Source organism: Balearica regulorum, chromosome 15 (genome assembly GCF_011004875.1).
Source record: "Balearica regulorum gibbericeps isolate bBalReg1 chromosome 15, bBalReg1.pri, whole genome shotgun sequence".
NCBI classification, from domain to species: domain Eukaryota; kingdom Metazoa; phylum Chordata; class Aves; order Gruiformes; family Gruidae; genus Balearica; species Balearica regulorum.
Genome location: NC_046198.1, coordinates 2,561,565 through 2,705,743, shown reverse-complemented (window position 1 = coordinate 2,705,743; position 144,179 = coordinate 2,561,565). Strand labels below are relative to the sequence as shown.

The 144,179-nt window shown below is 44.3% G+C and overlaps 2 protein-coding genes across 8 annotated transcripts; both read right to left on the bottom strand.

The window, feature by feature from the left end:
• Nucleotides 1-2,049: 2,049 nt before the first annotated feature.
• On the bottom strand, nt 2,050-28,081 carry TRAP1 (TNF receptor associated protein 1). The gene is made up of 18 exons (XM_075767167.1): nt 27,917-28,081; nt 22,627-22,794; nt 21,113-21,195; nt 20,581-20,721; nt 12,773-12,844; nt 11,857-12,017; nt 10,576-10,685; nt 10,325-10,398; nt 7,771-7,926; nt 7,475-7,595; nt 7,278-7,347; nt 5,954-6,101; nt 5,296-5,481; nt 4,828-4,966; nt 4,331-4,416; nt 3,647-3,792; nt 3,193-3,265; nt 2,050-2,902 (listed from the first exon to the last, which is right to left on the bottom strand). The coding sequence occupies exons 1-18, from the start codon at nt 28,008-28,010 to the stop codon at nt 2,801-2,803; spliced, it is 2,130 nt and encodes a 709-aa protein (XP_075623282.1). The 5' UTR covers nt 28,011-28,081; the 3' UTR covers nt 2,050-2,800.
• A 4,445-nt stretch (nt 28,082-32,526) lies between these two features.
• Nucleotides 32,527-128,172, bottom strand: CREBBP (CREB binding lysine acetyltransferase). Of its 7 annotated transcripts, XM_075767931.1 has the most exons (32): nt 127,952-128,172; nt 113,527-114,062; nt 113,350-113,400; nt 93,147-93,323; nt 82,781-83,027; nt 82,116-82,229; nt 74,378-74,620; nt 73,641-73,740; nt 73,030-73,176; nt 72,488-72,605; nt 69,652-69,844; nt 69,463-69,516; nt 68,066-68,190; nt 67,222-67,410; nt 65,331-65,750; nt 64,513-64,692; nt 64,097-64,283; nt 58,540-58,658; nt 58,166-58,405; nt 57,587-57,675; nt 52,248-52,328; nt 51,432-51,488; nt 50,089-50,166; nt 49,519-49,586; nt 45,314-45,464; nt 44,331-44,477; nt 43,779-43,892; nt 43,170-43,335; nt 41,549-41,716; nt 37,985-38,146; nt 37,416-37,697; nt 32,527-35,717 (listed from the first exon to the last, which is right to left on the bottom strand). In XM_075767931.1, the coding sequence occupies exons 1-32, from the start codon at nt 128,034-128,036 to the stop codon at nt 33,549-33,551; spliced, it is 7,257 nt and encodes a 2,418-aa protein (XP_075624046.1). In that variant the 5' UTR covers nt 128,037-128,172; the 3' UTR covers nt 32,527-33,548. The 7 variants fall into 7 exon arrangements, with proteins under 7 accessions (XP_075624046.1, XP_075624041.1, XP_075624042.1 ...); XM_075767926.1 differs by having other exon boundaries at nt 113,350-114,062; XM_075767927.1 differs by having other exon boundaries at nt 65,331-65,747; nt 113,350-114,062.
• Nucleotides 128,173-144,179: the final 16,007 nt, after the last annotated feature.

The window sequence follows — 144,179 nt, the reverse complement described above, 5'->3', positions numbered from 1 at the left end:
AAGTTCTGATGCAAGATCCATATAAGCCTCCTCTGCTTGCACAGCATGTTTTGAGGTTGTACAGAAAGTGAAAAACCAGGCTCTAACTAGCTTTCCATGCCTCCCTTTTACCATCACATTTGAAACAACTCATCCTTTACACTGCTCGTTTACCGAGGAGCCTCCGTTGCTTTCCATGCAGAGGCCTGTTCGGAGCCAAAGTCATCCACAGACTAGCTTTCAAGCGACTCGCCTGTATTCCTATCAGCACTTCAGCTTGTGCTCATCAATGTGATGCCACACATCCCCCCTTTCCACGAGGATCTGTTCTGTTAGCCATGCACAAAATCTTCATACAGCAGCACTCTCTGCAGGTCTTTGCAAAATAAAAGGGAAAGCTGAGTCTGAGAGGTGAGAACCTGGAGAGGCTGCTGGTGCCTGCGGTGATGAAGCTTAGACGAAGCCTCAGATAAAGCAGCATGGTCAAGGATGTGAGATTTGGGTCAAAGCACCCTCCTGATCCTGCTGCTACTGCTCCTTGCTGCATACGGGTTCCCAGGACTATCACCACCTCTCACCGTGTTTGATGGGTATGGTGACAAAGGGTAGGTTTGCACTCTGGTAACAGAAATCTTATTTGACCTTTTAGTCACAAATCTCTCACGGCAAAAAATCAGCACCTCGAGGGCTGCTGGGATCCCCAGAGGTTTCCCAGGACTGGAGATGTTAAAGACATGTCAGACAGTTCATGACCCTCTCAGAGTAAGCATGCTCCATTCCTCGCTGCATCAGATCTTATAAACTAGCATCCAGCTTCAGTTCAGGCATTCCATCAGGAGATGCTATTTTTAGCCACTTTATCAGCGAGCAGGAGGCGACCGGCCTGCAGGCTAACACACTCACCTGCTGTACTGTTAGCATCAGAGAATCACCAAAGGTTCTCATTTATTCAGCATTCATGAGACACACTGCATGGTGAAGTGGCTGCATTGCATCCCTCCTTTCAAGTGTCCTACAAGGCTCTGTACATCTGTGCGTAGCATCGAGTAATTCTTCCTGCATGTTTACATCGATTTTGATGGCAAAGGATTTTACATGTACTTGGAAGACAGGAATACTGTCCGGTCTCCAAAGTGCATAGCTGAACTCCACGTAGGTCGTCTACTTCCAGGAGCAAAACCTTATGCATGTTTAGCTGTGCCAGCTTAGCTGCTGGCTTACTCTTCTAATCTTTGAGTATGGACAATTTAAGGGTGTTTTCTTATTGCACAATGAAGAAATCCCAGCACAATCAAAAGACGTCATCTGTATCTTACCAAGAGCTGGATCAAGACCTGCTGCCTCTAGCTGAGCTACACAGCTACGCCAGGGATGACGAAGGAAGGTTGCCTCCTTGCTCTTCTCAACATCCCCTAAACTGTCACATTAGTTCCTCTACTGCATCTGAATAAAAATGAAATTTAGATGATGTTAATGAAACTTCTAAAATAGCACCCCATGCAGCAGACCCCTTTCATTCCGCTCTGCACAGTCATGCTTCCTTTAGCTTATTGAAGCTCACGGTGTTCAGGAAAAGAGTTGGAGGTTGTCCTGGCTAGCAGAGCATCCAAGCAGTTATCCAGATCCAGTTCCAGAATCTTAATTTGGCAATTTAAAGATAAGCTAAACAAATATCACGGCTGCCTCAGAGCCCCCACTGAGCTGGAAAAAGAATTCTTGTAAATCAGTTTGCATGGTGCAAACCAGACGCACGGAGGGAAATCTAGTGTGGCATTTTCTGTTACAAAGGTCTCTCCTGCTGAATGGTCGTTGCTCCTTAGAAAGGATTCAAATGACTGAACTCCCATTTTCAAAGACAAGGCTAACAGGGTTTGTAGGTACAGATTCTCCTGCTTTCCCTCCACACTCTCTGCTATTCTCTACTCTTTTCACAGCCCTCTCTTCCCACCACCGTCCAGTGCTTGATGCCCTGAAGAATCAAGCAGCATCTGAAGAGAGAACCGCTAACAAATCACCAGCTGGAAGACACAAAGATCGACACAGTAAGGGGACGAGAGAAGAGTGGAGAGGTCTGGAAAAGAAGAGGAGTTTATTTATCATAAATACAGACCAGCTCGACATGCAGTTTATGCCACAGAAAAGGCAAAAACCCTGGAGACTCTCCAGAAAGCCACACACTGGAAAGCTGTTTCCCAGTTACTTCTCTGTCTCCACAGCAAGACCAGGATGAACTCAATTATCCAGCAGCTCAGTGACCTTTTCTGCCATGGGATTGCACTGACATGTTCCACCAACAGTATCTGCGTCTGCTAACGGCAGCGATCTATCTCCATGCCAGCAAACTCCTCCTGCCTGGTCAGAGGTGGAGGTTTCTTAACGAATTAATTAATTCTGTCAGTGCTTGTTCGGAGCACAACGGTGCACAGGGATTCGATGGATGGGGCGTGTATTCACACACCTAACTGGGAATCTTGCTGCCAACACCTGTTTTGGGAAAGGCCATTTCTAGAAACAGTATGAAATGAGGCTCTTCAGGCTTGCGTCAGAAATTTGGGCATATTGTTTCAGCACAATCTCTGAATTTTGTTCCCACTAAGAACACTGCACTTTGAACACAGGTTGGTGACACATGATCTAATAATTACAACTGGCTCCTCCGTGTGCAGCAAGGGCTGGAAGTCCCCTGCATTCTCCCTGGCCCTCTGCCACGTGAACCTCTCGCTGCACAGTGCCTGCAAGCAAATGCTACAATAGCTGACAGAGAGACTGCGCTTGAGGAAAGAGCTATCGGCACAGAGTTCATCCTTCAGTCTTTGGGGGCTCAGTTTTTCTCCAGGATTTTGGTGAGGAGTTCGTTCAGCCGGTTCACCATTGGTCTGGGATCCTCATTCAGTCCTGCTGCTATCATGGCATTCTCATAAATCTGAAAAAAGAGAAGAAAGCATTAAATAAGGAGCAAAGCGAGCTGGGTGAGAGCTGGGGAGGAAGTGAATGTCACTCTCCAGGACTTGCGTGCTGAGACCAAGCATGTCTTCTAGGCCATCTGGTAGGAGAACACATGGACCACAACTACCAGAAGCGCCCCGAGCGGGGACCACAGAAGGATGTGATTCCTGCCCGCTACGAGGGCTTCACCCCGCTCCCTGCCAGACACAGTCTGCAAGCTGGCTCTGGGGAGGATGGTGCCGCTTCTGGAGAAGGCCTGGCTCTCACCTGATCAAGCAACAGCTGGGCCAGATCAGGCTGACTGTCCTTCAGCTCGTTAAGCTTCTTAATTAGAGCATGCCTGTAAAAGTGAGAGAGATCAACACTGAGACTTGGTATTTTTGGACACAATGAGAAATTCATTTCCAGAATGAGCAGCTAAGCTAAGATGGGACAGAAAAGGTTCTACCTAAAGGTCAAAATAGCTTCAACTTCCTTGCTCATTTTCTGGGGGCTTCTCTGCTCTCTCCCATCTTGTCCCTGTAACCCCCATCGCCCTCAGGGTGTGTGGGTGGCTCATGCCAACTGTGCCGTGCAGCCTCACAGACCCAGGCACCGTGGCACACACTGCACGTTACGGGGAGGGCTCTGCTACTTGGGAGCCTTACACTGCCTCTTGTCTGCCTCCGCCCCAGCAAGAGCGCAGTGCCCCAGGCCCAGCACTGGTATTGATTCCCCTTACCCCGTGTTGATCTCCAGGGTGGGCTGCAGGAGCTGGGCACGTTCCTCTTGGGTCTTGGCCAACTGCTGCATGCGAAGAAAGTGGCGGGCAGCCCCCATCTCGAGCACAGTGATCATGGCGGGGTGGGTGTTCAGCCGTGTAGTCACCTGTGGCAAAACCAGCAATCAGTGCTGAGATGGAAAATGCACGTGGGATAGAGGTGGGGGATGTTCAAGGACTCGAGGTCTCCTCAGCACAGGTTCACACCAAGCCCCTGCACGATTCATCCCCACCCCAGAGGAGATGCCGAAAGCAGCAGGGAAGCTGGGGGCCCAAATGGGCCCACTGGTCCACAGGCAGTAGCTCACCGCTGCACTCAAAGCACTCCTCGTCAATAAGCCTTTCTAGTCCACAGGCAAGACAGTCACCAGCCTGTTCTTCAGGTAACCTGAGCACGAACTAGTAAAATGGGCTTTGCTCATTACGCATTACAATGCGGTTCTTCCGCTGCCGTGCTGACCATCCAAATGACAAATGCCAGCATTCATACCATTTACAGCAAGGAGCCACAGAGTAGAATGATTTTTCTCGGGGTCTAAAGAAAAATCTGTGGCGGCAGATCCCCAATCAACCACCATCTTTTTTCCCTAGATTATGATCTCCACAGATCTCCTGTACTCAGTTACGCAGGCACAGAACACCTACCTTAACACCAGTGACTCGAGAGCCTAAGGCATTCCTCATCCAGGCCATCAGATCCTCGGCCTCCTTCTCCGTCAGACGTTCTGCAGCTGGCAGGGGAAAGAGGGCACATCTGAGCGTGCATCTATAGCATGCCATGGACAGTGAGCTTTACTCCTGAGCTCAGTCCGTTTCACACTTTTACCTGCGCTCTTGTGGAAATGGGAAGGCACACACCTACGTACATGCCCTCGGCCCAGACCGTGCCAAACCCAGAGAGGGCAGGCTCGTGCCCTGCCAGTTCCTGCCTGCCTCTGTCAGGGCACCGGGTGCGTACGTGTAGTTAAAACCCAAATCATGGAAACTCCACATATAAAAGGGATCTGCAAAAACTGCAAGTTGCCTCAAAGCGTGAAAATGGCAGGATGGAAGGGAGCGCTCTTGCTCACACGCTGCAAGAGCGCAGGAGGAGGTGTACCCTCACTGGCTGGCACAGGGTGGCCAGGGGAGCCTCACAGTACCTGGGTGACTCTCCTCAAACTTTTCTTCCTTATAGTGATCAACAACAATATCTGTCTCCACCGAGATCAGCTTCTTCTTGTCAAACTCCCGAAGGTGCAAGAGAGTCAGCTCATCAAACTGCTCATAGCAGAACAGGACCTGTGCCAAAAAAGGGACACCACCACGTTGTATGGGATGCAAGAGCACTTCCTCCTCCCCAAAGCAACTCCGCACCAAATGGCGAGAACATCACAAGGGAAACTAGCAGGTTCAACCCCACAGTGCTATCGCTCAGGGCCCCAAATGAAAGCAAACCTTTGGAGGGCTTTGTTACCACGTTCAGCAGGTCTGCAGCAGAACAAGTTCTGCTGCCCCATGGAAAGTGAGACCCAGCACCGACTCTAGTTCTGAAAGGGCCACCTTGTAGTAGCTACTACTGATGTAGTAGCTCAGGGTGTTCCCCTGGCCACGGCACACTGTTCACCCACCTCCATGTCCTTTTTCTTCATGGCCTCAAAGTACGGGGAGTGCTCGGCCAGGTGCCGGTTGGGTGCACACAGGTAGTAGATGTTTCTGCTCCCTGCCTTCATGCGGGAGGCATAGTCGGTCAGGCTGGTCAGCTGGCCTGCAGGCAGGGCGGATGATTCATAACGCAGCAACTTTGCTATGTCCTCCTGGAAGAAATGTGCTCCTCTGAGACTACAGCCCTACCTGACCGCTCCCAGCCCCGAGACATCTCTTTGTAGCGTGCAAGCCTGTTTGCAGCCCTGCAAAAAGGCTCAGGGGATCCCTCCCTCTGAATCCCTCCTTTCCTGCTCCAGATATTAAGGAGGCAGAAGAGTGACCTAGACAGGATGTAGGTCAAGTTCTCCTGGAAATGGGAATCCAGGCAGAGGACAACAGAAGGGAGAAAGCCCTGCTTTATTGCCTGTTGTAGTTCATATTGCATCAGGGAGGGCTGACAACATAGTGTGGGTACAGAGACTCTGCAGTGTCTGAAACTAAGCGGGAAGCAGTCACAAAGAGTGAGAGTTAGGGCACTAGAGAACACAGAGGTCTTGTCAGAGCCAGGAACACAAGTTACGGGCATGTAAGATTCACAGGGAAGTGGCAGTCCCCTTCGGCCCATTAGTAGGAGCCTTTTACCTTGACATCCTGCTCTGCTATCGTGACAATCCCCTCTCTCATGAACACCCCATAGTCCTCAAAGAATTTGGCATATTTCTCAGGGTCCTTCTTGCTCTGGTCAATGAAAAACTTGATCAACCTCTTCTGCAAAACATCTCGGAGCTTCCTGCAGCAGGAACAAGCCTTTTTAAAGACAGCTGCTAGACCAAGACAAGAGATTTTAGGTTAGCATCTCTCTCCCTGTGCAGTGTTTTAGTGGTGTGTTTGCAAACAGGAGGACAAAGAAGAAACTCTGTCTCCTTTCCCTCATGGCTCTACATTTGTTCTTTGTATCTCAGTCAAGAGCAGGTCTTGAGCTGGGGAGATAGCTAGGGCTGTGGTACAACTGTACTGCTGAAGGTCAAGTCTTCAGTAACTCCAGTGACTCAGTGATGCTGCAGTACGTAACCAACTGTGCAGGGGGCATCTGTGCCACAGCTACCCTTCAACATGGGAAGGAAGCGGCTATAAAAGGGTTACACTTGGAGGAACCCTTTCTGACGGCCTGAAAAACCACTGTGAAGTGACAGGGTTAATTTGGTGACTATAGTGAAGGTAGAGGCATTTCACCAGCTGTAGAATACAAAGTTAGCCATCAAACCTAACAAGATAACAGCACCAATGCTAAGGAGTAAGAGCCTACTCTTATCCTTCCTTCAGGTTCCAACAGTGGCAGATGTTGGAGAGGGGACTTGAACATCAGAAAGTAAGGGAAAACCAAAGCCAGACCTAAGGGGTTCTTAGAGGAGACTGGCCTGCTGGCAGTCAGCTCCACTGGGCCCAGCACCAAATGGAAACCTGCTGGCTGCCACTCGGTTTTTGACAAACGTGTGTGTGAGCACAGCAGAGCTTTGAAGGAAGTCTGGAGACAACGGGCACAAAGTGCTGTTTGAAGATCTACACATAAATAATCGTGAGACTAAAGTACGGCCCAGCTTCCTAGTACTGACAGCTGGCTTACTGTTTGGTTTTGTTTTCCAAACCACGTGGTGGTGCAGACCAGACACTTTAAATAGCAAATCCGCTGATACTGCTGTAGATCAGAGATACCGAAAGGCAGCCTAGGGCACAAGGGGCACACGGCAGCAGATCGTATGACACAGGACACTGCTCCCACATCTCAAGATGCAACCAGCATGGCTGAGAAACAACTCACAGACTACAGAAACTCTCAAGGATGGAAATGCTGCAGCTTACATGCCAGGTCCCTCCAAGCCCCTCTAACTGTCCCACAATGTCTCCTCCTCAACCAGCAAGAAGCCAGAAGAGCCCCAGCAGTCCACAGGATCTACCTCTTGCTTACCTGATAAGGGCGCTCTCCTGCAGCAGCTCCCTGCTGAGGTTCAGGGGTATATCCTCACTGTCCACAACACCTGGAACACAGAGCAACCCTCGAACAGTGTGGCAAACACAAGTGCCGGGCTCAGGAAGGCAGCCCCTCGCCTCACCCCCTGTGGAAGCCATGGTCCACAGCCCGCTATTCCTGGCCCCAGCACATACCTCTAAGAAAACGCAGCCATTTAGGCAGGATGTCCGCGGCTTTGGTTTGGATGAGAATTTTGCGGCTGTAGAGGGCAACGCTGGAGCCCAGTTCCCTGCTGATGTCAAACATGGATGGTTTCTGCAGGAACAAGAGACAGAAGGGTAACACCAGCACTGTGCAGGGTGCCCGGCTGTGCACTATGCTGCAGTATCTGGGTCGCTGCACCAGCTGACCAGGCCACACCGTAGTCTTCACTACCAGTTCTGAACCCAACGAGAGCTGAAATCGTGGCTCTCTTCCCTAGGGAACGTACTTGCTCAGGCACGTAGAAGATGCTGCGGATGTTGAGGGGAGCATCGGTCTTGTAGTGCAGGATGTAGCGGGGCTTGTCGTAAGCCTGCGCTATGAAGCGGTAGAACTCCTCATGCTGCCACTCGCCGATGTCCTTGGGGTCCAGCATCCAGAGTGCCTGTGGAGGAGCAAGGAGATGAGTTCCCATCAGCTCTCAAGACCTGTGGCCTCACAGCACAGGGCTCTTCTGTCAGAGTTACACTTTCCCTCCAGGGCGCTGGAGCGAGGAAATACCATTTTTCAAAGACAGACAGACTTCTCTGCACAGCCCGAGGGCAGCGGGATGTTTTATGGTTCAGGCACATTAGCACGGACTAACAAATTACTGCCCCTCAGCTGATCTCGGGTTGCCTCCCATAGAGGTGCTCTTCCCTGCAACATATGTAAGGCAGCTTTGTTTAGCCCCAAACAGAAGGAATTTGGCTAACATCCATTGCCTCACCCCTGCTACCAGCCAAGAACATCCTGGACAGTTACCACAGCTCAGCTGACTGGCACTAGTGGTCAAGTATCTCAAGGCCTGACCAGCAAGCAAAAGAAAAGTGGAAGTTCAAGTGGGTCTGTTGCAACCAGCCTGCCTCCCTGATGGAGGTCACTATCCCACCACAAGGTCACCTGAGTGCTTGTGAAGCAACTCCTGGATTGCTGATGTTTTGGAGCAGTTCAGGAGATGCTCTGCGCACCACTTGGCCACCCCTGCCGCAGGGTGAGAAGGTGCTTCAGGAGCGCCATTTCACACATCCACGCGTGAATTGAAGTCATGAGCTCCAGATCAGGTCCTTTCCCACGGCCATGCTTTCCACCTGCTGCTGCTCTAAACCCCCCCAACGCTTTCTGGGGCATTCTGCCCATGCTCACATCACATTTAAGTTTTCAGTACCTCAGCAAAAGACTAGCATCTAGCAAAGACGTGGGAGGTTCTGCCCATTTAACAAGCATGGGGACTCAATGACAAATCCAGCCAGGTGAAGCCCACTACATTCACTGCCACTCAAGCCCTAATGAGTGACAGGAGGTATCATCCAGCCCACTCTCCACCTACCAGTCCAAGGGATTGAGGGCTCTGGCAGCCCTGCCATGCTGCCATACTCCTTAGAGCTTCTTCTGCCTCAAAGCCTTGTTCCTCAAGTGGCTTCATAACTTTTCCAGCACACACAAGTGTCCTGGGTGGGGCTGCAGGTAGGAATATGGACTCAACCGGGTACTAAGGTGCTCCACAGCAGCTGTTAGGTACAGTGCTGCTTTCCCAGAGGCTTACTTGTAGCTACGGTTATCACAGTTAGACTGGAGAAGCCTTTAAGTCCGCACTGTCAGCTACACGGCAAGCAGTCAAGAGCTTATCTAGGAAAATCCACACCAGGGAACTCACTACGGCTCTGTTTAGAGCGAACTGATGTTGATGTGTAGAAAAATGCAAAAACAAGATTCTGGATAATAAAATGGCCTGAAACGGGAGCATAATGAGAATAAAGCTGTTGCTGTATCCCAAGGGAAAACAGACTTTCTGATAAGAAGATAAAAGTACACGACTCTATTAAGGGCATTTCGCCCTTTGCTCTAGCACCACTCCACTCTGGGGAGTCTGTTCTATTGATTGTCAGGTAGAAAGAGCAAACAGCTGTCTAAATCTATTTCTGGTTTTGTAATTGGAGGGAAACAGCTAGAAAGCCTGTGGAACAGAAACACTATTATGCAGGAATCCAAATAAGTATCAGTGACTAATAACACCAATTACAGAACCTTAGATAAATTAACATGATAAAATATTTAAGTACAGTCTCAAAAGTCTATGCATTCGGTGCCACATTCCAGGAAACAAACCTCCCCGCCCCCCATCTGCTCTCTTAGGTGAGGAAGCTTTAACCAACCAGAAAAGGAGATGCTGGAGGAAAATGATTCATAGATTTTTGTTTTAAAGATAATTAATTTCACCTAGGCGATTCCTGCAATTGGGCCAAGAACTTCTGACTAAAATGGATCTGGCTGCTATGTAATTTTAAGCGGTCAGAAAACGCCAGCATCAAGCAGTGCTCAGCTAAGAGCTGTGAAGAAACTCAAGCTGTGAGCTGAGCCACTAAGAAAACCAACCACGCGCTGGCACCGGCCACCTCGTGCTGAAGGACAGAGAGAACTGCAGCAAGAGGTGTCAGCACACCTGTGATGTGAGCAATCCCCACATCACTAACATGGCACCTGGCTTAAACACTTAAGTATTATAAAGCATGAGATAATCATTCTGATTAAGGGAAAATCCAGACATTATCTGTAAATAAAAACTGCTGTGCTAAACTGCAAGAATTCTCTCCGACAAATGCAAACAAGCAGTTCCAGGCATGACTTCCGCTGGATTGTCTCCTTTTGTTCTAATTAACTGATCACTACAGGCTCTGTGATATCCTGGACAATCCTCCCTTGATTTCTAGGGACAGCAGTGGCTTTATTCTGTTTCCTGTCTCCAGTGGAGGATTACAACGGCTCTTCTCCACAAGCGACCTGCCTGTGGCCCTCCTGCTCACCTGTAACGTGTTAATTCTTCTCCCATTGAGGTACAGTGGGAAGCTGATGAAGTTGCTGTATTTTGTCACCACCTCTGGAATGGAAACAAGACACAGAGGACTCACATTTGTGAAAAGAATTTCATCACTACCAGCAGGTGAAAGGTTTTACAGGAGAGAAAAACCGCTGTAAATTCACCTCCCACTCAAGGGGCAGCAACAGACTTCACACATCCCCTCCACAGGTAACAGCATTTCCCTCCTCCACTCACCCTTGACTCGGTCTTCATTCGCAAACTCCTTGCAGTCTTCTTTGAGATGTATAATAATCTTAGTCCCAGTTCTGACACCCGATGCTTCGGCAATCTCAAACATTCCTGAACTAGGATTAGAAACGGACCCATGTCAGCTTGTGCCTCATATACATCCATGATGGGACTCAAAAATATCATATTAAACTAAGAGCACACACAACACTTCAGTGCCAAGAGGAAAAGGCAGAAAATCTTGAATATCTGAATGGTCTCTGAGAAGCGCCCCAAAAACACGTGGCTGTCCTCCCCCCAGGGGCACACTTCTCTGCAAAGACACCAGCAGCCTCACCGAAAAGGAACCAAACTACAAACAAACTTCAGGCTGTTTGAGCCTAGCCTTCAACTCCTCTCCTACATTTCCTACAGCGCCTGCAACACCCAGGCTCCTGCTGTCTCCCTTGACACCTCTGACTCGTTTGCGGGCCCTCATTCACATCTTCACTGGAGTATGCAGTAACTGGTTATGACAAAAAGCAGCTGTGCTCTGCTGAAGACAGCCCGTTCTGGATGACCATTCCTACCTTACCGCTAAATGAACGCCATATGGGGATCAACCACTGGTGACAGCGCTGACCCAGGGGAGAGGCAGCAGCAGCGATGACAGACGAGCAAGCTTTCAAAGTGTACAGCAGCACAGATTGCAGCTTGACTGCAGCCCAAGACAGTCTGATGTCTCAGTTACAAGATGCTTTTTTCAAGAATTTAAATAACTTACTGAATGCTTTATTGCTAGGAGATTTTAAGGGGGATGCAGAGCTTTTCACCCCCAGGAGCTCCCATTTCAACATGGTGCAACAGCCATCACAGACTTGCAACTTCAAGCAAAAAGCAAAGGATGAGCGCACCGATCCAACCCACAGGAGACACGTGCCTACAGAGCCACAGCACTGCAGAGCCCTGCCTCCTGCGGGTGCCCTCGAGCGAAAACCCAGGGAACGACTAGACCAAAGAGATTACGTTTGTCTGCCCAGTCTGGGGCACTGCTAAGATGATTGCCTGCCAGCAGGGAAGGAGCAGGAGAAGCAGTTCTTTGTCCACAACACGCCTACTCTGACAAACCAAGTTTGTCCCTGTGGTTTGCACCCTGGCAAATTTGGCCACACTTTCTTACCATGTATAATCTGAGCAGGATCTAAACCAGTAAGCCTGGTCGTGAAAGACCACACCAGCCCCAGCTTTCGGTCCATGCCCCGTCTGGACACAGCCCCCACACATTTTCATCCCATTCTGCAGCCTTACCCGTCTGAAGACCAGTGGTAGCCTGGGCTCCCCGGCTCTGCAGACTGCGAAAATACCTCCACTTTATCAGCCACCATGAAAGCTGAGTAGAAACCTACTCCAAACTGGCCGATGATTTTGCTACTGGCTTCAGCTTGGCTCTGCAGAGCATCTAGAAAAGCCTGGAGGAACAAAGGTGAGATAAACCAGTGCACAGTGACTTCAGGTACCACTGGGAGGCTGCAACCCCCTCTCCAGCTGGGCTCCTCCACGCACCGACGCAGCCCTACGCCAGGTACCACAGGCCTGGCAGTCCAGTACCCCCATCCCATACCTCTGTGTCAGTGCTTGGAGGTGGGTGCCTGAGGGAAAGGGTGTCTCCCATGGGGACTGCACCCCTGGAAAAGGGGAGCATTGCTTAGGGCAACACCCACTGCTGCTAGCAGGAAAGGAAAACAAGCGAGGGCTCAGTCAATCAGGAGCACGAAACCTTAAAATGGTGACCTCAGAGATGAAAAAAAAAAATTAAAAAAAAAATCAGGTACATATACATAACAATTTGCCAGCATGAGGACACAGGTTCTGCCCTCCCGGACACCGGGTGAATGTTGAGCGTGCGTGTGCCCCTCCCAACGATGGTTTGGGGAGGAAGGCGTGTGCTTTTGGGAGCAAGGGCAGCCAGGTGCAGCAGCAGCATCACACACAGGGCCCACTAGCGCCGCTTGGGCACCGCGGGCCTCCCACAGCACACAGCAGAGACCATTAAGAGCTGGAAGACTCCACAGGTAGGTTTCACCTTCCAAGAGGGGCGTAATTTCACAGCTGGGCTGGGGGCCAAGGGATGAAACGGAATGAGAAATTAATGGGAGAACAAAAGTGACTGTAACTGGAGAAGACTTTTCTAAGGGGGGAGAAGGGGTGCCTCATCCCACGTTACCTTTGAGCCTGATCGAGCAATGGTACCGAGGTTAGAAACCAGCTCCTCCTGGGTCATTCCAATACCCGTGTCCTGAAAAGAAACAGCAGTTGTAGCTGAAATATCAGCAGAGAAGCATTGCTTTAGCAACCAGCACCCGAGCAACTTCTACCTCTGACTCCCACTCTCTCCCAGCCAGCCGAGCAGTAAATGCAACAGCAGACACCCTGCTGCGGCTCCACCTGCACGTGGTCAGGATGGTGGACGCAAAAGGGACACAGCTCCAAGGGACAGCAGCAGCTGCCTGGGGGCTATAAACCACCCAAAAGTTCAGAGACTCAAGCCTTTTATTGAGAGAAAACAAAACCATGCCAAGACAGGCTGGTTTCTACGCCTGTCTCAAAATGCAGCGGATGACAGTGCTGGAAAGAGATCTCAACCCAGTCGCAGCTTCACTGTGCCAGGTGAGGCAGAGACAGTTCCCATTGCTCAACATGTCCAAAGCGGGGCAGAGAGAAGCAGCCTATTTCCAATCCGCAGACGGAGAACCGATGCCCTCGTACCAGGAATCAGTGGCAGAACAGTGAATCCCTTAACTCTCGGGTAATGCAGACCCTTGTCTACAAGCACCACGTTTGCTGATCTCCATCTACTTTGTCTTTTCCTTCCTCCTCTCCCCCTCACATGATGCTCCACAAGACTTGAGTGTGAAGCTGTCACTGTCCAGGTCCCCGAGAGCTGAGTACTGCGGTGCCCATGGGAACAGGCTAACCCCGGCTGGAAGTACAGCGCACCGGCCACAGCTCACCGCGCTCTGTCCAGGCTTCGAAGGCAAATGGCTTGTTGTCGTCCCGAGTTAAAGGCAGATTTGTACTGCTGCGTGCAGCTAAACATCTCCCTGCTGCTAGCACGCACCTCTCGGGCAGCAGACCCTGCAGCAGCACCATCCAGAAAAGGCTGCAGCGAGCCTCAGACCAGGCCGCAACCTTGTTTCTTGCCACAACGCATTTGCACAACCCCAAACCAACATGGATAAGAGCAAACCCCAGCTAGAAACGGCCACCCTCTCACACAGGACCCCAACAGAAATCTTTCCCGTTGTAGTCCAATGTATTTTCAGACTTGCTCCACACGCATCTTCCACAGAAGCAAAGCGCAGGCCAACACCCTCCAGGATGCCACTTCTGAAAACCAAGCCCCATTCCCCCTCCCAAATCCCAGCAGCTTCTCTACCCGACAGAAACATCCTGAGAAGCCACTCTTACAGCTTCTCTGAGCCACCTCGTAAGGCGGCAGCAGTGTGAAAATTAGCCAAGTGAAAGGTGATTCTCGTTCATGCGAGTCCAGCTCTACCCAGGACCTGCGAGCACAGTTACGCGGCTGACAGCAGCCTGCATATCCAGAAGCGGGCTGACGCGCTCCCAGTGTTGTTAACGCAGGGGTGGGATTCAGCGTGCAGCAGTCAGCAAAACGAGCTAGAGCGGAACTGGCTGCTGCTAGATGGCTTGGAGGTGGGATGCCAGAGGGACTGCTGGCACAGCACGCCTCTACCACCCGTGTGGGGCATTTGGTGGGCTTATTTACTAGCCAAGTAACTTAATGTCAGCAGATATTTTTTAATCTAGTGTTTAACTCTGCTGAAGGATCAAACCGTGGTCAGCTTGTGAGGTTACTGAGTGAGATGCCATGTGGGTAAGACATTTTTCTGCATACCCACAAGTCACGGCACAGCAACACCTTCCCCTTGATTAAATATGGTAAGGCCAGTCAGTCGTCTTGGCTGAGAAGAGGGAGGATGCCCAGTAAGATCTCAACAGTGGGAGATGAAAAGCCAGCAAAAACAAACAGGGTATGGCAAAATCTCAGGAATCTGACACAGTCCCTTCCCCCAGGGAGAAGAAGCCAGAAAGAAAAGTTTTCAGCATCTGGTTCAGGTTTGGTTCATGCCAGACTCTGAACAGAACTCTTAACTCCTCTGATCCACTCCTATTTATAGCACAGCATGTCATTCCCAAATTCCAGTATGTTAAAAAAAAAAAATAAAATAAGCCTACCCCATGAATTTATTTGGTTATCGAATTCCAAATTCCCTGCCAAACTTATTGCAAAATGCTTAATGACAATTTCTGGAGACTAGTTTGATGAGGGTGAATCGCAATGAACAAAGAGAGCACGGCTCAAAACGCTCTGCTCCCCCAGCAGCGCTGAGCCGATAGGGAAAGCGAAAAGCGTCCTTTTAGGTGGCCGGCCAAAGATCCCGGCAAAGCAGACATTTCCTACTGCAGAAAAACACCTGGGCGGATTACGACAAAAACGCCATCAAGATTCAAACCACTCTTGCAGCGTACGTGTTTCCTGCGGCCGGCCTTCGCACTGCGCTTCTCGGCTCCCTTCACCAGATGGTGCTGCTCCGGGGAACGGGAATGAAGTGGTGGTGGAGAGACGGGAGCCGAGCTTCTGCAGAGCAGGCCCTCTTCAGTGAAAATGAACCTGCCCACCAACAGCCCGCTCAGGCTGGGCCAACGCAAGTGCTGGCAGCCCTAGCTCCGTGAAACCCACTGCCCTTCTCGCATCGCTCTGCGCTGCACAGGCTGCTGCTCGGCCTCCAGGCGTCTTTGCCAGGAACCACCGTGTCATTGCACAACGCTCTGCAGACGATTTCTACCCATATCGGCCAGCATAAATGCAAGGGCTGCCGTTGCTCGACCATCAACATTACGACTTGCCTTTCCCTGCAGACAGTTTCAAGCACTCCCTTCAGTCTGCACGAAAAGTTTTACAAAGCTGAAAACAGCCACAGCAGAGTTATTCGTAAAAACACAAAGCAAATTTTACGTGGGGCTTCACAAATTACAAGATGCGAGGGTTGTGTTCAGAGTTCAAAGCGCCAAACGCTACTCTGCAGCTTGGAGAAACCAACCGCTGTATACCATGAAACAGAGTTCAGTGCACTGACACTTCAAAGGTCGATTACAGAAGCCCTTCTGTTGCTCAGCAGAACAACAATCTCCTCATCTGGTTGAATTTCCCTTCTGGGACTTCTTAGGGTGCAGAGTAAACAGCCTCCCCCTGAACCATCCCCTCTACAGCCCTGTCCCTCTGCAAGACAACACAACAGGCTACAGACCTTCACCCCATCTTCCGAGGGTCTACGAAGAGCACTACGGCCACACTTGTTGAACTACATGTCTAAACTGACGTTTCCCCTGAAGAGACAGCAGCCGAACACTGATTTTTAGCAATGTTTTTTGTGTGTGGAGACCTCCCAGATACAAAGCCTGCTGTCGAATTGTTCGGGACCTTTGTGCTTTCTCTGCACTTTGTTCTAACCTTTGTCGTGTGGGTGCTGGACGTTTGCAAATGGAGACCGTTCTGTGTAATGACGGCTGGATAACCGCCGGGCATGCAGTACCTCAGGGCTCCCACCATGAAATGCTCGGTGTTTGCTCCGCAGCCCTGAGGACCTCTCTTTTCCTTGGCAGTGGAGTAAATGAACACCTTCGGCCTCACTATCTGTCTCATCAAATCAGGCAGCGCGCAGCTCTTGTGTTCATATCATATTTCTTGGTAAAGCAAAAACAAACTGCAAGTAATTACAGGCAACAAATCCAGTTTAAATCAACAAATTGCTTAGTTTAGTTGGTAAACAAGAACCTAGGTAATGTAACATCTTTGCTTATTACCCGAGTCCAATTTAAGTTATTGCAGAGTCTTGTTACACCAAACAATTCATTAAGTACCCATTAACTGCTGCCTTCGCCACGGCTGCAGTTAGAGGTACACGTCTGAGCTACTGTGCCTTTCATTTCGCTTTGTTGCAAAACGAACACTTGAAATGCTTATTTCAGTGCAAAATCTCAACAGAGCATCAGAAGAACACTGATTACATTATAAAATAACGACACGCTGCTCTCACCAACTGATAAAATCCCACAACGTCCGGTTAGCGAGTGTCCCCCCTGTTATTTGAATACCTTGCTTAAAGAGACTTAAAATTCACAAGAGCAGGACAGCAGCCGCACTGGAGCAGCGTTCTGGTTTAGAATCGATACGGCATCTGCAGCAGCAACCAAGAGAAGAAAAGGCACAATAAAACCGACGCATGCAGAGACAAGGGAATCTTGGCCTAGTACATGGAAGCTGTCCAGAGCAGGGAGCCTGAGGTTTCCCTTCCAATAACCTGTGTTAACATTATTTTCAACAACGCTGAGCATTGCTACAGGCTCAGCCTCCACTCATCCAGATCCAAATGCCCGGTGTTCAGAAAAGTACTTTCATTTTATCTGCTTCAAATTCCCCATTTTTAAATGTGACACGCTCTTATTCTGGCATGAAGATGAAGAAAAGAAAAGATTCTGGACTTCCTTCCCCAGGCCGCAGGTTATTTAAGATGCGTTTATATTTCTGGTTCCCTAACTTATTTGTTAAAAGATGATGCAACAACTGGAAGCTCTAACCCACCGTACAATCAGTGGCACGTTTCTGCAAGCTTAATTCCACCTAAGGCTTGTCCAAGTAGAGACAGCTTTACCCCCCTCCCATCTCTACCTGCATTATTGTCCAGCTCCTGCTCCCCTGCTTCCCCAAACCCAAGTGCAGCTGGATGCTGCAGTGCTGCACGCAGCTAAGGACGTAACCCTCTCTCTGCTGCAGCCCGGTAGCACAGGGTGGCTGCCAGGACACGACCCGGCACGGAGAGGGCCGGTTCCCCACCCGCACCAAGCTTTGCTGGACATGCGGGCGCACCTGCATGGAACTGCTAAAGCCCAAACGTCTCGGTTCCTCGGCAGAGCCTCAGGACAGATCAGTCTTTGTCGTAGGCTGTAACTGGTAAGCCAGGAGAGATCTGCTCAGTGATACAGGGAGCCGTTGCAGGGAGGGGTGGTGTTTGCAGTCATTTTAACTCCTCCCAAACACAGCAAACTTGTTATTTTGTGGCTTCACAGACACTGATTTTGAATGACTGCAACAGTGAGAAGAAAGCCCAGCAAGGAGAACTGAACAGCCCAAGCTCTGGCAGCAAGTATGCCGCTTACCCGTCTTAGAGCAGCGGTCCCACTCCCTCACCCAGCAGCAGCAATTAGCTCTGTAAACATTTCAAACGATTTCCTCTAAACTGCTACCACTGGCCTAGCCCTAAATTAAGCCCCAGCAACGAGCACGGCTCCAGCCACCGAGCTCACGCAAACGCAGGTTTACCACCAGACACAGGCAGCAGTACGGCAGAGCTGCGCGTCAGCGACACCGGCTGCACCACAGCCAAGCGCTTGTCACCCGCCGGCCATGGGGAACCTTGTGTAGGTGTTGAAGGAGAGCTCTGTGGTCACAGGGCTTTGGGGTCTGTACGGGGTTCTCTGTTCCCACCTCAAAGGGTCCAAACCCATGTCTGTAAAGCCTTAGCATGCAGAACCGCAGAGCTCTGCGGATCCATCCTCATTGAAAACACACCCCCTAACATTTTCAAGTGGATTTTCTGAAGAGATCTGACCTTGCAGGCTGTGGCTGCTACCAGATGGAGCTGCCCTAGAAACAGAACGAGGCAGTTTTCAAAGGGGCGGAGGAAACTGTGGAATTTGCTAAAACAAGAGGACTTTGGTAAAGGAACTGAGGTGGTGCAATCCGGTGGACTAGACAGCGAACATTTCCCTCTTAGCAGATACAGCACTTGGCAATGCTTAGGTAGGACATCCCTGAATGAGGACATTATATTAAACTTCTGAATCTTGCTATGCTTACGACTGAAATTCAGTCCTGGCAGAGAAGTAAGCAGAACTGCAGTCACTTAACAGAGTGACTCCTTCAGTGGAGCTAGAACCCGCCTGTAAGAGGGCATCACACCTTCCAGACCTGCCCTCACTGAACTGGTGAGACACAAAAAGATGCTACAGGCCTTGGAAGGGGAGGGGAGAGATCCAGCAGATCCAGGGGCCAGGAGCAGCACGAAGGTCTGAGGAGAAGGACCTAGGGGTCAGAGAGACAACGGGACCTTTCTAAAAAACCGGGGGTGACCATTGCCACAGACAACACACGAGGGACCTGCTGCTTCTGTTTTGGTGGGTCTTTGTGAGTGCAGAAAACAAAATGGAGACTGAGGGGCAGGTGCATCTCTGCCTCAATCCTTTTTTTTGTTTTTTTTTTGTCCCTTTGCATTCCTGAAAGGTAGGGAAACGTTCTGAACGAGGCTTGTTCAAAGTAATCGTTATATGCGGTATGTTTCTTCACGAGGTTATAAATAAACCCTCCGCTGGAGGTAAGGAGCTTTAGGCGGTACTGAGAAGGCAAACCTATTAAAAGAGATTGGAGTCGCGCTGTTCTCTCTCCCTTCTCAGAGCGCAGTATTGCTGCAGTTAAAAGCTTCCTAGTTAAAACTCATTTAGTCGCATTAGAGATGCACAGGCAGCCAGGTAGGGGGCTATAAAAAGACAAATCCCTAACACATCTAATTGGGTATGACGTCAAATGTACCCTATCCGTAAGGCAGGCAAACAGGTCTCTTAACCAAACTGCCAAAGAAGGGGACAGCTTCCACAGTTACAGGGCACGAGTTGTAAGAATATCTTGATGGGTTCAGAAGCTACGTTGTCCGCTATGATCTCAAGAGGGAAAGACAGGACCGACACCCTACTTGGGGCTAAATGAGAGCTCATTAAAGAATCGGTGTTGTACAGCAGTCAGACAAATGCAGTAGTCAGGTGCCATAGGAATAGCGAAGGCAGTTTGAGAATCTTTGGGTTGATGATCGTGTTGCCCACTGACGATCACTAACTTCCCCATGGCAACCGCAGCTGCTTGTTCTGCAGAGAAACCCAAGTATAAAATAACTGAGCAGCCTCCAACAGCAAGCGCTTTTGTCCCACGTGAAAAATACCAGATTGTGTGCTTTGTGCCACATCTGCCCTGAAGCTGCTCTGGGCAGCCTTCACTCGCACGCTCCTGTCTGCCTCATCCTCTGCCCTCCTGAGAACAGTCCACAGCTACACTCTCACAGCTGACACTGCTCCACGAGGAAAGTTACCAGTTTGCCGCCTTTGCATTAAAAACTTTGCCAAGAAAGACCAAAACTCAGCCTCAGCCTTCCACCCTGGACAACAGCCACCAACAACAGCAAAGTACGGAGAGAAGGACCAGCTCCACCTTCCCTCACCACACTGAGTCCCACAGGTCAGCAAGCTTACACCGATCGCCCCGCTCCTGCTAAGCGTTTTGTCAAGAACAATCAAAACCAGAGCCGCAGAGAAGAGGACAGACAAGTGCTATGGGACTGCTGCAATCTATAGGCCCACGTGTATGTTAAGGCAGAGCCTCAGCATCAGCTGGACTTGGCCTGTTCTGGAGCAGGAGGAGAGGCAGACAACCAAAAATGGGAGGTTCTTCTCACCACCCCAGCATCTCTCAGCGGCTGAGGTGAGAGGGAAGGTCTGCAAGCTACCATGTTACACCTCAGACTTAAGGAGGTGACAGAATTCCTTCCCAAAGGTCAGGATGAAGCCAGATTCCCAACTTTTCTGCTAGTGAGAAATGCGCACACAACCTAAGAAGTGCACCAGAAAAGGAACCGGAAGAAAAGCTACTGGTAGTTCCTAACAGGGAGGGAGCAGCAAATTTTCCTATGGGGACAAGCGGGGAGCAGATAAATTGGCGGTTTCTCATCAAATCCTGAGGTTACAGCCTCCTGAACCAGAGTTCAGCTGAGGACAGAACGCTTCGTCAGGCAGGCTTAGGAATCCATGGCACTGCACTACCACTCAGCTTCCACCAATCCTTCACGGACAAAGGCTGGGGATGAGAGCAGCAGGGAATAACTCTCTCCTGTTACCAAAGGGAGGTACCTGGATCGTGATGGTTCCCTTTCCGCTGTCTGTCTGCAGATGGATCTCCATCTCTGGTAAGTCCTTCCCTTCTGCCATCAGCCGATGACGCAGTTTCTCCAGCGCATCGCTGCCGTTGGAGATCAGCTCCCGGATAAATACCTGGGGATGAGACACAACCTGACACTGCAGCCTGGGACTCCCAGAGATGTGGGAACTCATCGCCTACTCACAGGCTAATTCCCAGCTCATTAGAAAAAGAACTGTGTTTCCTCATTATCTGCCAGGAGAACAGTTTGTCTGAACTCCATACGAAAGCACAGAGGCTCTGAAGCTCACAGAGTCACCTGGCCACACTTAGACATTGTTTTGAAAACACATTTTCAAGGCATCTTAAGATAACTTCATTCAAGGAAGCATGACATGTGACCAACACAGGACTTGTTGGGAAACTGAGCAGGTATTCTCCCAGCTCAACTGTTCTGGACGTAGCCCTTGACAGAGACAGGGCTTTGCCAACAGAAAATCTACCAGCAAGTAGTGGGTGCCTCACCTCCTTCTCAGAGTACAAGGAACGGGCAACAATGTCCAGCAGTTTCTTCGTTTCAGCCTGAAACTCATGTTTAGAGGCTGCACCTAGAATAAAATCACAAACACACCTTTAAGGTGCTTCACCAGGGTCCTCTTGGGAAGGAAGGCAAAACTGCGGTCTTACCACGTGCTTCAGCTTCCCGGGAGCGAAAGCCCGAAGCAGGATGGGACACAGGTAGCTGTGGCCTCCAACAAGATGACAACAAAGGCGCTGTTTACACAGCCCTCTGAGGCGGCACGCTTTACCAAGCAGACACTGGGCCTCTGCACCTCAACTCCTTGCATGTAAACCTCAAGGCAGTCAAAGCCTGCAGGACCTGCACGTTGGTCACCATGTCTGGACTGCAGAGCAATCAGTAAATGAGAAGTGAACGGTGGTTCCCCTTGCTGCTACTGCGTGGCTCCATGCAACCCCCAACTGCTCTCTCAAGTGACTCCTGTGGTTTATAGCCCACCTTCCATACTCTTCCTTGACTTGATTTTCATGGGAACCATCTGCATATGCTCTGCTCCAAGAGCTTCTCCAGCCAGGTAGCATTTCTCATGCCCAAACAATGCTCGGAGCCTTAAGCAGAAAAAGGCAGATTCTCAAAGGGCTCTGTGGAGCAGGCAAGGGAGCGTGTACGTACATCCAGCCACGCAGGTAGGTAGCTGTGCCCAGAAAGAGAATTTTCCTCAGAAAGAATAACACTACAAAACATTTCAGCCGAAAGACCATCCTTGGCCTTTTAAAAATAGTATTTCTCCTGCTAGAGGCATTGGAGAACTCTGAAGCAACATGGGGAAAGCCATGGGTCACACATCACCCCTGCCTCTGGTGAGGACCTACGTTCCCCAGTGACAGGAGCGAAGCTGGGGTGTGGACAGCAGCAGGAGCAGTGCATCAACCCCACCGCAAGCTTCAGAGCCTGGCAGTCTCAAAAGTACCTGCCAGAAAAACCATGGGAGCACGGAGTTAAGATGCTATTTCTGTGCTTGAATAACTCATGTGACTCTGCTTTAAAGCACCTCTCCCTGGAGATGTACAAAGCAATTCATTCTACCTAAAAGGTTGACACCACGATTAGACCTCCACAATCCACAGCAATGACCTCGGCAAGCACAATTTGCTTCTGGGACAAAAAGTCTCTTTTTAGGCAAATTCTAGTGCCTGTGGAGCCTCTACACATATGCAAGACCGTCAGTTGCCTGGCTGAGTCTACAGATGCAACTTCTTCCTGCAGTCTCGATGGCCTCCTTTCTCAGCAAAGGTCGTTCTGATTTACACGCTCCTGTTTCGGGGAGGTGATGGTGCAATTCAGATTCAAACTGCAGCCAGCTACAATGCGGTGACCAAGACCTGCACCTCTTCCAGCAGCAGAAACACTACTGCAGAGGGCTCAACCTCATGGTCAGGGCACAGCTGCACCCAGACATTGTCCTGGCTCTGCCTGCACCCCAAGAGTGATCCCACAAGACATCTGTGTTTGTGCCCACCTTTCACGTTCTCCGTGTTGCTGATGATGGTATGCAGGGGCTCTTCTTCCTTGTTCTCTGCTGTCTGCGTGCTGTACGTCCGGACAGCAGAAACGCTGGTGGCAGGAATGTTGTAGCGGAGGCTCCAACGACAGATGATTTGTCTTTGGAGACATGCTGCTCCTTTTGCTAGAAGACACAATTCAAGATATTTCAGTATAAATCACAAGCATCTGCAGCAACAGGAGCACTCATTAAAGGTCCCATTTAGGCAATTCCATGGGGAGTTACACTGTCCAAACCAGACTGAAGTTCCCTTGCAATCCAACACCCACCATTTCCTTCTGGTGTTGCCTTCACTGCATAAGAAGGATAAGTTGCTACTTTGGAGCATCTCTTCTAAACTAAAATTCTAGCCAGAAGATGACAATTAGTAACTTTCACAACAAGTTAACCGGTGAGGAAGAGGCAGTTTGCAGCTTTCGTTGCTGTTACCCGGCCAAGCTGAAGACAACAGGGAACGCTTCAACTCCCACATTGCTGCCAGTGAAAACATAAAACCCCGGCGCGAGTAAGGCAGCTTGCGCCTCCAGATGCCTGTGCTGCACACGCAGCTTCCCCGGATGCTGTACCAACACTTCCCATCAGACGGGCCTCTAGACACCGAAATCTATTTCCTCCTGCTGACAGAAACCAGGTCCTTTACTACAAGCTCACTCCCATATCTAAGAACAACTCCCTATCAGCCAGCTGAGCAGTTACTTTATGGCAATAAATATTTGGCCCTCGACTGTCTGAGCGCAGTTAACAGAGCACAGCTCTGGGATAAGCAGCACATGCAGCAGCAAAGCCACGAGCCAGCAAAGGGATCAGCAAGGAAAAGGAGAGGCAAGTCCCAAAACGGACTGGGATTCCCAGTTCTTCTCCTTCCACTGTGCCCAGGTGAACCGAACAGCCTTCTCTCTGTTGGGGGATAAACCAAAGCCAAACCTGGCCACAAAATGCCCATTTACAGCACTACAGAGCTCCGTCCAAAGCCAGTTACTTGGTGTGATTTCTGAATCGTAGCGAGAATGGTCTGTGCCAGAGTAAGAGCCCAGAGGGTGTGGATACAGTCAGACTCGATTGTCTTAAAGGTCTTTTCCAACCGAAATGATTCCACGACTCTACGGTCTGAAGATGCCGCTGTGCTGGGGCAGGTGGTGACTTGGCCACCCCCAGCCCTACAAGGAACGTAAACGGATGGGGCCGTTTTGGGAGGCAGAGGAGTGACCAGGATGGCCTGGACAGAGGGGGCAGAATCCGGATAAGCAACGGAAGTGGTTGGAAGCAGCGACAAGCGCAGGCTTTTCTTGCGACTCACTCTGTGCTTGCAAGCTGTTTCATCAGGCAAGGAAAGGAGACAAACCCTATGCCCCAGGCCTGCAAGAGGCACATTTTCAAGGTGTCCTATTTTTAAACGAATGAGTACAAAACCACCCAAAGACTGAACTGAGAACCACCGGCACGGTGAGAGTCCCTACAGTGCACCTGTGACCTCCCTGGAAAGAGCTGCTTTGGCCATCCACAGCCCTGCCCTCCAGGCCAGCCGACACGCTGGGAGAGCCCAGCTCCCTCCTGAACCTTCCTCCTCCTCCTCGTCACAGCCCTCGACTGAACTCGGCATCCCAGCCCTGTCACCAACATCCTTCGTCATCCTCCAGCTCACCTTGGGAGGTGTCAGGCTCCCTTCCGAAGTGCTCTGCAAACTTCCTGCCCACCTGAGCAGGTACTACAGCCAGAATGGTCATCGAGAACAGGTCTTGCTGCTCCAGCCCATCAGGCTGGGCTCTCACTCGCTCCAGATCAGGTAGACGTGAACCCCTGAGCCTTAACAGTGCTTCTGGGTCCTGCACCTCATCCCCCAGAGCTGCTCGAGGAGGCTGTCAAGTCCTCATTCTTCCTCCTCCTCCTCCTCACAGAAAGCTTTGAATCAAGATGCACTTCTCCAGCCAGAAGCTTGAATTACTCCCCAGTCACTCTGCCCTCAAAGAGCCCACAAATAGTTCTTAATGCATCTGAACACCTCCTACACACATAACTGTTCGCTCTCTGCGTCACAAACAGTTCTGCCGCATTATCGCAGGACGTGTTCTTTATCTTTCATTTGACTGCTTTGTTGGGCTCATCCGAGATAGCAACAAAGAAAACAGCCCGGGTGACTGAAGTGGAAAGCAGCGGAGAACTCGCCGTGTGGCCATCCAGGCTGTCGAGCTTCGGAGAGGAAGGGCCTGAGTCAGGGTTTACAGATTTTATTTATGTATTTATACAGGGTTTAGATATTTTAAGCTCATCTTACGCTAGATGGTGTTGGACGCTCTGAAAAATCTGCACTTGTACGTACGCGCGCACACACACACATTTCCCAACCGGCAGAAATAAAAGAGGGAAATGTCGCTCCATCCCTGATTCCAGGATGCAAAAGAGCAGCAGACCAGCAGCAGCTCCGTGCTAACCTCAAGGCTGCTTGACCTGGAGCCAACAAACAGGTCACCCCCCAGCCCATAAACACTACCCGACTCTAGAAACTACAACTATTTATAATTTTTTATGTATTTTTTCATCTCCCTGCCTTTAAAGCACAACAATAAATCGCCACCAATCAATTCAGAAGTTATTTTTGGATTTGTGTAATGCTTGGTCTTAATTAACAGCCCGTCCTGTGCCAGGTAGAGACAAGGCTCGTTAACTGCAAGCTGCAGCATCTTCAGACCATTTGGTTCTTGCGGAGCCCTTGCCTGCCCAGCAGGGAAAAGGCTCCCGGCAATTCTGGATATAAACCCACAATTATCAGCACAGAAAAGCTATTGAGAAAGTAACCGCTGAGTTAACGGGGTAACGTGACACACCGAATGAGCCCGAGAAACAAATTCCTAAGACCAAGAGACAAGGAAGGAATGGCTTTTGCCCCGGTTGAGCACTGCGATGCGCTGGGGCAAATGAGGTCTTTTTTATATCGAGTTAATCAAACGCTTGAGCTTTATCGCAGTCCACATACCTTCCTATTTGCATCATTGCCCCACCTGCACTGTGAAAGATGGCAGATACCCACGTTACTCGCCAGCTTCCAGCTCTCTGGGAATCCTGAGCACGGAGCAGCCCTGCAGACGGGGAACGCGCCACAGGAAAGAGAAGGACCCTCGGTCTCAGGGGCTCCTTCAATCCAGGCACCAGGATGCCTCAGTGATTCCCGAACCCAACCAACCCCCCCAGGAAACACAGCCCCTTCTGGGAAAAGGACCACAGTGAGCATCGAGCCAAGCCAAACGCCAGTTCGACATTTAGGGTGGGAAATGGAGCACAAAGCAGTACGCGGCTCAAAACAAAGAGGAGAATTTAGGTCAGCAGAAATTACCATAATAGCTTGATTGCCGCGCAGTCGCCAGCCTGAGGATGCTCTTGCAAAGAAGAGCGCTAGCAATAAGGTGCTTCCAGCTCAGATCTCATTAAAAGAAAGGTTTCTCTAGCTGGGCACCAAATCCCATACGGATCTAGGGAGGAGAGAGTCCCTGACTGATCCACTCGCGCCAACACATCTCCCGAAAAGCTCTGCACCAACTTCAGCCTTCAGCATTGCGAGAGCCAAAAGAAAACGCCGCCAACTTTGCACGGCCGAGGGGAGGGGACGGCTGTCCCCGCAGCCGGGGATCTCCGCCTGCATCCAAGCGACAGGACGCCACCCCCTGCTCCTCCCTCTTCATTTCCACCCCGCACAGCTTCTGCTCACTTTTTTTTCCCCCTGAACAACGTGGATGACAGGTTAAGGAATAAAACTCTGGCTCTGTGGAGTCCATCTAACCCCAACGGAGGCACACGACCTCTTTCTGGGACACGGATGCTAACAAGCCACTGGGGATTTCCGTGGTGGAAGAACTGAATTGCCCATAAACCCCAAAGTGGCATTCGATGGCACAATAAATCTCACAATCTGACCCCGACAGCGACCCTATTTGTCACGCGATTTCCTCTGTCACATTTTCTCTTCGTAACCCACAGGGAAACCACAGACCGCACTGACGACCTACAAATCTGTCGATAAGGAGCCAGACGACAGGTAAGGAAATTCTGAGCACGGCACGGACTGCTCACAGCTGGGAGAGAGAAGACATGCCGGAAGCTTCTCACCACGCCTCCGTTAACGACAACTCACGTTTCCAGACCTGCGCACTGCGGCCTCGGTAACACAATACATCCTGTAGTCAAGACCGCAGAGTTTGGATTTTCTCGGCCCTCAATCTTGCCAGTCTTGTCTCTTAGGTGAAACCTTGAGCTCACCCCTGGGAAACACAAACCCGTCAGGCTCGTCCGTCAGGTTGTCAAGTACTGCAACGGCCAGAGGACAGAAACGGGCCAGAGGACAGAAACGCGGCTGCTTCTGCTCCTGTCCCAGTACCCAGCTGAGCTGGACGTGCTATATACATCCTATAGGGGAAAGAGATGAACCTGTGCATGCTATACACCCTGTATGAGCCAACAGATGAAACTGAACGTGCTATATGCCCTAAATGAGCCAGCAGCTGAACCTGTGCATGCTGTACACCCTATATGAGCCAACAGATGAAACTAAACATGCTGTACACCCTATATGAGCCAGCAGCTGAACCTGGACATGCTGTACACCCTATATGAGCCAGCAGCTGAACCTGGACATGCTGTACACCCTATATGGAGCAAGAGATGGACCTGTGCATGCTCTACACCCTATATGAGCCAGCAGGTGAACCTGTGCGTGCTGTGCACCCTATACGAGCCAGCGGCTGAACCTGGACATGCTGTATGTCCTGTATGGAGCAAGAGCTGGACCTGAACACGCTGCGCGCCCTCTGTGACCCAGGACACGCCGCCGGGCATGCCGCACAGCCTACGCGGCAGATGAGCCCGAGGGTGCCGCCCGCCCTGTCCGGGCTCCCTGAACTCGCCTCCCACCGGGACCAGGCTCCCCCGGGCTGACGGGCGGCACCTCACCGCCCGCCCTTCTCCCCCGCGGAACGGAACGCGGCCGGAACCGGCCGAGAGCGAAGGCGGGCTGCCGGGGCGCACACGGGCCCGGGATCTGCTCGGGGTCCCGGGGACCGGCACAGCGCCGGGGGGGCGGAGGAGCGCGAAGGCCGGCGGCGCCGCAGGCCAGGGCCGAGCCAAGGGAAACCAGCCACCGCCCTCCCTCCCCGGGCCCGCCCCGGGCCCACCCCTTCCCGCACCCCCCACCCCCGCCGGGGCTCCCGGCCGCCCGGTGACGGCGGGGTGACGGCGCGGCGGGGCCGCCCCAGCTCACCTGCGGGCGAACGCGGCCCGGCCCCGGCCCCGGGGCGCAGCAGAGCCGCCAGGCACCGCCCCCGCCGCGCCGCCGCCGCCGCCGCCGCCGCCATGCCGCGTGCACCCGCTCTACCGCCGGCGCCTGCCGATGGCGTCACGGGGCGGGGCGCGCGGGAAGGGGGCGCGCGGGCCTCCCCTGCCTGCGGCCGCCGGGTGACGCGCACGCACAGACGTCATACCCTTCCCGCCCGCCCCGCTCCCGCCGCGGGGCGTTCTCCGGGCCCGGCTCCCCCGCACGGCCCCGGCCCTCCCTGGCCCGCAGCCCCCGCTGCACCCGGCCGCGCCTCAGGCCCTGTCCGCAACCCCGGCCCCTCACACGACATGGCGCCGCCCCCGCGGGCCTGTCCGGCTGCCTCCCCCTACCCCCAGCCCGCCCTTCCTCCCTCTGCGCGGTTCTCTCCCTGCGGACACCACCGCCCGCGGGTTTCGCGCTGCCCGAGCTCCCCCAGGAGAACGGCCCCCACCCCCCTCCCCAGCCCGGTCCCTCCCGGCTCGGCTCCGGCTGCCCCGCTCCAGCGCCGGCGGAGCAGATCCCGGCCCCTGCCAGTGCCCTTCTGCCGCGGGTTCTCGGGGCTCGGACAGAGGTTGCACCTATGGACGCCACGTCGGTGGTTGGAACCCGTCCCGTGTTTCCTGAGCCCTGAGGAGATGCTGGCAACGGGAAGCCGAGTGCGGGTCACAAACCCACCCGCCTCTCCCCCTCAAACCTCCCTCTGCCCCCCACGCACAGCACCACTCACAGCGGGCCTGCGGGCTCGCCTAGCCGCGCAAGGCCTCGACATAGCGCCTTACGCCCCTCTCGCCCAAAATCAGCCGCCAGCCTCCAAACTTTAAACGTCCAGCCCCCGCTTGACCTTGGGGGTAGCGCAGTCACGGTCCCAGGACGCGCCGCAGGGAGCCCGTGCACCACGGCAGGAGCTTGGCTGTTGGATCTGGCGGAGCTTGGGGCACCGCGTCTCTCCCAGCTCCCCCACGGAGGGGGCCGTAGGCCGAGGAGAGGCTGCGGTGGGCTGGGAGCAGCCTGTAGGGAACCACCATGAGCCGCACCTCGGCCAGGCTCCCCTGTTCGACTTTGGGCAAATTGCTTAGTATCTCATTTTCCCATTTCTCTGAATTTTCTCATCTCTTGGGGCTGCTGTGAGCGTAGATCATCGAGACCTAAAAGATCAAGGTATCAGAGAATGGCTTTGGACGGGGTGAGGGTGAGAGAGGAAATAAGCCGCTCCGCTGAGAGCCGCATTTGGAACGTGCGTGAGAGTAGAACCTGGCCTCAGCGAACACCACAGCTAAAAATAAAAAGATCGAGTAGGTCTCGTTTCAGTGAGCGCTAACTACTTCCAGGCAGGGGAGATGAGGGCCTTCAGGAGGGAACCGTCGCCACCTAACAGAGACAGCTTTGTAACTCCCAGGCTCCGGGGAGCTCGCTGGAAAAACTACACGTGCAATTCGCTCGTGCTCGCAACTTACCTTCGGGACTATGCCGATGCCCGTGTCGCTGTGGAGGTTTGCATCTAGGAAACGCTTGGACGCAGTGGGGTTTGTGCAGCGCTGGATGTTATGGATTAGGCGCGACAAACGCAGCGTGAGCCTTCGCATCACTCCGGCACCCTTCTGCTGGGCTGCGTTTCCACCTGGAACCGACCCAGCCCCGTCTCAAGATTCCCTCTGCTGCGGCCAAAACCAAAATGACTTCTGAGCCCGTTTCAAACGCTTCCCTCCTACCGCTGCGTTCACTGCTACCTCCAGCTGACACCACAGCACTGCTCTGCCACAACACCCTACCAGAGCTCTTGTACCTGCTGTAAACACCCGAATCCTCCTCCTACCTCACCTTGCGCTGCGTCACCCTTCTGCCTTAGGTGCGTTCTGTTTAGCCGTGAAGTGTGGTTCCTGCCGGGAAGGCTTGGCAATGGTGGGGGATCTGGTACAGATCCTCCCCTCTCTTCGGGCTCATTTCGGTTATCTGGCAGTTGGCACTGGGTGGCATCGGCTGGCTTCAATCACTGCCCTGGCAGCACGCGGGGGGGGTGGCAGAGCTCACCCCGCTCCCCATTTTAACTTCCAGGCCATGGAGAAGCAGCGTGGGGAAGGACAGATGGCCCCCGCACAGCAGCCTGCGCGCTCTGCCATGCTCCCCCAGCATCGAGAAAACCACGGGCTGTAATTTGCTCTGGAAGAAGCACTTGGTGCGCACCCAGATCACCGTTAACTGCTTTCACTTCTGCTGTTCCTGAAAGAACTTCACGCTGTGACAGCTGTGGACACGTACCACTTCTGGCTTCGGGCACAGTCAGCGATGGGGTTACCATCCCCAGCTTTTTGGCACCTGCTGCACCCTCGGCAGGAGCGCTCCTCTTCCTCAGCCCGCTGCTGCGGTCAGACCCTCACCCCTTCGCTCTAATGCATCGGGGTGGAAGGCCAGAGCAGGGAGCGTTACACGAGTGCCGAGGGCAGGTCTCTGGCCCATGGGGGACGACGATGAGCACCGACAACCTCAGTCGGCAGGGCTGCAGCAGGAAGAAACACGCTCGCAGCCTGCAGCAGTAGCAGCGTTGGTAGAAGTCAGGATAGCCAGCAGCAGAGAGCGGCACACGGTGGACAGCCGAAGAAAAGAAGAGCAGAGAAGCAAGTTGGTTGGATTTAAGCACCTTCTTCCCCTCCACAATTCGGCAGGGGGGGAGCCTTAACCACCCCCTGTGGTGATAAAGCTCCTGCACCACTCTCCAGTGCCACCTTGCTTTATAAATCCTCGTGTTTCTGGGATGCTGCTCCTTATCACCAGTACGTCCCCCATCAAAACGTGGGCAAGAACCTGGAAAATCCGATGCCTGTCCAGCCCTCAGAGATGCCAAATTTCCTATGGACGGACTGAAGCCCCGCTGGCTGTAGGGGCTGTACACCAAGGGCAGCCCCTCCTCACGTTTGACTTGAGCTTTGCACTTCCCTTCGCTCCCTGATAAATACCTGCTCTTACCTAAAGATGATTTTAAATATTAAATAATAAATTGCTCCATCAAGCTGGGATTATCAGCTCTAAATCCAGCCCTTGCTCTGCACTCTTGACATACTTCAGCTTGTACTTAAAAATATTCTGGTATTTGCTTCCCATCAGGTTTTATTTCCACTCTTCCCCAGGAGCGGGAACCCAAGGGAGCTGCAGCCCGAGCGCCGCACCACCTCTCTGCTCCACACGGGACTCGCCTGATCCAAATCCGGAAGCAGTGCCGCTGATGGTAAAACAGGCGCTAAAGGTATTAGCGAGATTGAGTGCAGTTATCTTAACCTCGGGCTTCGCTGATCCTAGCGGGCACCAGCCAAGTGGAACCATCCTTCAATCCAAGCAGTTTTACCAGCTTTTATTAGAAACACCAGCACATTTCAAGTTTCCTCTTTTTGATCACAAATATAGTATCTTTTTCCTCTTTTTAAGTACACAGCATGAGACACAGCATCAGGGCTTTCCATCTTTTTTTTACAGCAAGTTCTTTTGGACAAGCTTTGGGTTAGTGTTCACTGACCTCACCCCAGCCCCAAATTTTGACATCTTGAACTGCTGAAGACGATTGCGTGGGCAGATGAATCCAATGGTGGTGAAAAAGATACAATAGTTAAAAGTTTGCAAGAAAAGTTTAAGCAGAGACCCTCTACAGTTAAAAAAGAATGATGTGGCGCCGCAGTGCACTTACTATTTTCACAGTACGGGGATAAAAGTTTGAGATAAATCCTTTGCTCTTCTCCCCCCGCCCTCCCCCAACGCCGTTCCTCTAAAAACAAAAGGCCGGAGGAAGCGCTAACTCACTGTGAAAAGCCGAGCGTGCCCGGTGCAGGATACCTCGCTGGGTTTGCTGTAAATCCCGTGCCAGTCACACGTAATCGAGAAGCCTCGAGGTCTGAGGGATGGCAGTTTAGGTTAGTCCTGGTTTTAGCTCACACCTACACTGGGAAAGTTTCCCTGGACTTTTTAACTCCAAGAAAGTGATTCATTGGGGGGGAGGAGGGGTAAGTGTCCCAGGAACATGAGGACATGGTGACAGGATATTAAAGGGAACATGGACATGATTTGTTATTTTTTATTCCACAGAAAACCCTCAAATCTAGACTCAGAGTTAACAGCAGAAAAATAGTGTTAAAGTCAATAGGTTCATATTTTACTGTAGACTAAATAAATTAGCCTAGAATTAACTCAATACTCTCTATTTTCCTTTCATTGGTGATCCTTCTCTAAATTAATGCAGTTTTTTTGTTTGTTTGTTTTTTTGTTTAAAAGCAACAGCTATTAATAATTTATTCCAGTTAACCCTTATGGATGAACACCTGCAAATATTCCATGTATGGGAACCATTCCCCTTCTCCTCTCCCTCCCCGAAAAGGAAACAATCACTAAAGGGTGTTGTAAAACAGACATGCTACCTACAGTACTCCATGGATCGTGCCACTCCTATCGATGCCTCTGGCTGCTCTGTGTAATGAGTGAATATTCATAGCCATGTCTTACAAAGAACATGATCCAAAAAATATATAAATAAATAAAAACCTTAAACATTCTTACATGGATTTTAAAGAACAGAATACATGTTAAAAACTTCAGTAATTTATATCAATTTTAAGCAATACTTTATATACAATGGAAAAAAGACATGCATAGTCCAAATACAATGTTGAAAACAGCATTTTCATAACAAAAAACCCAAACACTAAGTGTTAATACCATGTACATGAATTCAAGAAGGACCACCCTTTTTGTCTGTTGCACACAGTTTATTTAACAATATGATATTATAAGTAAGAAATGAGTTGGTTTTTTTTTTTACCATTCTATACAGTGATTGAATCTTCTTGGATTTTCTTATTTATAGTAATTATAGCGCTTGCATGATTTACACTAGAATTGCTTTTCCTCATTTCAAGTTTCACACAGAAGAAAAAGAAAAGAATGCTTCTTCTCTATTCAAATCAGCACGGTCTAAGAGTGATCATCCCTATTTTCATCTAAAACCAGTTTTATCAGAGAAACAAAGCAACAATTTCTACATCTGCAAGACAAGGATTTTGGCATTGGCCAATGTGTGGTTTTGTGTGCAAGAGTCAATTCCTATCTTTCCAGGGGTAATACTTCAAACGCCTGCAGAGTTCGCTATAGAAAAAAAATCTTCCCGCAACGTGTCAAAGTTATCGGGATACATTATAATGTTGCATTATTTCAGGAAAGTTTCTGAATATTATTTTTTTTCTTCTTTTAAACACAAATGTTTAAAGTCTTGGAAATACAAATAAAAAATATGAATATAATGAACTTGTTTTCCCCGTTTAAAAAAAAAAGTATGAGTCAACAGCAACAAAAAAATAAAAACCAAAAAAAACCCACAAAAGAGACCAGATATTTTAACCGCCTGGCATTAACAAAAAAATATATTCTTTGTATTGTTTTTTTTTTTTTTTTAAACAGCAATTCATTCTTCCATGTGTAGGAAGCAGCAGTTCCATCTAGGATTCAAAACAACCCAGATGTCTGAATTTTCAGTACAAAACGTCCAAGAACATGAAAGGAAAACCAACAAACAAACAAAAAAAATTATGATGCTCCCATAATGCTACAAACCCTCCACAAATTTTTCTAATGTGTCCCCGGTGGTGTCACCGACCAGAGACAATTCGTTAGACAACGCACTCCTGTTGGGGGTGTTTAGTTGTGGAAGCATTGCACTCTGTTCTGGGTTGCCCAAGTGTCCCTGATCCATGGAGCTAGCCATAGTAACTGCGAGTCCTGGGTGGGGGGAGCCAGTCTGGGGAGAGACGTGGTGAGGTGACGGTTGGGGCTGTATCCTGGGTGACGGGCTGGAATGTGGTGGCTGGGACTGGGGACGGGGAGACTGAACGGGTGCTGGGGACCGCACCTGGTTGCTGAGGGAGGTGGCGATCTGCTGGCCAGGGAGATGAGACGCCTGCGGTTGTCCTGAGAGCATGTGCTGCTGTGGGCTCATGGGGTTAGGCTGGCCGGGGGACCCTATCTGCTGTTTCATCTGCTGCTGTTGCAGGATGCGCTGCTGCAGTGCTTGCTGGATGTTGGGGGTGCCGTCCGCCCCCATGCCGGGCTGGCCCATCTGGTTCAGCTGTCCCATCTGAGCCATCTGTCCCATGGACCCCCCCTGTATCGATATGTGCTGCTGCATCCGCTGCTGCTGCATGGCTTGAGGGTAACCTCCAGGTCCTTGAGGCTGCTGGAACTGGTTGTGTCCTGCCATCCCTCCTGCCATGCCAGCCCCTCCTTGCTGCTGCTGCTGCTGTTGCTGCTGCTGCAGTAGTTGCCGCCTCAGTATTTCTCTGTACTGCGGACTCATGTTTGCCATGCTAGGGTTGTGGCCGGGGTTCATAATGTTTATCGCTTGTCCCTGGGGGTTCATAGCTCCTATCCCTTGCTGCTGCGGAGGAACACTCGGTCTCTGCACTCCTGCTTGCATCGCGTTCATGTTCTGCAATCCTGCTTGAGCGTGCATGCCCGGCTGTTGCATGCCGGTCTGCGGCTGCTGCATCCCAGGCTGGGGTTGTATGCCTGCTTGCGGCTGCATCCCAGGCTGGTTAGCCACGTATTTGGCTGTTCTTTGCTTTATAAAAGCTGCCATAAGCTGCGGGTTGGATTTAAGGATATTAAGAACCTGCTGTTGCTGCTGCGGAGAACTCGGTGATTTCAAGGTCCTCAGTAAGTCCTGAAGTGCATTCGGGGGGATGCTGCGTGGTGGCTGCTGCACGCCCGACATCCTTGGCCCAGCCACCGCTTGTGGCGTTGCCATTGGCATAACTGGTCTTGCCATTCCCGGCTGCATCGGTTGCTGCTGTGGCATCGGAGGTGACTGCCACTGTCCAGGCTGCATGTTGGACATCACTGGACCGCTTACAGGGTTGGGCCGGGGTACATTCATGCTGACTTGCTGCATCTGGTTCACTGAACCCACCGTTGGATTTACTAGCCCCGGGCGACCAGGAGGCAAACCATTGTTAATGTTGTTGACCCTGTAGAGCTGCTGCTGCTGCTGGGCAGCTTCTCTCTCGATCTGCCGAGCCGCTTCCACTGCGGCTGGCGGAGGCTGAGCCGGAGGTGGAGGTGCGGAAACCGGGTTTGCAGGTTTTCCTGTTGAAACAGTAGTAGGGGGCTGAGTTCTCGACACGCTGGGAAAGCCAGCCGGTGACATACTTACAGGGGAAGGCTGGGGCTGGGGAGGAGGCTGTGGTGTTTGTGGCGTACTTGGCTGCTGTGTAGGGGTACCAGGCGTTGCTGAGGTAGGAGAAGGCAAACTTTGCTGAGGCACGTTTCGGGTGTTCATGGTAGCCATCCTTCTGCGCATGAGCTGAGCCTGCTGCAGGCGATGCTGGATCTGCTGCTGTCGAAGCTTGTGTTTGATATTGAGACAGAATGGCACGGGGCATTTGTTCTCTTGGCAGTGTTTGGCATGGTAGCAGCAAAGAGCTATGAGCTGTTTGCACACCGGACAGCCACCGTTGGTCTTGCGCTTGCAGCCCTTGGTGTGCTGGACAACCCGTTTCATCTTCTGGCAGGATGGCAATGAGCAGTTTGCATTGCGGCACTGACAGGCATGGACGAGGGACTGAATGCAGCGCTGGATGCTCAGTCGTCGTGACTCCTGGGGGCTCTTTGACTGTTGCTCTCCTTGGCTGTTGCTCTCGTCATCCAGACCCAGGCCCCACTTAACCATCTTGTGGTCATGGCTCTTAGTGTTGTAGCAGTTAATGCAGAGGTCGTAGTCCTGAAAGCAAAGAAAACCAGACTTCAGTCGCGTACTGAGCACTAACTATACCAGCCAAAGAGCAGAAGAGTGAGAGCGGTGCTAGGGGAGCATCACGAGCCTGGTGTGGAAGCACACTTTGGGTTTCAGTGGGTACAGAACACAAGCAGGACAACGGCCATGCGCTGTGAATGGCTGCCTGTTTCAATTTACACCCAGTACACCGAGGTAGAGAAGCGGCTGCACAGCCTACGGAGTCACCCCGACTGGGAGCAGACCTTTGGGGCAGGGAGTGCTGGCAGCCAAGGGCAGAAGCCACGTCAGCTGCCTCAGCAAAGCACACCTCCCATCGCACGTCTTGGCTACAGTGGGGAATACGGCCAGTTGGGGCGGTAATTGGGTCTTTGTTTTATTAGGTGAAAAAGTCTTGCAGAATTGGGGTTTGGGGTTTTTTTCCCTTTTGATGACAGGAACTGTTTACTTTTCTGCGATGTCTACTGGGGTACCTACACAAGGAGGGCCAAAACCTCCCACTAGTCAGACAAACCTGCTGTCACTGCCTAAAAACCACGGTTTGGCTCTCCATTTAGCTATTCTTAGTGTAATTACTGAATAATAATTACTACCCTGATATATGCATTTTTTTAATCTCTAAAACAACCCTCAAACTCAGTGCAAGTTTCATGCTCAGACAGACACTTATCTGAAAACCTGCTCACACCCCCCCGTTTTCACTGCCCTGTCCTTTTTCTGCAGGAGGAAGGGCACTCCTTTACACAGAAGTACCCAGAAGCAGCCTAAAGGCCGTACCTCCCTCCACCACCCAATTCCCCTAGCGTGCACAACCCATTTCCTGCAGTCTTGCCTCAAGAAGAGGCCTTGTTCAATACTTTCCTCAGAGGGATTAATTAAGACTTTTCCACCACAAACCTGGCAATAACTTGCAGTGTAAAAACCAGGCTGCACTTAATTCAAAGTGGGTTTTTTTTGGGGGTTCAGCTACAGCCAGAGGTCATCACAAACCCTGTAGAGGCTACCTTCTCCTCGAGCCCACTGGTATAACTCCATGCATAATTGCTCTCTAACATAGTTCAGTGGAAATGATCTACGTGGGAAAAGGACTAGCCATTAAAAGCATTGGGCCAGGTTAGGAAGCAGTTATTTGGGCTGATCTGAAGGGCAGGTAACCACTACTGCTGGGCTGAGGAGACAAGGATGAAGAGCTGCGGCAGCCTCCTCATCCAGCTTTGCAGCAGCCTGGACAGGCACCGGGCTGCGCTCTTATGACACGAAGTACCACGCACAAAGCGGGACGAAAGCTTCCTCGCAGAAAGGTACGCCAACTTCTCTTGTGGGTATCCATTTAATGCGGATAAGCCAGCGCCCTGCGGATTCAGACTACTCTGATGCAGTCACACCCCACCACCCAGTCCTAAAGTTCTTTAATTTTAAGTTAAAAGCTTGTCTATGCAGAGGAGCCATAGCAGAATAAATGATGTAGCAGTCACCATTCCAGAGCACTGGCGCTTTCCATGGTGAGAAACTAAAGGCACTTATTCTAGAAGAAGAGGTACCCCACTGTAGTAGTCACCTTAAGCCTTAGCAGCCCTTTTATAGGCATAATTTGGAGGGACTTTGGGCAATATCCAAAAAAAAGGGAATAAATTCAAGCTTGGCTGCAGGGCAAGAGAGAGCAGAAGTCTCTGGGGATACACCTACCTCACAGACAGTGCAATGCCACCTTGTTTCCACATGATGTTTGCACTCATTGCACGTATAGACAAAGCGATCCTGCCCTTGAGTATGTAGTTCTACCAGCATGCAGAGCGTGGACCACTTGGATCGGCGTAGTGAGGAGAACTCCCAGTGCTTATCTCTGGCTAAGGTGAGGAAGGCATCTCGCCCATCCATCAAATCACAGCTAAGTAATGGATCAGGGTCCACAATGGGAGGCAAGGTGTTAATTACAGGCCCGGCATGTAAATGAATCACAAAAAAGACCTGCAGATAAATGGGGGGTAAGGGGAAAAAAAAAAAAAAAAAAAGATCAATGAGGTTAGATAATCTTGCAGGAAGAAGCTCCTGTTCTGTTGCAGTAGCGATGTGCTACAAATGTTATCTAATTAACTTAGTTTAGGCTAATCTCTTCCAATATGTTGTTACACAACAGAAAAAAATTCTAGCGCAATCACAAGCTTTACTCCTCCTGATTTTTCAGTTCTGACTATCATCCTGCCTGGATTTACACGAATAAAATCGTCTCTTTACGCAGCGTATTTTGACAATACCTCTTTATGCTTCTCCATAGTGGCATACAGCTTCTGAGACAGATCATTGGACACATTTGGCATGCTGGGTTTCTTCTTGTTTGCTCTGCTGATGCTACTCTTATTCTTGTTGGTTTTTTTGTTATTCTTTTTCTTGGCGTTTTTGCTGTCGCCCTGGCTTCCCTGCAATAAAAGCACAGGAAAGATGTTACACTTTATAGAGCTCTCTCTCATTCACTGTAGTTGAAAGTGAAACACTTCTGCTGTCAATAATAGAACTTTGATCCAATGCCTGCAAATCAGCCATACTGTGTTAAATATATCCTATCTTCCAGGAAAAATCAAAAGCCAAACTGGCAGGCAAACAAACTCAAATGCTGTTTAAAAATAGATTTTTAAAGTATGCATTTACATTAAATAAATCGTATCTTACACTTATTTTTTTTTTTCTTCTCAGACACTGTACTTCAGCTTCCACCACTTGCTTTACAAGATCTTATAGATATTTGATAATAAAATGAGTTACAAACAAAACAGACTAAAAAAAATTCCAGAAATGCAGTATCTTGCTTTGCTGTGCATTTAGGGTTTCATGTACTTGCTTGAGCTTTGATCTAATGGTTTTTGTTTGGTTTTATTGAACAAATTTAGGGCTAGTACACAAATAAGAACATGCAGGATTTGAAACTAATGAAATACATTATTCTCCATCCTGAAGACCTATGGCTGCATATGGAACTCCAGAAAAAAAAAATAATCTCCAAAACCTTCAATTTGTGTCTAAGGTACAACACAGACCACAGTGACCATATACTGAATACTAGATGTAAATAAAGAGAGTAAAAAATAGCAGATGATGCTATTTAGATGACCTGTGAAAACAGAAATAACTTTTAGACTTCTCATGCCCTTGAAAACTAAAAGCCTAAGCCCTCAGAAGGGAGCTCGTCACTCGGTAAAAATCCCCTAACTGCTAGAATGTTGGTTATCATAATATTAAAAATACGCTACCGAAATATTCTGATATATACGTACACACAAGCAAGAAAGTTTCATTAACAGTATATGTACAAGCAAACACAGGGTTTATTCGCAAGCACATTTATTCAAAGAAAACAAAAATATTCCAACTGAAGGAAGCAATTCTATATACAGACTGTTGCCATCGTTCCATTCCATTCATTAGGCTTAAGATAGGAATTCCCTGTCCTATCTTGGTTTTTCTGTAACTAATTTTATTGACTTTTTGACCGAACCCGTTTGGAAATTCTATTACTTTATGGGAAACCGGACAGACCTCTAAGTGATTTGAAGGTATTCAGAAATGAGCTATTGTACGCTCCCCATCTTGACTTCTCTCCCCCAAATTTTCTACCCCACTGATGGAATTAGGGCATGTCCTCCTTTGCATTCTAGAGCACCAACATAGATTTTAAAATTGAAACACCAAAAGGAAGAATAGATTGAAACCTAGCCGACGGTATAATTCTAAGTTTTCTTTCCATGCCACCTTTAACAAGTCTAAATTTGGTCAATTGTACAAAGCTATTCCAAAATGTTTTAAGAAGCTGAAAGATTGTTTTTGTACCGCTTCATTTTGACAGCATTGAACAAATTCAGCCGGGTTTGCCAGAGACGCTGACGGCATGGTTACTCAGCGAGCCTTGTCCCTTCAGAACCTTTTTTAAGAACTTCTGAATACTTACTGCCTCTTTAGACTCTCTTCTAACTAATACTCACAGTACATGTTGACTTTTAAAAAGCTCTCTCTCCCCATATACAAAGTTTAAGCCTAAGAATTTAAGAAAAGACAGACACGTTCTGTACCATCTCCATACAAGGCGAATCGCAAAGATTCAGCAAGTGCCTCTACACGTGGAGATCCTCATTGCTGGGCAGTTTCCTCCTTGAAGTGACACAAGTTTAGGTGACCACACTGGGGAATCCCAGACTGGTTTGGGTTGGAAGGGACCTCAAAGCCCATCCAGTTCCACTGTCCACTAGCCCAGGTTGCCCAAAGCCCCATCCAACCTGGCCTTGAACACTGCCAGGGAGCCAGGGGCAGCCACAGCTTCTCTGGGCACCCTGTGCCAGGGCCTCAGCACCCTCACAGGGAAGGATTTCTGCCTCACATCCCATCTCCATCTCCCCTCCTCCAGCTTCAGGCCATTCCCCCTTGGCCTGTCACTACAAGTAAAGTTCTCATGCTTTTAATTTCACTCCTTTCTCTGAGCTAAGTGGCAAAGACCACACTGTTACATTTTTTGTTGCATTCTTGGATGACATCTTCAGCAACCTGAATGCAGATTTTGTTCCCCCACTACCCCAAGCAACATCAATGGCACTGAGTGGGAACATAGGGACGTTAACAGCCCAAGCTGCATCTTCTCACTTTTGGCAGACAACTTGCACGAGTTTCACAGTTACCTGTTCTGGACTTTTTAAAAAAAAAACACCTTTTCCCCCCTCTTAGATGCAGAAGTTTGCACTGATGTTTTCACTGGAAGGGCATTCTATGATTTATTGAAAGTGATACTGTTAGCAAAAGAGGACTGCAACTTAAACTCCAAGCCTTGTCTTTCAGTTACTTTTATACCACTATGTTTGTTGAAATATTTCAGTATTAAAAGTTACATTCAGAAGGAACAAGGTGAAACCTATTAACTTTATGGTTCCATAAAAAACAGAGCAACAAACTACATTAGCTTTGAAGGAGCTGCTAGGGTTTAATAGAAGAAATTTTCTGACATAACGGAATTGATGGATTAAGGTCTATCACTCCGTATCAGTCACACATTATACATACTGTATGCAAATTGTCACAGCACCTAAGCTGAACGCAGTCCCTCCCCACTTAAAGTTTTTGGTTCCACCTCAATCTGTTCAGACTTCAGATTTTCTTACCAGATTTGTTTTCAAAACATCTTGCTGCGAATCACAAGTAAAAGGGACACTATAAAAGTGCTAAGACCATTTGGACACAGGTACAATCAAGACAAATAAAAATGAATAATGAAATTCTGAGAAAGTAGGTTGTTTGTTTTTTTTAATATACAAAGAGAGAACACTGGTGAAGGAACACCGCCATCAGGATCAGCATTTCACACCAATGCAAAGCTTACAATAAATACTTTTTAAATTTCAGCCCCCTACTGTTGTAAATGACAAGTACCTTTGCTTAAATAACAGCAAAATTTAATTCAGCTTTGAAAAACACAGCATCTTTCAAAATGCAAATACTGAAGGTGATTTGCAAAGGTGTGAACCAGCAGCTCAGCCAAATGACTGCAAGCAAACATAGCAGCCGTGATGCAATCCAAAAGTAGCTTAACGCATTTCTCTGAGAAGAGAGATGCTGAACTGACATAACTGACTTCTGATTCTGTTACAAAAAAAAAAAAAATAACAAGCCATCAGTATATTTGTTATCTGAGAAAAGCAGAAACGCAGTTAAAAGGAACCCTGATTTGGCATCTGATGTGAATGACCTTCTTTTCTAGTTTACTGGATGCGAACTCTCTAATTTATTGAAGCGTTGTCAGCTTTGTGAGCCAGAAGCAAACATAGCACGTGAAGTTCACTCACCTCTGTTGTTTCACTAGCGGCAGTGCTTTCTTCCTTTTTCCTTTCCTCTTCCTCCTGCTCCAACTCCTTAATGCTTTCTTCCAGCACATTGGGCCAGAAATCACCTTCAAAGTAAGGCAGCTCCTTGGCACTTGTCAGCCTGTCCTCGGTTGCTTGTTTGAAGATGTCCTGTTCAGCGTATCACACAATAACACGAATAAATAAATGAAGCCCACTTAGGGTAGAGAGGAGAACCAAAGACACGACCCAGTGCTACACTCAACAGCTGTGCCTCACTTCTAGCCCACGGCCCACTCTTGGCAGGCCGCCTTTTCTGGGTGCAGCTCAAAAAAAACCTGGCCTGGCAATACTGATAACAGCCCCGCTCCCTCTTCCATCTTAGAACGACAGCTGCTGAGGCTCTCCTGAACCTCCATCATGCAATCGGTTCACGCTCCTGGCACGATGGGAGAGACTAAGATACCCCTGGAAAACATAACTAACCCCTCCCTGGTAACTATATTGATTAAAAATGAAGCCTACATCACTCAGCTTTTCCTGCACTGCTCCTGGACAAGAGCATGAAATGTAGTGACAGCAAGTGCGTCTCATCCACCCCTTTTCCTTACAAATTTGAAGGCGCGTACGCTCTTAGACGCACGTGTCTGGGCTGCGCATCGTATGTGCCATAAGCCCGGTAACCCCAGGAAGAATTGCTGAATGCACCGGCCGACTGTTACACCCAGGAACATTAAATGATGTCTGGTTGTGGTAGGGGGACTGTGTGCAGCCTGTGTCCTTCGCTGACCGCCGGCTGAAGCTCTGTGGACCACCCGACTAGAAAGACTGGGGACCACTGAGCAGAACAGCTACTCTGAGAAGGAACAAGTATTTTACACAGTTGTTCTGGAGATGGGTTTTGTAAAGTCCGTTGTGTTTAACAAGCACATACAAGACTAGCCAATTTTCTTCTGATTCATTTCAAACCACCTTATTAGGAGACACAGATTTTCAAGCTCTTTGCTACGCTGGATCAGATGACAAGGCTCGGTATACGCTGTTCTGTTCCACACGTTTAGTAACTGTCACTTGCAATCAAAACATCAATTTTTTCTAGCACTGCCACTACCATTAAGAAATTATTGTAAATTTTCACATGTAAGGAGTGGCAAATGCTACCTTTGCCATCTTTAACTTATTTCCTTGGGTACATGTGTGATATTCTCCAATTATGAAAAATCATCCTCCTTCTCTTCAAGTGAAGAAGCTGCTTTATAAGCAGGTTTTTTTGATTTCACATTAATGGGGTGCAGTATTCCACCAGATCCTCCAGAATCACCAGAAGCAAACAGCTTTATAAACCTTAACGAGCTACCCACTCCTTTGTCTAGAAGATTGCAGTGAAAGACAAGTACGGGAAAGGCAGGCTCTTGCATGCTTCTCTTCATGCAGAAACCAAACCTAAGGAATTTTCAAGTCTGAGAGGCAGAACCTCCAGAAAAATCTAAGAAAATGAAGATACTAGCTGACAATAAAAACCCTTGTGCAACATGACCACAGTTTCATGTCTTAAGACAGACTGTTAGCTACCTTCAAATGAAAAGCCCATAAAAATTAATTTAGGAAGTAAACAGTAGCAAACCTTGTAGTCATGAATTATTCTCTCAGCAAATGCCTTGTCCAGCATCTTCTTATACCATTCCTGCAAACGTTTGGGTTTGGGTATTTTCTGATCAGGTGGATGGCAATGAAAAATATAGTCATCTCCTTCACTTGGGGGACAGGCCCAGATGTGTCCTGTCACATACCTGCGTTAAACACACAAGAAAAAAAAACTTAACCATTTCGACTACCTTCTTAAAATTAACTCAGACAAACTGAGATATAAATTCGGACCTCTGTTTTTCTTTTTTTCTTTGTAACAGAGATGCTGAGGCAATAACCTCTATTTATACAAGAGATGAGAAAAGGTCCGGGATACAATAATGAAGCTTAAACATCAAATGAACCTCTCATAAAGAGAATGATACACTGTCAATTTAAGAATCTTAACGACAGAAAAACCCCCTTAGTGATAAAATCCAAATTTCTCTCTCCACTGCAGAAGAGGTTTGTGTTCCACGTATCTCAGAGAGGGCAGCAGGAAAGAGAGACTATCCCAAGTGAAAAGCTACTTGGTATACTGGATAAAAAATAAACAACAAAATCTTAAGAAAAAAAAGCTTTCTTTCTTTACAAAGATCTCACTTACCCAAGTTTCTTCACGTACTCCAAATATCCAATGAGGATTTCATGATAAACTGCAGTTCGGAGACAACGGGGGCGGAAGAAATGAATACTATCTAGATACGATATGTACACCCGCCTATAGTAATGAAAGAAGAATGATAGAGAATCATGTATGGCTGAACGCCTGTTTTGTCTACTGAGAACCGACTTTATGCTAGACACAGATACAGCCATACTGAACAAAGAAAAATTAATGATGACCTTATTTTAATGCGTATTTAAGCATCTTAACATGGTATAAACACTTCTCAAAAGCAAAAGATGGGTAGCGTTTTTTAGACAGCAAGAATATACATCAAGAGGCAAAATTAAATAAGAGAATTAAAAAATGGTAACATTTTTGTTGTGATATTTCTTTTCCCCTTCAAAGTCACCTCCTGTCATACAGTAGGTCTTATTTATGCCACAGAATCGCAACGTATCTCCCAGTCTTCTGTATTTGAGAGTACTTATTCAGTGAATGTGGCATGATGTTCCCTGTGCATGCACCACCGGTATAGAAATGAGAGAGTACCTTGTGTTTGGAGGGGGGCAATCCGAGCCATACTCCTGCACATGCATGCCAAAGAAGCACACATCTACTCCGTCTATCTCCTCAAATGCAAACAGAGCTTTGGTACGGTAAGGGAAAGATTCTGACATCTCACCAGAATCCACAAATCTGAAGGAAAGGGTGGTAGGCAGAAACAGGAAAAAAAAAAAAACCAACAAAACAACAAAAAGCCAATTATTAAACCAGTGTCCTACCAGAACGAGGAAATTCTTTTCAACTGTATTTTTAACTCATTAGAAATATCTATGCAGAAGTTACGTAGGGTCAGATCAGAGCTGTGTTACAACAGGGAGTCCTGTTACTACAAAACTCACGGAAAGAGAGTTTCCATATAGTTAACATATGACCGAACAGGCAAGCATTGAGTACAAGAGCATCCTCAGAAACCACAAGCCTTTAAATATGTTGCAGAGTAGAAAACCTGATGCATTACTATGAAGCGATGTCACATAAACACTATCTTTATGAATTATAGGCAAAATACTTCATAGAATAAACCTTGTAAGTTTTTAATTTATGATTAAGCAAATTAAAAATAACTTCCGAAAAGCTAAAGTATTTATCAAACACAACAAAATGAAGGAACAGTAGGAACAGAATCTCAGCAACTGTTCCACACTAAACTATGAATTCTGTAATGCTAACCAAAACATGACCAGACTCTCTCTCAAGATTTTGTAATACGAAGTCACAGTGTTATAACCAAAACCAGGATGTCCCTGCTACCCCCCCACATAGTCAAAATACAATTGTCACCTCCTCCAAGTTCATTCACTGCATACTGCTTTTTTTACCTTTCATAATCTTACTCATAGGTCAGTTTCAAAAATGTGCAAAGGGATTAAGGTGCAAATTGGCACAGTTTTGCAACATTTATGTAGGGAGACATCAAAATAAATTAAAAAAAGCAAAATAAAAATTGCATTGTAATTAATAGAACTAACCTGGACTTCATTCCTGGTTTAACTTCTACTGTCTTATCTGAACTTGCTACCACTCTGACAAAGACCTCTCCAGCTTCAGGATGATTCTGTCGCCGCAAAAATTTGTTTACTCTGTCTTCCAAATGGTTTCCTAAACGTGTAGTCTGTAGCCCTAGAAATGAAGGGGGAGAACATGACAACGGAAACATTAATACTGAAGAAATCACTGTTAAGTTCAGGGTGTTACCATGCTTGTAAGCTCTTTCAGCTTCCTTCTCTATATAGAAGTGGGCTTTTCCCCCTTTGTTTCACCTCCACATGAAAATCTGATGTTTTTATTTATGCAGCCAAAATTCAAAAAGCAAAACCATCCATGTTTTTACCCAAGCCTTAAGTGTTCATACCCTAATGTAGAAGCTAAAACCACTATAGTGGGAAAATTACTTAGTAAGTGAACTAACAAAGGCAGCTTTACATAGCATTTTTACATTTGCAGGCTTATTTTATGAACACTGCAAATGTTTTCTCCTAACAAAACCACTATCTGGCTGTTTGACAGAGATTACATCACTTTATAGATCTGGCTCCATGCCACACCTTTTCAAGCAAAGCAAAGCAAATCAACAGAAATGAAAAGCCTTTTGACTTCAATGGAGATTTCATTGCTTTTTCTTTTCAAGAGAGCTTTTAGATTGAACAGTTACAGTAATCTGCACATAAAGCTTAAATAGTTCTTGCACAGTGACAGAGGTCTTTAAAAGTTCAAGTCCACATATTGTCCAGATCCCCTCTCTCAGTCTTTACATTTACAATTAGCTTTTGTGGGGATAGCTGGTTTTGTGGATTTACAGGATGTGATGGTTTTCAAATAAATCCACAACAAATTACAGAAATTAAGATGAAGATTTTAGTTTAAATTAAGAAAACAGCAGTGGCATACTGTTTTGACTTGAAGATTTATGACTATTTCTTTTATGCCTGCTGTGCTTATTTTACCAACTAGTATATCTACTTCAATTTTATGCTCTATCCTTTTCCAAGGTGATGGTGCAATCTACAGATGTTCGTTTTACTAAAATGCATTTAATTTTCAGTTCACCATTGCTGCCGTTTTTCAGTTGTTATTTGGCTGCTGACACCAGGCTGTTGGTTCTTCTTCCTGACTACTGAGCTTGCATACAGAATGCTGCAGTGAAATATCTAAGCTAGAAATTATTTTAGGCTCCGATACTGGGGAAAAAAGCCACATACACTCAGAGGAAGATCTCACTTTGAGGGATTTATATACTTAAAAGTTTTTATTTTATAATCAGTTTATAGAAATTGCTGAACGCGGCAACCTTGTGTGACATCTTTTACTCTGTCCCCTTGTCCCAGTGAGATTCTGAGGTTATAAACAGCACAACACAGTCTAAATATCATTTACCTGGGAGCCAATAATTCAATTTAAAGGCAGGTTAAAGTAAAAATACACTATGCCCTTTACCAATTCCAATGCACTGGCCTTTCCCAGTGTTTCCCAGCCCAATACAATATATTGGGCTTTCCAGATATAAAAGAAGGGGATGATTTTAAAGGAAATTCAAAGAATTTTAAAGAAAAGTAACAAATACTTTCTGAGGAAATAACTTCTTTTTGTTGATTTCTCCAAACACAAACAGAAAAAAAACCCGAAACAGCTCTGTTTCAGCTAATGAGTTGGTACATTTTTAGAAAGCTATTTTATTTAACTCTACTGTCTTCTTGTGTTTTCATTTTATCATCTTTCCAATGCTAAGCAACCAAAGGATATCTGCTTCCTTCCTTATGCTGCAATGCATTAAGACTTGAAAAACAAACAAAAAAAGACCGGATAGGAAAATAAAAGAAATAGACAGCATTAAGATTACATGCACCGTAAGGAAAGGATCTACAAGCTGTGTATTTTGATATATTAGAACATGCAAATTCTTTTAGAAAGCAACTGGATTTTGGTTCTTGGACACTTCTAACATATATACTTCCAATAAAAGCTCAGGTCTCAACGAAAACTGCAGCGCAAACTCAAAAAAAGGCATCCAAACTGGTAACAACAGCGAAGGCTTTCAGGTCGCTTGAGTACAGCAGCTTTGTTGCAGTAGCAGCGGCCAGACATTTGTTACTGGATGAGGAATTGGGCGGATAGGAAGAAAGTCAGACTTCTGGCTTACTGTGACTTTTTGTCAGGAAACTACTTTGGGTGACTTATTTGTCAGGATATCTTTTGTCTTTGAGTGTCTCTGCATTAGCTAGTGGTTAAGTAATATTTGTAGATTTTCTTAGTAAGAAAAATACTTCCAAAGTTAAGAATTTCACAGTATAATCCAGCTGTACACTGGTTTATAGGTTATATTTGGCATGCAATCAGTCAGCTTTGTGCAACTTACTTGTGACGTGGTTAAGATAACCAATTTTACTTAATATACATTAGGAATATGAATATTACCACAACAGGAGAGCAATAACTTGCTGAGGGACATGTTATCTTGATTATTAGCAGTTGTGCCAGCATGCTTGAGAGAGCACAGAAATACTGTAAGTCAGTCAGTAAGTAAAGGTTTTTACGGGGAAGGAGAGAGAGAGGAGAGGAAACGTGTTCATGTTTCAAACTTTCATTGCCGACATTTGGTTTTTAGGTCAGTAAGACCAAGGTTTTGACAACAAACAGGCTTTCTTTCCCCATTCTTGTGTTTCCTTAACAGTGCTCTAGTGGAAAACTGATCTCAAGAGCGGAGCCCACCAGTGGATTACAGCTGGCAGCAGGACTCAAATCATCATGGGGAAAAAGAAAACAAGATAGCCAAACAGCAGGGAAAGGAGAAGGAAAAGGGGATCAATGGAAAGGGGAAAAAAAAGCACCATCGCTTCCCAGTCCAGATCCCCAAAGAACAGAATGGTTACCTTAAACTAAATGATGGTTACTCAAACCTTAAGTAACGTCACAGGACAACTTCAGACACCCAAGGAATCACATACTTCTTTAAGACAATTTACATTGATATATGCTGTTAAGGCAGCATATAATAGAAGAGACATCTATTTAAAATGGTTATTTAAAACTACATTTTTATTTCATGGTTTTATTAATGTTCTCTTACAATTTTAATCTGTCTTTAAGGAAACTAATTTTAAGCTTTTTAACAATCCCATCTTGCATGCGTCAGGTTACTCCAGAGACCGTTTTGATTACTGTAACCGAATACGTCTCATACAGCATTATCATCTCCAAATTACCCCCCTTCGAATCTCTTATTACGCAATCAACCACACACAAAGTTATCAAGAAGTTACGTTTAATGCAAAACCACTCTTTTAATACAATTTGGAAGATTCAGGAGCATGACAAGGTAATGCCCAGAACTTCCAAGGACCAAAGAAGAAGAAGGGAGGAATCAAGTGTACCTGCAAGTTCCAGTTATTCAAGTGTCTGAATCACCCTCTCGGTTTCTACACCCACTTTCTACTCTATGCTCCTGATGCTGCATTGCCAATGCTAGCCGCTACTCTTCCCCCCCACCCCAAACGTGGAGGAGTAAAAGTTATCAAATAACGTTCTCCAATGTTAAGTGCATGCAAAGAACGCCTGTGTAAGGTTTTATTAAGGAGACGGAGACAACTTGACCTGGCAGCTTTTGGCACCCTCGCGAGCGCACATTTCAAGAGGATTATGACAATGGTTATTTCCAAGAAAATCTAGACACGTAGTACAACTGGTTACTTATTCTGGCAGACAGTTTTTGCACTACAGTCCACTCTAGAAGCAAGAAAAGCTCTTCAAATACATTAGTACTTGGCACCACCACAGTACACCTGAAACGCAGCACAACTTGTTACTACACGTTATTTGAAGGGCACCGAGGTGACAGTAAATTACTTCAGTTTCAATGCTACACGGAAACACGTCTAAATATAGCCAGTAAAGTGCACGCAGCCTTACGTTTCCCCTCTTTTGTTTTTTAAATCTTAGAAAAATAAGGACGTAGATGCCAAATACCTCAAGCAGCATTAAGACTGACCACACACACATAACGAGCAGCTCTTTACAATGTTGATTAAAATTCTGACAGCTACTAAAGCCTTGGGCTACACTACCCTCCATTTTGCAAATGTTCTACACTATCGTGACAGTAGAAAGCTTCAATCAAAAAGCTATTAGGGGTGGCAGGGAGAAGATGAAAGTTGAAGATAAAAATAGAAATATCACTCACTTTTAGCACTGAATTTGTTTTCTTTGCGTGTTCTACCAGTTTTCTTCAGACAATTATCACAGACAAACCTGTTGAGAAAAAAAAATTGCCAAAAACTTAGCATAAACCCATTATTGGCTAGCTTAAGCCCAATGTTTGAACCTATAATTTAAATGTCAGAGTACAAAATATTTTTCCCTGGATTTGAACACCTTGTATCTCTCAATTTTTGAGGGACTTAAAGCCTTTATGAGCTGGTTTAATTCTGCCAAGCAGTTACACCTGCATTTATGTTCTGTAGTATACAAACTTACCTCCAACCAGCTTCCATTGTTTAGTAGTTAGAAAGAAACCACAGAAATCTGAGTATCTGAACAATTGGTTTCATGCACGTTTTCATCTGAATATACTGAAATGAGACCCCAAACACCAAACAAAATGTATTTTATTTAGAACTGCTTTATCCTTTTGTACTCAGTTCTTAAAAGGCAGTGACTACATATTAAAGAGCAAAGGCAGAAAGTCTTCATTATATAAACTACATTGGTCTTATTATACAAGGGGTAAAAAAAAACCTAACAAACATCTTACCCTGAAGGCCAAATAATATCATAATGTAATACACAAATCTGGTGCATCTTCCGACCACACTCTTTGCAGTCAACAAACCTGAGAAGAAAAAACAGCAGCCAATCACTTTTGTTGTTAGGCAAGTAATTTTCCAGAATTCAGCAAGAAAGAAGGACTTTCCAACCCTCTGCTAAGAACTGAATCAACTTCAGCAGTCCTGATTTATGTGTCAATTTTAAAAAAATAACCGCTTTAGAATTCAGATATACAGCCATCAATCTCAAGTGCAAATATATATATAAATTGTAAAAGATACTAGTTTAAAAATGAGAAATGGTTTGTCTCGCACAACTTCTGGATCTTTTCTATCCTTTTCCAAGCAGAGTTCTGAGTCTTCCCAGCTTCACGGAATTCTGCTCAACAATACCTCCACAGATTTAATTTTCAATTGTTGCAACAACCACAGCTGACTAAATGGTTGCTCAACTTACTGTAAAAACTAGTCATTCGTGAATCCCTGTGCCAAGAAAACATGTGTTAGCTTGTCTTCGCCTGCATGGGTCTGCTGTAGGTTTGGGGTTTTTTTGGTCAAAATAGTATGCCAAAATTCTTTTTTGGATGGGAAAATCATTAGAGGTTTTCCCAGTCAAGACTGCAACATTGGTTATGAAGCCAAACACTTTGGGGCCTATCTCAGCAGTCTGCCTTTAAAGGTCTGGGGGAGGAGCTCGATTTAGTATTTGCAAAGATGAGAAAAGGAATCGAGATGTTTTGTGTATCAAACTGCCACAGAACAAAGTAGTAGTAAGAGAAATTCTCATTTCAGCTAGGTAAGGACAGTAGGAAAAGTAGCATAGTGCTACTAAAGAAACGTTCAGGTTGGGTTTTGCTGAACTTCCCGAGGGTAATGAACGCAAGGGAGGAAGATGGCTCTTTCTGTGGGCTAAGCACTCAGGTGAAGACAAAAATCATGTTTTAGAAGCCTAGCTGAACCAGAAGAGGAAATTGCTGAGCTCCCCAATAGGTACTTGGGGTTCGGCGTGAAAGGCTCTCTACGACGAAGGGCCATTTTCAGGCAATCGCGTGGTGCCTCGCAGAACACACCTCAGGAATTTAAAAAAAAAAAAAACGTAACTAGAAACTGCCATTAAAACAGGCTCACATTTTCCTCTTGGATATCAGTGGTCAAAATCAAGTTCGTATGTTGTGCTACGAACTCTAGAGAAAGATTCTGCAGCCTGTTTGGGCAGAGCTGGGGGAAGAAGGAAGACTTCTTTATTCACTGCCTGATTTCTGAAGTGCTGGCTAAAGGAAAAGTGGAAGAGATGAGATTATCTTAATAAACACAACAGCCTGGTACTTACGGCTCTGGATCTAGTGTATCATTTTTCTTCTTTTCAAATTGATCCTTAGAGATGGTTCTAGAGACAAAGAGTTAATATGAAAACTCAGTAGTACCTTTGTATCAGAGGCTGAGACAATATCATGCTTTTCTGAATTGCAGCAAATAAGCAAACCTCAAGTCTGAAGAAAGTATATCGGTATTTATTTTCTATTCAGAGAAAGCAATTCAGTTCATTTTACTTTAAGCTACAGAAAATATTGTCCCATTTCACTTTCTGTGTAAATTAAAAGCAAAATAAGAAATACTCAAACATATCCCTAAGTTTAAAATCATAAAGAACAAGGGAAGCTATCGTCAGTAAATCAGCCACCTTCCAAAACAGCTTGTATTCCTCAAATCTTAGAGTATCCTATTTTCTGGCCAGGTCAAAGACAAGCCATTGGTTTCATAAAGAAAAGCTGTGCTTCAAAAGGTGATACATCAGGATTAGCCAAAGTCTTTCGTTTGAAAAGATAATGGATTAGCGACATTTATTGACACAGCTTCCATTCCCCCCACCCTCTAACCACGTTATTTAGTATCTGCCCTCCCTGCAACCAGCCTACGGGCAGCTCTTGAGTAGCGCAGCCAGACACAAATGACGTCGTTGGGCAGACTAGTAGTAGACCCAACACAGTAACAACTGTTAATCATCTGTTACTGTAAAACTCTGCTATTAGTAAGTAAGCAGGCATTTCCCCACGAACGCCGCCACGGGTTTTTACTATCAAATCAGGATGACACGTCATCCCTCCTCTTTAAAAAGGCGACATGCAGAAGAAAGGAAGCGACTTACGTTTGAGGCTGGGAAGGGTCATCACCCAGGGTGACATTCTCCCCCTGGATTTCAGTGAAACACTTCTCACAGAAGTGATACCTGTCAGCAAGAAGGCCATATTTGGGTGAACTGGTCCAGCACAACATACAGCCACCCAAGCACGGAGCCACCAACCAGAGCAGGGCAGATCACCACGACGAAAGGGGGGGCGTTGTTGGTTGATTGATGGGTCAAGTGAGGACAATGAGGAGGAACAGAGGGGAGGGCAGGATTAGAGAACAGGGGAGGGAACAAACAGCACAGACGTAAGAGGTAAGACGCAAACACCAAGACAACACAGAGCAGAAAGCCAAGGCAAAGCACAGATTAGCATTCGGTCTCATTTTATACATTACTAACAAGTTGTTGGGCGTCAAATTTAAAATTTAGGGAGGATTAGTGAAGTAGCTACCAAGCGCTACGTTTGTATAGACTTCAAATTTTAAGAATTTGGATTTGATTTGCATTACTTTGGGAAAAAATTCTCTTTGATTCCAGGCTTGCGACTGATCGAGTTTCCTTTGGGTAAAAAAACCAGCCTGTCAAAAAGCTTTAAGAACACATTTATTATGGATTTAAGTAATTAGAAAATATGTTGAAAGCATTTACTGATTGTCAGTAAAAACTGTAAAAGCAGAAACACTTGGTATTGAAAAAAATCTATAAAAATATTAAATTCAAAAAGTTATTTGACTATAAGACTCAATGTGACCAATTGCTCAGCCAATATTATTTAATATAAATGAAACCAAATCCATACTCTAGACAAACATTTAACAGAAATGCAATTATGGGTCAGAGTTTCCAGCCATTTATCTATATCAGTACAATATATGTATATATGTGAACAACATTAAATATTGTACATACATACAATATATTTATCAGGTACATTAAAGATGTGGAATCAAGCTTTACAAATCGAATATGAGGCTAGGTACAATTTTTGGTCACCAGACCAAGAGCCAAATCCAAGTTATACTCAGCAAAAGCAATACTCCAGTTTAACAAACCAAGCTGAGTAAATTGGAATACAACTCTATGAAAATACAATCTGCATTTGAAAAAAAAATCAAGTCTAAGTTAAACAGATTTTAGGTGGGTTTTTTTGGTGGGGTTTTTTTTCTGTTTCAGATGAACTGGAACCAAAGTTGTCAGGGTCATTAAAAAAAAAAAAAAAAAAAAAATTTGGAAAGGATATGAATTCACACATGAACAAAGGTAACAAAGAGAGGCCACAGCTGTAAAATGCAGAAAGGCCACAAAGGATCATCAAAATAAAGGAGCTTTATGAAGGATCAAGAGTGAGGGAATATAAGCAGCAATGGCAGCACAGTAAAACGCAGTTTTAGTACTCAAACACTAGAACCGTAAGAGTGGTAAGTATAAAAAGGCATCAAACAAGACTCAATGTCACAATGAACCAACAACTCAAGGGATGGAGATTAATAAATATGGCAGCTTGCCCCTTCAAACACATACTCATACACTTAAACTACTGTAACCCAGGTGACACATCTCTGAGGCTGTGCTTTCCTGGAGATAACAAAAGCCATTTCTAGGCGCTTACTGAAATGTATGGATCAGAATTTCCTCCTGCGACACGCACCAGCCATCACGTCACCGCTAGACGTTTCCTACGTGTTTGTGAAATACAGTGCGAGTGGGAGCGGGTCCTTCAGCAGCGCCCGATCAATCGGGGAAGGCCATTCTGCAGAGCAATCTGCGTCCTCCCCAGGCTGGAGCCAGGTCCGCGTTACCACAGCATAATTTACAAGAGCCTGAAAACTTCTGCAACCTCTGCCAGCTGGCTCAGGCTTCAAGAGCTACTCTGCTAGCCAAGAACCACTTAAATGCAGCAGCACACTGAATACTCCCTCTGCTGTGGGACTGACACAGAGGAAAAAGGTGTATTTTATTCTAGTTAATATAGCCCATACTGACATATCCACATAATCATCCTACCAGCAGGGCAGCTGCAACTTTGATAGCAACCACGTGAGCTAAAACGCCGTGCTCCCTGCCCAGAGGGCTGCTTGCCAGCCTACCACAAGTTAAACTGCAAGTGACTTGACTTCTCCCGGGTCAGCCCAACTAGGATTAAACACATCACCCTCCCAAGGAAAACCAGGGCTTTTGGAGCTGGTAATGCAACACAACAAGGCCAGGAGGGGAAAAAAAAAAAAAGTATTCCATTAATTTGTAATCATTGGGAGTGATAAACATATTATGGTTATTACCGAGCAGTATTACGAGAGAATTTCAGGAGCGGATAGTGACACTGCACATCTCATTTATGCTGACTTCACTTGCCCCTTACCCCATACCCCTAAATTGATAGAGGATCATCTAATGATTTTTTTTAAAAAAACCTAAACATAACCAGTTCAGAATTTTATATCCTTTCACACATTGTCCATGTCCTTTTTTCCTATGATGTACTTCTGTAAGTTTTTCCTCAATTAAAAAACCCCACTAATTATTTTCCTTACTAACAGGTTAAGAGTCAGACTGGGAAGGACAGAAACACAGGACCACCCAAACACAGGAGTGTGTAGCCAGAAAAATCCATGGTCAAGGCTCCTATTAATACTTTGCTAAATTTAAACAATCCCAGAAAAGGTTAATTCTGATCCATTTTCAGAATAATTTATGGGCTTTCAAAGCACTCATGAAACTGAGCAATGAGGCTGCCTTCAATACTGGCTTTAAGTGGCACCGCAGAAATCTAACTAGCTCCACCAGCCCCAATATTTCAGCCTCTGTTCACGCTGCGGCCGCGGGAAGCTCAGTCTTGCGGGGTTAAACACACGCTCCAGTGATCAGTGGATCCGAAGGGGAGCAGAGGATTTCACAAGCTGCAGAACCGAAGCCTAATGCTAGCAAGAGTCAAGCCTTAATCCATGATATTAAAATGAGGAAATAAAAATTGAAATACAGTGAAAATGAATCACCTGAAGATCATAAACATTTGTCCATAAAGTGACCAAGGTGAAACAATAGCTAGAACTTATTATGAATATGGACCCTCAGAAACAGAGACTTGCTTGTAACTCATTGACTTTTATGCATCACTACAAATGTTCAACATAACCCATAGAAAGCATGCAATCAATAGTCTAGGTATAACAGTCATAGAAAATCCAAAGAATGTACTTATTGAACACATGAAAAATGAAAAGCTTTTCAAATGCAGACTGTTCAGGTGACTGATTCCCATTTATCAAAGATTAACACTACGACCAAAGTCCAGAAAATGCTCAATCTCTGCATTAACAGTTGAATTTCCAGCTGTAGTTAAGTGCATTCGAAGGAAATTCTAGACGACTAACGACGCCAATACCGAGATGAAATACCAATCACTTTTCTCAACTGGATATCCACACATTAAGTATATTTTCTGAACGCTTAATCTAAACTTCTGCCTTATTTATGGAAGCCAAACAGTTCTATATGGGGATAATTAACTTTTAATCATTGAACTGTAGTGCCAGAGTTCATTTATTCAATAGTGACTAAATATTCTTAGCAGTAATCTAGTTATGCAATACGCTGGACTTTAAGTACATCCAATTTTGTCTGTTCCATAAACAGAAAAAGAATGTTTGACCAATTAAAGATCTGCTGGAATCACAGAATTTGTTTTTCACTAATTTGCTACTTGGTTAAGAAAAATCTCAGATTTGAAGATCACTGTCAAAGGAAACAGTTAATTTGACTGTTCTAGAGCAATACAGCTGGATGAACAGAAATCTACACCTACTTCTGTTCTGCTACTGACACTTGGACAACCCACCTCCCTTTTATTACTACTCTTAGACTAAACCTGATGTAAATAGACTATCACATTTATAACAGGTAGAAAATTGAAATATTGCATCACTGAGTCCAGAGCAACCCACTGCCCCATCAACCCTGTCCATCTTGCTAGCAACCAACACTTCCTTCCACCGAGTGACTCAAATGATTTAATACCAACTTCAATAGGAAAGCTATAACTGAAAGAAAACGTCCCCTTCTTCAATTATTTTTGAAGATGCTCTTCTTTTCAAATACAGTACTACCTGGATACCTAATATGAAAAGTATTTGTAATTCCACCACAGAGTTGGTATTTAAGCATTTTTCCCCCACTTCCAGTACTGAAGTACTATCTCTTTAAATGCATTTTAATTGCTTTATTTCTCTCCAAACTGACTTTATTCAGAGTTCCCAGCGGCTGTATAAAACCTTTTATGAGAGTTCGTGAATTTACATTCCTCCGCGTCAATACTATCTGCCTCACAAAGGCCACCTAAGACCCAACATACAACGCAGGACGACACATTTTCACCTCCCACACCATGCTGCTCCAGCTAGGTGGTACACAACAGTCTTGCACCATCTTACAGCACGCTCGGTGACGTAGGGATGGCCCCACGAGAGACTAAATGCAAGCACCGACTGTCTGAATTAGTTCTGTAACTTCAGCTAGGCAAGAGCCCGCTGTGCACTTCGAAGCTGGCAAGACTTAGACACTGCCAAGCCTCTGGAAAGAATTCATAACTTTGTTTTAAAGAGGGAAAAGGAAGTTTGTCTTAGCCCATTTACATTTTGTTTGGTTTTTTGTTGGTGGTTTTTTTTTTTTTTTTTTGAGGGGGGGGACCATCTAAGAAACCAAAAAAGCCAAGTTCTAAGTTTGCTTTGTTATTATAGCACTGTTGATTTAAGAATTAAATGGAAAATTAATATTATAACAATTGTTTAATAATCATACAAACACCAAATCCTAGTATTAATTAAAAAAAACCAACAGAAACTATAGTTTTCATAGCTTCTCATGGAGTCTGGATAGTTTTCAATGCTAATTCAAATAGAATTAAGTACTAACTAGGAAGACAGAAACTAAGTCTTGCAATCAGTCACTGTACCCTTTAATTTGAAAATTCTGACACTAATTTGAAAACAAACCTGCATATTTTGACAGTTCTCCCACAACAAGCTAAGGTGATTTCTCAGTGCCTTTTTGCAGTTCTGCCCTTCTCCCTCCAGCAAGCCCTGCTACTCATTTTGTGGAAAACACAGATGACTTCACTTCCACCCATGTGGTGCGTGGTGCAACCTAGCTAATGGCAAGCACTTAAGTACAGTGCCTATCAAGTGCAGGAAACTTAAGGGTCACCTGCAAAAGGACAGCATGCAAAGATATAAAAATAACTTTTTCCTGATGTAGTTGACAAAGGAAAGAAAAAGTTAATAATCCTCTTCCTCCATACATGCAGAGAACTCAAAGGATCACACTTCCTGAATAAGGGAAATAAACCAAAGTTGGGGACTTACCTATTCTGGTAACTGTAGTAGGCAGCATCGCGAGGAATAGTACACAACTGCTTGCCGTAGCAGCACAAGGTCTGTGGAGAAAACTCATACTGCAAAACAACAGTGAGAAAATAAGCTTTAAAATGTAATCTTAGGTTAATCAAGTACCTATTAGGCAAACCTGATGCTTACGGATATCATAATACATTGTTATGTTTAACACTCACTTCCAAGCTATTGTAAATATAATTGTAATTTGAGAGCTCTGCTATTAACAACTATATGAGCTTAAAGAGCTGACTCTCTAACCACCTACTTTCTTGCAATGGACATGGGAAGCAAGCAAAGCATTTTAATATTGCTTATGACCAAAAACCGTGTTCTCTGAGGGAGAAAAATACAATAATAATAGAATAGCAGCAAGAAGGATGCTATCTACCTTTTTTAGCTCTTAGCATGCTTATAATAAAGCCAAACTTACAGCAACCCTTTCATTCAATATTCCAATTTTTTAAAAAAGAGTATACAAAGCTCATGTTTTATCTGATTAATCAAGCTAAGCTCTTTAGAAGAATACAACTCCATTCCAGGAATACCTACCTTGCGCCCACAACAGTAGCCAAGTGATTGCATAACAGGATCAATTTCTTGTTCAAACACCTCCGCAAGTTTAGTGCAAAACTTATAGACCCTGGAAGTCTTGCGATTGTAAAGCCAGGCGTTGTTAAACATTAGCCACACATCGTCCACATACTGCCAGGGTTCTTGGTACTGCCCAGTATCCAATTTACGTTTAATGGTTGAAAGATCCATAGGATTCTTCACAATGTCGAAGTAGTCCTTCAAACACAAACAAAACCCTTTATTTTTTAAGATGTCAACTGTTCACACTATGTTGTACAGAAAAGATGAAATGTTTATATCAACAAAGACAAAGCACAGAAACATTTAAGATTATTTTCATGCCAACTCACCGGAATCCCTAAAAGCTGGGGATCCACAGGCTGTCTAAAAGGTAGAGACTCTGGGTCCTGCCGGTACAAAGCTTCAAGGGTAGGCATGAGAGCCTGGCGCAGCTCCTCTGGTTTGAAAACTGTTAAGTCAAGTCAGAAAGGTTAGAAAATTTCCTTCCATGTTTCCTACCCTCTTGACTCCCCTAAAAGAACCAAAGAACTATGTTAACATAAAACTCTTAAGAGGGATTTCCTGATCGGTATAGCTGATCAGAGGCAAAACTTAAAATCGAGAGGCTACCGCACAGCTTTTATGTTTACTCAAATCACAGTAGGTGCTATTTCCAGACTAAGGAGATAGGAACAACTGCAGCCCTTAACAATACATATTCTAGAGCATAAAAAAGAACTTATCCAGAATCAAATTAATTCAGTTGCTTCAACATGGATGAACCGTAGCTCTTCAGAGAAGAGACTAAGCAGATTTTCCCCTCCCTCCCTTCTAACCTTGTTTGCTATTTCCAAGCCAAGACTCTTCTAGCAAAAATCACAGTAGTGGACAGGGCCGAAGAGCCAGCTCTACAGAGAGCAACCAGATGTCTTGATAGCTGGCACAGAAATTTTCTGGTCATAGTGTACAAACAGTCCTGGTCTGATGGACTGTTAATTGATTTTGAAAGTGTTAATACTTCCAGATTTATATGCATCATTACAACCACTTGGCAACAGTGGCATGGCAACAGCCATGTTTCTTTCAATAGTGGATGACAAGGACAAGAAAGGCAACGCATTTTCTGAAAAATAATGATAACTTGGAGAGCTCTTTGAACATCTCAGCAGTGTAATTACATTTATTTCCTTAGGAACAGAATCTTTAAATAGGGAGGAATGCCTATTATTGAGGAAAAAAAAGACAACTAGGAAGAGTAGGATGGCATCTAATATTTATCTACCTGGCTGAAACAAGAACAATACCAATAAAAGGGAGCAATTAGGAGTTCTGTTGAAAGTACTTAAAGTAACAGGGTTACAGTGACCCCTTCGAGGCTGATGATTGCTTTTGCCACTCAAATGGTATTTTGGTCGAGACATAAATTCCTGTTTGGGACTTCCAGTTAAAAATCTGTGATTTTTAAAAAGTTCTCTTTTTTTCCCCTTTTTCATTTAGGTGATATTTCTGAAGTGAAGCCTCTTCATCTCAACTACACTCACCAAAATTATACACAAAAAAGTAAAGGAAGACAAGAAATTAAGGTGACACTACTCAAAAAATTTCTGAAGCGTTAAGTTCTCAAATGTTTTAGCCATTTGCGGATGCTGCAGCTCTTGGAAATTGTTAGCCAGGAAAACTGTACTTGCAAAGGGAAGCTGTAAGACAGTTTGAGTGCACTGCCTCTACCTGGAGAGAGGATTGCTGCTCATGTACACAACAGGCAAGATACCATCCAAGTCACCTAAATCATGGCAAAGGACTAAGGTGCCAGAAGGGCTTCTGCAAGGGCTTGCCTTACAGATACATGTCCTGGTTTCAGCTGAGAGGGTTGATTTTCTTCATAGTAGCTAGTGTGGGGATATGTTTTGGATTTGCGCTGGAGACAGCATTGAGAATATAGAGATGTTTTTGTTCCATGGACCTATTGTTGAGCAGTGTTTACGTGGGGCCAAGGCCTTTTCTGCTTCTTGCACTGCCCTGCCAGCGGGATGGCTGGGGGTGCACAAGGAGTTGGCAGGAGACGCAGACAGGACAGATGACCCAAACTGACCAAAGGGATATTCCATACCATATGACGTCATGCTCAGTTTATAAGGAGCTTGGGGGAAGGGGGGGGGGGGGGCGGCGGCAGCAGCGTTCGGAGCGATGGCGTTTGTCTTCCCAAGTAACTGTTACGCGTGACAGAGCCCTGCTTTCCTGGAGATGGCTGAACACCTGCCTGCCCATGGGAAGTGGGGAATGGATTCCTTGTCTTGCTTTGCTTGTGCGCACGGCTTTTGCTTTCCCTATTAAACTGTCTTTATCTCAACCCACGAGTTTTCTCACTTTAACTTTTCCAATTCTCTCCCCCATCCTGATGGGGAGGGAGTGAACGAGCGGCTGCGTGGTGCTCAGCTGCCGGCTGGGGTAAAACCACGACAATACATCAAGATCTCATGCTGCTACTACTGAACTCAGACTAGCCAGAGTAAAACCAAGATGAGCCAAGTAGGCCTTCATTTGTTGTTACAACAACAAATTCAACTTAATGATCATTTAGCTGTTACCTGATAAAAAAAGCTGGAGAGGGACTGTTTACAAAGGCATGGAGTGACAGGACAAGGGGGAATGGCCTGAAGCTGAAGGAGGGGAGATGGAGATGGGGCTCCGTTTACCTGGGCTAGTGGAGGGTGTCCCTGCCCATGGCAGGGGGTTGGAACTAGATGGGCTTTGAGGTCCCTTCCAAACCAATCTGTGATTCTATGAAAATGGCAAATCTCTTTCATATTTATTGATATTATATATGTAGGCACTTTCCTATGAAAGGAGCCCCACCACATACTCTCAAGATTTCATAAACTACTAAATTATATTACAGAATTCTCAAGAACAGAAGGAAATACTAAATTCCATTCATGAGAAAAAGTATTCTGTATTGCTTCTGGAATCATCTTGCTCTGGCTCAGATACTTCATAACCCAATAATCCAAATTATTTTGTTTAATGAGACTTAAAGGTCAAAAATCACCTTTCAATAATCTATTGTGGCCACCTGCTTGACAACCCTCTCCCTCTTTTCGACAATTAAATGTTCTCGGTTCTCCTCCAGTAGCAAGATCTTTGTAAGGAACTGGCATCCAGTTATCCCATTTTGTCTTGGATGTGTGGGTGGTAATAAGAAAATGGGATCTTTGCTTGAATCATGATGACATGTTATTTGCCAGAGAAGAGTATAATGCCACCTTTTTTACCTTTTAAAATTTGTATTTCTTTCAAATAGAGGAAATTCTGCTTATGATTACTAAGGAAAAAATTCGTAAAGGAAGACGAAGACACATTCAAAACAATAAGGACAATACACCTGAATACCAACCCCCCAAACCAAGGCCTTGCAGGTTTTGCATTATTGTGTCTTATAAAGAAGGGAAGAAACTGGTAAAACTAATCTTGAAGGTCAAACTGTAAGACAGCCATCTACAGCAAGGAGACAGGAGCTACCCAAATGAGCATTCACTGTTTCTTTTGAGAAGACTGCAAGAGAAGAGGCAAGGAAACAAACCCCTTCCTTTTTTGCTTACATTAGATTCACAGAAAAAAGCAAAATCAAATCAAACCCTGAATTTGGAAGGGTTTGGTTGCCCTCATTTACAAAGGCAAAACCTTAATGAGGAAGAAAAGTTTGCTGAAGAGGTGTCTGCAATTCTCCAAAAAAGTTAAACTACAAAAATTCAGGTGTGGATGAACTGAGTAGACCTGTATCTTGGCAGTATTATCTCGGTCTGTTCTCTAGCCCATACAGTATTTGCCATCCCTGAAGTCAGGTTAGAGCCTAGCAATATCAGGCGAGCACAGCCAGGCCGATGGTCTTCAGTACACCTGGATGTCTGGTACAAATAGATGAGATTCCAACTCCACAACATAAACCACTTATACCCAGAGAAACACCTCTTTAGGGTCCAGATGAATCTTTTCCAACATTAAGGTATCAGGCTACAACTTGCTAAGTTATCTTACAGCATACACTTCTAACCGTGAGCCTTCCCCTTAGCAGTTGCAGCAGGTACTGCCACGTCCCAGGTCACTGTGGGGTGCACCTCAGGAATCCGGCCACATGGGAAGGAAGGAGAGCTCCCAATACTTTTGTAACCCATGAAAAACTCCAGATGAGTCTCATAAGTAGTTTTAAAATATCATATAACCCTTAAGCACACTTCACAGTATTTGCTCTTGAATACCTCTTGGTTTATTCAGCATCTTAATACAAATGCTCTATTAAATCTGGACAAACTACTTGGTGAGAAAATATCACCATTTATAATTGTGTATGCTCTTCTACCCGCCAACACTGCACATGTATTATAATACACAGTTACTTAATAGACAATATTTCTAAGATAAAATTGTGTTACTAAATGAGGTACTGGAAATACGTAGTAACCAGACTGAATCAGCAGAACACAGCCCAGCTTCCCTGGACTAATTATGCAAGAACCTTCCTCTTTAAACCACTTGCCTCGATTTACTTGCAAGTGCACCCCCTCTAACAAGCAGCAATGATTCTTTCCACTGGGAATACAACTGGTTTATAAATGCTAATAAGCCTTCCACTCGCTGTGTTACATTTTGTTTGAAACATGCTCTGCCAGGCAGTTCTGCAGCGTACTTTCATTTGGCTGGCTCACTGTGCTGCAAACTGAAAATACCATCTTCAGGAAAAGGTGGTTTATGGTGTTTTATAAAAAAGATTATGTTTAGGAATTAAATGCAACCCAAAGCATATACAGGAGATTAAGATTCAAGCTGCATAAACTTCAAAACTTTATGATTCCTTGATCACATTCTGGAAAGCACACACCCATGATGTTCTCCTAATGTGGTTATATGCAGTTTCCTTTGCAAGAGAAGAACAAAAAGGTAGTGAAATGGATCATCACTTTTCCTTTTTTGACAGTTGCAGCATATTGAAAGCTTGCCTTCGGTCAAAAACTAAGAACTAACCACAGAAAACATCATCTCAAAAAAGCAGATGCTAAGAGACCAAGGTCCCTATGATTTTTGAGTCCAAAAACTTATCTTGCAGGCTCCCCACAAAGCCTGCACTACTAGTGGAGTCATTTATTTTGTCAGTTTTAAGAATCTTATTCATTTATTTCTTATTAACCCAAGGCATGCAATCATTTATATATGTCCATTCAAGATCTGTAATGACATCAAGTTTCCTTTTGGAAAAATACACAGTACAGATAGTCACACCTCAATCTATGCTAACACTGTAGATTCACCTAAGAGACTACTGACCTATTTCTGAGGAGAAAGCTTTCAAACGAACACAACATTGAAAACTACACAGGACTTTAAAAAAAAGTTTACGTCTAGTGCAGCAGTCCAGCCTTGGAGCAATATAGATTCAGGAAAGGAGTTCAAGCACTTAATTCTCAGAGAAGCGAAGGCTAAAAATCAGTATGAAGGTGGTGTGTGCAGCCTCCAACGGAACAGCAAAGCAACAGATATTCTGGGTTACTGAGAGAACTCTTATGTACACTGAGCTCCCTTGAAAGAGCACTGGCCAAGGTGCACAGGGAGAGATTTATGTGTACAATTTCTCCAGCAATCACTACCTAACAGCTTTGGTCCTTCTGGGCAGAAACTGGAAGCTGTGAGAAGACTGCTGGGATCAAGACCACAATGACATGCTTTTCTCACCTGTGATTCATGTAACATGAAAGGAATCCTACTTTCAAAAATAAATTACACAGAGTATTGATCTCTTAGAGCTCCATGTGCTGGAACACACGTGCAAAACAGACCTTCCAGCAGGAACTGAGACTGTACAAAACAAATGCTAGTAAAAACAAAGTACACAAGAAAAACTTTTCATGCACATACTTTTTTTGCGGGGTTGAGATGGCGATGTGGATTGCGAAGTGGTTCCATTAGTGCCGCTCTCCTCTTCCTCTTTAGCTTCTACTTTGATTTCAGGCTTCTTTTCTTCTATTTCCATTGGCTCCTGTTTTAGTTCCGTTCCATCCGTTTCTTCTTTTGTTTGTGAAGATCCTTGTAAATCCTCCTCCACCTTAAGAAAGGATGCAACAAGATGTACCATTACATCTATGACCCAAGCTTGAGTCATCAAAATATTAGTTTGAGATTGTCAAAGCACTCTCCATCCATGGCTTTCCTCAGGACAGTTACTTTCCAGTAACTACCCTCCTCTTGCCCCTTAGCTCACCAATTCAGACACATCATTAAGTGCTTTTATATCTATCACTGCTTTCAGTTAAGCTGTATAGAATCTCATTTACCTCAGTCTTAGCTTCCACTTGTGTCTCACTAGTCTCTGGCTCAGTTTCTTCAGTTTTAACTTCTGATTTGCTTTCTAGCATTGGTGCATCTGGTCCTAGTTGCTGGGAATTCGTATCAGCACTAGCAACTGAGGCAGGGGTGGGGACCCTGTTATCAATACTAGCTGCTGCCTGGGATAGCTGTTGTAAAAACAGTACAAAAGAAAGACACTGCATATATAGAAATATTTTCCTTTACTAAAAATGAACAGCACAAAAGAGACATGAGATGATATTCTAAGACAGTGCAGAACATGGATACAGGAGCTCACTGTAGCCAAGTTTCGATATAACACATTTAATAACTCTGCTTTACAGAGGAGAAGCCAAGGAAGAATTCTGCCCCAAAAAGGCTTCTTTCGCAGAGAAAACACCTGCCCAGTAAAACACTGTACATTCCTTGACATGTGCATTCATCCTGACTAAAGCTTAAAAGAAAAAATTTATGCAAATTTCATGATCAAAGAAGACCGATTCTGATTAAGGCCAAATATAGCATTAGGCCTGTTATGTCTCATCTTTCTGCACACTGCTGCCATTTTTATTTCGAGCAGTTCAAAGTCATTCAGTACACCCCCCTCCTTCAAACAATGCTGAGAACATCTGAATACACACACACACACACACTTTCACCCATCTACATACTAAACCCTTTAGTCTAAGGTAGAACCTACTATTGACAACTATGGGCTCTATACATTCACGACATGGTGCTATATGTAGGGAGAACGCTTGTGGAATGCCACTACACAAGAAAAATGCAACTAGCTGGTACTTACTGGAGTGCCGGGTGGCTGCGCCTGCACAGATGTTGGTTGCTGCTGAGATGGCTGCGGGGTTGGCACAGACTGGGGTTGAACTGGGGTCTGAGGTTGTGGTGTGACTTGAGCCTGTGCTGCAGTCTGCCCTGTAGGTGTGCTTTGTGTCTGTGTCGCGTTTGGAACAGAACCCGGCGTTGGCGTGGGTGTTTGTCCTGAAGATGAGACCGGTGTCGATGGCTGAGTGGGTGCTGCCGGCTGAGGAGGAGTCATTCCAGTCGGCGTTTGGTGCTGAATAGGTGGCATCCCAGCAGCAGTGGACACAGGAGGTGTCGTCTGATGTAGAGGCGGCTGGGTCACAGGCGGACACGGTAACTGCCCACTCTGGGGTCCTAGCATGTTCATGGAGTTGGGAAGAGCAGCACTGGGAACCTGCCCCTGCTAGAGAGAGAGATTGGCTTACAGACACGCAACTCCCCAAAGTCTGGGAATCACACTTCTCCTTTAAATCACAGCACCAAAGTCCTCTAAAAGTATATTGTAGGTCGAAACATGAGAGGAGCTACAAATAAATGCTGCTATTGCAAATTACTACACTCTGATTCTCTCAGTTTTCATCAGCTCTTAGTCAAACACCTTACTCCTAGACCTCGATGTGCCACACATGTCATCTTACATTAGTTCTACTGGCACAGAGAGGGAATCCTCACGATCTCTGAGTAACACAAACTCACAGGCAGACAATTTCTAAACCATGCTATTAGCTGGGCAAAGGTCAGACTCTGCATACAAAATGGTTTCGAACAAATACACATTTTAGGCCAGGAGTCTAGAGCAGCCCTGCTTTAGAAGACAGCTCAACACATTTAATGCCTGGCCCACTGCACAGTGCAAGGCTTAAGAGTGGTTGAGTTTGTTTGGGTTTTTTTAAATCTAATTAGACTACTCCAGATGCTTAAGAAAATTGTGGATCTGTTTTTCAGAGCAGCAACAATAAAGTATTCTGGCTGGGCATAGACTTTTAAACTATATATTTTACCAAAGACTGCATCAGATAATTAGTGATAAAAAAGAATACTCTATCCTCAGATGTACCTATTACTGAGAAATCTAAATCAATCAATAGTTTCCTGCAGAGGAGGTTTCAAATTCAAAACACACCTCTATATTGCCTATACATGGTCAGTTTTAATGAACTAAGTGCATTAGGAAAAAAAAAAAAAAAGGTCCCCACAAAGGTGGTCAAACAACTGAGGCAGGGCCCAAGAAATTGTAGATGTTCCGTCCTGAACATATTGCAAGCTTGACTCGACAGAGCCCTTCGTAACCAGATCTAAGTTACCTCTCATTTGAGCATGGGGCTGGACTAGAGAACTCTGGAGGTCTCAACCAACCTAAATTACTTGGACTCAGAGTTAAAAATCAAGCCTCTCCCTGTGCCAAATATACTTTGGCATCGTAAGCACAGCTGCTACTTCATTGACTACTACTGTAACAGAAAAATGTTAGAAAAACAACCCCAAACAATTTTCTGTTCAGAAGTAGAGAGGTTAAAACAAACTTTAAAATATCTTCCCTGACCACTTTATAGTAATTCTTGATTTAAAGTTAGCTATTACGGTCCACACAAAGACAAAAGTATATGCTCATAAATGTCCCATAAACTAACTTCTGATATTCCCCCCCAAAAACCTCATCAGCATGCACTTTTTTAGAATTTAAACCAGGAATGACAGGGCATTGTTCCCCAGTTAGCATAGATAGGTCATATAAGAGCTTATGAAGAAGGCAGATGTAACCCAGGATCCCCCAAAGTCAGGGGTGACTACAATAAACAATGGATATATAAAGAAACAAGCACACATAAATTAAGTAAGAGTCAATAACTCAAGTATTAGATAATACATCTTACCTGTGCCACCCCGGCCTGGGCTGTTGACTGACCCATGCCTACATTGTTCACATTCATAGCCCCAGTGGATGCTGGAAACTGATTCTGGGGCAGGAATTGGTTCTGGGTAGGAGCCTGACCCATCATGTTGTTGGAATGAGCTCCCATCATGTTCTGTGGCTGAGGCATTCGGGAAGGAGACATTGCCATCTAAAAATTAACACCCAAATTAAAGATATTACCATTTAGTATTATGTAGCAAGACAAAGGAAAATACCCTTGGTGTAATCAACCAAAAAGATAGGACAAAAAAAAAAAACCCAAACAGAAAATTGGCTTCAATAAACCAAATGGACGCAGCCATATGCATATAACTTTAGCATTTGTTCCACAGTATTCATGAGGAACTTATTTTTAAACAGGTAACAGTCAAAACTCTACTAAGAGTGTTAAAATTCCGTTTCATACTCTGAGCTAACAGAGATAAATCCAGTGAAAATGAAAATATTTTTGTTTTTCTAAAGAATAAAAACATGTTTTCATGGAGGAATAAAGAAGGTGTATATACTGGAAAGACATAGTTCCTGAAAGAACTATGCTCTTCCACAGACTGTTGGAGATTATTGCATCTCTGGCATCTACCTCTTTAAAGATTATTTTTTTTAAAAAAACAAAAACCACCAAAACCCACATAAAAATTGAAAACAAACGCCTCAATAAAAGCCTGACAGACTCTGTACGTTTCCATGAAATTATCCTACAATTTGCAGTACTGCTCTATGACATGGCCTTTTCAGAAGAGTGTTAACACTGCTAAATGTAATCAACCAATTTTGAGAAGATCATGGCAACAAGAAGTACGAACCGCAGGAACAGCGCCCATGTTGTTCATTTGTACAGGATGGTTCATTGGAGAAGCTGCACGGGGTCCCATGGGTGCTTGTGGCATCTGTACATTCCCTATGGACATGGGGTTAAACTGATTCATTCCTGCAAATGCACCCCCAAAACAACTCATTAGGAACAAGTCATCAGAATTTATGTATGTATACTCTAAAATTAACATTTATTATGACTAAAGTTTGACCGCTCTACGTTTCATCTTTTTCTTTTAACTTTGTTCAAATTACTTGGCTTAAGAGACAAGTCAGGATGCAAGAAGTATTTAGAAGCATACCACTACTTAGGGTGAAATATAACTTTTGGTGTCTAAAAAAAAAATAATGCAAAAAAATGAAGAGTGTGGATGATTTGCAAAGACAGGATACTATTTCTAAATACCACCTTGGGATGGTTCCTTAAAATCAGGCATTTGCTTTCAAACAGCAATGTTTTATTAAGGCCTCACTGAAATGGCTGAAGTGTGTATGATAAAAATACATACTATATATACGAAAGCATCTCCTAGTCTCAAATCAGGACAAAAGCTTGGAATATACTTAAACAGGTGTTGTGGGTTTTATACAAAATATTTTACCCCTCCAAAAACCCCAAACTTGTCTAACACGAATAAAGGTGTAAATAAGTAATTATGGAACTATAGTTGCTATCAACTTTTTCTCCTATTGCAATGAATTTTCAAAAGCTATAACTTCTCAAGGACATTTCAATACAAGTTTCAACTTACTACTAACTCTAAACCAAGAAACAGATACTTAAAAGTATTAGGGATACTTTTTGGGAGGAAGCTGAAGCACCTAAAAGCCATGGGGTTTTTTTTTTTCCTAAAAAATACAAACCCACCCATGAGCCCACAGCAGCCTAAGTCAGTGATGGCAAGCCATCAGTGCTATAAAAAAAAACTACAAGGCTTCTTTAGATGCACTTTGCATCAGAAACCAAGAAAGGATATCATTAGTTATACAGATTCTAGGATTAATGTGCTATGTTTCCAGCTACAGTTATATTTTTGGCTAATTAACTGATGAAAATATGCCAACATCCTCCTCTCCCCCTCCCCGTCGTTAGTGTTTTAAAAGAGATTATCCATGGTATTCCTGCTTGTGCTCTCCTCTTTTTGAAAGGACTGAACTACTTCCCAATCGCTAGCAAAGTACTGGGTACATACTGCCAGTTCTCAAGACAAGACTGTACTGAGACAGTTCCTGCCACAGAGCAGCAACAAAAAATGATGCTGAAAAAAAGGCAGAGCCAGTAGTTGCCCCCAGCTCAACTCCCAAAGAAAAACAGAAGATGAGCCTTTCCCCCCCCAACAATGATTTTGAACCCACAAATTACAATTAGAGAGGAAAACATAGATACCTTGAGAAACCTGCATTCGACTTATAGGCACGGTTGGCATGGACATAGGCCCATCTGCAATACAACAGAAGAACGGTCAGCAAAAAACCAATTTAAAATACAAATTCAAGATTAGCAGGAGAGCCGAAGGACACAAACCGTGCAGAGCTAGAACAGAAATGCAGGAGTAGCTCCTATAGCAGTACTTACTGGGCGGCCTGACGGGCTGTGCCTGGCCCATGGCAGCAGCCACCTGTGGGATACCAGGGGGCTGAGGTCCTGGGGTCTGTAAGGCGGGCTGATTCCCCAACATCCCTTGTTTATGCAGACGAGATCGCCGCTTCTCTTCTAGCTCCTTTTGTATCTTATAGATTTTCTCTGCTAATAAATGATAGTATTCATCCTAAAAGGGGAAAAAAAAAAAATAGTACTCAGTGTCAAGCATTAGAAAGCAGCAGAACTCACGGAGTCTACTGGAATACTGTCACCTGGTTTGGGTTTTTTTTAAACATATACACCTGCCTATTTGAAAAAAGAAATACTTCTTTTCAGAATTCTGTTAATTGAGACAGTCTTATTACTGCTTTAATGCAGAAATGGAAAAAACAAAGCTTCCAGAAAACACATGAGACTTGGCTTCATGGCTATCCTTCATATCTACTCTGAGTAGATCAGTAGACAGAGGAAAAAACGGTAAGTTCTCTGTTGCTTCAACAAAAAACAACAGGAAGCTGTGATTTAGTTTCTAAGTGTTAATGATTTTTAAATGTTATTTTCATAGTAAACATTTCCACTAATCCACAGACAAAAAGAAAAAGATGTTCCCAGCAACACAGTTACGCTGAATAAACTTCAGGAGACAGATGTTAAAGACAGATCAATCTTTACATAAAGAAAGGAACCGCTCTTTTCCTAGAGTCTGACTACCGACAGTCATTGCAGGGAATAAACAAACCCAAACAAAACCCTGAAGGAATGGAAGAAATCAGTGAAAAATACTCCACAGGCACAGACAGCTCAACACTACATCTGTACAAGATGAAAAATCTGTTTTCCTCAATCCACACTGACAACAGATCAAATGAGATGGTCACAGCGCACAGCAAGGTAGACAATTTTGTTTCTCAGCAATTGCTGGACACATATTTGCCAAGTGCATGAGATTATGCACGTTAAAGGCAAAAACACCCCACAAACTCTCAAGACTATATTTATTTTGTGCTCTTAAAACCCAGTGTTACATGGAGCAAAGGTTGAGCCTTGCTTGTCCCACAATCATTTTGTCTTCATTCAGTTTTCATCAAAACTGGAATTTGTAGGATTGAGTTCATTTCAGAAAACCGAGACAGGTGTTCCTCAGTCTTGTTAAGAAAGTCCAGTGCTGCAATATAAAGCTTTGTTTTTAGGTCACTTCCCTCCTCCAAATGTCTCAAAAATCTACCAGTGCACACACCCTTCCCTCCTCCTGCTCAAGACACTTTACCTGCAACTTCTTACTTGTAAAGTTAATATTGTGCTACTTTCACGTTGCAAAGATTCCCAAAAAAAGGATGTCTTCACAAGGAGCACATACTACTAAGACAACATCAAATTGCTTGCAATGATGCCTCATACCAATCAATGAGGCATACCAATGCCTCATACCAATCAATGTCAGAGTAGAACGGATGCTCCTCAGAAAGAAGGATGCAATTCCACATGGCATCGTTAATGCGTTCTAAACTACTCCCTTCTTCCAAGTTTGCTGCTTGGAGCCAAATATGTTAGATGAATTCCCATAAAGGCACTTCGGGCAACGAGTCTCTGACAGTTGTTTTAAGGGGTGAAGAGAAGATACTTCTGGGTATTTGTCTGTCATAGAGGTCCAGATGACATTTAATTTTATATAACCAGAAGTCTACTACGCTCATCCTTACTGAGAAGGTACTTAGATGTCAACGTATGTCTATGAAATCCTCGTTCTCTCTAAAGTTGTTTGCTAAAGCTGCCAGGGTGATCACACCAAGTCTTCTTTGCTAAACCACCTCTTGGTAGCCATAAGAAGAACACATTGCCACTGACCAATGCTGACATAGCAACAGCATTACAAGTGCGGCCATTGCCTCTCCGCCTCTAGGAAATAAAACTTGCATTCCATCTTCAGCTCTTCTGGGAGATGGCCTGAGAGGGGCAGACTCTAAGTGTTACTGCCTTACTGGATGATTATCACCTGAAATGCCACTAACTACTCTCTTTAGATACTCTTACCTTATTTAAGAAAGGACCTCAACATTCCAATCAGGTAAAATCTCACTAGCTATTTTTGCTGGCACTACTAACATTGTCTTTGCCTGATGAAAACTTTCAGGGAGTGGTTCCTTTAGGACAGAATTACCACGGTGTCATAATAAAATAGCATCCTCAACATGTCAATCAACAGGGGTTTGCTCGCTCTGAGTAACAGGGGTTCAAACTGACACCTCTTTGCAGACAGAGCAAGAGCCATGAACAAGAACAGGAATTCTGTCGTGTTTCCCATGCACAAGGACAAAACGCAGCCAAACCGACAACTTCTTATGTTGAGACATGAAACAGCTAGGTGTCTTATCCAAGCCGCTCTCGGCACCGCTGAGTAGAGAAGTAATTCCAACAGTGCGAGTAAAAGGTAAGCAGTATAACAGGACTGAGAAAAACGCTCCAACGGTGAAGAGGCATTAAGAAAGTTTTAAAACTACTATTTACATAGACTTCTACAAAGGAGAAAGTCAGCAAGGGAAACATCAAGAACTGCAAGCTCCGATTTTCATGCACATCATTCACGCTTTCAGGAGGAATGCAAATAGGGCTGGGATGATGCTGTCTGGTTTTCATGGAGCTGAGGGAAGTGAATTAGCTTGGAGTGACATTAATCAGATGGCTTGGGACTACACAAACATTGTCACAGACAGAAAGTATGACTTTCTTCACCAAGAAAGCAGTGAAATGATTCTCTGTGGTTTTCATTACACTTATTGGTGACACTACTGTTCTTTAACATATACTGAATAGCCGGACAGAAGCAACATACCCTACTATTAGCAGATTCATACATATCTCCTTCCACCTTCCTGGCATAAGCCACCAAATTCTCCATGCGGCGATCCTTCAGTGCTGCCGGATCAGGAGTGGGGAAGATGGCTTGGACACTACAAGAAAGGAGAAAGAATAAAAAAAATTCAATACAGCTTTATGATATTCACCCTGGGCATTCCCTTATACATCAGATATGTAAAAGCATATAAAAAGTGATTTAAAAAAATCAGTATCGTACTATTTCCCACAAGATTAAAGCAAACGCAATGATGGAAAAAATGCGAAGTTTAACAGTTTAGAGTCTTGTTTACTACAGCAGAGCGAATTTACTAGCAATATAAACTAATTTCATGCCCACTCCTTCATAAGCATGAAGAATGAAGAGAAGAGTTAAAGGTAACAGCTCACCCCCAGTGGCCCAGCATCAGAGAACCACCGATAACTTTCTCAACAACTTTTCAGCTTAATAGTAGAACTACTGTATTGAAATTCTTTAAAAACATTCAGGAATAACATGCAGTCTTGGTGAATACTTACAGTTTATGCACTAAATGGTTGCGCAGGTCCTGAGTGACATGTTCATGCCATGCTTTCCTTACCCCGGTACTAGAAGGAGGTGCAGCCGTTGGCATTGAGCTGAGGTTTCCAACATTGCCAGAATTTGTGCCATCATTCATTAATGGGCTAAAATAAAAAGGGACTGTTACAGTACAAGAACGCAGAGTTTTGTTGTATGTTTGATGCCTGAAGTAATTTTTGAGTAATTGCTTTTATTGCTTCTAGCTATTGCATCAAACATTCTCTAACTGAAATTCTGATATCAACAAACTGCAATGCCTAAAGCAGCAAAGAGGTTTACAAGACACAGTATGAACGATAAAGAATCACAACCGTTAAGGTATGTGTACACCTAAAAATACAAAATATTCTTCCTTTGGGAATTCATTCAAAACTACTAAATATTCTGGGACTCTCTGTGGGGACAAAGTGGTAGATATAGAATTAAAACAGGAAAGAAGAGTGTAGCTAGAGATGTGACTGATCATTTCCATGCCAATACAATTAGTTTTTGAAGCATGCTCTTTACGTACATTCATAAGCATGTAAATAAATGTTTAATTGAGTAAGAATGAAAATGTGTGCATTACTTATTTGTCCCAAGGGATGTTGGAAGAGCAGTTTCAGAAATTAGACTTGCTTGCTGGTCTGTTGTTATTCCTCCTGCGGGAAGGTTCATCTGGTTGGCTCCTTTGGGACAACATTAAACAGCGTTGGTACCCAGTTCACAACTTTGACAATAACATGGCAAAACGACACTTTACTGACACAACTGGTTATCAAAACAAGCAGTGTATCAGATAAGTACTTTTATGATAATATCTCCTGTGGTGCATATACACAGCTACTTGTGGAATCAAGTTACTTTCAGTCTGAACATTTTTTTCTACAAAAACCAGTCTATTAAAATTTAAAATTCATAAACTCTTAAGATTAGTTCAATAAGCTAAAAAGTAGATAATACTAACAATTAAATTCCAGAAAGAAATTAGCATTTGAGACAGAATTGTCTGCTAGAACAGGTGAAACACTCGTTAAACCAAAATCCTTCAGCAATTCTGTCTAATCACCTCAGACAACAATAAGCTATGGACTCTATTTTAAAAGAAACTAAACCTATTGCTATTTGGCAGAAGCAATATATTTAAAGCTTTCTAATATTCAAATGTAAATGAATGGTAGTGTTTATAAATAGTAGAATTCTAAGTTATTAATCAACATGAACAGAAAGTCACTACTCTGATTAAGTCAACTACTAGACTATCCTAAAAATTCAACAGTTCGGTTTATTTTAACACCTTAGTTTCTCGGTATTTTTTCCACCTACCCAATGCATTAATGGTCCTCATTTGCTGGTGAGCCTGAGGCTGTGCCGGCTGTTGGCCTTGTACCTGGGGCTGCAACTGTGTTTGAGGCTGGTTGCCATATGGCAGTCCAAGAGCAGCGTAGGCTCGTTGCATGGAGCTGGGGTCAATCGGATTAGGATTACTTAGCGATGGAGTATTCTGTTGGCCTGTGCCAACAGAACCGATGGAATTTTGGATTCCACCAGCTGGAGACCCTAAAAGGGCTATAAAAAAAAAAAGAAAGGATAAGAGAAAATTGAAAATCAGTGAGGACCAACAATAAAACAAATCATGCCAAGAATCAACAGAACATGCATATAGTTATATGGTATCTGTTTTTCTGCCAAAGGACAGAACGACACCCGAGATGCCAAGTGGGGAAACTCAGCCTTTGATTCTACAGGACAGAAACCACCCTACCAATTAATACATGCAGTCTAAAGAGAAGTGCTGTACATTTTGAGCAGTTAAGCCCATAATAACTGTAGTATACATAAAGTATAGGCTCCAATATAAGACTAAATAGGATTTTCATGCTTGGGACAGTAGACTAAGGGGGAAAAAAATAATTAATTCCTCTACTTCCCTCTTTCCCATCAATCCCATTTTAGGTCAAAATATTTGGCTCCAGAACAGAGATCCTGAGTTCAGCAGAAATACTGTGTCCTTGGACACAAAGGTAATATTGAAGATCTGTTGGCAGAAATTTTCATTCCGAGCAGTCACTAGATGAATCCTCTGAAGGCCAAATTACCCTAAAACCCAAGTTATTCAGAGATATGAAAAGCCCTGATGGGTTTCAGATTGTACTGACAAAACCTAAAATAATTTTGAAGAGTCAGAAAAGGGATGAGCCTGCCACAAGTTTTGGTAAATGATTTAGATGATAACATTTAGGTATTCATTAACCTATATGACCACCACAACCAACCAACCTCTCTCACCACAGACATGAATGAAAGAGTCATTTCCATTGTAGACAGGAAATGGAAGCAACAGGGAAAAGTACTTTTACTAAACCCAGAAGTGAATAAAAATCTTCTTTCCGGTCCTCATTTTAGCTGCCATCCTAAGCAATTAAGTAATAACATGTTCCGTTGTGAATGACACATGGAGTATATCCTTCGCTACAGAGACACTGTGCTTTGATAACCAAGACTCTGGTAGGAGTAATACATACTTCACATTTTCCCCCTCAAGTAATTAAATATGTAATGTGCATTATAAATTTGTGAGCTAAACATAGCAACAATAATAGCTTTTAATATAGGCAACAATAGCTGTTTTATTGAAATATTAGGAGAGGCATATGGTTAGAAAAAAAAAATAATCAGGAAAACAAACCATCCGAGACATTAACAGCATTATCTAGGCTTTCTCAAATCCTTACCCGCTATGGAAACAGAATCACCTAAAAAGATACACACGCTTTCTTTCAGCTTCCATCCAAGAGAAAACACACACGTTACAGAGTCCAGACTTTTCCCTCTCCAGATGAGAATTCAATTTGATCTCATTTGCACAAGAACTACAAATAAATATGGTCAGAGATCCCCCTCTCCAGAATAAACAGCCCCACAGAAAACATCCTTATTTCCCCCCGCAAAGGCAATCCACAGTATTTTGCATGGAATCCACAGGGTTTACCATGGAAATTAGGGTTACATATGCTTATGCTCTGTGGACGTGTATCAACTTTTGAATTCACTGATCATTTCCAAGCAAGTTTAAGAACAAAGACAGAAGCTGATTGAGATCCTATCAGTTTCATGACAAAAAAAAAAAAGAGACATATTAAAGAGCAACTGTATAAATTTCTTGTTGGACTTGCACACAGCACTCTGGAATCACACAATCTACGAGAAAGATGCCTTTACACTAGCGCAAGCCAAGAAATAGGAAGCCTCTAGAAAGGTTAAATAGCACAAAACTTGTGGCACCCTGGAATTCAAAAGGCTTCAGAGGCTGTTGTGACAACAAAGGATCAATTCAGGAACTAATAAAAATTCCAGCTTGATAGAGAAAGAGGATGGTATTTCTCTGGAAAAGTTACAACAACAAAAAAAATCCACCTTAAACTTTCAGTGTCAGTTCTAAACCAGAAGCACATCTCTGGAGATGGCAGCACAGGTGATGCAGAAGGCTGGGAACAGGAAAAAGGCTTCCAGCCATCCTACTGAGGATAGCCAAGTGTTTCACCATTCCTCATGCTTTTCCAGGGAAAAAGAGCTGACGCTGATCTTCTGAGGACTGCAAGTTCGGCTTGAGGCTCACACTGAAGATGAGGCAGAGCTTGGAGAAGTCGACCACCTCTTGCCCACAGTTCTGGGCTGAGTTTTGTGCTATCGGTTACCATGAAGCACAAGTTCAGCTCTTGTGTTAGAGCAGCATTAGGAAACACAATCCAGCCACTTCTAGGAGTCTACTCAAGCAAGATCAGATTTCCAGATCTCTACTTCTGCCCCAGACCAAAGTCTACTTATAAAAACTCAGGTTGGGTGTTTGTCAGAGTTGACAGTCTGAATGTCACTTTAAAAGCGACAACATGGAGAGTGAGCCTATTCTAAACAGAAAACCCCCCACTGTTTCTTCATAAAACCAACAACGTTGTCATTCGTAAGGGGACAATGTCTGAAGACCACTATTTTGACTTGCAGTTTGAAGAGATTAACGATCTCCAAGGAATTCCACACATGTGCACATACCTATTCAAGCAGGCAAAACTCCCTAACGCTGGTCAACAGCCAAATGTTGATTCAACACTTCAACTGAAATATTATTAGGGGGCAGACTACCTTCTTACAGCCAGCAGTACACTACAGCGCGGAAATGAGTGGCTCTGACTGTTTGGTCTCAGCTTTTCTGTATTTTTATAACTCAATTAATAGCATACTGTATCAGGTATTTTCACAACATCAGGAATTTGATTTTGAAGGGTTTTTTTTTTAATCTGCTTGTTCATTGGTTTTGTATGAATGCATGACATCATCTCAATCTGTCAAACAAGAAGATGGAGGAAGAGAGTATTAACTTTCCATACTGAACAGATCAAGTGCAAATGCAGTCCGTTCTGCAGCAGATACCGTAGGAAACCAAGTCAATTAAAATAAATACAGTAGTGAAACAAAGAGGAGTTACCACATTAGGCCACCGCTACATGAAGCAACATCTACTGTGATTTTTTTTTTTTTTTAACTAACTGATGCTTTAGACATTGATGAGCTCATGACAGAAGCTACAAGTGTGAAGACAACTCTGTACAAGACTGTTCACACGTTATACTCTTTAAAGATAATTGAGCTCCATATGTCCCACTGTCACAAAGTCATGTGTTTATATACCTTAAGAGTGGAAGTTCGAACAAGCAGAAGTTAAGCCGCCCAGAACTTCCTGAACAGCCTTGATTAGGTTCTCTTGGGCAAATGCATTAGGATGTAATCTAAATGATCAAACACCATCTCATCTACAGGATTCCTGTTTCAGTGTGCAAAGCATGTAATGCTGCCTTAATGAAACTGCATTCACATCTTCTAGAGGGGAACTCCTCCATCCCTCCAGTTGATTAGAATTTATTTTAAACACAGATTCCTGATGTTATTTTAAGTATGAATGCCTAGAACTTCTCTAACCTGACCACCCCAGTGAAAGCAACATATTAATTCATTTTTGAGAAGTGTGATTTAAATTTTTCATTTTGCTTCCCAGTTCTGGAATTGCAACTCATTCAGCAGTGTTCAAATGCTCTGTCCTGCAGCTCCTCGCTCTGCTCACTACATCCATTCTAGCTCAAAGTGGCTGGAGCAAAAATTCTGCTGGTAACCTTGACTCACCTCAGCACAAGTCTGTCCTGCACCCAGAATTAGGCAGGCATACTTAAGGTAAGCGTACACGATCGTTTAATTAAAGGCTGTATCATGAATCAAATCATGGGCTAAGGAAAGATTTTATAAGCAACTTAAAGGTAGGAAGTGTCAGTATTAAACCTCACCACTGATGCCATTTTAATTTTTATTTAATTTAAGCATTAAACTAAAAGCTGTCACAGTATAGCATTGTATTAGTCAATGCATGGAACTTGTTAATCTGTGGGCTAACCATCTATCATGTGGCTCCGTGGAACAACTGATGGCTGGTAGGTCACCATTATGTAAGCACTTAAAAAAACCCCCAAGAGACACATTTTATTTGTAGGTTTTACAGACAGTAAACTGACAGTAAGACTTGAGCAAACTGGATTTCATTTCCCATTTTCACAGGAAACGGGCTCTAGTGAACAAGCTGCTGCCTATTCTTTCTGAGCACAGTTCCGTGCACTCCAATGCATTCCTTCTCTGCAAAGAGTCAGTTCCCACACGCTCCAGGTCTTCTTTCATTTTCTGCCCTTAGTCTGTAACCTGCTCCCTCAGCCAGCTAGCTCCTAGTCCCTATTTCCATTTCCTGCATCAGATTCCCACCCTTCATCCCTGAGTCAACATACTCTGGTATTTCTGTCCCAGTCTTCTTTAAAATTACATTTTTAGATGAAGATCTGGCAACTTGGTCTAGTGGATGGTGTCCCTGCCCATGGCAAGGGGGTTGGAACTCGATGATCTTTGAGGTCACTTCCAACCCAAACCACTCTATGATTCTATAATTAGTAGTCTCAAATTTACTTTCTCAATCCAGCTTTTTCCTCACTGCGTTTTATTTAAAATGTTCCTACAAGGAAAAATAGAGGGAAGACTAGCTCCATGTTCACAACTCCCCCTTCCAGTCTCACTCAGCTGAACAGAGATCCCTTTCTTGAGTCTCATGATCCTGGAATGAAGCACATCAAGCATTGCATGAGGATGGCCCCAGTCGTAATAAACAGTGAGCACAGCACGCTCATTACCACCTGTATGGCCGCAAGGGGAAGCATTCCCAGTAGCTGTTTGGTAGTACAATACACACCTGCCCAGGCCAGGAAGAGAAGAATTAAGAAGCTCAAGCATGTTCGTGACAAGGCAAATCTTCAGAAAAAAATCATTGTTACAATAGAGTTATAAAGGTAGGAAATATATCATCAGCTGTTTGCAAGAGTTTTTAACTCAAATTGTGGTAGGCTCAGCAGGGAGCAAGAAATACTTCCTAACAAAAACAACCCTCTGACTCCAAAACATGTGTACCAAATTTCAAGTCATTACTTCAAAACACAGGAGTTGCTGGCCTATTAAAAAAAAAAAAAAGGCAAGCTTAATATTTTAGCATGTGCAAAACAATGTTGTTTGTTTTGCAGTTTCCCCCTACCCTCCCCGAGGGTATACATGGTATACACAGTAAGAGCCACGTGGAACAGAAAAGATTTCAAACTTGTCCCAACATGTCATATTAACAAGTCTTATTATTATATTTGTTGATAGAAACATAAGACAATGCAACATTACTTTAAAAAGAAAGAAAGAAAAGCTGTACAAATGAAACCTGGCACAGATGTTCCTTGCAAAGAATCTAAACACTACAACATGGAGTAAGGTAATGGTAAAGAAACAGCTACATGGTAATAAACTAAACCCCAGGACTTCTTGCAGCATGCAGAGGGAATCCCCGGGGAGTAGGAAGAGATAGCTACAAGGAGCACGTGAACTATTGCATGTGGGAAGGGTGGAAGCAAGCCACCATACTGTGATGTTCCAGAAGTGCTCAACCGCAGAATTTCCTAAAAGATCAGCACACTTTGAAGGAGCCACTTAGAAGCCCAGTGCAGATATACCAGGACTCGAAACAATGATGGTAAAACAGATAAAAGTACAGAAAGGAAGATTCTAGGACTCAACATCTTCACTGACCATTGTGTGGTCGTTCACTCTGTAAGGATGATAGCCTGACAAAAGTAACGAGGGTCACTATGCCTCTCATTTCCTTTCCCTTTCTAAATTTTCTCCTCATATTCTGCAGATCCCCTCTTCCCCCCAGTTTAGTAGATGCTATAATTATTTATTTCTAAGAGGGTCAACATTTTCTTCAAGTCTTAAACTAACCTAGCTTAGGTTAGTTTTCACCTGATCAGGCACAGTGTTTTGAATTGCAGATATTAATGTAAATCATTTCACAAAGGTTTCTGAATGCCTAAAAAGGGCTATTCCTCTACAATGTATCTAAACAAGTATTTTCAGTGTTCATCTTTTACCTTCAAACAAACCACGAGGTGTCACGTGCATGACTCAGACGTCATTCAGAACAAAGAATCTTGCACCTCACCATACTAAGCTGCAAATTTGCATGGTTACTACCATTAGATTATTAATTGAATGGAAGAATATTTCATATTTATTTCCCCTGCACGCAACAAGAGAGTCAAACTCTACACTTATCCATTATAATTGTTGCACTCAAACAACATCCTATTTGATCCTGTAACAAAATAATTTTTAAGGACTGTTTTCGTTCAAGTGCCCTCTCTTCTGATGAGGTGTATGAATGACGTAAAAACAAATACTGCACAAACTACTTTTCTACAGCAGCTTGTATTGAACAAAACAATTCTGTTGTGCTAGATGTTATTAGCACTTTGATAACAACTGTGTAATAAGGATGTTATGCACAAATGGACCATGTCATATTAAAAAGTAAAGCTTTCAACACATTTTTCAAAGGCCAAACATAACTAATCACTTGCAACAAATTACTACTTCTAACATACTAGATGTATCTTGTTTACCAAGGAGAAGTTTGGTAAAATGAAAACAAAATCCTTACCTCCAAGTAGCTCTATAGTCATAATTTTTTTCAGTTTTGGAGGGGGAAAAACACCCTCCTGAAACTACACCAGCATCCTCAATGGGTAATTTGGACAGTCTTACCAGCTACTCTCCCCTCTGCTTTAATCTCACCTAACCTAGGAGTTCTCCTAATACACTCCAAGGTGTATTAGTGTTCCTCACTACAGTCTCAGCCAAAATGGAAATTAGCAGAATGTTTCCAGCATCATTTAAACGGACAAGCTTCTCAAGTCCTCCAGCTATTTTCCACTTCTTAGCCCTTATTTAAATATACTTAGGCATAACATTACTGAGACTTCTAGAACTGCTGCATCTATGCTGTAAAACGTTCCACCTTGGCATCTTTTCAAAGGATTTGAAGAGAAGCAAACCCACCAACATAAGTTTGATATTTTCTGTTTCAGAGCAAGAGGGAAGAAATGCACTAGCAACTGACTGCCCCCGAGCATCAGTAACAGCCATGCTATTATAAAAAACAGGAATGATTTACAGAACTTCAGCCAGTCCGTATCAGCATTAAATACACTTAATGTTTAAGACACCTAGATGAGATGTTTTTGTGCACAAGAATTCTTTTTTCAGGAAACTTTTTTGATTATTCGTAATCATTAGCATGTTGATTTAAGTGTTTCTAGCAGCAAGAAAAATAATGAAGTAGCTTCTATCTTCCCCCAAAGCCTACCTACATCCAAAACTGCATTATAATTGGAATCTACTGACCTGCCTCACAATAAAACACCAGGTAGAAGTTGCTTTAAAAACAGATGTGTGCTTGATCTGAGACTTTTCAATTATTGTGTATTTAAGGCATAAATAGCATTCAATGATCTGAAAGGAGAATTCACTAGTATACTCATCCTTAGAGAAGATTATTTAAGACTATTAAGTTTTTTGGGGCATTGTCTAAGTTTATGCACTTTTGATCAACTTTATTTTAACAGTATCATTCCATTGTGACAGCAGTAAAACAACTACTTACGTTGTTGATTTCTTTTGTCGCTGGCATTTTTCAAAGGAAGGCACACAGGACAGTCGTGCCGAGTACAATTCTTCCAGTGGGAAATGATTTGTCTCGAAGATGCACAATGAGCAACTGTTACAAGGAAAAGCAATAGAATTACCGTCACTCCTTGGTTAACTGGTTTTGAATTAAATAATCTCATTTTTTTAGATCAATTCTATTCTTTCTCCTTTACAAGCGATACTGTATATAAACACAGCTACATACAACTAAAATCTTTTGGGACCCACCAATAATCCCTTATAAAATGAAGGAAAGTAGTACTAAAATCTAAGAAACTCTACATGGCTGAGTTGCAGGCAAACGCATGGTGGTTACTACACTCTCTTTGTAGAATGGGGGAGATTAAAAAGTGCTTTCAAGGCTACTGTTGGTACTATCCTGCTTCTAAGAGGCAAATAGTGCACTCTGTTTTCTCAACTGACAACTGTGAAGAGACCAGAAATGGAGACCGGGCAAAGGTAATGAAACAGGGAGCAGCTGTTTAATTAAAGAACTAGTTTTGGCACTTATTTGTGCCAGGTATAGCGATCTTCTCGACAAGAAGAGAAACACTGCTGACAAATACGCAAGAAACCTTACACAGCTCATTTGCAAGAGCAGCTTCAGCAATGCACTCTCACCTTGACAGGCCTTTCCAGCTTGACAGTGTGTCATGTGGTTGAGGACGTTTTTCATGGTTCGACAGTGCGGGAGAGCACAGGCCCGCACCTCTCCGTTTGCTTGCTCACGCCTCTGACATTTGTGAGCGTGAAGCAGCAAAACCAACTGCTGCTGGATCAGTTTGCGCTTCTCCGGATCTGCTGTTGGTCCAGTCGCCATTGCCTGCGTCGGTACGATCCCCACTTGTACTTGGGTTTGCATCTGGGACTGAGAGAACAGAGAGTTTAGCATCGTGTTTGCCAGTCTCAATTCTGATCTTAATCTTGGATAATAATTTCAGTATCACAAGACTATTTGCCAAGCATTCTGCTAGGACTGCGACAGAGACTGGCGTAATAATCCTTGTAGCCATTCTCAAACATTTCTATTCTAATCTTGGAACAGCAAAAATATATCAAGAGATTCCTCTGTTAAAACATTTACAACCAACATTTTAATTAAACAGAAGATTTTTTTGGATGGCTTGTTATCAGGCAGATCATAATTCCAACTGAAATGAGCTCTTACACACTTGGAAGTGGAATGCTTCAAGTCTGTTAAGTACTATATTTTCCTCTCAAGTTTTATACACTTCAATCCTAGTTTCTTGTCCCCAACAAAAAGAGGAGTTCAATGGGAGAAGACAGTCAAAATTACATGACTGTCTCTATCTGTTACAGTAAAAGGTGGAACTGATTTTCCAAGCCTAAATTAGCCTTTCTTCTCACAAGTGAGTGCTGATATTCCTTTCACAGAGAAAATTTCCAAGGTAAAATATATACAGCTTTCTTCCAGGAAGGGTCTCTTAAATCTTTGCGTTTTGTCTACTGAAGTGAACTAGAGTTAACTACAAGGTGACACTAGGTTGTATCAGCTTGTAAAACCTATTTTATTTCCAGCATCCATTCTTTATGGACACACTTCTGTACCAATGCCCTAGTGCTGCCTTATACAGCCTGCATGCCCACAGAGATCTTCAGTCTAAGGCATAGCTCATAACAGTGCGGAAGAGATAAATAGCTTCCTTAACACGTTGTTTCTTCAGCACAGATACAGAAGCTCCTCTACTACCTTCTTGGACCTTTAAAGGACAAATGTAGAAACCTGATTTTCAAAGTTAAACACATCTACAGCCTGCAATGGCTCCACTAGTGGAGCAGATATGGGACTGCAAAAGTGCTTAAATCCCTGTGATTCACAGCCTGAATTAATCTCCTGGACAAATATGAAACCGTCCCAAGAATCACTTTGATTATGCACTGTAAATACAGGTTACTACAGAAAAACTCACCAACTTCCAAGCTACCTAAGGAAAAAACAGCCATTAAAATCACTTACAAATAGAATATAGGAAGAAGAGGATTATACTGGGGAGGTAACAGAGGAAATAGTTCAGTGCTTTCTACAGAACTACTGACCAAAGTCTGCTTACTACATTTAAGGAAAATCATCCGTAAATGAGAGAATACACCGTTTGTGGCCTGTTCTACTGTTGACCTTTGAGAAGGACTCCCCAGAAAATTCCACAGTCTACAAAACAGAGCACATAACAGCAACAAAACTTGTTTCCTTAGGTCAATGAAAAGGTTCCCTGGCAGAAGTTGTCACTACTTCAGCACCAAGCTTTGTCCTCAGCTTTGCCACCTGCACATTAGGTTTTAAAGAGCTAGTTTTTCTTCTGGAGAACGAAGCATACAAGACCAAGTAGAAAACACAATGCCTGGTATTTGATGGAGGAGGTGGAGACTTTGCCACTGATAATGATTATAGTAAATCTTAAACAAAGAGGAATCACTGTGTCTTTTTCTTGAGCTTGCAAGAAAAAGAGCAACAGAAGGAAAGAGGGTGAGGGAAATCCATTTATTTAATGCTCCCAGTGCATGCAGCTGAAATAGTCTTCCATTTCTTCTGTGAACAAATCCACAAGAGCGGACAGGTTTTGCTGAAACAATTCTTGGGTCACAAATAGGAAACAATTAGTTCAGCCAATCTGCAGAAAAATAGAGACCATGCCAAAGAAAATCTTGTTGGGAGCAATGTTTTCATCCCAGTCAAAGAACTGTTTCCCAAGCCAAAGTTCTCCTTTTGTTACTACCCTACCAGTTAACAGACACGACTACAGCTGTAATGCCCTGACCCAAAAGGACTCCTTGAAGACTGAGTAACAAAAAAACAGAATCATGGAGTATCAGCAGTTAGAAGAACAAGCAGTCTCAGTCCACATGAGTGTCTGCAGGCAGGCACAAAAAAATAACTCAGAATACTGCCTAAGCTCTAGAGTTATGCTGGTCACCATTTCAACCTTGTGAAGTCCTAAACCTGGAAATACAATGAACAATCTTTCCACCATCGATCTTAAGTTTCAAGCCTGTTGACTGTTTGAGGAAGTTGATCTCTTCCCTGCTAGTTTGTCTTTTAAGAACAGTGGTCTGTAGACCAGTTCAAAACTGGAGATATGCCAGTGCAGTGCAGACACACCAAAGGTGCACAAATCCTCCACCAACCACAGAAATCATTCCACTCCAGAACGAGCAAGCGGCTTCATGATGCTTCACCTGAATGGCTAGCAATTGTCTTGACGAAGCAGGAAATTCAGACCCTTCCGCTCCCACAAGTAAATAAATGCTTCAATGATCAGATATGGGGGGGGGGAATAGTTTTGCTTCTCTTGCTCCCTTGCTGAGCTCCACCGTGAACAGAACCAACAGATCAGGGGTTGAAAGTCTGCTACAACCTCCGACAAAGACTGTACCTTCATTAACTGGTTTTCTAGAAACAGAGTAATACAACATTTCTATAGTGTAAAGCAGCTATTAATACCATTTACAATTACAACAACTATATATTCATACAGGAAGAGAGTTCCACCCTGCCTCTATTCTGAAGAGCAAAAACTTCCCGTGCTTCTGGGAGGCACAGATGTACGAGTATCTCATCCTCATGTACTGGGATGGACACAAAGTTCCCTGGCGGTTTTACTTCACCGAGATGACCAGTAATCCTCTATGTTTTGACATGTTTATATTCAAAGACACTCAACATTGTCAAGATCAAACACTATGTACCCCTTCTTATAAAAGCAGACACCGATTTCAGCAGCACTGGTGATCTTTCAACAGGTAAACAACCTGATACAGAGCTCAAGTGTCAGCCTAGCTTCCACATAACATTATGTTTTTAAAATACATTTCTTCTTCCATAATTTCTTTTTCTTTCCATGTTCTTTCCTTCTCCCTGATAACAGAACATCACTTTCTGGAATCACTGTATTAGGACAAATCCTGCATTTAAAAAAATGGCTTTTAGTTCTTTAAGACAAGTTTGTAATCAACAGTGGGCCTTAGTGAGATCATTAAGAATCCACTGCCACAAAAGATTACTATTTTGATACAGTTGTTTGCTTTACAGACCTTCCCTCACCCTAACCAGAAGGCAGGTAGCACTTCAGACTTGAGGTTTCTCAGTCTGTTGATGTCTTGGATTAGAAAAGGGATATTATTTACTAGTAACAAGAGATTTTTAACACGTCATGCACATGTGCATTTACATTATGGGTGCATCCAGTCTCTCAGTTAAGACTTTAAAAAAACAACACTTGCAGTATCCCCAGAGAGCAAGGTTGCATCCCACCTTCACCCATGCAGGAGAACATAAGGTCAAATATCCCCAAAACATCTTCTGTTCCCCTTCAATCACAGGCTTCAAGTGTGATCTTGGGGGTCCTTTCAGAGAAGGGATAGCGGGCATAAAAAGTGCATATGCATGAGCTGTAAATCTCAACGAACAGATAGAAGTGTTGCTAATTAGAAGTGAATTACGTATTCACAGCGTGATCAACTCCAATGATGCACCCCACACATCTACATTAAGATTGGAAGAAGTCCTTCTGCAAATAGGAATTGCAGGAATGCTCTAATAAGCATTGAGCCAGCTCTGACCAACCCAGGAAGCACTGTTCTGTCACAAAACTGCAACGAGAGCTCAAGCAGCAGCTATCCGGTGGCATCAAGGAAGGAGGCGCTTCTCAGCGCAGTCACTTAACGAACCCAAGCTTCCTCCGGTGACTACCGGAGCTTTACTGCGAAAGCAGCACAGAACCAGTTTACACTTCTTGCAATTCACTCCGATATTCTTTATGTGGATGGTGGTTTCTCTGGTTCCACCAGTTACTGTGAACAGGCACAGTCCGAACAGGCTGGTCCTATGCATACAGGAAGAATCCTTCTGACACCAGGCATCTGGAGGTCTGCTTTGGCTCAAGAGGTCCACGCACACACAGAACAGGCTGACACAAGCGGAAGTACTTTGCATTTGTGCCCAGTAAGCCTGCAGTGCTGCATCTTCTCATCCAAGTAGCAGAAGGAATCAAAATCTGAGTCTTTATGATGAGCAGAAGACTTGAGAGGTGAAAAAAAAAAAAAAGCTTCTTGAACTGGACACAGCCTCAGGAGGTTGTGCTCTCTGGAGGGAGATCGGCTCAAGTGGCAAGAAATTACATTAGCCTGTTAGTAGCACCAATCTAAGAGCGTGCAATGCAGCTAGAAATAAGAAGAAAAGGAAGGTGATACTCTCAGCTTCTGCATACAAAACCAACATGATGCACGGTCTTAACACGAAGAGTATGTTCAGAGCCCAAGATGTATTTCAAAGCTTTGGCATGGACGTGGCTACAGGCAGAGTTTTCATGTCAAGAGTGAAGAGGAATATTTTCATCTTCCAACTTCCACTTAGCACTATGGAGTATAACTTCCACCTCTGAAGCTGGTACTGGGGAGTGAGCCTCGCAAGTCCACAGTAACCACAAAAGATAAGAATGCTCCTGTGGTCATTCCATAGAAGGAACTTGAATAGTTCGTCCTAGAGAAACCAACTCAATGTACTTGAATTTTAATTGCTGAAAGAATTTTCTTCTAAATCCAGCAAATGCCTCAATATTATGCAGTTGGCTCTGCTGGGAATCAAGGCTGGATCAGCATCTATCTTAAGGATAGACTTCCAGAATTTTATCTCCTTGTCTTTACAAGCTTTCTAATTTGAAGGACCAGCAAATGCCAAAATACACGTAACGAAGAAGTGTTTCAAAGCAATAAAAAGGAACAAAGCTTGATACAGGAATCTGCAGTGTCCAGCTCTCACATATAGGAAATTAAGTGAACAAAATTTTAAGTGAACTTTATATAGAATTTACTGGGTGATAAAACATACTGAGGAATGATCAACATTAAAAATCCCAACCTGTGGATAAAAGACAGAAGTTTTAAGTGAGGAAATTCATGCTGTCAGAGTGCTGGCTATGGAGTACTTCACCTCAACTGCTGGAAGAGAGTAAGAAATGGCAATGGATATTCTCCACCACATATATTCATGGTGGAGAATATCCACCATGGATATGGAGAGTGGAACATGAGCCAGAGTCCTGGGGAAATTGCAGATCCTCTTTTTCAGCTCACTTTTGCCAGCCTGGCACCATTTTTTATGGATGGTACAAAAATTAAAATGTTCAAAGCACTACCCATTCCCAGGATGAACTTCTGCACCAAGACAGAATAGGGATGCCTACTTTGCTCCCTAGGTAACAAGGTAGTTTCTCCATCACTGGACATTATCTGTTAGATTTGTTTCCAGGTTATTACAATCTTTTCCTTTAGGAGACCATGGCTAAGAAACATGGACAAGAGCTTTTCCCGGCTGTTTACTAGGCTGCTGCTCCACTTCACATCAGGTGGGGTTTTCTTGAGCAAGAGAAGTGAGCATGCCTGGGAAAGAGAAACTTTCCAAGTGCAGGTCAGGGCAGGCACAGGGAAGGTGAGCGCAGCAAACAGCAAGCCCACCAGAGACTGGGAGACTGCTGCTGAGAGCAGCAGACAGACACACAGCATGCCTCTGGGGCAACAGTCACAGACCTTTCCCGCAGTGAACGAGAAGACTGAGTTGGCTGCAAGAGAGGAAAAAAAAAAAAATCACTGAAAGGTTAAGAAAGCAAGCCTTCCTTCACTGTAAGGAGATTTTTTCATAGTGTCTTTTATTTCTAGTCTCTAGAATTAAAAATTGCCTATTTTAAGTAGCTATAGATCTACTTGTTCTAATTAAATCTGGCCTGACAGTTTAAAAAGCTTTCTTCCTCTCTCTAGCAGGTCCACAGCAAGGGCACACCTAAGACACCCTCATCGCCCAGTCATTGTTTTCCTCTCTTCTGATCAAAATCTGTTAATAAAGAAACCCAAATGACATAAAAAGAAACAGAGAAACAAGGAAGAATGCAGCAGAAAACTCAAGATGTAGTTTAGTAAGAGATAGGGAAAAATATGCAAGAGAAGATGTGCTGCTCCAATTCTAAGTCAAGAGAAACGATTTCCTTCACTTCCAAAAAGTACTACTCTCTCAACTCCATCTGCTGGTCATAAGGATTACTGTGAAACCAAGCTGGTAAGCCAAACTTCACACACTGTACTCCTAACCCGTGCAGAAATACTAGATTTACTGGTATGTCCATAAAGAAGCCGTCCATCACCAGCCTTGGAATATGCAGCACTGCAGACACCGCAAAGCTTCACCACGTTTAATGGAAAAGTCTAGGAGGGTTCTCCCCTCTGACAGCACTTCCCAGAGTCTAGGTACGCCGAAAACCAGAGGCTCCTGGCTCCTGTACAGGCTGCACGCTGCGCTGAGCGCCAACGTGCAGAGCATGGCTCACTTCCACAGTCCAGAGATTTTGCATGATCTCACCACTGCAGAGCACTGCCAATCCTGCATCAAACAATTTAAGTGACACCAAATCTCAATACTGTGTCACCAAAACTTCCAACAACATCAGAGCATCATCTTTCTTTGGAAACAAGTCATTCACTCAAGATCTCAAGCTGCCCGTTCTGTAAACAAAACTGATTGTATTCTGTAACAGTCACACAAAGCAATAGCTATTATGCTAATAACAGCTAACATGCTGTTCAGACCCACAGTTAAGGAAACAAACAAAATCAATCCATTCAGCTGGCACTGAAAATTAATACCTTAATGCTGACCTTTTAATCATTTTAATGCCATAAGGTTTGTTACTTCTTTCCTAATTAAGAGATTAAACAAAATGTGCTTCTCAGGGTCTAGTATAAGGTCATGCTTGGAACAAGGGCTGGAAGATGCACTGAACGAATGCTTCTGAGAACCACTTCACTTGGGAGGCAGGGGGAAGAGAGAGTGTGGTGTTCTTAGGAGAGTGATTGCCTGAATTTGAATTAAAAAAATAATCCACTGCTGCAGCAGAGGTTTATCCTGACTGCCAGCAGGAGGGTTATGCCTGGCAGTGGGAAAACTCCTGGCTAGGGTTTGGGACAGGGGTGCCACACATAATGATGCTTAGAGTAACGAGGGTTAAGAAACATTCTCATCTTCTGTTTTACTTTTGCAGCATACACATAAAGCTACAGAGAAAGGCAAAATATTCAAAGGAATATTTAAAAAATGCCTTGCTTTTCAGGACCAATCGTCTTAAAACAACCGCTCCACCTTTTTACTTCCTCCTCTATCATTCAGATATTCTTAGTGGCAACTGAGGTGTTTAACGTCAAGCTGGAATCTGGTTTCCTGCCTCAGACATGCCACATATAACCAATGTTTTCATTCACATGGGTTTGTCTCTCACATGGAATAGTACTTTCGGGGCCCTTGAAGATAAGGCTAGTATAGGCGGCTGCTTTAGCAAGATATGTGGTTCCAGTCATCTCACAACAAACCCTGGAGATCCTTTTAAAAAAAAAGCAGTTGGTCTTCTGCTTGCTCTAGTAGATAGAGTCTGAACTGATCCTCCACAGGTTCATTTTTGACAGACAGTAACATAATGCTATATCCTTTCCCGCTTCACTCCTGCCTCCTTCAGGGAACAGGACAGACCGTGTCTCCAGCAGACAACCCACCAGCCCAAATATGTTAAACCAAATTGCCACTTCTGGAGTACTGAAGCATCACGGGACATCACAAACGGCACAGGGATTGCAGCAAGAAAGCATGGCGTAACAGTGCAAACACCGCAGCTCTGCTCCGGGGAGCTGCCTCTGTCACGAGCAACTTTTCACATTCGTTTTCACATTTCATTTGGGTCATTTTAGTTGCCCAATGTGAGAGACAGACATCACTTCCATGAGTTACGGGAACACACTTCTAACCAACTGAACGTTATTTTACCCTTAGATAACGTCTTAACATATGAAATGAGGAATGCTTTATCAAGCCAGAGCCTACAAACCTCAAGTTCAGAGTCAGATTCTTCAAGTCTTACTCTATTTGTGCCTCTCAGCCTTATGTTTAAAACTGGGGCAATACATCTTTATCTCAGAGAGGCATTATTAAATGAACTAATCCAAGCAAATTAACTAATCCAAAGTATATGCCTGCTCTAGCAATGACTGCCACAGAAAAGATCGTTTGGAAAAGACTGCCTGAGTGAAATATATTACTACATACAGTCAACAAGGCCCACAGCTACACAGAGCAGCAAAAATAGAACAAAATGTTGACTCTCTGCTCTTTCAGAGGGCACCGTTCATATTGTATGCTGAATAAAGTGCCTGTAAAAGGAATAGTGTAGGACCATGTATGTACTATTACCAAATAATTACACTGCCTTATCCACTGCTGCCAAGTAAAGGTTAAAATTTAACAAGTCTGACATTTCCTTTTCAATTCTCGGCTTTGCAATAAAAACGTTTAGATGGAAACTTCAGTTTTTAAAGATGAAAGTTCCACCCTCGCCAGGACCACAATCACACTCGAACCACCACGTGATCCATAAGCAGGGTTGAGACCTTTTGGCTCAATGGCACGGGTGTCTATCGGCTGACATTGCTATTACTCTCCATATTGGCTTGAGGGAGAGAAAGATATATTGGACAGACGAAGCTTTTGACACCTGAGAAACAAAGAAAGATGGTTTTGATTGTCCTCGCAGAAGACAACTGATATTTTTGATATGTTAAAGAAACTGCAATTGATAGTACTGGGAAAGTAAGCTTCCCCTTACTTTCCTCTGTCTCTTGGACAGGATGGGAGAAAGGAAACAGAAAGCTTTTTCTTTTACTTCGTCCTCCACCACTAGACAAGCCTTGATGGCAAATACCTTTTTTATTCCACCTGAACATCTACCACTACATCCTATACTGGTAAGCAAGTACATTCTAATTTAGGCTTCCCAAAACCTGACATTTAAATAGGCACAAAATTAGGCTTCAGAATCATCCAGTCTGCGATGAATACAGCACTTTCGGCAGATTTGCAGATTTTCTGCAGAATCAGGGCAATAATTCATTTGCTTTACGCCTGATCCAAACTTAAAAGTATTTTAAAAATAAAATTAGAAGAGTCATGCAGCAAATTGTCTTTTACAAACATTCTGCATGAGTACAAGCAGTATTCTGAACAGGGTCTTAATACTAGTCACCAGCTCCTTTCCATAATCAGAAGCAGTAAATGACAGATGATATAAAACAAAGATTTCACAGTGTAACTAAAGGAAAAGTAGGAAGTGGTCCTCTAAAATCAGGAGAGAAGATGAAGTTTATTTCATCCTGTTCCTTCTCATATATAACCTTATTAGTGATAGGCAGGTAGCAAACTCACGGATAGAAGGACATGCATTACTTGTGCCAAAAAATAACTGGTTTTCTAGTTAAATCAAAAAATAAGCAATTTGCATCTTATGGAAGGTTTTACAAGTTTCTATAGTAACTGCTATCATGTATAAGAATATAAAATGCAACAAGCTGGAGTTTCCATAGAAACGACACAAGCAGTTTGATTAATACGCAGACATACCAAGACAAATGGGAATATTTAATTTCACTTTATAAAGAAAAGTCTACTAAACAGAATACTATAAACTTGGGCAAGGTATCCTAATAAGAACTATTCTTCTAAGCTTGTGAGCTGCAAGTTATGCACAATATAAACTGAGAAGCATGTGGTGTGTTTCCCGTATTAGATTGAAAGGATATGAAAGGTACTATTTAGTTTCAGGAAGTTGATGATGTATCCAACACATTCTAATTGATTTAGGAATTTAAACTTACAAACAGCACTTACAGAAAACATTTTCATCTGGTTTGGAACTAAATGTCCCAGACAAAATGGAAGGATGTAAATGCAATTCTTACAATAAAACACTGATTGCTTATAAAGTTAAATCACTGCATAAAGATGTACACAAACTTCCTACATGCGCTGCACAGTGTAGTGAGGAACCACGGGGCAACTGTGATGTTTAAATGACCATGGAGAAGTAGCCCAGTAATGCCACAGAAGCCGTATCACCCCAGAATTCAGAACGCAATAAATAAGGGACCCAGCAGCACAACTCACCATATTTGGCACACTGGTGACGGGAGTACTCTTGATGTCGGCAGGAAAGGCAGACAGACTATTCGCCATGCCTGGCTTGTTTGGTAACTGAGGATTCACTCCTGTAGCTCCCATCTGCTGCCCTCCAGTTTGACTGAAAGGCTGCCCAAAGGGACTAGTGTTACCTGTCATTCCCATCTGGAAAAGAATGAATGAAATTATTATCATTTCCTTGATTCCGAAGGGACATTAAAAAAAAAAGAACACATGTCAAATATCCATCTTTGCATTCACAGAGACCCAATTCTGGTTTAAGTTGCTCAATATTAAATTCTCAATTTCACAACTTAACCAAATTTAAATTTAAAAAAAAAATATTTTACAAATTTACACAGCTGTGCATGTCTGAAGTCTTTGCAATTCAACTTACAACATCATTGTGCAAATGCAAAGGAGAACACAAGATTATCCTTCCCAATGTGCACTGACAGAAACTACTTTTTCCAACACTGCAAAAACTTTTGAAAACCAAACAAACCTCAAATCCTGTAATACTTGTGCGTTCTGTGCACAAAGCATGACTTCATACATAGAATAGATGGGAAGGGAGCAGCATAGAGTCGTCTAGCAAATGCTTATCTACTTATGTTTTGGTATTTGAGGAAAAACGTCTGAACAAAAGGACATCTAAGGCTGACATCCCTGACAAATGACACTCCCAACGCTCTTTCAGAATAGCAAGCAGAAATAGGACTCCCCCTGCATGAGCAAAGAGATCACTGTCCATCCAAAGAGCCATTTCACCTGAAGAACAGTCTCCCAAGAGAAGCGGCGAAATCTCGCACATCAGCTTATCGGTTTAACAGCCTCATCGTAAGGAATATGCTCGGTGGTTACTTTTCCATGCTTACAGGAATCAGACTGAACGACCAGTTGATGAAGCAGTGGTTAAGAGCAGTAAATTATACTGGGGCAGAGTCCAATAAACAGAATCTGACTGTGCCTTGTCCTCTTTGTCATTGTACTTTGTACACTTGGGTTTCAGACAGCTGGCCCAGCTGCACTCCAAGTAGCTTTACATTAGGAAACACGTCCCTTACCCTGCATCCTGTACATACGAAATGTTGTATCTTTACAGAAGAATCTGACCCACTATATAGATATTTAAAAAACAAACAAACAAACCAAAACAATTATTTGGCAACATAAGAGCTTATCATATATCTACTGTGTTTCAGCGAACAGTTGAATAATTCAAATAGGATATAAGACCAAAAAGCCCCAATTGCTTAACAGTATCAAAAGCTTAGCAATAAAGACTGCTTTTAAGGAAAAGTGATATTCACTACTATCACATTACACAAATATAATGAATTTTATTGTCTGTATTTTTGCATTTGTTTTGTAGGACTGTATGTTCAAAGAAATTAGGGGGTTTTAATTATTATTATTACAACATGGATTTTGTCAGCTTTTCTCTGAAGACTTAATAGCAAAGTATTTAATAAACCCACCCACTCATCTTAACCCACAATTTCAGACAAGGTATGAGATATCATTTGCTATCTACAGCTATTTGTTAATACCACGATGGTCTATCAGATTAACAGCGAAGAAAATTTCTGAAACTAAAAGCGAGATTCTGAGAAAGTAGCTCATGACTGACTATTTATTTAAACCTTTCAGAGGCCAGAAATAGAAACATTAGCTCTTTTGCTGTTACTCAGTTTCCCCTTGTGTCTAAATCTCCAACTACAAACTTCGCTTATCTGCAGAAGGACTTGCCCCTTCTAGTCTTCTTTGAACTTGCTTGCAGGTTTGGTGGAGGTTTTTTTTTTTTTAATTGAATAACATTTTGATCACTCTGGCAACCACTGCTATGCTACAACTTCGTACGAGCCCTACATCCACCACCAGCGTGAAAGCACAGTGGCGAGCCCGAGTTGGGAGTTGCACATGAACCTGCTTCCACCGTTTCCACCACGACAGCGCAAGCAAAGCCCTTCTTCGACCTTGCAGCTTAAGGACAGAGCACACTCAGTCACCGAGAAGGAGACGGGAAAGACTCAGCGCGGACAAAGTTGCCCAATGCGGGTGTGCTGAGCCTGTGCAACGTCATGTTATAAGGCTCTTAATGGCAGAGTCTTAAATATAGCTGCATTTTCAAAAAGCAGAAGAGAGATTTTTCTCTAGGCAATGAGAATGCTAAGCAAATTTTACACCAAATTTAAGGTCTTGATCTAAAAGAGAGAGAGATGTTCTTCATTTCATTTATCAGGAAAGATTAACAGTTGCTTTATAATATTTTTTAATATTTCCTTTTCAATAGATCTTGTTATTAAACATACCACAACTCAGTACAACAACAAAGCAACCTTTCAAGATTTCCAAACTGAGTGCTTAATATGATGACGATCATTTTTCCTTTTCTAGGTGGGCATTAACTGATAGATACTTGACTGAAATTTTAAGAAATACCTTACTGTTGTTCTTTGAAATCAAGCTGGAAGCAGAAGAGCTTCCATTTGAAACCTCGTATTTTTTTTAAACCTGCTCTCCGCCACATGGTATTTCAATGTCTAAAGTCATGGCTCAATAAATGAAAGGGATCAAAGACTAAAGAGTTACACCTGTCTACAACTTAAAAAAGCAGATAGTTTGATAACATTGTAAAACATTAGACATGCCCTTTAACCTATACTTCATTTTTGTAAATTACTGCCACCGAAACAAACTGCCAAAGACTTTTGTTTGAAGTCCATTAAAAAAAAAATAAATAAATGAAGATCCGAAAAGGTGGAAAGACCTATCTTTCCTACATGGCAACCCCTGAAGAAAAGACGGAGACAAAAATCAGGAAGGACTATACACAAGACGAATTTATTGAAGCTCATAGATGTTTGTAGTTTCAGGGGGTTTTAAACTCAGTTTTGCCTCAGAGTTAAGCTTATTAACTACGATTTCCAGAGACTAGAAGTGCATGACACAATGCAAGAACTGCTCTAATGAACTGTTTATAACAGTTTTCAACCTAGGCTAGGATCAACAAGGAGTTTTAGTGGCAGAGGGACCTGCTGCCAAACTCAGTGTTTCAGAGCTGTTACTGGTAACCCAAGGAGAAGCTCAGCATTTATTCCAGCAGCAACCACCTCCAAACGTGGTGAGGTAGGGACTCCAGCAAAGCAAACCACCCTCAGGCTCCTCGCTGGCGGGAAGGCAACAAATAGGAGGTGGAACACAAGGAAGAATCAGGCAGATCCCCTGCATACCAAACACGGTAAAGATGTCCTAGTGCATAAGGTATTAACTGGCATTTCCTGGTTAATTATGTGGACATTGAGATCGGGCCACCTTCCATAAAACTTTATCTAAGCTACTAATTGCAATCTCAAAAAAACAACTGGTAAATATAATCAGATGATTGAGTCTATACGTAGTAAAGATTTTATACTGCTTATTCATTCTGCAAACTGAAACCAGCAGCCCTGAAGCAAACGAGTCAGAAGGCTGAAGCGCTGTAGGCTCCTGCCTCTGCCCCCAGGTTTTTTCCTATGTGAAATGAGGGGGCAGGTGGGGGAAGGCAGATAACTCAGAAGACCTTTGTTTTTATATTTCTGAAACAGAACTGTGATCCTGAATTAGCTAGTTCAGGGGAAGATTACCAGGTAATTACGAATCATCAAAAAAGATAAACCAGTAAGAACATCTGAGTGAGCAGCCTAGTAAGAACGGTCATTTTGATGTGGGACTCAGGGGGCCATCAAAGACTTGTATTTTGCTTAAAGTTTGTTAAATTAACTTTTCTGAAAGCAATAAAAGCAAAAAACAATCCAATGCAAGCTGTTTCTTTCTCCACCTGCAACCAACGGGCACAGATGTGTATCACAGGGCTGCTCAACCTTCAAACATCTCACCATGGTAGCCTGCACATTTCCATTACAACAAAAGCATAAGGCTTCTCTCCGAAAACCTGGGTTATGCTGCAGTTTGCTCCCACTTTGCTCTAAGCTTAAAGACATTCCCTCCCCTGCTGCATTCTCCATCAGTTCATTCAACTGTCAGTTCATCTCCTTTGCTCTCTACCTGATGCAACCACCATTTTCTGCAGGCCATGTTCTCTGTACTCCTTTCATCTCACCTCATACTCTGGCAACTCCTGTTTTAATACTCCTGTTTCTGTGGTACAATTTTGTGCAAGTCTTGCTTCTTGCCTGGTTCTTTGTGGTCACAACTTCTGATGGAGTAAAGCAGACTTTTCCACAAGCAAGGTGTTTTCTACACAGCAGTTCCATCAAATGCAATGGGGGAGATGCAGGGGGATGCTATAAACCACCCCAGCACAGAACCGCAAGTCAAAGCTAAAGTGCCTGAAGTAGTAAAACGATTAATGCAGGACACCAGCTTAAACACATCATTTCTACTCTAAAACTGTTCTTCTCAGAAATATGATAATGCTACTCCTTTAATGGAAAAGATGCATTTAATTTAATAATTCTGCTATCCCAGAAAGACAAGCAGATTCTGTTCCCTTTTTATCACTATGGCAACTCTCTAAGATATTGGAATCTATTACTGAGCGGTGGATAGGAAATAGGGTATTTCACTCTACACTCACAAGCCAAGGAACGTACAAACTTCCAGGCTGAAAAAAGGAAAACTCAAAACCTTTGTTTAGCTGACTTGGCCTACACAAGACATCTCGCACTGCAATGTTTTAGCAGCAGGTGTGGGAGGTATTTTGCTTTGTAGTTATTTTCAGAGCAGAACAGCAATTCAATTTCCTCTAGTTCCTGGAGTTTCACATAGATCAAGTCTGTGACCAAATCTATGTACATCATCTGACGGTGCAACTCAGAGTTGATATGGCAGAACAGTGAACTTCGTATATCTGATTTAATAAATACCTTAGGACTAGATTGGATCTTCATACTATGCCATTTCTTCTATTTTTAAAGCTTACTCTCTTCCCCCCTTTATCACCGCTGACATGCCACAGCACTTCTTCCTCTAGCCCAACATCAAGGAGCAACTCCCTCTTTGTACACAAAGAGTCTAGGCCATAAATAAATCCCATCCTTTCCTCCTACTCGAAGTTTTTATTAACTGTCCCTTCACCTCTGCCACTACAGCCATTTCTCTCATTCAAGCAGAGTGACTTCATTACTGCATATTCCTCCGAGGCTCCGAGGACATGCAACCAATACAACATGCTGCAAAAATCATTCACTGCTACAAGCACATCATTTCCTATTCCCAATCCCTTTTTCAGCTTCCCCTCTGATATGCAGGCACAAACCACAGAATTGTATACAATTCTGCTCCTTGCTATCCATTTTCCTTTAGGAAGCTCCGCTCTCCTCTGCTGCTCTAACCCACCTTTCACATCAGGGCTTCCAAACTTAATAAAAGGTCTGGCAGGACAGACTTAGTTCACTATCACTTCTTCTGCAAGAGAGAAAGACATCTTCATTTGGGGGCACTAAAACATGGCAAGGAGCTGCACCTACCTCTGACAACACTCCTGGGTTTATATCTTGCATCACTGTTGCCTATGCAAAGTTAATGCTATGCATTTATTAAAATTAGTTGGTCCAGACAGATTAGCTCAGGAAAGCCTTATCTCTAAGTTAAATGTTGATTTTTTTATTAAGTTTTGAAGCAGACTCTTCTAAACAAAAAAGATGTTTATTCTGACCTAGTGTTTAGAAACAAAACAAAACACCACCACCAGATGTGGACTAGCCTGACAGAAAAAAAAACCCTGAAAGGTTGATATGAGAACCAAAGAACTCAAACCAGCATGAGTTCAGGGGAAAACAAGCCTGGCTGAAGTAGTCTGATCATGATCCAATCCTATAAACTAAAATTAGTTACTGTTAATATTCAATTGTTAGTGTTGAATACTAGATTTTTAACTAGAAAACAGACCTAGAAAGAAAGGGAGCAAACTAGACAAGTTTGGCTGGACTTTGAAAGCTGTGCATCTGCAAAGTGCTTGAACCACAAATCTGAGCTCTCAACAGGACACCAGGAAGTACGGGAAGACAACCGGGTAAGCATAAAGCGACATCTTTATGCTCTTGGCTTGATGTCAACGCTATTGTAACGACAACGATCATGCTGTACTAGTTCTTCATGAACGATATGTAAAAATGACAGGATTCATAGAGGTCTCAAGAACTATTCAAAGGACTAAATGGCATGGCTATGACAGGCAGTCTAATTGTAATCTCATAGCCTAATTTATTTAGCTTACTATTCAAGCTTATTAATTTATCTTATTAATTTGCTTATCTTATTAAGACAAGGAGTGAAATGATCCTAAAGTACTGATTTGGGGACTAGAACGGTAGTAACATTGTCTATTTAGTAAAGACATACCAACAGGTAAGAGCTGAAGCTATAGCTTCAAAGCAAAAATCAGAAAAAAACCCGTAAGTGACCAAATACCACTGAAATTCTCAAGACCATATTAATCTTTTATCTAAACAGTGTGTGCTTCTACTCATCACAGGAATTAATTCACAAAAGCTGTAAGGTATCAAGTCTGACTTTGTATCACTGTCATTTTTATATGCTTAATTCTTTATAAAATGGAATCTAATGATAGAAAGGGAATGAGAATTTCCCTTCTCCTTGTCTAGGGACAACCCAGAAAGGTGAGAAGAAAAAAAATTATCTCAGGAAGCGAAAATAGTCTAAGACCTTGACTAAGCTCCCAAGTCCATTAACCAAGCCCAGAGACAAGTATCAAAGTCCAGGAAAGCAGAGGTGCCGAACAGAAGCTAAAACCTGCATCAACTATTGCATCCCCCCCCCGCACTGCAGAACCGTATTAGACTGAGCATGGCCAAGTGCAACTTCAGATGATTGCTCCTCTAACAACACAAGATCAGAGACAGGATGGACTGCAAGGCAGAATTTCATTCATTCCCTCAACCCTCTGCCTCTTCAGACTGACACTGATTGCAGGATCACAAAACCAGTTACGGTGTTAGCTAGGTATCTTAAGGAAACTGGGCTTAAGCCACCGTGCTGTGACAATCAATGTCCCATTTCCTCGCCCTTCCTCAAACCAATTTTTCTCTAAAACACTTTGAAAATCACTGGTCAATTTGACCCTTTTTTGTTAAAGGTCTCACAGATAATTAAGCTCTTAAGATTGAGTAAAGAGATGGATAGGTAGATTATGACACTCAGATTAACACCTTCACGAAGAACAGGCACAAAGACCTCTGCCATCACCCACTGTGTCTAGCAGCAGACAGTGTATCCAGGGCTCTCAATGAGCCACCATTATTGCCAGTTTTTTCCTGTCAGCACATCAGAAAGATTATCTGAGGTCACGGGAGAGAGTTGAAAGCACGATAGGAAATGGTTTACAAGACCCTTGGGGAGGGGTGCCGTGAAGAATCTATAGTGGCAGCGTGAGGATACACAGCCAGCCTACTAGTTATGCTACTGCCAGATCTGCTTTGGTCATAGAGAAATAGGAAGGTCAGGACCTTTTCTCCCGACAAACTGTTCCCATACTTTTGAATCTGACAAAATAGTAATAGGAAGAAGACACAAAGACAGCCTTTTAGCGAGCCACCACTACCCTTATATTATTCTGGACTTAGTCTATGGTACAAAAGCTACAATCAATTTAACTGTAAACTCCAGATTAATAATTTATTTCAGAGAACAGAACATGCATGTCACAAGGAGAGAAGAGAGAGCGCAGAGGCATCCTAGATATGATCTGTTTTGGTAAGAGGCCAGATCTTCACAAACTGTGTTGTTGAATTGCATATGTGAGAGCTTGCCTGTTCAACAGTATAAATTGCTCTAGTAAGACATTTGTCACCTACTACTGCTTTCTTCTAAAACCCTTGTATTTGCAAGGAAGGACGTTCCCCCTACTTCCTTGTGTTGTATCACTGTATTAACCCAGTGTGAAATAACACACTAAATACTGAGGAGACGACAACTAGTTCCACCTTTCAAAAGCTGCCTATAACCTATGGTGCAGTTTTCTGAATGCCTGAGCTGTAACTTTATGGTTATGCCATAATCAATAGCCCTAGGTTGCCACAGCAACTGTGCATAAATAATCCAACCTTTCTAGAGCCACTGCTACTCAGCATCTCACATGCTTCATCCAAAATCCCCTATTACATCACCACTGTGTTAGGGACAGCTTTCTTCTCATCCTCTCTTTTTTTTTTCTTTTAAAAGAGCAAGCTGGCATGAAATGGAAATTCTGCACTTCCCACTATGACCCACAGATCCGAGAAGTATCCTTTGGGTTCAGCATGAAAGGAATGACTGGGTATACAGAAATGGTATACTGCTCCTGCCTCCAAGCTGTCACTACCGTCAGTCACTACAGGACAGATTCAGAACTTCTGTACTTGCTGCTGCCAAGCCATGCAATCCCATGCACTCTTCACTTCCCTCTTTCATGGCCCTCACCAAAACCAGTCACTTAATACTCCATTACTGGACAAAGCCTTCAAAACCCTTGCCATCAAATTACTACACCTACTTCAAATCTGGGCTTTCAACATGCAACTTAGTTAAAAAGCTCAGCATTTTGTTCCCCTTCTCCCCACTCACTGCAATATTTTGCTACCAAGAAGTGTGTTGCCTTTCTTGGCTTAAAAATTTTAACTTTCTTCCTTTTGATCTCTCTCATCTTTGTCTCAAGACAAGGAAATGGAGCCTTGAGGTGTCTCAGACATTCAGAAGTTATCAATTAAAGTATACAAAGTACTGTACTTTGTATTGTACTTAACCTACTACAAAGAGTAAATCTGCTCTAAGTAATGGAGGAACATCAGAAATTTGGACTAAGAGACAACTCAGCTGCTTTTAATACTGTTAAAAAACAACAGTGAAAGAGGACAGAACTGCTTGCAAAAGGCTTATTTCTGCTTTCCAGGGCAGTAACTCAACAAGTGACAGAGCCCTACGCTTTGCCATCTGCACCGCTTCACCGCTGGTTCCCAGACGAGTTTAACACACATGAGTTCCAGAGCTACTGTGATCTGGCACCAACCACCTGGAGTTAATCCCTCCTCGGTCCCCGCGTGCTATCGCCACGACTTTGGTTGCTTTGCTTGCACGTGCAGTACGCAAGAGCAGCTTTCCAGGCACACACACATCGAGGACTTTGCACTTTGGACTCTTATCTCCCTCTGGTATGAAACACAAATCTCTAACATGAAGCAAGGTCCACCTAACCGATTAAGGCTCTCGCAGAAGTGTAAACGATAGGTCCATTAGGAATTTATGCTCATTTGTGAAGTGGAAAAGACAAGCTTTCTTTACTATGTTGGCATCATCTTGTATCTGTTTACTGACAAAAAAAAAAAAGGTAAGTCTCTACTAATTACTACTTCATCCTATAGTAACGTGTTCCAAAAGAAAGTCACCATGGTGCTTGGAATGTATATGCCAGAAGGACAGATGGAGAAGCAAGGAAAAGATTAACCATTTTATGGCTGAAAGCCAGTGGCGTTACCAAAAAAAAAAAAAAAAAAAAAAAAAAATTTAGTTTCAGTGCAAGAATGGTGGTAAACCCATTATCTCAGCTGAGGTGAGACTTCCTCACCTAAATCAACTGCAGATTTGGCAGTTTGACAAAAATACTAATTTAAAAATACTCACTTTTAAAGTCAGCAAGTAACAAGAATGCCTTAAAAAAAAAAAAAACAAACATTTCGAGAATCAGTTTTGAGAATTAAATCCTGATCTGGCTAGCAACATTCAGAGGAAACCTACCTTGTGCCAAAAGTCCCTGCTTTCCTACCTCTTTAAGCTAACTGCTATCTCAAAAGCCTACCACAACAGATTCAAGAAACATTTGGAATGTCTTGCTCTCCAGTAGTAAACTAACTCCAAGAAAAATACTCAAATGACCAGGAATAATTGTAGTTTACTTCATCCTTTATTAGAGGATGAAAGATTTGGTAAAGCTAGAAATAAAATTTTAAGAATCTCATTAAGAAGAAGCCAGGTGTTTTATTATCACTTGTAATAAGATTTGAAATTATCTTCCAAGAATTTCACAGAGGTCAAAGACAAATTTAAGTATTTTCAGACAACAAAGCCAGCTGAAAAACATACAAAAGTTTCCGCATAATTACTGAAATGCAAAAGACAGAACTTTGTGGGAAAAGGCTCTTTACAAATGACTGGATATACAGAGAACAAACTTTTAATATATTTAACTATTAACCTTTTCCGGGGGGGGGGGGGGGGAATCATCACATGCCTAAAGAAAGCAAGCATCTCCAAAATTCTGCACAAGCCTGAGTGCAAATACAACCGAATATACTATAGGAGGAAACAAAGTAATTTCTGCACTGAGCATCACTGTTGTACTTAGGAATCAAAAATAAAGCTCAGAAGGCTTACTGTGTAACAAGTGTAACCTCAGCAAATAACAACTTCAAAGCGCTAATGGATAATTAGCCATAATTGATCAATGTATTCCAATTGCTTCAAGAGCTTTTATGAGTGCTAAGCAGAAAAAGTGGCTTTCTTCGGATAAACAAGAACTATTCTTACTACATAAAAACAGAAAGTTAAGCAGAACGGCAAAATTAACCAAAGAGGTTTCAAAGGTTTGTTTTATCAAGAAAGATAAATGTCCAAGTCTGGACACAAACAGTAATTCAACACCACTTAAAAAGAGGATTTTCAAAGACTGAAATTCAGTTAAGATACACCTCTACAGATACTTGGTTGTATATTCACAGGCCAAAATCTTCATGAGTTACTTCCAGAAAAAAGCATCAGTGTGTACTAAAATACATTTATAGTCACACCAAACCAGAATTTTATAACACAGGATCTCAACTCAAATATCCCTGTCCTCCCCCAATTCCTATACTGCATCATCATCAAGCTAAATGCAGGTTTCTAAACCAACAGCAAATCTCAACACAAAGTCCATGCTTCTTCCTTTATTTTCTGAATCATGGATCTTAGCCTTTCAAAACGTACCACGAAAGAATTCACAGATGTGTCTGCTGGCACCTCAGCCGTTCTGGAGTTCCTATAGTTGGCTGGAGACAGCCAAGTAAAAGGAGAGCACGTCATACTCCAAAAATTTAGTATTATAAGGAATTAACTGTCTTGGAAAGAAAACCAGTAGCGTTATTTAAGAGATTCTTTCCCATTCAGCTCCCAGAATCTGGCCAAAGATACATTATCGGGTAGTCTGTGTGATACGATATTTTACAGAGGTGGGGAAAAGGCAATAGTAGCTCTGCGGAGTAACAGCAACAGGAAAGGTGTCTCAAAAATATAATGAAAAGAGGTATTCTGTTTCTTTTCTTTACAGTACGTACTCTCCTTAACAGACATAAATCCTAAAGGAAAAGCAGACACACTGAAAGGAGAGACTGTTCTTCTAAAAGAAGTAATTATTCTATTTCAATCCACAACTGGGGAGGGAGGAAAGACAAACAAATAGACAAAAAACAAATTTATACTACAGTTGACATTAAATACATTAAAATAAAAATATCAATAGAACTTACTCAAAACAAGCACTTAGCACAAATACCGTAGCCTGACATTAACAGTAACTAAGGAGAAACAGAACTATAAATAATTTACACTGTTGAACTAATTTTAAAATAACTTTCAGAGCCAAATACGTTTATTTTGAAACACCACACTGACTTCAAGTGCTACCTTGAAACCTCCAGTCTTTCTGTAGAAATATCCTCTCCTTGAAGATTTAACAGTAAGTGGAACAGTGGGAACAAACTAGGCCTGTACACACACGCTGCTCACTGAAAGCAGCCTGCACACAATACTATCCAGAAACGTATTTGAACCCAAGATGCCCAGTCTCAGACCAAGGAAGCAAACGCAGTTCATTCCATGAGTGAAATCCCATCTTCAACTCCTGGTCTTCCAACATTTTTCTATTTCCAGGGTACAAGTACCCTCCCATCGTAAAGGTCGTTATTTAATTTAATCAATTTGCCAAAAGTTTCAAAGGGCACTTTTTTTTGGCTTGATTTTAAAAATCCCCTTTAAAAAAAAAAAAAAACAAAACAAACCATAGCGCTAGGACAGCATTATGCTGCAGTCACTCTGAAAACACAAAACCTTTCTGCCTCAAAACAGCAGCATCTCTCAGAGACTGCTAAATAATCTATTTACTATTCTCTTCTAAAAGTCTATTTCATAGATGGGTCCTTTTGGCAAGGATGTTCCTGTATTTAATGTGCTGTATTTTCATTATGATTCATTCTTAAAACAAAAGTACTACTGAATCCATTTTATGGCACTGTATGCTGCTTATACACCAGACCTAAAGCAGCTTTGTACATATGCACACCAAAGGACACGACTATCACTTTGGGGCTTGAGCATCTTGGAGGTAGTTCTTGTGGCATCAGGAGTTCAAAAATCATCTAAGTCCTCATTCCTCTAAATCTCATTTCTACAAACTATTTCTGGCCTTAAAATTAAAGCCGGTGCTTGGATTACATACAAACAGTTAAAACACAAACAAGAAGCTTACTATGCCACTTCCCTCCCCAGTCACAACAATTTCTGGAGTAAATACTCTTTTCTGTAGTGGGAAGGAGGAGAAATAAGCATGTGTCATTCATGGCCAATGGACAAAAGTTGCAGCAAACTCTCTATAGATGCCACGCACAAATGGACTTGGGCTTCCAAACAACAAACAGCAGGTATTTCCCCTGAATATTCACAAGAAGAAAGGAAAAAGCTATTACATTTTGCTATTACTTATACTCAGCCCCACAAAGTAAACTAGCAATTGTGTCACTAAGAATTAAGTTGGCTTTGTTGGTTTTTTTTTTTTTTACATGTGGGGGGAAAGTATGTATTGGAACAGCTTTTCTAGTTTAAAAATTAATCTTTAAAAAAAAAAAGTGAAAAATAGCCTGCCTGCTACAAAGTAGACTTGGGCATGCCCTGCATAGCCTCTTGTATTGAAATTTCAACCCCCCAAGTGAGGGGATTTCAAATTTCCAAAGTGCAACTTCCAAACATAATGTTATTTTTTGTCTGACGGCAGAACCTGTCCCATCTGTACTTTCACTTGTGGAAGCCATAGACAGAGAATCACCTCCCCTCACTCACTTCTCTGCTCCTGATCCGTTTCTTGGGTAGGTTGGCAGAGTACATCATGCTATACATAGTTTTCAAAATTTCGTATGCTGCCTTTTTTTCTAAGAAAACAGACCACCAGCATTTAGTTTTCAGACTATAATACCAGGTGTTCTGACACATTTCTGTATGTACTTCCAATTACAGGATTCTCAATATAATCACAACTCAAGTACAAATATTTAAGTTTATCTTTGAAGTAAGGAGAAGTTTTGAGACCTGCTAAAAGGTCTTGTCATCAGAAACGCTCCTGTGCAACAGTATCTACATGCACGATCCGATTCTATTAGGAAAATTACTACGACAAAGACATTTCCTTCTGACTGAAGTAACCAAGCATTTCGTAACTTCTACACACCAACATCTAAGTTGGCAGGTTTTCCTCCCTCTCAACATCTGAGCAATTTTTTACCTATTAAAAACCCCAAACTACAAACAACAGCAGGAAGGTAGGTGAAAACAAGTCTAGAAGACTAGAAAGAAGTCATTTCAGTCACATCTGTTAGTAAGGACTTGGAAGTTTATTTTGTCATTTGAATAAACCTTCTGAACAGCACTGGAAATCATGCTTTTAATCTGTGGCTTCCCAAACAACTGGTGGATCCATTAGGTTCACTTCCAAAACCTTCTTTCAGACACACTCCCTAGAAATAAATCCCATTCCAACAACAAAAACTCAAGAATTATGAGACTGTAACCACTATGATTTAGAGTTAGTGACAAAATCCTTAACCTTTGTGTTGTGTTACCACAGTAGAAGATAATGGCACAATTTTACTCTGAAAAGATACCATAAACATTTCATTTTTGTCAGATGGACGATAAGCCAATGCAAGTTAACAGAGACGGGCTTTTTAATCGCCCAAGTTGGAAGCAGAAGGAGGGGAAACCAAGTTGTGGTTTGCCTCCATGAAAGTGGCTTCTTGCAGCATTTACCGTGCAGCACGAGAGCCAAACTGAACCTAGGTACCTGCTCAAGCACAGGAACCGAGCGACTATCTCTTCAAAGATCTTCAGCGACATTGCACAACTGCAAATGAAATTTCACTCATGTACTAGAAATAGGAAACAACTCAATTTTCAAGTGCCAGGAGTAATAGTTGTGGTAAGTAAGCTTTTTAAGTCGCCAAATCTCTCCGGTGTATCAGAGTAAACTCATCTGCGGAGTACCACGTTCTGTGGTCATGTTTCAAAACAAAACTGTGTTACAGATATTTTAATTTTACCATGAGTGAGTTTTGCTGTTACGTGTTTCTATATATTTATATCCTTCTTCTGTTTGTATTATTATAAAAGCACATATGTCTCTTCTCAGTAAAAATGCTGTTTTGGTGATAAAGTTATTCAACAGAGAACCAAGCTACTATGGTCAAGTCTGTAACATTATGAAGGGTCCCTTGAAACTGGGAAGCAGCATTATTTGGAATACAATTTGGACTGGCTACTTGTGTTTGCCAGAGGCATGATCTGCTAGGAGACAGTCAGCTTGGCAGTCTCCTACAGACAACTTAGATGATGAGAAGCAAATTAACTGCAAGTCATGTTAAAACAATTCAGGCGGATTCAGACAGATTGAGAGTCAGGAAAGAAACAAACAGCACCAGCAGTTTGCTAAAACACACAGACCTGCAAAGGAATGAGAACATCTTCAGCTGACTTAATTCACAATCAGCAAGCGTATCTAAATCTGGTACTTAGCAATATCAACTGGGTAATCTGCTTTTTCTCCTCATCACAAATTTTCCTTACTACAGATTCCTCAAAGACCAAGTAACATAACTACGTATACAACTGAAGTCTAGTGTCAGAATTCCTGCTCTTTAGCATAGTTCATTACCTTCTTAAATTTACTCAAGATTACTACCCAACAGCAAACACCACAACGTGAACAATGACAGGGAGCAAAACTGTGACTGTGCTTGTCAAAGGCATATGTACTATATATATAACCAGCCTAGAAACAGCAAATAACAGAATTTAGTTCTTTTATAGCTCAACAATAAATAATTTAAAAAAAGAGGGAGAACTGGTTATTCTCTTGGTAGACATAAAACTGTTTTCCTGTTTTCTGAAGTTCACTTCTAGTAAGAGTTCCTCCTCCTCTTTGATCTGAAACTTCTACTGCAACATGCACTGCCATGTGACTGTTTTGACTAAAACAAAGTTGAAAACACACACTATTCAAATTCATTAGGCCAATACAGTTAAGAGAAGAGTTTGCCCTGGATTTGCATGCAGAAATCCAGCCTATTAGGTCTATTTTTGCGTAGTTAATGATATTTTGAACCTGTAAGAGTTTGGTGCCAATCCTACTACTGATACCAACTTCCAGTTAAACAAGTAAGGAAAATTCATCACTTGCACACAGCACTTTGAGCTCTGTATCTAAACTCATTACTACCAGACCAACTCCTGAAATACTACAGTGGAAGATCAGCCAGCCAGATCAGCTTTTCCACCAGTTTCTCCCTGCCAGGCAAGTTCGAGCTTATAGCAGTACAAGTGTTTTCCTTTAGAATTTTCAAAATAGGTAGAATGATGTTACTTAAAATCTACGATCTTGAAAAGGCATTTTGCAGAAAAGTTGTAATCCTCATAACTAGGTATGAAAATAAACAATCACTTTCTCCTGATCTTTTTATAGATTCAGATTCAGATCTGACCGAACAATTACATCCTTTTATTTGACATACAGAGCCCAGTAACATGTTTGAATAAACTGCACCTTTCAGAAACAAAAATTAACCTTGGGGTAGGTTTACTAGTCCTATAGAGAAATCCACTTTGAATGGAACCCCCAACAAGGCATAGTTTCACTGCAGCTGAAAAGCAATGGCTTCCACAGAACATCAACCACACACAACTCCAGAATTTTTTCCTTTAAGTTTTTGCTGCTGGGTATCAACTTATGCTTATTTGAGTGAAACAGCTCTGAAGTTACTGAAGAAAAGGTGATTCCTTTTACAGGTTCCTACAAGGAGGCACTACACCTTGGAAACAGATGAAAAAGAAAACACTCAAGAGTCCTACTCATCTCAATGGGACTTTACTACTTCTTAAGGGAAAGAGCGAAAGTACCAATTAGGTGAATCACTGCCTGAAACTCTTAACAGAGTGCAAAAAGGAAGTTTGAGAACCATACAAAATAAATGGGAACTTCCCGAAATTTTCTTCTGATTTTCCACAAGCTTTGATAGCAGTATTAGGACAAGGGGAATGCATCGCAGCAAGAGACTACAGAACATCTAATCTACAGAAAACAACTTCAAGCTCTTGCCAGCCACAATGAACTACCTGAAGGCTTCATCTCCCTCCTTTGAAAAAGATGAACTCCCACAGCAACAGGAGAGTATTAGGCACAGAGCACACTTGCAGTGAAGTGCTCATTTCTTTGGAAGCAATAGACCATCTGCTTAGCTTTGCTACTGCTTAAAGTGTTCGACAACCAACCACCTTAAAAACCAACTCTAATTTAAAAAGATTTTCTAGATGGTTTGAACACTTTTTCTGGACTTAATGGACTTTGCAAGAAAACGTGGTACCACACAAAAGGACAATTCTGCTACTGCTGGAAATTACTGTAACAGGGTGGCCTGTTCCTCTACCCCCATCAAGTGACAATTTTTCAAAGAAGAATCCTTCTGCTCTTCTAAGCAGATTTCTTAAAGAACTTCAACCCAGTCAAACAAAACCTGTATTCGTAGTGTTGTCCTGAAAACAGGGCCATAATGCCGCAGTTAGAATAAAAATTGTTACAGGAAGGGAGCATGGTAGTGAACAGAGCAGAGACACATACAGTAGCATAGAAGAGAGGTTTCCTCAGTGTTTCCCAGAAGATGTCATAGAAGTCAAAATCACAAAGCAGGAGCTCTAAATAATTCTGAATACGCAAATTGCACAGTCATGGCCAATGAAGAATTCAAATCCTTGCTATAGTAAGTTGTTGTATCTTTAATTCACAAAACCTTCTCAGGGACTACTCTACCCCGTTTCAAAAAAATATTCTAGGCTATTGAGAACATACTATATACCTCCAAGAAAACAGAGCTATGACTTTAATAGCTACTCTTTAACTTGTATTGACAGGTTGCTTCTTCCAGAAGATCATGTGAAATCTATGAAATCCTTTGTTCATGTCTCTATAGGGTGAAGAAGTATTTTGCTTTAATCCTTCCCTACCAATGGAAAAACATTTGCCTTGATGTCAGCACCTTATGGCCCTCTGACATGGAGAATCAGTCATTTTTCATTATCTTTTCTATTGATCAGGGGTAAGGTTTATCCACCACCTTCAACTTATGCAAGCACATGCATCATGGTTTTGAGTTACCATGCTCATTTCTGGCATAATTTTCATTCTTTCAAGAGCTGCCTTAAAATGGAAAGTCCAACTCAAAATTAACCATTATTTGCTTATGATGGATGCTCCAGATGAAATGAATCCCAGTTATTTCGGAGAGCAGGTGAAGGGATCAGATTCTAGATTTTTAATTTCCTTCTTTTTCTCTTACTAGAAAGAATGCTTATAAAAACATACTACAGGTACAAAAAACAGAAAAAAAATGGACTTTCCTTGATTAGGTAGCTACTAAAAAAGGATTACAGCAAGACATCAAGGTCTTGCCCAACAAAACTGGTCCCAAACCATAAAGGCTCACTAGTGCTAGACTTTGGAGCCATACCTGAATGAGGTTAATCAGAGATGCACATCACTTATTTTAAACATAATGAAAAAAAATCTTGGTTTAGAAAGTTTTTAGCTCTTTTTTTTTTCCTGCATTTGTACTTCACACATCTGTCTTTCCCTTAGACTATATTGCTACAGTCACCACTTAGGAGAATTTGCTTCCAGCCTTGATAGAGTTCTTCAAGCCTGATCGCAGCCACATTTTACGCCATTTAGTCAAGTCAGGCACATTCACTATTAGGTAGATCAGCTGCCTCACCACTTTTATTGCCGCTCTTCAAATCTTTTAAGCTGTATACATTAAGTGGTAAACATCAGGGAACAGGAGGCGAAAAAACAAACTAACCCACATTCTCCTTCAGCAGAAATTTCAGTTTCAGAAGAACAAACTCACTGAAATGTTTCTTTACCTTTCTTAAAAGCTTTCATCACAACTGCAGCATTGGTAAGAGAAAAAGCTAACACACAATCATGGTTGATAATCCTAGTAGGACAATAAACTGGGGCTGGGGAGAGACCGAAAGAGGAAGCCAATCCTCAAATGCCTATTAAAGAGAATGGCAAAAATGGAGAATGCTTCTGCTTATCAGGAGAAAAATCAAGGAGCAAGTAATTTACTCCAAAATTGAGCTTACTTGCTCTCTTACTAAGAGAAAATTAAGACATAAAGAAAGAAAAACTTTTAAAAAAACCAGACAAACATGCAATGCTTTTAAGCTTCATCTGTTCAACATGAAATAGAGCCCTGGAAAATACCAAATTTTCTATTTTTTCAAGTTGGCCAAGTTTTTTCACAGAAACACCATTTTATCACTTCTGGTCTGTGATGAAATAGTCCTGCCTTTTCAGTTTCTCCACAACTTTGTGTCTAGGACTTCTGAAAGCCCTCATTTTGCTCTAATCTTTTGGAAATGCATCACTAGTGCTGAGCACAGCACTGTATACAAGGACTACCTAACGATTTGCATAACAGGAACACTTCCACTATTCTTTTGCAACATATTCCTTGTCCAAATTAACTTTTACTGTACTTCTTGAACATATGCTAACTGAGAAAGTCCAGGTCGCTTTCCTGAGCTGGCGAATCCCAGATATAACCATAAGTTTATAGAAGGAAACCAGATAATTAGAATTTGTCACTCCTCCCACAGACTGCAAAGAAAAACAAATAAAAGATAGGCTGAACTTCTTTCTGTGCAGACCAATCCGCTCCACACAACAAATTTTGCTGATTCGGAGGCTGGAGACAGCTATATTCACTTTCACATGACGTTCACTCAGATCACAAGCATCTCTTCCTTAAGCAAAGGGATTCCCTTCACTGCAGAGAAAATGCTTTTTATATTTTTGTTTTCAAAAATTAAAATTAACTATACAGTACTCCACAATGTCATTAGCATTTCTTCAGAAAACATGATTTCTTCTGCCAGGCATTTTTCTTCCCATGATTACTAACACATCAATGAATTAACACTTACATGTTAATAAACTACAACAATAATGACTAGCAATGTATGAACAGCTAAAATAGCAGAGATTAAAATATATTTTTCTACAAATCAAAACAGGATGGGTTTGCTATCAAAATTTCAGGAAGGAACTGGACCACAGCAACACAGACAAGAGATGACACACACTGTTATCCAACTGCAAGACAGGAGGAGCAGCAATCGGAACACTCCTCTAAGCTCACACCTGGAAAATGAAGGACTAAAAAGCAAAGACTGTATCAAGCAGGGATCAGAGCAGTGCCCCAAGACAGAGGCAGACACTTCCAGGTGTCTATATTCCCTGCCCCGATCTACAATGGCCCCCAAATTAAGACTTCTCGCCCAAACACCGCCCTTCCCTTTCGCAGTTTGCATTAGCTTGGCAACCTATGTGAAATTTAATGTTTTCAGATCAGTTCCTCTATATTTGAAAAGCATTCACTGCACAGCTGCTGACAGTGGTCCTTGACGAGAGAACCAATTGCTACACCTCTCCCTTCAATCTACAAATATTTCTCTAACAGTTTCCACATTGCTTTAGAAGATATTGTTGTCTGGCAGCTAAATTGAGAACCTGCACAGAAGTAATCACCTGCTTCCTTTTTTGCAGGATCATGCTACTCTTTTCTAATTCACCCTGCTAAGACACTATCCCACTTTCAACTTCAAGGACGTGTTTTTTAACAAGTGCTTTCATTTCTGATTACATGAGAAATACCGTTTCAATTATCTTGCTTTCATGATATCACTGGTGACTGAAACAGATAACTACCGACTCAGGAAAGTGCATTCTTTAGTTCTGTTCCAGAGAAGAATCTACTACATTTTCTAAACATCTGCATGGAGAAAAAAAAAACAACAAAGTGCAATAAATAGAACATATTAAATTATATGTACATACTTTAGTCATTGCTCCTGTCTGTGCTGTGTTCAGTCCGGTGTGACCAGCCATCTGTGGAGATACTTGGGTTAAAGTCTCTGCCAGCACACTGCCTGCATTCCCCTGCATGGCAGGGGCAGAATATTGCATTCCTGCTCCCCTTCCTCTTCCAGCTGCCCCGAGAGATCCATTCATTACCTGCCCTTGTCCTTGCTGAGGCTGATTCATTAAACTGTGACCAGAATTACTGTTGAGAAGGGTCTGGTGTGTCTGACTGAAATTAGTATTCATACATATCCCAGGTCCAGTCTGTGATGTTGCAGGGCTGCTCGTGACCATCCCCACTTGTTTTTGTGCTTGCGAGTTCAGAGTTTGTGATGCAGGTGTGGTAGGTCCAGAGGTGCTGGCTGCTTGCTTTGCCAGGCCTGAAGCAGAAGAGTCTCCCTGGTTTAAAGGGCTCTTACCCATAGCACCCAGATTACCGATATTAGCACTGTTCGGCTGCCCTTGAACTTGACTACCAACTCCCTGCTGGACAGGGCTATTTGAGTTCACATTTCCAATTCCTGGGTTTAAGGAAGAGCCGCTGCCTCCCCTTAGAAGTTCGGAAAGTTGTTTGTGTTTGGAAGCTGCATCTGGAACAAGGTTCCCACTGCTGTTTAAAAGGCCCAACTCGCCATTGGGGATCAGCTCATCAGGAAGATCATTTTCCAAGTCAAACAAAGATCCAAAATCTACAAGTTAAAACAGAAACATAGGTGAGAAAAACATGACAAACAAGTAACTAAAACATTAATCTATGCTACTTTGTACTAGTCTTTAACAATGACATGCATTAAGGTGTATCTTTACCCAAGACTCAATATTGCCAGCAAGCAAGCCAGGGTCCCCACGGCATGAACTCCAGAGGCTTTCAGAAAGCACAGTTGGTACAGACTGTGCACGTACAACCATTCGGGTAGAGCACTGGCCAAGAAGTATTTTTTTCGCGAGACTTTTGACAAAACATTGTACCAAGCTTAAGAGAGCAAGGTGGCACAAATTTAATGATCTAACCTAACTCCTAAATTTCTCATTTTGGCTAAAAGAAGGCAGCAGAAATATCAAGAGATTTGCCCCCCTACCCCCCCCCATCGATTTACTCGCCAAAAAAAGCAATTACAGCACCTTCTCCAACCTCCTATGTAATCCCAAGCCACTGCATTTCACCCAGCAATCCTACCTCAACCTTGCAATTTATGTTTGCACATGGCCAAAGACCATCTTCCAGCCAGGCTTCAAAGCTTGATCAAAAGACAACAACTACTTCTTCGGTAGTTCGGTCTCAGTCTCACATATAAATGTGTTCAATACCAGTTTCTTAGTCATTGCTTTGAATCACATTCTACTACCTCAGAAGATCCCGAAAGGCACTCAGCCATTTCTCCTCATAATGCCTCTTGAATCAAGTCACTTCTTGATTCCTGAATGGCTCAAATAATTCAAAATACTCTCTAAGTGCCCAGCCCTCATTTATCATGCCCAATATTGACAGAGGTAATCCACACACTCTCCAGATGAGCAAAATAAATCAATCAAGTCTTCATTAAGCCTCTTGAAGGAACTGCTCTGCCTAGAACATCCAGACTGATATGAAGTGTTAGGGTTGGGTTTTTTTTTTTTTTTTTTAAAAAGGAGCAACTCAAGTTCACTAAAGTATTTTATTGCACATCATAAGCAGCATCTGTGTAACAATGTTATTTTGGTATGTAACTAAAAATAGAAAGTTACTTGACTGTATATAGGTACTTCCATGTGAAAATAAGTTACATATTTGAAGACATAAGGACAAGTGCATACAGCAGTATTTATAAACACGTAAGCAGACTAGCCTCAATTCATCAGCGTAGCTGTTCAAACACGCAGCACATAGCAGAAAAGTTTTCCAGTCCAAGGACATGATCTAAACCAACCACTTTTTACTGTAACGTAACAGAAATGTGTGAAAACTTTATTTTGCCCCCTGCCAAAGCCAACCCTGAAAAACCCTAGTCTCTCACTGTGAGCAAGAAACAAACCAAGTTTTTTCCAGGTTAGCGCAAACAAAAGTTCTTTTCTAAAGAAGGGCATCCCAGAAGCTTCATTATTTTAAAGTTTAATTCACTCTTCAACCACAAAAAGTTGGTGCAAGACTCAGGTTGCAAAAGCAGCATAACATCATCCAGCAAGCGACAGCCTGGACCACTCTGACTGCATCAAAAAGAAACAAACAAAACCCAAACACTTAACCCCTATCACAAAGCTAAGATGCATTCCCAACACATTTCAGGATGTTTAAACACAATGCATTTCATCAGCATTTGAATTTTCCATTCAACCTAACAAGAAAAATTAATAAAATTTTTTAGATGTGTTGCAATGACCAGTGAATTACATAAACAGTCACAGTAAATGTGCACAAAAACGTTACACGCTGCCTGTTTTGAGGCGCTCTCCGCGGCACGTCCCTGAGCAGCCTACATCTTGCCTTCATTACCTACCGAAGCCACTAAGCTCCAAAGAATTCTTCTAGTCTTGCACCACGCTGGCCGTGACAGAACACGCTACAGCTCAGGAACAGACCCCACCTTCCCTTTCCAGTGGGGAAGTAACAAACTCACTTTTTCATTAGCTAGGTTCATTAAAGTATTTTTAATTTCTCTCTTACTTGCTATCTTTCCCTTTGGTTGTTTAGTTCACCTTTTCGGCTTGTCTTTCACAGAAATTCCTGGTGTACCTTCAGCTACATCCCTTCCGGCAATCGCTTCACCTCTCCTTCTCTTTCCCACAAAGCCACTTGATACTATGGTGCAATCTGCGTCTCTTCCCACGTACTTTGCTTCTACCTTCCTTCTTCCAAAATGCCGCTATTTTTAAACTTCCATCCATCTTTAACCCCCCTCTGATGAAAATCCCATCACCTGTTTTCAGCACCAAGCCCCGTTCGGCCAGAAGCGACTCCCTGGGTCCCTGCAGCGGCAGCCCCTCTCCCCGTGCCGGCTCTGCCACGGCCGGCAGCGGCTGCAGCCTGGAGCACAAACCGAAGCCATCCGCTGGCACGTCACCAAGGGTGGTGACACAGGGTCTGTGGCTGAGGCTTCGCCTTTGTTAAACTGCTCTCGTCACCCCGGCTCACTGGGAAGTTCAAAGTTTACAGTGCTTGTTCAGACAACTTTTGTAAATCTCACAAACGGTGTCTTTTTCCAAGCTTCTGCACTGAAATTGTTCATATTCCATGAACAAAAGACATATATTTCTGCGCGTGCACAGGCAGGGCCAGGGGCAGAGGAGAAGTGACAGAATGTAGAGGAGGAAGATGTTGCTGTGGCTTAAAAAAAAAACAAGAGTAGGTTTTTTTCAGTTGTATTTCAAAATGGGATGCTGGAGTGGAAGTGCTCGATTTTTTTTGTTTGGCTGGCTGGACTCTCAGCAGTCTTGCCAGAGCCAAGGACTGGAAATGTTTTTGCAGTTTACAAAAAAAATGAAGAAAGTGTCTGGGAATACTGCCTCTTAAAACCTAAAATAATCCACCACTCTTAAGCTCCTGTAAGAAGGCTACACGTTAAGGTTAGGCACGGAAACTTTACGGCTCTGCCAGCAGGAAAATAAAAAGCAGGTAAACAGCTTAGCACAGTGGCTGTGTAAAAATTCACCGAGTATTCAAATGTTCAGGCAATGATTAATCTTCTTGCTTTTATATTTTTTTAATCAGAGTCATGTACGTTAAAAACATCAATACAAGACACATTTTACAACAGTTATAAAATACAACAGAAAACAAAAGTCTACTTGAGCATGTCTGCAACAAATCCATAAAGATAAGAGATTGTCTGGGCAGTTATAAAATTTATAAATATATTTATACACATATAAAAATCTGCCACAGTGAGAACATGGTCCATTTGCCAAAGCAACCTCACCCCCCACAATCCTCATGAAAAGAACATAACTGATCCCATACTTAATGCTTCAACTACTTCTCAAAGTCAATGGCAGCTACCAAGAGTCTAAAAATCAAGAGATGCCTTTGCCTTTACATACAGTTATCTGAAGTGATGCTCAAAACCCACCTACACTGCAGAGTCCCACTCCAATTACCAAGCTTTGTACCTGCTCCGTCTCTCAAACCTGCTGCCCACCTAGCACGCAGCGGAACAGAAGCGGCGGTCTTTGTTTTACAAGAGGATAGATTCCCGAACTCATAAGGCACACACGCCTCATTTCAGCGCTCAGGAAGCAGTAGAGCCGACTAAGGCTGTGGAGACCCACCTCGTGGCGTCTCCTCTCGTCTCTAACACAGCACTTCTGATCCCAAACCTCACGCCTTTTATTACCTCTGTTACATAAAACCGAATGGCCTCTTAACAGGAGAAAGCCAAAAAACAGAGATAACATGTCTTTCAGAAGGGATGGAGAAGCACTAGGCAACTACAACACCCCCGCTCTTTCCAAAGGGCTCCTTTTCCAATTTGAGAATTTTGCGTTCTTTGAGCATCTATTTTCACACATAGACGATAACCACACTTGAGACACACTCTCTCCTAATTTCAGTTTTATGAGCTTAAATGTCACAGTTTTCTGCCTTCCTGGACAACACTTTCAGCAACCAGAATAAAAAAAGATGTTCTGTTTCCTTCCAAGCCTTCTCAGAAGAAACAAAACAAAACAAAAACCAAAACAACAAAAAACCCAACCAAAAACTTGTGCTGCATTCTCAGGCACAACTTGTTCATCTGTATGACTACTTGCAACTGTTGTTAGGAGACCCTTTCTTAATATACATATTCAATCAATTAACTTGTTTCAATGTCACCATTTTTTTTCTGTTTAGCTGAGCCTGGAGAGGTGACAAACATTCTAAGGTATTTCTTTACATGATTTATTATCTCAAACATATCACACAGCAAGCAGGAGGAGAACTATCAAATTCAGTTTCATTTTTTAGGGTATAATCTCCACTTGAAACGTGACTGGGAGGTTTCCCATCACAAACTTTGACTGCCCATCCACGGAACAGACACTGAAGTCACACCACAGTCCCAGTACACAAGCAGTATTTTCACCGTGCCTTTCTTTCATGCCAACATAGCTGTTACATTTCAGTGAGCCCAATTTTGTTTTGTAAGGCTTCTTTCAATCATGCCAGACCCCAGCAGACAAAGCCTCAACAGTTCAGAGCTCCAGCCATTTCCTAAAATTCAATGTCAGGTAACTCAACTCAATAGCCATACTGTTTGGTGCAGTCAGCAATTACCACATCCATTCCAACCTCCTTTCGAGCTTTGAGGATTCTATAATTTATTGTTTCATAAAAGACAATTAACACATTTAATGTTTTAGAGCAATTAAACAACATGTTCACGGAAAAAAAAAAAATTCCAGTAAGGAAACTTTACATTAGCATCTTAACCTAAGGAGACACACAGAAAGATTGCAAATTGACATGGATCTGACCTTGACTTTCAGAGGAAGAGCGTAACTTTTTCAAAACATGACGTTTAACAGCCAGGTTGAGAAAGACAACGATGAGACCCTAAAGGCTGGGTGGAGGAGGGTGAGGGGGAAATGAGAGATCCAACGGTAGGCATCTGGATGAGTCCCAACCAGTTGTGGCTTGCATAAAAAGAGATTTGGATATTTAAATAAATTTCTTTATGCCTGATCTCTTGAACTACTTGCATTTGGGATGAGAAAGAAATACAGTCTGGTTTGCTCATTCCTAAGTCAGTAGACTGGTCAAAACTTAACAGAAACAAGCCTCGCCTTTAGGCATTCTAGGTACTTGCCTCTAGGAAACTCATTAGACTAATTATCACAGTGCTCTTGCTTACAGACTCGCAGTCACTCAGGTTGGAAGGGACATCAGGAGGTCTGTAATCCATCCCCTCAGCCTCTTCCACAGGGCAAGTGCTCCAGCCCCCAACCTCCTTGGTAGCCCTTCACTAAATTCACTCCAGCTCCTCCGAGAGGCTGACCCATCTGTAGTCACCTGTATTGCCCTTTTAGCCTGTCTGGAAAACGAGCGTAACACTTGCTTTCTCTTGCTTTCCTGTGGCTGGGATTTTAGGGATAGGGAGATTTGAGGAGGCAGCACTCATTCTGCCACACCTCCTTTGCAACTTGTCTTCTGGCAAAGCTCGGCTCTCCCTAAGATGAATACCATTCAGGGTACAGACAGGCAACTAAGCAGTGACACAGTTCCTAAAATAAATTAAATTAGATCCGTTTTGTGCATCTCAATAACCAAAAGGGACACTATCAGCTTAGAATCTAGTTAATCTTAAGTAACTTCAAGCTCCTAAGATCTCCCCCAATCCATTTTTTCTAAGACTTCAGCAACTAAGTGACTTTTCAAAACTGAAGCTCATTACAGAGAGCAAACAAATAGAGAAGCTAATGAAAAAGAATCAGTTCTCTTCTAACCTCTACTGCAATACTACCAGTATTCAGTTTTAAAAATGTTCCCAACACTGGCCCAAACACCAGACATACAAGTCACGACAGGGAAAATGCGTGTATCTATATACCCTATATCACAACGTGTGTGCGTGGTAACAACAACTACCCGATACAGGAAAGACCAACTGTTCTGCACCAGGCTTCTTTCTCACCTCTCTGAAAAGAGAATGGTATAAACAGAGATCCTTCCTTGATTACACCAAGTCTAGTTCTTAGCCTCTCTTTCCACTTGCACATCACGTACCACAATGTCATACCTTCAAGTTTCTCTCTACTGTACTTATTCAAATTGTCTCTGCCATCTCTTTTGCTGTTCTCATAATGAAAACACAATCTGTGTTGAAGGGCCAAAAAACCTTAAGATACTAGCTTCTTTCAGGAATAATCCTTGTTTTCAGATCTACTTCTACTACCCTTCCATTAAAAAAAAATATTTTTTTTTTTTAAAAAAATCACAGATTACTGGAATGTTCCACTATTAAAAACAAAGCAGTATATAAGGGCACATTAAATGCACCTGGTACCAAAGTTAATATACAGAAACAAATATAGAAAATGCATTCAGGTAAGAAGCTAGTCTCTTATCTCTTCCCAGGTGCCAAAGGGGAATAAAACCAAAATAACCCCCAAAACACGTGGCAGAAGCAATCCAACAAGAGTGCTCACTCTGGTCTGTTCTCGGAAGCACCAGATGCCATCAATGGATTGACTCTGCTTTCCTCTCATCCTACAGAGCCTCTCTATAACTGTTCTTCCTCTTAATTGTTTCCCAAGGTGTCTCCACTATTTTGACACTATTTCTGTGTCTGCTCTCGTGAGTAACTTTAAATCCTACCCAGCAGCATCAACAACGGGGACATGACTATTGTCACATTGCATGTGGTCATCAGGCTATGCACCCTCACTGACCAAAAAGCTTCAGTAATTTTCTTTGCTCTAAGAGCAGAAACCCGGACAGAAGAGAAGGCAAACAATCTGCGTAAGGACTGGGAGACCGCTGCACTGGTAACCTCAGCTTCTCATGAACAAGATCATCTTGATGCAGATTAAATATTTTAGGGTCGTTGGAGCACACTAACAGAAGCGAGATCTCCTCCTCATCCTATCACAAACGCATACATCTTTTCCATTGCCCTATTTTAACAGCTGACAAAACATTTAAGTTCAGGACGACCCTTTAAAGAGGAATCATCTGAGAATCCAGTAATTAATTGCGGGCACTTGCTTAAGGCAGCATGAAATGCACAGTCTGTACCAAAACAGAGCGTCAGCATATGAATGCTTTCAGTTAGCTCACACAACTGACAGATCCACTGCTTCACGTTAAGGCTGTGCCACCCTCGCTGCACATCTGGAAAAAAAAAATAAATCAGCAGATAACGCACGAAGACATGAATTATCTTGACAAACAAACTTTGACTGAGACATTCTCTGGCCGTAGATGACTTATTAAATACATAGGTCAACACAAGATCGTTCAGATTTTAAATTGTTCAGTCCTCCAACCTCCCCACAACGACTGGTAGCATTGGTGGTGAGAAATCCACGCTCAGTATTGCCTTCAATAGGTCAGGCTGCTTCAAACGCTCCTTTCAGCTACACAAGTCCTTCTCTGAAAGTTCCCATCTTTGTGCACCGTCTGTAACAGAAGCACAGAACTGGCCTACTCTGCGAAGACTAAAATAGCAATGATTAATCCGTACTTGAAGTAATATTATGAAACAAACAAAAAAAAGTGTAACACAAGATTACTAGGAAACTGGCACGTTGTGTGTCTCCTTTATGATGTATAATAGCTGCAAAAACTGAATTTCTACTCCCTTTGTTTTAATGCCACTTTTTCTTCCCTGTTTCTGATGCCAAATTATAAGGGAAGGGTTGTTTGCTCGGCAACTCAAATTCAACTGTGCAAGAACACACAACACAAAATACACTAAACGCATGTAAGGAAGCAACAGCAGACATGCACTTAACACTAATGATTTTTATATATTTCACTCTAAAAAAAGCTTCCAACCGTAACTGGCTGAATACAGAAAAAACAATGCCCTAACAAATCTATTTTACTTTAAAGCATTAATTTCAGTGAGATGAGGCTCTTCTGAATCACTCTCATTAATACTTTCCCTTAAAGGAGTTTATGAACCTTAGGAAAAATCTTCACAGCTACTACAAAACAGATTTACATTCAGTACTTACTGAATTCAAGTCTCTTGGTAATTTCCATGTTTCTTTGCTCCATTAGATGAAACTACACAGGAGATGACACAGAAGCTATGTCATCAACAACACCCACTAAAACAGCTATCAAAGTAATGGCAAGCAGTAAAGTTGGGCAGAGCTTGTGCTCTTCAGGTGTGACACAGACGGACAGGAGTTGGAATTAATATTCCGCTTTCCTTCTCATTGTGCAAGAGCCGGCCCTGATGTCTGACTCAGAGACGTGCTACAGCAGCAATGAAATAAAGTCTACCTGTGAGATTGGGAGGCACGTCACCCAGAAAGAGCAACTCATTTTGACAACGCCATCTTCCTGAGGAAGTTCCCACAGCAGTAAGGATTACCCTCAGAGAAGTAGAAGATTAGTTGACAGACTTAGATATGTATAAATAAAAAAATATATACACACAAAGTTACTGCAAATCAAAGATACTGTATTTATCCAATGTTCCGAATAAGATCCTTGTTTCTCAATGGTGGTGAATAAGAGAAGAGGAAAGGCAAGATGAAGTGAAGCTTTTGAAGAGTGTACATGAAGAGATTTAGATTCTGAGTTATGATTGCGAATTACAAGTGATAATAGAAGTTTCAGTTTTCTTTTGATTCACATTATGGATCTGCACAATACTTGATAGTATTTGTTGAGACATCTCTATTAAAGAGAGTTTTCCAAATAAAAGGTTTAGGTTCTCTTTCTTAGACATCTGTGAATACAGATGGAAAACATAACATATGTTAAAAGAAAGATTTACAAAGCAAAAATTCTTGAAAGTGTAAACCAAATTAGGATGGAAGCGTCAGATTTCTAAGCTATCCCACATGCTTTTTCGTTGTATAAGAACAAACCCCAGAATTTTTCAAATCCTGTTTTTCAACTACCCCCTCCACCCTGATTTCACATTAACCTGCAGTATTTTGCTAAGAGAGTGAGATTTTTGTTCACGGTCTTCTCTATTAGCAGGTAATAACACAGAGAAAAAAATCTCTAATAAAAATAAACACCAAGAATAGGTGGATTTTTTTAATGTCAAGTTGCAGATAGAACAGCGAAACGCAGCATGTTGCTGTAGAAATAATTAATGGCACTGGACTATGGCTCCAAGGAACGTTCAGCCAGAACAGAAAGTGAATAATCTGCAACAGAAAACCGGGAATCATTTCACAAGCTATCAAGAGATCTCTGGGGTACAACAAAGGCTGACCCCCCCGAGCACAGCCTTTATTCCTGCCTACTGTAGGCAGGGCTTCTCCAGGAGCTCTGTGCCACAGCACAAGACAGCGTTTACTGCGTTAATTTTAAGTCATAATGGGGGGGGAGGAATCAATTTGATAAAACTCTCAATACTTTAAGTGATTACTTATATGCTTGGATTTCAAAAAAGGAAGGGGAACAACTGTAGGGCTGTGGACCGTCACATAAAATCAGCTAGGCTCGCAATAAATGAGTCAATTTCTAATCTTAAAAATCGCCTGTCCCAGATTACAAGTGCAAGCATAAAGTGATGCAGGTCAGTCACTTAAGGTGCAAAAAAAAAAAAATAAAAAAAAATTCAGCTTGTATCAAATTTAACACAGCTCAACATAAACACTTTTGCTTGGCATCATCCTATCCCATCCACCACCCCCCATCATTACACATATACGCTAAGTCTTAAGAAACAATATAGCCATGAAATACCACACCGCATTTTTTTCCATCCCAGCTAGTCATGGTGCAAGTACCACAAAACAAAGGACGTTCCGGTGAAATAATTACAGCTACAAACACTCCTTTGCCTACTCCATTCCAGAAGAAGCATTTCTTCCCCCAGTTTTCTGCTTATAAATCCAAGTATGTTCACTTAAGGGAATTACCCTCTTTCCTATTCCAGGAAGAGACGAAGAAAGTGTGCGTATAAAAGTGATTCTTACTGTCACAGTGCACAAATGACACCAAAGTTTTGCACACATATAAAACAAGAGCAGACCGATTAAACAGGCTACCCTGAAACTTTTCAACTACGCAGGAATGAACCCTTCCAAAACATACATACTAATGCTTTCACACAAAGAAAGTCTGGTTTTACATCACCAAGACATCAGTCCATCTGAAGTCTCAACTACATATGTGAACATAAACTTAGAAAGCCTTGCTGGCTCTCCTTAAGCTGCTTTGTTTTAAAGGTAGTCCACATCTTTTAAAATGAAAAACTAAATACACTGAAATACACCTATCTGGTTTTTGGCAGGAGAGTAAGATCAAATCAGGCTCAATATCAACACAAACTCCCTTCTGCAAAGTTCTGTAGCTCGCTGGGAGTTAGTCAGAGATCTACTTATCTCGGCACGCACAAAGGCACGTGCGACAAGGCCAGTCTTTCCCCAATTTTAAAATACGGGGGCTGCAATGCTAACACACTGGGCCATAAAGAGAACACGAACTACTAGAGATTTCAGTCTGCAGCTTTTGCAGCAGCAGCCGCCGTACTGCCTAATCTGTTTACGATCTGAAGTTGTGGAAAAAAAACCAACGCAACAGCCACACACACGACAAAGTACGAGGTGAAAACGCAGCTCTAATGGACTTCCGAAGCTGCTCATCTCACCTTCTTTCCAACTTCGCCTACTTTAGGAATTCATTAACTCTAGCACCATTAAGGATACCCTCCGCTTTGGCCCAAATTATGATCTGTCATTTCTGGAACTAGCATAGCACAGCAGAAGGCTGCAGGGTATGTAACAAATGCAGAGAGAGGCGTTTCTTGCAATGCAACACAGACCACCACCACGCTACCTGTAGAACCACAGTGAAGGGGCACCTGAAGAACGCCAGCTTTGCTGCTGCTCCATTCAAGCACGTTTTTCACAATCTGTGCGCAGAGTTCAGACCTACAGCAACTCAAGAACGCTGCCAGTTCACTGTACCTTCAGCCAAAGGACCAATGCCAGCAACGCGCAAAGTAATCACGACACTCGACATTAAAATAACACGCTGCCATAACTAAAGTCACTGTAATTCTACTTTTCGTACGAGTCCCTTGTTTATTCTGTAGCACACTAGATAAGAATGGCTCACAACAATTACAGAGGAGACAAATGCTGAGGTATGAAAAATACTGTGTATCTAAAAGCAGTAATTAGACAAAAGCACTACTCCTACCTGGCTAGATGAGGAAAAATCTTTCCCGTGGACATTCTACCATAGGAGTCAGCTTGTTCAATACTGCACAGCAATGGCAAGCTAAGTGAATAGCCACAAGTCTTAAACTTTCCTTATTGAGCAACGGGGTGACGGCAAAATGGCACGGACTACTGTGAACTTAATGATGGTCACAGTACACTTACTGTTCTGTTATCCTTTCACCTCTACTCCCTTCTCCGAGACCACACATTTGACTTAGCCAACAAAGTTTAACAGGAAAGGTCGTATCTTCAAGATATAAGTAGACCGATTTCAATTGCACAAACTTTGCTCCAGTAAGCTGAGGAGCTATTTTTATAAGAAAGATTAAAGGCAGCTAAAATTTACCCTGACAAAAGGAGTTGCTTAATATCACCGCATCAAAGCATAAAGTGAAATATAAACAAGGACGAGCAGTTGCTTTCTGCCAAACATTCAGGCCTGCCATCAGGCCCTTCACCATCGCACTGCTACGCTCAGTTACAAGCGTTTGCAGGCTCAGAGCCTGGCTGTTCAGCAACAGAACTGCACAGCCAGGCTTAACGCGATGTGTTTTAAAGCATGTCCCTCTCACACAAGCCACAGCATCAAACAGCGCGTGTTTCTGACTGCAATTACAATTCAGTTATCCAATACACAACTTACTGCTCGTTCAGGGCACAAGCCTCAAACCAATTGACCCAAGCACCCCCGGTCACAAAGGCAACTTTGCCAGGTTGCAACGTAACTTTTTCATTTACGCCTCAGTGCAAGAGAGCAGCCTGGTTTAGGTTCAAGAGGAGGTATTTGATAGCAATCACTACTCAATCACAATACAACTATCAAATCAATCACTACAAATACAACTATTTGTATTGCCTACCAGAACGTACAGAAACGTTCAGCAATCTTTCAACAAGCAGCATTAGCTGCTGGCAACAAACCTAAAGAGGTGCTTTTTTTTTTTTTTTTTTTGAAAAAGCATTTCTAAGTGCACAAACATTACCTGCACTGTCAAGCAGAGAGGTATTTTTGCCTGAAGAACATCGGGATGACAACAGAACGCTACGGACACACTCCTGCTTATTCAAAATACAACCTGGAGTTTGCCATCCCAGGTGACCAAGGGCCCCCCTCAGCTGTGCAAAACTTTATGCAGATACTGGAGTTTACATATCTAGCGCTGCACAGAGCTCACCGAGACACATTAGAACTTGCTGAACAGGACGTAATTATGACTGAAGCATTCCAGAACAGACCAAGTGAACTTCAAAAAAGAAAGGAAAAAAAAGACACTGCTTCAAACATCTTTCACTGGCTACCAGTAGAGCCTACAATGTCTAAGTAAAGAAAAACTGTGCTTTCCCTGAGGTACCGTGGTGCCTTTCGTAGCAACTTGCACATCAGCCTTCCACATGGTATTCCATCACTTTCACAAAAGGAATTAACACAGTTCAATCACAAGACCTCACCTAGATATCGTCTGCCAATTCTTACTCTCAATACGGTTTCTTTTTGGCATGATTCCTTTCTTTGTAGGTTGAGAAAAAGATTCCATAAGAAAAACAAACCAAAAGGACTGAAGTATCTGTAAGCTATTGCCAAATACAGATTAAGCAAACTGAAAAAACCCGCAGAATTTATCAGCTCAATTATAGTAATAATTTTTTCAGTCTATAAAAAGGCAGCAGGCACAGCATGATTAACTTATCGCTGTCCCTTCAACAAGATTCATTAATCTCTGAAAACAGAAATGCGAGTCTAACACACTTCTTATCCCTGTAAAACCACTGTTTCAGTGATTAAAACAGTTGGAACACTGAAGGACGTCAATACACGCACACTTGCTCTTATGCACACACGTGCGTATTTACAAAGGGCACGCGCTTGCGGGAAATGAAAAATTTTGATGCGTTTTATTACCTACAACCCCATTACAATTGAAAAAAAAAAAACCATGCTGAAGACTACGCGACACTACGCGACACACGGGCGAGTGGCAGCAACTGTTTCGTCACACAGACAACCTCACAACTTCAATTATTATCTGCGAATTACACGGTTTTTAAGGAAAAACGTTCGGAACGGGTTGAGCCAAGCGCTTTAAGCCAGGGTCACAGGTGTGTGTGGGGGGAATGGACAGAAAAAGCAAAATATTAATATGCTATTAGGGAGTTTTTATTCGGTAGCATGTTGCACGCAGGGGCACATGCGAGAAGCTGCCTGCGTAGGGCTTTTAGTTATGGGTGATACATGGATTTTAAGAAGTAGAAATAGAACCCCCGACCTCCCCCGTCCAGAAGCAGGGTGGTTGGGGTTTCTGCAGGCTGGGTTTTCCTCCTTCCCCCTCACCTGTGCACACCCCCCCCCCCCCAACATCCGAGGCGGATCCCTCCATCCCTTCCCCATTAAAACCGTGATCGATGATGGAGGAAAAGGAAAAATTCAACTCAAAAGGCTTTTAGCCCCAGTCTCTCCCAACCGCTATTTATAGCCGGGACGGTACTCGGTTTACGGGTCCCGCCCGGTAACTTCGACCGGAGAAGGCCCAACCGCTCCGGGAGGGATCTCCCCCCCCCCCCGCCGCCGCCTTACCCGGCGCCTCGCCAGGCCGGTTCCCACCCCCGCCGGGAACCGAGGCAGGGCGGGCGGTTCCCCCCCCCCACTCCCCTTCCCTCCGGCGGGCGGTCGGGCCCGACCGCCCGCCGGAGGGAAGGGGAGTGGGGGGGGGGGGGGAACAACCGCCAGTGAGGCCCTCCCGCCCCCGCACCGCCCCGCAGGCCTTACCTGTGCTATCGCTGGCGGAGAAGCCCGGCGAGTTGAGCTTGGCTCGCTTGGGGTTGGGCGGCCCGTCGAGTAAGTTCTCCGCCATGGTAGCCGGCTGGGCCGTCCGAGGAGATGCCGCCGAGCCGGTAATCGTTAAAGACTGGGAATTCCGAGATGTGCGTGTGGGGCGGTTGAAGGTTTCTCTCTCTCTCTCCGTTCCTCCAAACGGGAACCCACCGTCGAACAACAGCGCCGCTCAGTGCCCGACCGGCGGCGGCCCCCGTTCCCCCATACCCGGGCCGGGCCGCCGCCGCCGCAGCAGGCCGCAGGGGAGGAGGGTTCGGGGCGGGGTGGGGAAGAGCCCAGCGCCCCCTCCCTGCCGGTCTCGCTCCTCCCGGCCTCTTCCCCCCGCCCGGCCGCCGCCGCCGAGGAGGTGCCCGGATGGCGGCTCAGTCAGTCACTCGGGGAGCATAGCGCCCCCCCCCCCCAAACCACCACACACACCGTCCCCTCCACCTCGCCCCGTCCCCTCCCCTCCGCGCCGGGGGGTTCGCCCCGGCCCCGCGGCGGCCCCCGCCCGCCGCCCCCGCCCGCGGCCGAACCGCGGCCGAGGTAGGGGAGGGAGGGGGGGGGGGGGAGGGAGAGAAGGAAGGGGAAGAAGAGGAGGGAGGAGGGAAAAAAAAATTTAAAAAACCACAAAAAATCGGAAAAAAACCGAAAACACCCAAAAAACGCCCCAAAACAATGAGCGCGGCGCGGCGGCGACCGCGGTTCCCGGTCCCGGCGGCGGCGGTCGGTTGGCTCCGGCCGGTTCTGCCCCGCTGCCCCGAGCCCCTCTGCCCGTCGGCGGCGCTCCGCGCGGCTGCCCGTGTCCCGGCGGGCGGCCCCGCTGCCCCGGCCCGGCCCGGCCCGGCCCCGCTCCTCTCGCGCCGCGCTCCGGCTCCGCGACAAGATGGCGGCTGTTGATTCCTCAATTAAAAAAAAAAGTTTTTTTTTCTCTTCTCTTTTCCAGAGACCATGGGGGCGGGGACGGGGCGGGGCTTACGCCTTGCGTCACCGCGCACGGGGAACGCCTTCCTCCGCCTCCGCCGACGCCGGAAAGGCGCGAGCCCCGCCGGAAAGAGACGAGCTCGTCCTCAGTTGCTCCGCGGAGGGCTTGAGGGATGGGTGATCGGTGGAGGGGGGGCTCGTCCCCCCCCGTCCCCCTCGGGATCCCTTCGGTGCCCGCAGGTGCCCGTTTGCAGCGTCCCCCCTCAGTTCCCTCCTCAGCGTCTCCCTCAGTTGCCCTCAGTCTCCCCCACTTGCCCGCGTTAGGGTTCCCCCCTCAGCTGCCACCTCACGGTGTCCCCTCTCGGTTCCCCCCTCGGTCCCCTCGCGGTGCTTCCCCCTCAGCCACCCACAATCTTCCCCTCTTTGTCCTGATGTGGATGTCCCCTCTCAACGTCCCCCTCACGGCATCCCCTCGCCGTCGGTCCCCTCACAGTCTTGTCTCTCAGTCCTGACACAGATGTCCCCTCAGGCTCCCTCAGGGGGTTCCCCCAGACCCCACAGTCTGGGGCGAGGGGCCATGGCAGCCCTCGCCCTCCCTCTTCTGCAAACCCAGGGTGATGCTGAGGCCATGGGGTGCTTGTGTCCCGTTTTCCCCCCCCCAGCCCCTGCCTGCTCAGGCTTATCCCTCAGCACTCCCCCTTGCCTGCCCTTGTTCTCTGCCTCCTCTCTGCCTTCCTGGGGAAACCTGCGCCCCTGCAGCCTCCTCATGCCTGCCTGCACCCGCATGCACCCTGCGAGGGGTTTGCTGCGGCCTGGCTGATGGGCTTCTGCTGCTTTCTGAACGACTTTGGACTTGGCTTTTCCCTGCTCTTCAAACTTCATGTGCTCCTCAAACCTCACGTGTGGCTGCGCCGGCCACTCCGCAAATCCCCACCACAGAGGCTGGCGCAGCTGCACGTAAGCTCAGATCTCCGACCATGAGGACAAATCTCCAACCTGAGCTGACCAGAGCCGAACCCAGCCTTGCTTTACAAATTCCTCATGCTCTGTCTAGACAGACTTTCCCAGCCTGAAACAGGTTTCTAGGACTGGAGCTCATATACTTCCATGGATTTCCATACTGGTTTCCAACCTGAGAAGCAGGTCGTATAAGCCCCGGTGACGTGACGTGCCAGTGTGGTAGCAGAGCTCTTCGTACCCATTGCTCAGGGCTGTTTTCATTGCCTATGTGTCCCTATGTCCCCAAGGAGCAGCCACAACCCAATGACAGGCTGGAAAAGGGCACCAAGACGATCCCGAGGATGTGTTGATGAAGTCCATAAGCCGAGATGGATTAACCTGCAACATTTTATTGGTTTAAAGGAGATCTATAATGATACCTTCTTTTGCAAAGAGCAAGTCTGTCTTTGTTTACTGCAAAACTTGAATTCATTACATTTACATGCATTTCATTACACTTACTTGCAAATTCTGTATTTATTTACATGGTTCCTGTCCTTGCTGAGGTCTGACTGTAATCATGCTGGAGGTCTCTTACAGGCCTCTACTTCTATCACTATGCTCATTAGTAAGTGCTTTCTGGTTATGCCTGCCTTAATTTCCTTCAAAAGCAGCGAGTTCTCGTCTGTTTTAGGATGGCTCAGCGTGGGACATGGTTCGGTGTCTCACAGCAGCTCCAGACATGAGAGCAACAGCTTTTGTCCGGCAGTGTTTTACTGTAATGTAAGACATTTGCCACAGTTTAGGTTGAGGGAAAACGTTTTGCTGTTGGAGGTGGGGGTGTGGAAATCAGGTCAGATTGTCTGTCGGGCACAACCGAGGACAGCGGTGCCCTTTGCTATCTGCTGCTTCAACTTTTTAACAAGTTTGGTCAGTGTGTTTTGAGCTGCAGTTCCAATAGCTTTTTGTGCTTGCCTTGCCCGTTACATCACTTCTGGTCTTGAAAACGAAGAGTTTGCTGGAGCAGCTGATGCCAGGAGACACCCCCCCCCCCTCCCCCCCCGTAGCATTTTGCTCCCCTTATGAACCTTTCCTCTGCTGCTGCGATAACTCTGCAGCTCTGGCATGGAGTCAGGATGGAGTTTGACCACTGAGCACTTTTTTCTCGTGTCCCAGATGTGAAGCCTTTTTGCTGGACTTGGCCTGTAATTTTGCCATGCCTGACAAACTATTATGGAAAATCTGTATAAATCTGTCTTTACACTCTCATCCTGGGTTGTTGCTCTAGAAATCAGTTTGCACTTTGTCTGAGAGACAACAGTCCATTTGCCTTACTTTTTAAGAGTCAAACTGCTACGAAAAATGTCTGTCTTTGGACTCTGCTCCACCACCTAGCTCCAGGAAGATGTTTGTGCCATTTGGTGCCAGGCAATACGCTGATGTTACACCAGTACTGCAGCTCTGACCGTTACAGCCGCCGAGCAAGACTCCCCGACAGCACCACCGCAACAGGAGCTGGTGTGTCAGTGTGCCTGCCGGGGCAACGCTACGTACTCGATGTGGGGAATGGGGAGCAGATAGATGGAATCATGGAGGCTATGATTCCTCTCCCGTTAGCTGGGAGAGCTCCTCTATCTTTACAGCAAGTGTCAGACTTGCCACACGGGTGAAATCAGAGGGATGCTGCGAGTCCTGGGGACAGAGTGGGAGAGGAAGGAGGTGCTTCGGAGCAAGGGAACCCTGCACCCCGGGCAGTGGGGGCAGAGGAGGATTGTATTGCTGCTGTGTCCTGCAGCTTCTCCATGGCACGATGTCCCCTTAGGACAGCCCCTGTTGCCCCTTGCTATGGGATCAGAACAGCATTGAGCCCTTCTACTGCAAACTTGCACCCAGGATTCCCAGTCTGGACCCCAGTGCATGGCTCCCCGCTTCCCCGGCTGGTGGTGAAGTCCTCGCGTGGATTCCTGAGGACTTCATCGGCAGTGCTCAGGAGGCACAGCGAAGCAGGTGCGTAATGGATAACTCCTTTATTCAGGGACTAGTTCGGAGAGAAATTGCATAATAAAATCTGCACTGCTGCAGCCCATTTCCAGACTTCCTGTCTCCAAAACTAAGCTTCTTAAAGACACAGTTCCTGAGATCCTGCCTTCCTTCCCCAGCCCAAACATGCAAGTATCATTTCTATAGCTTGTGACCTCACAACCTTACAGCCAAACAACCAGCAATGTTTGAATAACTTCTGAGGAGCTCTGCACTGTAACTTGGAGTCACCGTGGCCTCACCAGAGGAGTTCCCATTGGGAATAAGAGAGTCTGGTTTTCCTGGTAACGTTACGTCCCAGTATCTGGTTGCCTTATGTATGCTGCCAAATGAAGCCATCCCAGGCAAAAAGACAAGCCCAGCGCCTGCTACCTCCTCTCCTCCCAGCAGCCGCACAAGGTGCTGCCTATTCTTCCTCCAAGCATGTCTGTCTGGTTACACACACCCTGCACTCATGGGATTGTGGAGCAACTTTATGTGAAATAACTGTTGTTTCTGGCTTCTGATTTTCATTGTATGTGTGAATTCTTCTTGTGTTCAGGAAGTGGTGGTAACCCCGGGGACCGCAATCATAGTGCTCCTTTGTGTTTAGCTATATGTCTGTGCACTTCTGCAAACCCGTAGCTCCTTGGGCTATGGAGCCTAACTAACTAACATCCCAAGTGGTCTCCTTGCTTCATTTTCTGCAAAACAAAGTATCTGCGGGTGGCTAGCCATGTTCTGTAGGTGCCATCCTGTCATTTAATGCTGTCAAGCACTGCTCCGACCTGATTCCGCTTCCTTTTTCTATACATATTTATTATTTCTATACATATTTATTATTTTAAAGCCATTTCCTACCTACTTGTTGAATAGAGTCTACTGGGGACTGGATGCAGACATGGACATCGCTGTGAATGGCTCAAAACTCTGAGACCATCCTCGCTACTAGCATAACTCTGACGTAGGGGAATATCCATGTAATGAGTAAGGCTATCTCACAGAAGTGAGAATAACAGTTCAGGAAAAACACGTAGTCTTCTGCCATCCATGTAATCCAGTCTGTCACTCCGAGCGGTCCTTTTTTCTCATGTCCCAGATGTGAAGCCCTTTTGCTGGAGTTGGCCTGTAATTTTGCCATGCCTGATGAACTATTATGGAAAATCTGTATAAATCTGTCTTTACACTCTCATCCTGGGTTGTTGCTCTAGAAATCAGTTTGCACTTTGTCTGAGAGACAACAGTCCATTTGTCTTACTTTTTAAGAGTCAAACTGCTATGAAAAAATGTCTGTCTTTGGGCTCTGCTACACTACAGTTTTGTCCATCTGACACCAGCTCTCACCCAGTCTCACAGTCATTTTGAAAATCCTGTTTCTATCCATAAAATAGTAATCTGGGTAATCTGGGCAAGTTTCATGTCTGCCAGCTCCCTTTTAGCAGATGCAATTAGTGGTTTATGGGTGGTTTCAGCCAACACAGGCCAAAAGACAAACATGAATTTATTTATTTTTCCCCCCCTGCAGATTACGGTGAAAGGTCCCTTCCTGGAGCACATGGAAATACAGGGTGCCTGTAGGTACGCTCTGCCCATGTGAGATGGGGAGATTTCAGCGTTTTTCACCTCCCAGCTTTTTGCCTTGTTCCTCTGTCAGAGACTTGGCCTTCCCCATTATACAGTCGGTAGGAGGGAGCATTTCCAAACTCTTCAGGTGCTGCAGGTCACAGTTTGGCATTAGCTTAATCCCAAATGAATGACAGCCCAAGTTAACGTGCCGAGCTGTGAGCAACAGCAGCGAGCACCGCTCGCGCTCCCATCTGCCAAGGTGACCACAGAATCCACCTGTACCTCAGAGAAAGTCCTCATCCTTCCCCCCCGGAGCCAGTGCCTCTTCCGTTCACTCCATGCATCTCAGAGCAGTGACATCTCTGAACCTCTGCCCCAAGGTGGGGGATTGGGTGATTCCTTGTCCCTTGACAGGTGTCTTCAGATTCCTCCTCACCCGTTTCTGTCCTCTGCTCTTTCCATGAGGGCATCGCAGAGACGAGATCAAGGGCTCAGCACATTTTACCACACTAAGCATTGCTCCTTTCAATCAATGCAACCCAAGCATTTATTAACGTACTTGGACAGACTGCATATTTCTTTTGTGGAAGTAAATTCATTACTATAAATCTCATACTTCAGCTGTTTTTCTCTCTCTGCATAGAGCTTGCTTTTTTTTTTTTTTTTTTTTTTTAATTGGTAGCAGTGCTCATGGCAATGCAGTGACTTCCATGTAAGTGTCTAAGATGACATTTGGAAATGCCCCCCTTGTATTCTGACTGTCAGGCCTTATTTTTCGCTGCAGCAAAATCTGATGTTCCCATGAAAACTCTGCCTGAGCTCGTAGTATCACCATCTTCCTGTTAGTCGCCCACGCGCAAAATTCTGCTGAGCCTTTGCAAAGCCAGGCCATGGGGACACCGATTGCATTTTTCCCCTCTTCTGCCATTGTCCTGGCTTGTGGAGGTAGCCACAAAGCTACGGCTCTGCTGTTGCTCCGGCCCCAGTGAGCCTTGCCGGTCCCTTTGCCTCAATCCTCTTCTTTAGAGGAAGTCTTGGTGTCAAACATGGCTTTAGTGCAAGATCTTTGATTATCTCTAGGAGCTTCATTCCTGGAAAATTCTCCTTACCTTGTCAGGGGTTAACCCTGGCTTGTCCACCAACCCATAACCTTTTTGCTTTGGCCTCAGCTCCTCAAACCTGTTAAAAAACTTTATGTCTTATCTGAGACTCTGCTGAACTCCCAGAGAGCAACCCCAAGCTCTTATGTAGTGTCAGCTTCTCCCCTTCGCCTGAGTTAAAAGCCATCCCTGTGAAATGTTCTGGTGGTGGCAGACCGGCCCCTCACCTTCTGCGTTAGGCTCCAAGAATTAACTCTGCCCAAGTTCTTGGAGAAGGGTAAAACCTCAGAGGCGGCTGCCCTGTCCTTGCTCAGACACCCTCACGTGCCACCACACATCCGACAGGCCCGCTCGGGGCAGAGACCAGCTCTAAAGGCCAATGTGCAACAGCACTGTCCCTCTGCAGACCCCAGCCGCTGGCCCAAAGCTGAGCTCGTTGGAGGGAAACGGTCGGCTCTTCCACAGGACTTCACTGTCCTGCTGCTGTCTTGATCACCTCGTCACTGCCCCGTCTGCAGAATGCTCAGCCCTCTCCTTTCCCCTGAGACAATTAAATTTCGCATTTTCTGGCACTTCCAGCGATGGAAATGCCTGGTGACTACAGTTGTGTGGCTGGACATGCTCATAAGCACATGAAACCTCTGCAGCGCTCAAGGCCCAGCAGCTTTGCAGGTGGCCATCAGTCCATCCCCTCAGTCCCCAGGCTGCATCTCCCACAGCTCACCCTGAAGAGGAACAGGGGTGCTCATCCCCCCTCAAGCCTTCGAGCAAGGCTGTGGACTGTGCTCTCCTCCTGTGGAGGGAAGGGCCCCCAGCGGCGACCAGGAAGCCTTTCTGGGATGGGTCGTTGGAAAACTGTCCTGCTGAACCAGTTCCAATTTGTATAAATTCTTCAATATTCATCAGGGCAGGGAGCCCATTGAGCCGGGTTGACAAGGTGAATACATTAACCGCCTGTTTGTTCCTCCAGCCTTGCTCTTCCTCCATCACGAGGGTTCTTTCCTTGTTTTGGACAAAAAAAAAAAAGGAGCAACTTCCACAGGACCTTGGAGCTTGGAGCTCCATGCTGCCTGGTTCAAAGTGGGAACTGTTGTGATCCAGCCTCATGTTGCTTGAAGAGCACCCCACCAAGCCATGCCGTGGGTGTCTGGTCCCCATCACTATGATGTTGGTCAAGCAGCTATCAGGAAAGATCTAGCTCCAGGCTCAGCCTGGGGGTTGGTGAGTGGACGTGGCAGTCTCTTGAGGGCCCTCCTGCCCAGGAGCTGAGGTTCAGGAGACCTAGGGCCAAACCAGGCAGGCTGTGGTGTAGGGCTGGACATCAGGAGAACATTACATTGGCAGATGTCAAGCAGAGGAGACACCTCCCTCTGGTCTGGACTTAGGAACTGCGTTTTCCAGGAGAAATGAGACTGAATGCTGGTCATCTTCTCAGGATTTCTGAGGGACTGGTAGAGTTGGATGGTGATGGCTTTTCCCTCCGTCTTTCTAGCAAATAACATATTTGTGGAAAACTGCACTTTTCTGCAGCTGGATAACTCTTGCATGTTCAGGTATTCAGTGAGTATTCAGAAACCCCCTGAGGTTTCAGCTTTTGGAAAGCACTGAAACCTTCTGATCTATTAATTGATAAAGAAAACATTTAATTTCCATGCTGCATGAGCAAAGCTTTAAAAAACAGCTTTTAGCTACAAAACTGGGAAAATAAAGGGAATAAGAAAGGACAAAGTGATCAAAATATATAATTTCACCAACCTTCCCCTCACTGAGTTATTCACATCAGTTTGATTCCAACCAAATTCATTCTTTTTTCTTGTTATGGCAATAACCAGCGTTTCTCTAGCCCTGCAGTTCTCTCGGAGAACTCCTTGTGTAAGGTCTGGATCTCGTGCATCCCTCTTGGATGCTTCTTGCTTCCCTCCTATCGACTTGCGTTGGCTGCCTGAATCACAGCTGGCATCTCCTGGGTGCTCAGCGTAGAGTGTGGTAGAGCCAAACCCAAACCCTTCTTGTTGATACAGTCCAGATTTTCTCCCAAACACAGCACGAGGGCTTCAGCCGTAAAACCTTTTTCAGCAGAAATCGCCTTTCACCATGCATTTGCGCAGTGCCTAAATAATGGGTTCAGGCAAAAATAGAAATAATTGTTGTCATTACGGCTTCTGGCTCAGGTTAAGGGGATCAGAGCAGGGCAGCAAAGTGGACTGTTGTGGTGGTGATAATGGGCACAGGAAAAACTGGGATAATTTCCACTGGAAAACCTGTGTGAGAGCAACTTTTCAAGCTGAAGGAGGGTCGATTTAGATTAGATATTAGAAAGAAATTCTTTACTGTTAGAGTGGTGAGGCACTGGCACAGGTTGCCCAGAGAGGTTGTGGATGCCCCATCCCTGGCAGTGTTCAAGGCCAGGTTGGATGAGGCTTTGGGCAACGTGGTCTACTGGAGGGTGTCCCTGCCCGCAGCAGGGGGGTTGGAACTAGATGATCTTTGAGGTCCCTTCCAACCCAAACCATTCTATGATTCTATGATTCTAACTCCGATGAGGTGCTCTACTTCCTTGCTTTCAAGGTTATCAAAAAAATGATCACCCTCTCAGCTGCAATGTCCCATTCTGTGACATTAATGGCAGGAAAATTTAAAGCTGAAGGAATCTCTTGGCACAGTATGTAATTTGCCTGGGGAAATTAGTTTCAAAAAGGATCAGAAAGTTAAATACTATTGCTGGGCTTAAAATGAAGGCGAATAATTTTATAGGCAAAATAATATTTTTCTATGATAAATTACGTAGAAGGCAAGAGTAATAAAATGTCATGCTCCAGGGTATAAAACAATCCCTGTAAAGGTCAGGAAGCACTTTTAACGTACGTGCACATCACTGAACATTAGTCCAGATGCATTTTAATTTGTTTGGATTTCGTGTCCTTGATTGGACACGCTACTCCTCTTGCGTGAAGTTCCTCAAGGCCAAACACCTTCTCGGCTGGACCGGGAGAGAAACCTTCCCCGGCTCTCTCAGATTATTGCTCCATTCCTTTGAGCATGAGGCTGGATTATTTTTGTTATGTGCATTTCTCCTGTCCCATCCTTGCAAGACTTGACACACTCTAAGGTCTTGGTGTCATCTTGCCCTCTGATTTGTGACTCTACGATTTTGCTGTTACAACACCGTCTCTAATTATAACAGGATTAACTTTTCAAACCAACCTGTCCGCCTTACGCACACTGCTCGCTTCCCACAACGCTGAATTCAACAGGTTGTTTGTTGATGTGCACAGCCACGCACATGCACTCTGCGCTTAGCTCTTAGATCATCCCAGGTCACTTGTTTTTCTGTTTTTTTAAGCCAACAGCAGATTAGGCGTAAGAAGAGAAACTCCCTTTTTTCCTGCTTTTCTTCCTACCCCACATCAGCTATTAAAGCTTATCCTTGCCTTGCGCTTAGCAGGGGAGTGGAGCTGGATCAGCTCCGAATCACCCAGCCTGGAGCGATCCCATCATCGTGATCCTGGAGCGGTGCTTGACAAACTCTCACACCTTGGACCTGGCCCCCGACTCCACCGTATCCAGTCATGTTATATTAATATCTGTTCGATTAACCTGTCAGCAGTCCGTTTGGCCGCTCTGCTGGGGCAGCCCTGCTCCCCGTGGCCCAAGCCCACATCTCCCTGCTTATCTGAAGGTTTCTCAGCTGCCTTCCAGGCTCTCCTGCACAAGGCGGCACTCGGTGCTCATTTAGGGCAATTTGAGAGAGAAATACACTTGTGAAATAAAAACAGGCCCAACCTTTTTTACAACGGCTTTCAGTGATGCTCGCAGCACCCTGAAACGCTCGGGTGGAATTTGCTCGTGAGCTTTGTAAAATTACCCTCTGCGAGAGAGCAAATAGGGGAGAAGTCAAGCTCTAGGAAAGCCAATTTACATTACTGGAGTGTTAAAACAGGACAGAGCTGTTATCTCAAACCCATACTACAAAAGCAGCCAAAGTCATCGTAAAATACAGAATTTTGCACAGATGAAGACTCTGCCAGAAAGAGTTTATAACTTAAAACATCACAAAATGTACCGGAACCAGCATGAACTTGGTTGTCGGAGCACACGCAGTCCTGTGACCCCAGCCCACGCGCGGGGAGAGCGAAGCAGTCGGGAAGAAGAGTGATGTGAGACTCCCAGCTACAGAGGTGACCAGCCCGGACTGACCCCCTGACACACGCAATGGCGCTTGGGTTGAGCCCCGGCTGTCAGCACCGACGCCAGTTCCACACTTGGCTCTCGAGCCCGTTTTTGCACCCCCGGTCCTGCCTCCTCCTGCGGTTACAAGGAAGGGCCCAGGGCAGCCAACGCTGGGTGACTGGCACCTCTAAGGGTCCAAACCCACCACAGGGTTGCTTAAAAGCTTCTAGGAGGCATCCAGCAAAGAGGGAGAACTGGAGAGGGATGTGAAATTCACTCACAACATGACGCTTCATTTACCCTCCTGTGGCTCCAGCAGCTGGTGCAAACTTCTCCGTGGTGGAGTCCAGACACCCAATTCGGGGGCTCTTTGAGGGATCTCCCAGGGCTGCTCCCTTGGTGGCTTCTCGTCCTGCCAAAGCCGGGAAACATCCCAGCACAGTTTGGCAGCGGGTGGGCACTCGGTGGCTCTGGACGTGGAGTTCAGACATCTCCTGCCAGACATCTCGGGCTTTTTGGAGAGTTGCTGGAAAGAAGTCTCATTCTCCTCCTTCGGTCTATAAGTGGTTGTTGTCGTGACATGGCCCTGGTCTCCCCCCAGCCTTCAATCAGAGATGCTCAGAATTATCTCTGCCTCTTTCAGAGCAAAGGCAGCCCCATCTCCATCTTCCCCACCTCTCCCTGAGCAAGCGGTGACTCTCTGCATTCCCACTCCGGCACGAGTTCCCACCACCACATAGCTCTGGTTATGAATTTGGATCATTGGCTGGCTCTGCCCAAAGCATCAAAAAACCATCCCCAAACTGTCTGGCTTTCTATTTCCCTGAAGTTTAAGTCCAACTGAAACCATTAGATCATCTTTACTGTATTTCTGGATGTCACAGGTCAATGTATTTCACTCGAACACTAAGCCCTGTAACTCGGGGTCAGATTAAAACCCCGCAGCCCTTGGGAGAGCGGAGCTGCTGTGGGCTGAGCTGGGAAGCGATGAGGTGCCAGCACGGCCCCGGCGATGCCAGGGAGGGTTTAAACACTGGAGCTTGGTGCTCCAGCCCAAAGGAAGGGGGACGATCCAGGCACCCCGGAGCCCTCTCCCTCCCTGGCTGGCGCAGGGCACCGAGTGCTCGGACCGGGTGATCTTGCAGCGCCGGGGCAAGGCAAGAAATCCTTGTGACTTCACCTACCAGCTCCCCGCCCGCAGGCTGAGCCATTCCTCCCAAAACTGAATTAAAAACACGCGGTTGAAAATGAGCTAATTTTGCTTTAAAGGCTGCAAGCCCTGGTGAGTGCGCTGCTCCCCTTGCAAATTGTCGCAGTATGCAGTTACTGTCGCTGCGAGAGAGCTGCAGCTTATTTCAAGGTTGAATTTGTCCAGCTTCTCGTCCCCGGGACATTTACATCTCTGGAAATAATCTGGGGACGTCACAGTCTGTTATAGCGGAGCTGTCGCTTTCCTTGGTCAGATCTCTGGGCAGGAGCTTGGATTTTAACAGTCTGCTGTCACTATATACCCTCCCTCTTTACATTCTCTGATTCAGTTAACATTAGGGAAAACATATATTTTATTTTCAGGCTTTTCTTTGCAATTGCAAGGACCAGGTACATTTTCCAACTGACGAGAGCTGAGAATCTCACGCATTTGCGCGACTGCAACCAATGACTTTAACAACTACTTGAACTAAATCACTGCCCAGAATTTATCAAAGACTCGCGAGGCTGATGCACGCGAGGGCTGCTGACACCCGGCACAGAACATATGAGCCCTAAAGTACCTAAAATTATCTCGTGTTAGCTTTTGAAAATATGTCTCCACCCTCCATTCAGAATGACAACTTTTGGCAACAACAAGAAAACAGAAATGACAGATGGTAACAAAATCTGGTACACAAACATGACAGTAGGCAATATAATGAACATTTCACCCGTTCGTTCATTTATGCTAATCATCGCTTTTGAGCAACCTGAATTGTTATGCCAGACAGCAGCGGATCTGAAGCATGGCGTAGCAAATCTCAAAGGGCCACCAACCTGAAACCAGAATAACCCCCCCCGCCGGACTACTCGTTGTGAATGAAATTAAAGTGTCGTTAAACTACAGCCTGCTCTGATGGCCGCTGAAAAATCCCTCCGTTCCTAAAGAGCACATTGAACTCTCCTCCTGCCCTGAAATCCCTGCCCTGAAAAACACCACATCTACTGAACAGAGGGAGTCCTGGTTTCCTGCTACCCAAAGCTTCACCAAAACTCAGATAACCCCCCAAAAAACGTGCAGGCAAAGGTGAGAATTAGTATCCTTGCAGCAAATGCATATTGTGCTACTAAAAAGGTAGGGTTTATAGCAACAAAAGATTTCTTTTAAAAATGCTTGCCTCCCCAGCTAAGCTCTCTGGTATGAATTTAGTCCCCGCGGGACAATGTTTACTCTTTTATTTGAAGCCCACTTATCTCATGCTGACATTCTCAGTGGAAGGTGCTATGTCACCCACAAAACTCCTTTTATTTCCTATAAAAATGGAAATCAGCCTATTTTTTTCCCCAACAACCTCATGTAATGAACAGTATCCTTGCTCAATTATCTTGAAGACATGCTTTTTTGCTTCTGTTTTATGCAGAAATCTGTAAGACTGAAACCATTCCTCCCCTTCCTTCCCCGACGTTTCAGTGCCTGCTCCGGTGCCTGCTGAGGCAGGGGTCTATCGACGTTCCTGGGGTGGGGAGGACCTTAAAAACATCTCGGAGGGCAACAGCAACGCCATTTTATTCTCCTGAAGGTGTAAAAGAAGTTTTCCCACAAATAAATCGCCAGTGCTTTCAGGAAAAAAGAAGCTATTGCCCTCAGAGCTGGCCAGGATGTATAATTGTACAAAACTGTATATATTGGTAATTATAAATGATGACGATTTCCAGACGCTGCCCTTTATAAGACCCAATTTTCATTTGCTTACAACGCTGTCAAACATTATCTCTGGTAGATGAACCACTCTCTGCTGGGGCCAGAATTGGAGTGAAAACTCACAAGAAAAAAAGCAAATTTCAGCCAAAACATTTCAGTTGGTTTTTTTTTTTGGGGGGGGGGGGAAATCCCTCTATGGTCTTGGTAGGTTTCCAGTAACCACGTCTGCAAGTCCTACGCTCAGCCCCAGGAGAAGGGGCTGGAGATAATCTTTGCATCTCCCATCATCCTCGTGAAGATCCACCCAGATTTGTTTGACCTAGGGAAAAACTTAGCTTCTCCTGCCTTCCGCCTTCTTTCCCCTGTTGTCTCCCTCCCCGGATGGAGGATCCCAGCTTTTGCTGTTCCTTGGGTGGAAGCCACTCCATTTCTTTCATCATCCTTGTTGCCCATCTCTACTTCTAGCTGTTCTAGGCAAAGAAATATATCTGTTTGGAGTCAACGGGATCTCAACAGCGTGGAGTGGTCAAAGCACAAGCCCGCCGTGGATGGAGGCATGCTGGACCAGGGCTTTCTGTTTTCCTCTCTGCTTCAGTCTCAATCATTCCTAAAAATAATGCCCCAACCAATTCCCAGCCTGGGCAATGCTGCTGCCGGAGAAACACTGAGCAGCAGGGACAGGGTCCTCCAGAGACCCCTACGCTGCGGTGCCGGCAGTGAGAGCATCTGTGCTCTGCAGCGTGGTGTGTGTCCTGCACAGCCACCAGCGGCTCAGCCCACCCTCCGGAACAACACTGCTCGCTTTCAGCAGTCCTGCCCTGGAAAGGAGCCTGTTTCGGGCTCCTAACGCTCCTCCTCAGCTGGTTCACACCCATGGCTGGCTCCCAGCCCATCTCCATCGATGGCAAGAAGATATCACTTGATCTGACTTTCCCAGATCTGATCCCGCCTCAGATCAACACCGTTTTGGAAGCATCTATCCAAGAGTGCTCCAGGCAACATCTCTTTGAGACACTTCTTCCTTCCTTCCCCTTGCTTTTAACAAGACCAGCCTCCTGCACAGAGCACTGATGTCCACGTAGAGCAGGACACTGACAGACCATCCGATGGCTGTGGACAGTGCTGCAGATTTGGGCTGACCCCAGCAGCAGGACAACCTTGGGCTGAAGACGGGGGGCTTTGGCGAGGAGCAGGGCTCAGCAGCACCAGCCAGCGGCAACGCACGGTGCCAGGTTCCCCAGGGCTGTGGCCGTCTGTGAGCCCAGCACCTCCTCCAGCCTCTCCCCATCTCTTGCAAACCATATCGGCACGGACAAACCGACAGTCGGGACCGTTGCATCGAATGTGGGGCCCATCAATCCATAGGTACAGATGCTGCCTGTTAAAAGAAAAGCAAATCCTCTCTTTTTTTGTTGTTTTTAGGGGTTTTTTCCAAGGCTTTGTGCACACACAAAGGCTTCCCATCCCCTGCCACCTGTAGTTGTCCCCCCCTCTGCAGTTTCAGAGTTAAGAAGCCAGATGTGATGTTGCTCTGCTCCACCCCAGGACGTGGTGAACTGGCTGGCAGGTTGTCTGGTGGGAAGGGATCTGGCCTGGGACAGCATGAGGAGGTGGGAGCTTCTGCCTGGTTTTTGTCATGGAAAAGGGAAGATGTCCGCGTCCTGCGGACAGCACAGGCTGCTCCTGAAACGGGGAACGCCACCTCGGGAGGGTGCTGCTCTGCCCCATGGCTGAAGGAGGCTTAACTCCATGTCCTTGGTCACCCCGGGGTGTTCATGGGGGGTCCCACAGCCTGGGGTCCCTGGGCACCCCGGTGCTGCCTGGCCGTGGGACACCCAGCTCTGGAGTGGTGTGCGTAGCAGCCGGGACGTGGTGGCAGCTCTGCCGGGGCCTCCCTGTGTCTCCAGCTCGGGTTTTGCCTGCTTGCTGGACACGCTCAAAGTTCACCGTGCTATAAATACCCGGGTGCAGGGCTGCCAGCGCGCTCCTGCCCGGGGGGGGCTGCTAAAACCAAACGGGGTTTCATTGCAATTAACCCTTTGGGTGCGTGACTCTCCTGTATGCGCTTCGAAAAAGAGGAATCCTCCGATTTGAAATGTTTCTGAAGCCAGAAGAGTGCAGCAAACTCCTTCCTGCTGGGACCAGCCCAGGGATCCGTACCCGGAATGGAGGAGCGCAGGGTGCCGGCAGGACTCTGGGTGTTTCCTGACCCCCCCCAGCTCGGGCAGGTCCTCGCACGGAGGACACGGTGGTGTGGGGCCAGCGTTGCTCATGTTCCCCCACAGAGCAGAGGCTGCCCGTGTGCCCCACGCAGAGCATCGCCTCACACTGCACAGCCTCCCGCCTCCCGGACCCCCGGGTCCCATACAGCCTGGCCGTGCTGCGCAGCCCCACACCCTGCCCCGTACGGCCCCGCAGAGCACGGCCCCGTGTCCTGCACCCGATGGTCCCGTAGCCCCAGGGACCTGCCCCGTATGGCCCTACACGCCGCGGCCCCGCAGGGCTCAGCCCCGTGCTGCCCAGCCGCCGGCCCCGCGGGCAGGTCTTGCTCCGAGCCACAGCCGAGGGGAAG

What these genes read in the sequence shown, in the direction of transcription:
- TRAP1 (XM_075767167.1), bottom strand. Translation starts at nt 28,010, where the DNA reads ATGGCGGCGGCGGCGGCGGCGGCGGCGCGGCGGGGGCGGTGCCTGGCG. An exon ending in TTGCTCGATCAGGCTCAAAG is followed by an intron (nt 12,018 to 12,772) that starts GTAACGTGGGAT and finishes TTGTTCCTCCAG; the next exon opens with GCTTTTCTAGATGCTCTGCA. An exon ending in CCCAGCTGTTGCTTGATCAG is followed by an intron (nt 2,903 to 3,192) that starts GTGAGAGCCAGG and finishes CTCTTTTTTCAG; the next exon opens with ATTTATGAGAATGCCATGAT.
- CREBBP (XM_075767926.1), bottom strand. Translation starts at nt 128,036, where the DNA reads ATGGCGGAGAACTTACTCGACGGGCCGCCCAACCCCAAGCGAGCCAAG. An exon ending in ACATCCCTTGGGACAAATAA is followed by an intron (nt 73,177 to 73,640) that starts GTAATGCACACA and finishes TTTTTATTTTAG; the next exon opens with CCCATTAATGAATGATGGCA. An exon ending in CTATGGAGAAGCATAAAGAG is followed by an intron (nt 37,698 to 37,984) that starts GTATTGTCAAAA and finishes ATTTATCTGCAG; the next exon opens with GTCTTTTTTGTGATTCATTT.